General features: G+C 50.1%; 4 protein-coding genes across 6 annotated transcripts in view; 3 read left to right on the top strand and 1 right to left on the bottom strand.

The window, feature by feature from the left end:
• The window catches only part of GMPS (guanine monophosphate synthase), a gene marked incomplete at its 5' end in the record, with an annotated part of 15,002 nt that extends 6,084 nt beyond the window's left edge, over positions 1-8,918 (top strand). Inside the window, 6 exons of the mRNA XM_082003748.1 lie at positions 26-141; positions 1,138-1,263; positions 2,386-2,501; positions 4,994-5,124; positions 6,720-6,892; positions 8,447-8,918. Coding sequence (XP_081859874.1) covers positions 26-141; positions 1,138-1,263; positions 2,386-2,501; positions 4,994-5,124; positions 6,720-6,892; positions 8,447-8,548 — 764 coding nt within the window. The 3' untranslated portion in view covers positions 8,549-8,918. The remainder of the gene's footprint in view (positions 1-25; positions 142-1,137; positions 1,264-2,385; positions 2,502-4,993; positions 5,125-6,719; positions 6,893-8,446) is intronic.
• Positions 8,919-22,608: 13,690 nt separating this feature from the next.
• Positions 22,609-97,563, top strand: KCNAB1 (potassium voltage-gated channel subfamily A regulatory beta subunit 1; the record flags this gene model as incomplete). Of its 3 annotated transcripts, none has more annotated exons than XM_082003533.1 (14): positions 22,609-22,880; positions 69,129-69,172; positions 76,293-76,330; positions 77,839-77,918; positions 78,683-78,727; positions 79,936-79,980; positions 81,281-81,324; positions 84,846-84,932; positions 89,641-89,726; positions 90,852-90,972; positions 91,495-91,589; positions 93,022-93,142; positions 94,310-94,398; positions 97,474-97,563. In XM_082003533.1, 14 exons carry the CDS (start codon positions 22,609-22,611, stop codon positions 97,561-97,563), a joined length of 1,257 nt encoding a protein of 418 aa, XP_081859659.1. The 3 variants fall into 3 exon arrangements, with proteins under 3 accessions (XP_081859659.1, XP_081859660.1, XP_081859661.1); XM_082003534.1 differs by lacking the exon at positions 22,609-22,880 and adding an exon at positions 43,909-44,208; XM_082003535.1 differs by lacking the exons at positions 22,609-22,880; positions 84,846-84,932 and adding an exon at positions 43,909-44,208.
• Positions 97,564-101,895: 4,332 nt separating this feature from the next.
• SSR3 (signal sequence receptor subunit 3) lies at positions 101,896-105,145 on the bottom strand (the record flags this gene model as incomplete). The annotated part of the gene is made up of 5 exons (XM_082003568.1): positions 101,896-101,962; positions 102,669-102,800; positions 103,745-103,843; positions 104,253-104,379; positions 105,007-105,145. The coding sequence occupies 5 exons, from the start codon at positions 105,143-105,145 to the stop codon at positions 101,896-101,898; spliced, it is 564 nt and encodes a 187-aa protein (XP_081859694.1).
• Positions 105,146-123,692: 18,547 nt separating this feature from the next.
• The window catches only part of TIPARP (TCDD inducible poly(ADP-ribose) polymerase), a 22,621-nt gene continuing 5,179 nt past the window's right edge, over positions 123,693-141,134 (top strand). The window contains exons 1-3 of the mRNA XM_082003796.1: positions 123,693-124,669; positions 138,305-138,473; positions 140,008-140,189. Of these exons, the coding sequence (XP_081859922.1) occupies positions 123,732-124,669; positions 138,305-138,473; positions 140,008-140,189 (1,289 nt within the window). The 5' untranslated portion in view covers positions 123,693-123,731. The remainder of the gene's footprint in view (positions 124,670-138,304; positions 138,474-140,007; positions 140,190-141,134) is intronic.

Raw genomic sequence — 141,134 nt, 5'->3', positions numbered from 1 at the left:
ATGTTTTTTCAACTTCGCACTGCAGGTCCTGGTCTAGCAATCAGAGTGATATGTGCCGAAGAACCTTATGTGTGCAAAGACTTCCCTGAAACAAACAACATTTTGAAAATAGTTGCAGATTTTTCTGCGAGTGTTAAGAAGGTAACAAAATCGCAAAATTCTAATATGCATAAAAGTAGTATGATCGTTCTGTAGTGGCTTGCCGTAAGGTTTAAGCTGCTAAAAGTTTAAAACTACTTGTTTGTGCTCTTCAAGGAATAATGCATGCCAGTACAACTCGCTCGAAGCCGCTCAGTATAGTACAGTAGAATTTTTAGTGCCATGACTGATGCAGGTGTTGAACAATTTCTGGAAAATGAAAGTTTATAACCTTTCAAATAGTAAATGAATTTTGGTTTAGTTAAACTTTGTGCTGATGAGATTTCTGGAGAAAATTCAAATCACGTAGTATCAGGAAAAGATTTTCCATCCCTGAAATAGTTGTAACTTTCTAGATTTCCGTGCACTAACAATCACTGAATGCCTAAATGGAAGTGCAGGAGCGAGGAACTAGTGCTTGCCAGATGTCAGAAGTAAAAACCTGAAGTTTTTAATCGGTGATGTTTAAGTTCTCAGTCTCTGAACGGTTATGACCTCTCTGATTACCGTAAGCTCACTTGAGTTAAACTGCAGCGGGAGGTGAGAAGTCATAAGCAGAGAGCTGCTTTAAGGTGTAAGTTCAAAACAACTTCCGAAAATGTTGATAAATACAGAAGGGCGAGTATTTACATCTGTTTTTCCTTTAAAACATATTGAATTCTAGTGTGGCGTAACAGAATATTGCTTTGTTCTGTATCTGAAATAAACAAAAATGAAAAGTACAGCTTTGTGAAAGAGAGAATATGTGTAGGAAAAGAGCTTTACCTATGGCCTTAGAGAACTTCAGCTTAAAACACATATGGTCTAATCAAACAGAATTGCTTTGGCTAAAATTTAGTTGTTAAATGAAAGATATTTTTTAAATAGTTCCAAGGGTAAATGTAGACTAAACTTGAGCAAACAGCTACTTAACTAAAATTCTTCTATTTGCACTGTGTAACTTCTGTTTGAGTGCCTGGGGGCTTTAATAAAATTTTATTTTTCTGCGTCACTGCACAGCCACATACTTTGCTGCAAAGGGTCAAAGCGTGTACGAGTGAAGAAGACCAGGAGAAGCTGATGCAGATTACAAGCCTACATTCACTGAATGCCTTCTTGTTACCAATCAAAACTGTGGGAGTGCAGGTAAATGGATTCATTCAAGGGATGTTCTGAAAGCTGCTGCCTAGCAGTGTGGCAGGCTGCGGTGAAGCATAATAATTGCCGCTTTAAGATACGGAAATAAAGAGCTTGACTCAAGAACATAAACTTCAAACGACGGTGATACCTATGTTGTTGTCATTTCTCAGTGCTGGTGTAGTGCAAAGGTGTCAAGGTTCCTGAATAGACACTTGAGTAAATGCCAGGTATTGTATTTGAGGATGTCATTAAGGTTGAATAACGCTGGTCCCTTATAGGCAATTTCTTCAGGACATTCATAATCTTGTAGACCTCTGCTGTAATCCTGTGAGGAGGAGTCCTAGACTAAGTTGGTCAAAACCCCCTGCTTCCTACATTTGACCATGGTTGTTGCCCTTTCCTGTACTTTTTCGAATTCTGCTACACCCTTATCCTTGAGAGGAGAGAGACCGGAGTAGTGCAGGCCATTCGGGATATGGGAACACTTGAATCTGTGCGGTGGCATAGTGTGTTCTTTCCTTTCACTACTTTGCTAATGCCACGCACGTGTTTGTGGGCTGTCCTTCGGTGACAGAAGTACAAACCAAATACAAATGCTGAGCTGGCATTCTCATGGAATTGTGTGCAGTAACTTGGGAGATTTCTTTACTGAGAAGTCATAGCTGTAAAGCACCTTTCTTTGCACTATCAGTATTGAATTACATCTCCTGTTTTATTATCGGCTGCTTAATGTTGTGCATCACTTCTGTAACTCTTTGCAGTCAGCTTTTATTAGTGTTTTAAACAGCAGTGTCGTTAGCTAATTTCTACGCTTTGCCATAGCTCTTCCTCAGATGGTGTCATGAAAATACCAGTATGCAGTCAGTCTGTGCTCTGGTCACCTTGTATGAATCTTCCCATTCTGAATCTTTCCTTTTATACACTCTCAGTAGCTCATGAGAGGTCTGCCGTCTTACTCTGTTTTCTCATGCACTTGGTACCTCTCAGCATACTGATTTTACCAGCTTAGTGTCTGCTAAATGTTGGCACAAAATATGGTACTGTAAACTACAGGGTGAATGGGAAAGTACTGTGAGCTATTTCATCATCAAAGTTCACATTAAAACGTATTTATTTTTCTTTAAATAGGGTGATTGTCGTTCATATAGCTATGTTTGTGGGATCTCTAGTAAAGATGCTCCACACTGGGAATCTCTTATGTTTCTTGCCAGGCTCATACCACGCATGTGCCACAACATAAACAGGTAAGGATTTTGAATTGTCATTGTTTCTAATAATCTACTTAATATATGAAAGTTTAGCATGCACGAGCATTCTCCTGTCTAATCTATAGTATAATTTTTTTATGTTGGCCATGGGTATCATGCAGAGATCACAAATACACAATAAATCAAAACGTAGGTGTATTTCTGGAATTACTAGCTTGGAAAAGAAATTGGTAGCCTATCTCTTCATCTTTTTAAACACTTGATTAGACAATATCCAATGTAACTTACACAAAATCTCTTTGGAAAGATTCCAAGCCTGTTGGTGAGTTGTGATGTCATGCAGTGTTCTCTTGCTTTGTGTCAAAAAGGGAGTTTATGTGGGACTGTCAGTTCTACTGGCACATAAGAAAGCTCCAAAGCTGGGCGGTGTCATCGTAATTGAGCTCTCTTGTGAATATGCATTTTCTAGCTACTTGATTCTGTAACTTTTCTAGCAGCTGAGTTGCTTAGATATTAAATCAGTTCTGGAGAATGCATATCCTCCTTGCCTGGCTGTAGACTTTCTGATGAAACTGCTTATAATTGCTGATAGCAAAACTTACTTTTGTCACATGAATGACCCCTACTGAAAGAGGTATTACTCATACAAGCTCGAGGCATGGACCTGGGTCAACCTCATGAGGTTCAACAAGGCCAAGTGCAGGGTCCTGCACCCGGATTGGGGTGACCCCCGTTGTGAGCACAGGCTGGGGGACAAAGGGACCGAGAGCAGCCCTGCTGAGAAGGACTCGGGGGTACTGGTGGGTGAAAAGCTGGACATGAGCCGGCAACGTGCGCTCACAGCCCAGAAGCCAACGGTGTCCTGGGCTGCCCCCAAAGCCGCGTGGCCAGCAGGGCGAGGGAGGGGATTCTGCCCCTCTGCCCCGCTCTGGGGAGACCCCCCCGCAGTGCTGCGTCCAGCTCCAGAGCCCTCGGCACAGGAGAGACACGGACCTGCTGGAGCGGGGCCAGAGGAGGCCCCAGCGATGCTCCAGGGCTGGAACAGCTCTGCTGGGAGGACGGGCTGGGAGAGCTGGGGGGTTCAGCCTGGAGCAGAGAAGGCTCCGGGGAGACCTTCCTGCAGCTGCCGGGGCTGAGAGGGGCTGAGGAGAAAGGTGGGGACAGACTTTGTAGCAGGGCCTGTAGTGACAGGACAAGGGGTAATGGTTTTAAACTAAAAGAGGGCAGATTCAGACTGGATCTAAGGAAGAAATTTTTCCCAATGAGGCTGGTGAACCCCTGTCCCAGGTTGCCCAGAGAGGTGGTGGATGCCCCATCCCTGGGAACACCCCAGGTCAGGCTGGACGGGGCTCTGAGCACCCTGCTCTGGTTGGGGACGTCCCTGCTCACGGCCGGGGTTGCACTAGGTGGCCTTGGCAGGTCCCTGCCAGCCCAAACCCTCCTGTGATTAAAGGCAAGATCTTGAATTGCAAGATACTGCTTTAAACTAAATGCAGAGGTAACAAAAGAAGGCATAAAATCAGGATTGCATGTGCAATTTCAAAGTACGTGCTGGGTTTACAGCATTGCTGTCTTCTTTAAGCTCTTTTGGATGTAATACTACCCTCCTGAATATACCACATCTCTGGGACTTCTGCTGTACCAGGGTACGTTTTCAGAATCTTTCATTCCTGTTTATAGGGACACTGAAGCTGGCAGTTTGAGGAGTGCACCGAAATAGTTGGTCTGCTGCCCAGCTATGCTTGCAGACTTTCTATTACACACAGAAATACAGAATGTAAAGCTTGCATATTTTTCTGCTTTGGATTTTAGACAAATATTCTTGGTTTGTATCTACAAACTGAAATAACTTGTGTGAATACGACTTAGTAAATCCTTGCATGAGGCCCGTCAGTATTATACTTTGCTTTTTGTTCTGCAACGTACAAAACACGACAAATGAAATTAAAAAGGTAAAGCTGATGTGACCAGCTTGAATTCAGAAGATATTTTATTACAGATATTGTTACATAGATTTATAAATAGCAGTGTTAGTGCCCTGTGATGAAGACACAGCTATTCATTAACAATAAGGTTTACTATTTAATGTTATCTTTTGGTAGTTTCCTATTAGGAGAGAAGATAAAAATTGTAAGCACGTAAGTAGCTCTAGAATAATCTTAACTTTTACTGACATCAAAGTAAATTTGAAAAAACACGCTTTGTGATACCACTGAGTTTGTATTTCTGGTTGTTTTTTCCAAAGGATTATTCTCTTGACTAAATATTATTGGGGCTATATGCTAGTCTCTAGCAAACCAAAATAATTAATACAATTTACTTCCAAAGCTAGTATGCATGTCATGTTTATAGAATATATGCATGAAGTTATTTTAAGCTCTAGTTAGTAGCTAAGGAGAAAATCAAGCATCATGCTTTTTTTCCTAGTTTTATTTTCTCACTGCAGTACTAAAGATGCAGTCTTTAGGCAATCTGTTTTATTCCACGTACACAAGATGTGTTTTTCTACCATCCTGTTTGTTTTCCAGGGTTGTGTACGTGTTTGGTCCACCGGTCAAAGAACCTCCTACAGATGTCACCCCCACTTTCCTGACAACAGGAGTCCTCAGCACTTTACGTCAAGCTGATTTTGAGGCTCACAATATTCTCAGGGAGTCTGGTAGGTGCTTTGCCTTATCCCATGGATTAGACTCTTGTTTCAAGATCCCTGCAAACCTAACGAGGTGTAGTTACAGAGTTACAGAGGTACTGTCAAAATCTACAAGCTTCTTGAATATCCCAAAGAAGGGATAAATTAACAGGATGACTGGCAAGAGCTTTTTCTGAAAGTTGCAGGAGCTGATCACTAAAGCAAAGGAGTTGCTAGCCTTTCTGCTAGCAGAGTTAATTTTCGGGGCTTTTTGAGGACAGTGGCTTGCCTCTGACCTGTCACCCAGAGGTGTGGTGCTTCACTGCAGTGCAGACTTCTGCAAAAAGTACTGTTAGCCGGCTGAAAGTCAGCCAAATTGCTTTGATCTCAGTCATCAGTATTTACCTGAAGTAAATAAACGGTGTGAAGAAATTTGACATAGTTTCTGAATCGTGGGTTTTTTTGTGGAAAGAAGGGAGCCCAAATACTGAGTTTCTAAGGTGATGATGCTCACTACCTGTGGTGGTTTCATACTTCTTAATTAAAGTAAAAGCTGTATTGGCAAAGCCAACCACTTCAGGCTAGCCAGATGGTAATACTGCAAACCCTTAACATCCAGGGAGCATTCAGTACCCTGTGATATGGTACACAGGCAGGGTCTGGGAATATAGTAGTTCTGATGAGGTTCTGTTTGGTGTTTGTTTTATTTTTTTAACTTAATTACATTTGAAGATGCGATACATGTGGGAAGCAGTTCATCACACTTGCTTATTTTTTGTATAAGTCAAGTTACAAAGGATATCTCTTTAAAAATACGTGTTCTGTTTGCAAGGCTGCTTACCATAATTTGTACAGAAATAGCCTCAAAAAGCTGAGGATAACACTGTCAATTGTGTTTGTAAAACTGTAGATGTGTCTCGCTAACTTTTGGTGACACTTGGCTTTGTGTGAACGAATCACTCCCAAAAATAAGACTTGAGTTTAGTGAAAAAGAATCCTTGTACCAACAGCTCAGGCCAGTGCTAGCAGAGGGTGAGAGCCTGCACCAGTGTTAGACGGGCTCTGCAGGCTGCCACACGCCTGAATCTCAAACTTTTAGAGCATTTAAACAGTGAAATTAGGGGGTCTGTGTATTGGCTTTCAGAAGGAGATATTAAAAAAAAAAAAAAAGAGATGATTGTCTGGAGTTACCTCTCAGCCACCACCAACAGGGATACTTAAGAACTTTCTCTTAAATATGTCAAAGACACAAATACTTGTGAATGGGTCTCTATTGGGCTTGATATGGGGATAGATGAAACTCTATGGTGGTTATGTTATGTGGGAAGAAAAGTAGATCTTAAATTGCATTCACAGCATATTACAGGGATAATGGAGATTATCTGGTCTTGTTCTGCATGCCTGCAAATGCTGAAGATCATTTCAAGTGGCAGCTTGAATAGTTTTAGTGTATGCACTACTGCGTGTGATCTTCTGGGGTGTGGTAGCAGTAGCGAAAGATCCCAGAGGTGCGAATGTAGCTCCTAGTATATAGTTTGAAGTACATGTAGGAAATTCTGTAGAACTTCTATCATGCTTGTGTCTTTAAACCAAACTAATGCACTTTGCACTGCTATTTTCTGAAGGTTATGCTGGAAAAATTAGCCAGATGCCAATAATACTGACACCGTTGCATTTTGATCGGGATCCCCTACAGAAACAACCTTCCTGTCAAAGATCTGTGGTTATTCGAACTTTTATTACAAGTGATTTTATGACTGGTATCGCAGCAACCCCTGGTAATGAGGTTCCAGAAGAGGTAATACGGGTTTAAGTTTCTTTTCAACATGAGCTAGTATAGTAGGTGACTCATTTTGACTTTCTTCCCTCTCTCTTGATTGCTTGCCTTGACTTCGATTTTAGCGCAGCTTTTTGTCTCTTTCATAGTAGTCATTAGGAAGAATATGGTGGTGTTTTGGGGAAAAAAGGTAACAAAATGAGAAGCTGGCAGGTGGATATGACAAAGGCTTTCCAGCAGACTTGAGCCAAAATACCACTGATGAAAAAAGAAAGAATACCGCAGCCATTCCTGGGACTTTGAAATTAATTTTTGGCATTAGTAATTGAAATTGTCCTGAGTGACAGAATTGCCCTTGATTGGTACTTCGGATTTTACTGGAACTTGCTATTTTAACATCTCAGTGTGCTGTTTCCTATTTAGGTCACTAAGAGGACTTAGGAGTCTATGTCAGTCATATTTTTCTGGGAAACTCTATCTGTGTCCGGTCCAAAGTGCTGTGTCTCTCTGGGAACGCAGTGTGGAAAGCATACAGGCATGGTTTCGTAATTGCATGTAGCGGAAGTCTTCTACTTTAATAAGGCAGCCTATCCATTTAAAAAGAAGTGATTCGAAGTTAAGTTGCTATGTAAATGATTCCATTATATAAAATGAGGATTCAATTGACCTTGAAGTTTTTTGTTTGTGTGGTGGTTTTTTTTAAACACAAAACAGACCACCACAAAACCCACAACCAAACAAAAAAACCCTGCACATTCTTCAAAAGGTAAAATGGTCACTTTAAGGCTAGGTGATCATGCGGTAACAAAATAATGGAGGTTGTGGAAGATACCTGCGTTTATGGGGAGAATAATCATATTTGATTAAAAATTTTCTGTGTTTTTTCATGGAGAGCAAAGCATTGTTTAATTTATGCTTGCACTATAAACAGCATGTCATGTAAGTGGCATTGTTGAGAACTGTGGGACTTTTAAGAAAGCGGAACTTCTAAGGATCAGCAAATTCTCATCTAGAATACCTTTGCTAACATGAATTGATTGTGAACTCTGGAGAATTACTCTCAATGGAACCTCTTTCCTTTGATGCCTCTTTCTGTGTGGTTTTTTTTTAACCTTTAGAGCTCCCTTTTGTTTCGAAAGGGGTTTAACTCAGGCTGTTGTTTTGTGTTTGGTGGTGGTTCAGCTGGAGATGATGGTCTGAGAAAGTGTGAAAATGTTTGATAGTAACACATAGCAGCATATGTTCCTGCTGAACTTGCAAGAGAGAGTTTTGAAGCTGAAGAGCTGCCGCCCTGAGGGAAGTGTATTGCGATGGACACCCTGGTTTGTTATCAGTGCCAAAAATCAGCAAGTTCCAAATGTAACTGAAGGTATCACGGAGCTAGAAGTTTTGTTTTAAGTTGCCTTTGTTTCTTAATTGGTAGTAATATGCTAATAGCTGTAGACTTTTTCTCTCTTGTGTATAACAGAACCAGTGTGAACAGTTTTCCTTTTTTAAGCTTTTCTTGGATCATTTTCATCAGGTCTGTTTGATGTGCTTGCTTCTGATACTTTTTTTTTTTTCCCTCCACAACAGGTTGTGTTAAAAATGGTGGCGGAGATTAAGAAGATTCCTGGCATTTCTCGAGTGATGTATGACTTGACATCAAAGCCACCAGGAACTACGGAGTGGGAGTAATTAACTTTTTTCTATTGAAGTACTGTGTGCAGTCTAAATCATATCAGAAACCATTCCCAGTGTTGACATGCAGTACTGTGAAAGAGTGACTGGAGCTGCTACATCGCATCAGATTCCTCTCCTGGAGCATAAACCTGCAGTTAAGAGCTACGCTGGGGATAATAACGAAGTGGGGCTGAGGATTTGTACGGGTAAATAATCATGGCAGCATTGCTGGTGCGCAGACAGATTCCTATTGCTTTTGCCTTCGTCTTACCGATTCTTCCTGTTTTCATGTGTTTTATTGTTAACTGTCATTTCAACGTCTCTTTGTTTTTGTACACTGTGTAAAAAGAGACAGTTTATTTACTTCTACCAACAGCATTGTTACAGCCTAAAAATGTAAAATGAATTCTTTGTGACCAACTGCTTTTGAACGGATTTATTATAAATAAATATTTTGCCAAATGGAGTAGTGGGTACTGTTGCGTTGTGGAATTACTGTGTATCTGTTGTGTGCTGCTTAGCCTGTTCTATATTGTTTGACGTGTTGGCCCATGGCAATAACGTTGAGCTCCGGAAGAGCAATGCTAAAATATTTTGAAATTACCTTTGTCTTTCTGTACTCGCTCCCTCTTGCATCGCTCGGTAGGTGTGCGTGTTGGTAACGGGCGTGTATACACCGGCTGATCTTTAGTATACACTTGCTGCATGTATGCGTATGTCAAATTCCAGACAGTGAAGTATCTTTGTGTGCTTCTGGGACTCTGATGGAAGCGTAAAAACGGGAGTGCGGTTTGGAAGGCTGTTGCACCAGAGCTACTGGATCTGCGAATCCTGTTTCTGTCCTCCGACGCTTGCGCAACAGTCCCTTCACAGCCTGCTGCTGCTGTGCTTTCCTTATGCTTGATGACAGTTTATTTCCTATGCGTTTGCTTTTACAGGAATTTTTTTTGTGTGTTGTACTTAGCTTGATCTTAAGATCATTATAGTCGTTAGTGTGGAGTCATGGTATCGGAGGTCCGTATAGATCCCTTCTGTCATTCGTATTCTGCTGTTTATGTAGTTAAGTAAGCAATAATTTGAGAGATGGTTACTTTGGACACCTGTGCTTTCCTGATGTATTGAGGCAAAGCTATTGCCATCCACCTGAGAATTTTGAGCATGTCCTGTGATTGCTGTCTGTGAAAGTAACGGTTAAATTCTGACCTGAGCAGGTTGCAGGGTGCCTGCTGGGTACCTCCACCGGTGGAACCGTAACCATGTGTCAAGGCTTATCCCTCTTACCCCTTTTTTAAATTGAAGCAGTTGCATTTTCTGAAAGTTGCACTTTCAGCTGCAAGATTATCATAGTATTATGGGGTAAAGGACTTGTTTTTAACTGTTCAATATCATGGAGTATTTCATGGCTGTAGCTACTTACATTGCCACTTGCATAGATCTGTGAACTGGAATAATGGTTGAAAGTGTTTGTTCTGTGTTCTTTTGATTGCACACATTTTCCTGTTGTTCTTATGTTTGCTGCCTACACATTATGGAAGTTAGTTTAATTTCTGATGATTGGAAATGGCTAACTTGTGTAGATTTATTCTCTTACCTGTGTCGTTGAGTGGTGGTTTTTCACTTGGGGGAGGAGATGGCATGTTACAGCCCTCTGCTCTTTGAAACCCTTTGGGGACACGCGCGCAGGAGAGCAGCAGACCATGTCTGGTATAATTTGGAGCCAGGAGCGTAGCCTCCCCCTCGCAGCCCTGCTTCTGGCAGGTTTTGTAGCTTGGGCACATTAATCTTAATCGATTTTAATGTCTTAGTTGCCCCCTTTATAAATGGGGGTAGTAATTCTCACCCACATCTATCATAACCTCTTTGAGCCCTTTGGATGAGCTTTTTGTGATGTAAATGAAGTATTACCAATACAAATGTCTTTTATTGCTGGGTTGTGATCTGTAAGAGCTGTTGGTCAGACCACTGTAAATCAGTGTTCGCTGCGGCAGAATCTGTTACAGCATGGGTTCTGCTGAAAACAAACTTTCTTTGTGGCTTATCTCAAAAGCAAGCTCCCTACTGAAATTAGGGCCTTGGAGTACATTTTAACTTTTGGTCAGAAAGAGCTGAGGATGGTTGTTTTCATTGGTACCTCAGACGTAAAGGATGCGATTGACAAGAAGTGAGTCTCTTGGGTGTGATGTAGACATCCTTCAGCCTCTTAATGCTACAGCAGTCGTTGCTTATTGTAAGTAGGCTTGCTGCTGCTGCTGCTGCCGCCGGTGTGTGTTGCCTTGACGGCAAATAGGCAAAACAGAAGAAATTACTAAAAAGTCATGCAAAGAATACACCCAAACCTTTCTCCGTTTTGACCGAGACACTTAGTTGGTCTCCGTGTAAATAAACCTGCAGAGTATAGTCCCACAGTTATGATGTAACTCGCAAGATAACTTGGGTGACGATGATGATGCTCGTTGGGTGGGGGGTTACAGTAACTGTTGTACCTCTGACCGTGAACTTGCAGCATACCCAGACAGAAACCTTCCGTTCACTGCGTGTTGCGCGCTTGGAAGTCCTTGGGGTTGCATCTTAACTACAGGCATGATGTGTACCTGTATACTGATGTGTATACTGATGTGTGACGTACACTTTTACCATCTTTTAATCACCTGGGTTGCTTTCATGTCTGTAATGAAATGGAGCTTGACAGCAATTCCTGTGCTCTTTAGGAACATACTTTGGGTTTGGATTTCTTTTTTTTTTGAGCCAGAAAGTTGAATATTTTAGGTGTAAAATATTGCACTATAATCAAAATGTCTTATCAAAATGAACTTTGTGATCTTTAGCCCTCCTCCCCCTATTTGACGCCTGTGCCATGCATTGTAGACGTGGTGGGTTGTTCTTAGGAAGGTTGGTGTTATCCCAGCGGTTCTCGAGTGTTTTTATGGAATCCATGTGTATCGGACAGCCTGAAGTGGAGAGAAACATAATGCTCTGTTCACATTTCTTAAAAAATTATATTTAGCACCTAGTTTACAAACTAATAACTGTAGCTGCCCTGTACAATTGTTCACCTCGAGTCTTCAGTAAAACATGTCAGCAGTTAGAGGAATTTGTATTGGGGGCGTTCCCCATCATTCTCAATTTTTAACATTTTTTCTGCTTGTGAAATGATAAAGTACTGTGAGCCTTAATTTTTATCCACAAATAAAAATATTATGTTTGAACACTGGTGTGACTTATTTTTTAGGGCTTACGTGTAGAAGCTACACTATAAATGGACCGTCCGTTTTGGGTTGAGAAAGCTGTTTTGTGGCAGTCATGCTTTCCGGCTGCAGACCCTCCTGGGGGAAGGCTTGTCCCTTGCCGTGTCGCAGCGCAGGACACCCCGCTGCAGAGTGACGGGGTGCTCGGTGGTACTCACCCCACGCGCGCTTTGTACTCATACGCTACGGCAAATGTAACTTCTTCCTAAAAATGTGCGTAGAGCCTTTTCTGGGGCTCTGTCCTAGCAGCCGGTTAATCAACCTCAGCTGGCGCTGCCCGCGCTGGCCCTCGGGGTGCTGGTGGTGGGTCTGCCCGTCCCGTCCCGGTGGGAAGCTCCTCCAGCACCTCCTGGCGTTGGGCTTGCGGTTGGGCTTTCTCTAAAAAAGAAAAAGGCAGCTGAGGTTATAGTTAAGAACAAAACCTTCACGTGCAGTCGTACGGAGCTGCCGCCATCCGCGGGAGAGCGGGCACCAGTCGCGTGTCTTGAAGACCCTTCCCGGGCGTGCGCAAGCTGCGCTCCACCATCAACGCACCAAACCTGGCGGCCGCGACTTCTGCAGAAAAGATTCGGCCTGGAGCGCCGCGGCGGCTCTGGCTCCGTGGGCAGCGCCCGGGCGCGGGCTGTGCCGCCGCGGGCGTGGGACTTGTCTGAGCCGCTGCTGACGCTCTGCTCCCTGCTCCCGGACGTCCATCAACCCTTGCCCCCAACAGCGAGCTGTTCTCCTCCAGGCGCCGGCGGTTTCTGCGTGGCGGCAGCGCTGCCCGCGGCCCTGCTCCGTCTCCTGTTGTGCCTCGGCAGTGGAGCTGCGGCGGCCGCCCCACGCTTGCGACCCACGTGCCTCGCAGGGACTGCGGGGCTTTGCTTTTTTGGAAGGACTGTCTTCCTGTAGGGAACAGACGTTCAAAACAAACATCTCATTTTCTTCGGTAGCGACGGCGACACCGGGGCAAAACCCTCTGCGCAGTTTCCAGCCTTTCAGGAGAGCGTTAAGGGATTTGGGAGACCAGCGGTGGGAAGCACCCGAGGGAAGGAGGGCGTGCAAGTCTTGACCGAGCATCCCCCGAAGCCCTCGGGCGCTGGGGATGCCGCAGGCGTGGTTGGAGCAAGGCGACGGCGGCCGTCGGGCTGGCTGGGGAGCCTGGGCTGCGGGTGGCAGGGAGCAGGGATGCTCCTCGCGCTCTCGCCCGGTTCCCGGCAGCGGGGCCAGCGGTGCCACCGGCGCATCCCGCCGGCTCTGCGTGCCGCCCCGCGTCCTCCCCGGGAGCGTGGAGGTGCTCAGCGCCCGCATTACAGGAACAAGCAAGTTACTGGGAGAAACCCCTCGCGGCACGAAAGCAGCCAGGGAAAGAACGGTCGCGGAAACGTAGCCAGAATGTTTTTCACAAAAATGTAATTTTTCAACAAAAGCTTTTTCCGAAACTTCACAAAACGAAGAGGGGTTTGGATTACTGGTTTTATTTTTGCTGTAGATTCGGAAGAAGGTTTTTTTACCTTTTCAGCACAGGCTGTTCCTGCAACCCTGCACGCTGCAGCATGGTACCCTCTGCCACGCTGGAGTTTCCCTTGGTTTCGTTTCCTCACTTAAAAATACAACATCACTAGAAAACGAATTTAAGTATCAGTTAAGTTTCTTTAAATAGCAGGGCACCTATTTCTGAGGCCGCTGTTCTTGCCCTGCGCTGGCTTTACTCAAAGGCATCCTCACTCCTCTCTCTCGCTTCACCTTACTCCACTAACGATCTTCCGAATAGAACAAAAGCCTCTATCTTGAATCGCTTCTCCCGTGTCTTACCGCGAACACAGCTCCCAAGCGAGGTTTGTGACTGAAGTTGGGGTTGGCTCAGTGGCCGCGCGGTGCCGGCGGCAGCTCGGCTGTGGGGCAGCGCCGGGATGCGCCGCGGCGGTTCCCCAGCGCCCGCTCGGGGCTGATCCTGTTTCTGGCCGCTTTCCTCGCTGCGTTGGAAGCAGATTGCGGAGAGACTCCCGTGCAATGCTGTAACAGCTGTTTGCAACTGGCTTTACCCAGATTCAGGCCATTAGCCCACTTGGCTAATGCAGAAACGTGAAGAAAGCCACACGTAAAGGAGTGAAGGGGGGTCGTGAAGCCGTGTCACAGTTGGGCCGTTTCCACGTCTCTACCTAAAGGTCAGGTCGAGGGTCCTTCGCGGCGACTCCTTCTAAAATTTAATTTCCCGTTGAATTTCTCGCGGCTCGCGACAGACGGGCAGGTGGGACGAGGTGCTGCTGCTGCCCCAGGGGCACCCGCTGCCGTGGGAGCGCGGTGCCGGCGGGAGCCGCGCCTCAGCCCGGGCGCGGGTGCTTTCTGTCTAATTGCCTGACCGTGAACTGCGGAAAACCGAACCGGTGCTGTAACTCAATTACTTCATTATAAAACGGAACAGTTTTAACGCTCGAATGAGCTGGCTGCTTTTGCGCGGCCCATTTCTTTATGGTTTGGCTCGCACTGGTCCTGAAGATGGCAAAGGCGGCCCGTAACGATGACGTCCTAAACTCATAAGGTCAGGCGGATGAAACCCCCCAGAGCGGGGAGCGTAACCGCACGCAGAAATGTTGATTTTTGTTCCCGTAAGCACGACGGAGGAACCAGGCACGAGTGGGAATTCTGCTAGGAAATGTTTCCAGGCTCATTAAACGCATTCAGTCAGCGAGGGGGTAAACCCCAGCTACACCCCCCTCCCCTCCCCGCGGCTCCCAGGGCCCGTCCCCCCGCTCTGCGACGTCACCCCATGGGTTCACAGAATCGCTACGGTTGGCAAAGACTCTAAGACCACCGAGTCAACCCACCACCACCACGGCCGCTAAACCGTGTCCCGACGTGCCAGGGTTGGAGGTTTTCGGCACGCGGGAGCGACGCGGCCAAGTCCCTCGCGCGCGGTCGGCTGGCCCTGCGGAGGCAGGGCCCGCTTTACGTGCTCCCCTCGCCGCCGCCGCCAGCTGCGACCGCGCGCGGCCCTGCAAGCGCCCTCGCTTCGGGCTTGTCGGCTGCGCGTTGCGCCCCGTTACTCCCACGGGCTCCTTCTTCATGGATGGAATTGATTTAAATGTGTGCTGAAGAGCCCTCTTAGAGCTGGGATATTTTTCTCGTTGCTCGTTCCCCAGAGCGGTTGGGATATAAAGGCCAATGTAAAGCTGCTTGCAGGGTTTCTTCCTTTTTTCATGTTTTTTAGGGGAAAAAAAAAACATGGAAAAACGTTCTGGGGTAAGCGTAAGCTTCACGGACAGCCCGAGTTTGAATCGTGCGTTAATTAAGAGAAATGTTAATTAAAGAAAAACAGTTTCTGCTCCGATAGCGGGTGACAAAGCTGAGGGGCCGTGCGTGGGGTGGGGTTGGGGACCGTCCCTCGTGTGTGTGTCCCGCTGGCTGCCCCGGGCCGAGCCCTGGCCCCTCTGCAGAAAAGGGGCCAACGTATTTGTGCGCACGCTTTCCTTAATGAAGAAGAAATAATTCAAAGCTGCCATGCATAATTTAGCGCGCTCTGACGCGGGCTGCCATCCGACCGCGGGCTCGCGGGGACGTGACCCGGCCGCGGACACCGGAGTCCCTGCGCTGTTATTTCTCCGGTGCCGCGGGGGAAAGGGAAGCTCCGCGCGTTTCTCTGCCGTGGCCTCGCGGTCCTGCCGCTCTGCCCGAGGCGGTGCTGGGCTCTTGCTCACGCGTTGGCTTTTATGCCTTGCGTTCGTTGTCCGGCTTTTATCCCCCGGGCGTACCCCGGTGCTAGCGCCGTTTGCCGCGGGGGTTCGTTCTGCTGTTGCTCGGGCGAGGCGACATGCGACAAGTCACTTTAAGCGGGTGCCCAGCGTATCTTTCCGTGGCTGATCTGCCTGGGGCCGGCCCAGCTGCCCGGGTTTCTTGGCGTGGAGGTGGGATGCTGCTCAGGACGTCGGGAATGCGGCAGGAATCAGCGGGGTTTTAGGGTTTTTAGAGGAAAAAAGAGGCTTTAGAGGCTTCCTTGCCGAGCGCGGCGCGGCGAGGGCGCGGGAGGGATGCCCGCCGGCTCAGGCAGTCTCGCTGCGGAGCTCGGCGCTGGACGGGACTGAAGCGAATGCGCGACAGGGAGCTCGGCGCCGAGTTTCGCCGGGGAGCGGGGGGAACGGCCCCGCGGCGCAAAGGGGGTGGCTGCCGCGGGGACCCGGGGCCGCGCGCCATCGGGTTTGAAGGTGGCTGGGTCAGGGGTTGGATTCAGGACGAGCTTTCGTGCTTTGCGGAGCCGGTGTTTATTTTTAGTCGGTTCTGGTGTGCTGATTGCCATGGCAACGCAACAGCATCCCGCGGGCTCTCCGAGGGCAGCACCGGACCAGGAGGAGCGGGCGTGGGGACAGGGCTCCCGGCCACCGCTTTTGGGAGGGAGGTGACAGCTCTGTGTCCCAGGTCTGGTCCGTCCCACGGGTCCAGCTTACAGTGAGGGCTGGGGCTCGCTGCCACCCCGGCGGGCGCTCCACCTCCGGAAACCAAACCAACCCTGCAAGCACACAAACCTGTCCGGGAAGACTTTTAAATGCATCCTTGGGGCATTAAAGCTGCTCAGCAGGGAATTAACGGCTCAAAACCTTGTCGACTAAAGCGGATCAGCCTTTTTGTCTGAAATTTATGCGGAAAAGTGAAGAACAACGTGGGTGGTTCTGCACCTTTTTGTACTGTTTGAAAGGCTGAACGATCAGGGATCATCAGGCTTCGAAGGCTGGTGCACGTATTCGAGAGCAGAGCCCGGCACGACCTCCCTCGCCTGCCTGCCCTGGCGGCCCCTCCAGAAGGGTCTGAACGTCTGAATTCCCCTTGACCTTGGAAAACCTTCCCCTTTCTACTCGTGCATTGCTTGATCACTAGTTGCCCTTGGCGGAGCCCAGAGCAAACCCAGGGAAGCTGCTTGTCACTGCTCTCGCTGAAGACTCATCAAGGAGAAAAAAAAAAGTTAATTAACATACCCAGGAATTTTTCTTTTTGCTTGGGTGTGATAGGACTGGTATTTGGCTCCAAGATTGTAGCTAGAAATTACATGAGAAGATAAAAGGCTGAAGAGAGCCTAGTTCCACTTCAGTTCTTTAATTTCAGCAGATGGGCTCACTCAGAGCTGAATGTGATCCTGTGCTCTCCGAGCTGCCCCGGCTCCCTTGCTGGAGGCAGCTGGGAGCTTTCCAAGGGGCTGCCTTTGGGATTTGTGGAGTACGCTGCAACACGCAACCGCTCCACCTCCATTTCATGAAGAAATACGGCGCGTTTTACCCTCCGCTCCTTTTAATTGCAGTGGTCTTTCAGTCAGGTGTAATAAATCCGGACGGAACAGCAATGCAGCAGCAAATTGCGAGCGGCTGTAATTGCCCACGGGCCGGCTGAGACGCCCTCGCCGGCACCATCCCCGGGTGGGAGCGGGCACGGCGACGGCCGGAGCGGGCAGTCCCGCTCTCCCTCCTGCCCTGGATCAAAACCAGGCCAGACAGCTGGTGGTGGCTGCGACGGCTGATGCGACACCTGATGCGACGCCTGATGCGACACCTGATGTGACGCCTGATGCGACGCCTGATGCGAGGTCTGCGTGTCTGCAGGGGCTGGAGCTGCCCTCCCACAGCATCGCTGGGGAACCCGTGGGCAGCCGCGCCCGACAGTCAGGCGGCTGGTTGCGCGCGCGGGGCGCGCTCAGCCCGCGCGGCAGCGTCCGCCCCCGGCTCTGCTGAGGGCACCGGGCTCTGTCCGGTGTGATAAACCCAAGGGGAGGCGGTTCGCCGCCCGTTCCCCCTGCGCTGGGGAGGATCCGCCAGCAGGTCTGGGAAACACGGGGAAGCCAGATGCTCCTTCCCCAGGAGAAACGCCTGCAGCGGCCCGCTCCCGGCATGGGAGGAGGGTGTCAAAACTCGGGGCTCTCCCGCGAGCCGGGAGACGAAACGCTTTCGTGCTGCCTGCCAGGAGGGGGCTGGATGCGTGGAAATACATTAACACCGATTTCTGGTGTGTGGGATGTTGAGGTTTCTCTTTAAAATGTGAAGCATGTAGACATACCTAACTCGTGGTTACCAGGAAGGCCTGTGATGCAGCCATCTTCCCCATTTCCCCCCAGAGGCTGTTCCTCTCACGCGCCCGGGCTCCTCGCCCCGCGGGGGCCGTGTCAGGGTGGCGTGGTGCCCGGCCAACGCTCCTCGCGGGCAAAAGGCTGGCGAGGAGAATCACAGAATCACAGAATCACTAAGGTTGGAAAGGACCTTCAAGATCATCAAGTCCAACCATCAATCCAGCTCCGCCATGTTCCCTAAACCATGTCCTGAAGTGCCATGTCCACACGTTTTTTGAACACCTCTAGGGATGGCGACTCCACCACCTCCCTGGGCAGCCTGTTCCAATGCCTGACCACCCTCTCAGTGAAGAAATTTTTCCTAATATCCAATCTAAACCTCCCCTGGCGCAACTTGAGGCCATTTCCTCTCATTCTATCGCTGGTTACTTGGGAGAAGAGACCAACCCCCACCTCACCACAACCCCCTTTCAGGTAGCTGTAGAGAGCGATGAGGGCTCCCCTCAGCCTCCTCTTCTCCAGACTGAACACCCCCAGTTCCCTCAGCCGCTCCCCATCAGACTTGTGCTCCAGACTGGAGCTGCTGCCTTATAAATGTATTTCACGTTACCGTTGGGCTCCGCTCCCCGGCAGCCAGGAGGGTCTTGGCCCCCCCCTGCTGCTTATTTAGGGTTTTTTGGGGGGGTTGACCTGCAGAGGAGGACAACTTGCAGAGCCGGCACGGCTGGGGAACCAGAGCGCCGAGGAGGGACCCAAGGAATAGTTTTGAAAACGAAATGAAACGCGATGCAGATAGATAGCGTTTTTTAAACATCGCTTTGAACCTGTTCTTCCTTTCCCAGGTCGCGCCTGCCTGCTGGGAGTCGCGGGCCGGCCGGAGGGAGGGCTGCTCCTCATCCCGCGAGGGCTGGCGGGACGCCGGCTCCCTTTCCGGCTTATCCCAAGAAAGTGAAATTCAGGCCGGCCGCACGGAATTTTTTTTGAGTCGAGGCTCTCCCTGGTTGTGCTGTTCGTAAGTCACTCCATTTAAATGCTGTCAGAGCAGGGTGAACCAGCTAAAACCAATTAAGCACCCTAATGACTCCTGCCCTGATGGGGTTTCGGTTACGGTAAGTAGAAGACAGCACCGAGCAGGAATGCCATCAGCTTAAAGGCTATCGTTTAGACTCTCGCTAATTGGATCGTGCATTCAAAAATTACTGTGCTCCTATGGGATGAAACCTATATGTTTACTTAGATATCACTTACAGATATTTTCCAGTTCCATCTGTACCTGTGGAAGGCTTGCGTTTTTCTGCTTAAAAACCTCTCTATAAGACCTCCCGGGTTATTCATTGCTGCTGGTTTGTCCTGCCTGAGATGAGCTCTTTCTGTGTACGCAAACAGATTTTAGATGTCTGTGTACATAGCTGAAAAAAATTGGGGAACGCTGCTTAAGACGCTAGTGTGGAATCTGAAAAGCTAGGGTGGATTTTAAGGTCATTTTAAAAGAGGATGAATTTTAAATGAGCTTTAGGAGAATTGCCAGAGAATCGCTGGGTCAGATTTTGCATCCTGTGTTCCTGTAGTTTGGAATGAGGCAAAAATATACTGCGAGGGAGATCAGGACAGGCTTCCCTTGTGTAACGCTGTCGACCAGCACACAGATTTAACTGAAATGTATATCCTGATACGAAACTGCTTCAGAGATTTTAAAAAAAACTTAAAAAAAGCAAGCTGTGCGAAGTGTACTGATTCATCACGGGAACCTAATGCTTTTCTGAGCAGAAAACATCTACTGGAGGTTTTTAGAAACGCGTCTCTTATTTACATCTGAAAAACAGGAGGTTTGACTAAAACGGTGTCTGAGCCAGAGGAAACGACATTAAACCCACGTTCTGATGCCGGTGGGGGCGAGGCTGGGTATTGCGGGAACGTTCCGCTTCGAAACTGGCGACACGAACGGTATTGTTGGGTGTTTTAGTGGCCGCCCTGTACCCCTGCCCCCCTCGTTACTGCTGCAACCTCCCTCCCCTCCGGCCGGCTCGGGACGGCGCGTTTAATACAGATAAGTGCAGGGCATTACGCTCGGCAGCCGAGAGATTACCCCCCCCGCGCGGGCTGGGCTCGGGGGGGCCGCGCCGCGGCCGGGTGGCCAGCCGGGCCGCGGGGCCGCCGGCCGGGACCCCCCGTGCCAGGGGCGGGCGCGGGGGGGCCCGACCGGCACGGGGGGGGCTGCTGCGGAGAGCGGCGCGGAGAGGGTTCCGGAGCGCGCGTCCGGCGCTGCGCGCAGCAGCTGGGGTAAAACCCAAACCTTACAGAGCGCTTGAAGAAGAGCGACAGAAACTTCCCGAGCCTGCAGTGAGAGTATGGACGATGAGTTACGATGTGTAATGAGCGGCAAGCACAGAGCTCATAAAGGCGCTTCGGTACGTTTCTGCGGCGTGTAAATGACCGCAATCAGAACAGCTTACCGCGCTAACCAAGGGTTGCCGAGAAAAAGCAGCCCCGCGCCCGCCTCCCTTTGGAGCGCCCCTCGCCAGGGCCCCGCACCCCGGCCCCGCGCCCCAGGCCCCCGGCCCCGCTGCGCCTGGGGGGAGGCGACTCCCCTCTCCCCGGCTCGCGGGTGACGCGCGCCCAGCGCCCACCCGGCACGCGGCGCGGGGGCTGGCTGGCGCCGGGCCGACGGGCTCCCCGTCGGGCTGTCGGTACCCGAGGGGGACAGGGGCATTGGGGCTGCGGGGGGCCGGGTGAGGGGCTCGTGGGGCAGAGGGCTCGCCCCCCCCCCCGAGATGCCCCCGAGCTGCCCGGGAGAGCCAGGCCGGACGGCCGCGCTGCGCCGGCACGGCACGGCACGGCACGGCACGGCACGGCACGGCACGGCGCGGCCGCCCTCGCTCGGCGTGCCGCCGAGGAAGCCGAGTATTGCAAGGCAAGCGCGGAAACGCGGCATCAATATTTAAAGCCGGCTGGCCAGCTTTGCTTTCAGGAAAGCAATCGTTCTGCATTTTTTACAAGGCGAGCCAGGGTCCCCTTACCCGCCGGGATGTAAAATCATCCCGGAGACACGATCCGATGGCGTTACCTGCCTAAACGGGGCATTGCGGGAACACGTCCCCTCACAATAGCCGGCTGCGCGGCCGACAATGCTCCATTTAGAGAGGAACAAATTGCTAGCGTCCGCTTTGAATTTAGTTCACTTTTGAGGTGACTGATACCTTTTAGGTCTTTGGGAACAGCGGGGTGCATCTGTGCTTAAGGAAATGATAAACACGGAAGGCTGAGTAAGCACAATTTGCCTTTTATACAACTGTTTAAGAACTGCATTTTGCTTTTGTTAGCCAACTTCCAAGTGAAAGAACTTGAAGCACCTTATAAGCTGTGAAAGTCACGTAGCTGTAATATAAGTACGTATATTCCTTCAGCTGCTCAGTGTTGATTTAAAGGCTTCTGGAGTGGCTGGAAACCTTTTCTTTTTTGGGAAGTGCTAGGAAGCTCAACGACAAATGAGGAAACATTTTAGAACAGGCACAGAACTACAATTTCTTAGTTTTGAGTCATTTTTTCTGGAGTTCTGCAAAATTTCCAGAGAACGTTTTAGTGCCATCGCTGCTGAGTAAGTTGGATAACACCAGTTTCTATGGAAGGTAAATTTTGTCGGTCTCCAGCCTTGGGGGTCTGCAAGGCTCGGGTGGGAAAACTCATCTAGAGCTGGTGGCAGACGTGCTGTGAGTGGGAGGTCGGGCTGGAGACCCCCAGAGGTCCCTTCTCCCTGGTTCCGTGAAGCTCTTCATCCAGCCCCCGACCCCTCCGCAAGTGCTCGCAAGCAGCCTTTCCCCGTGAGACATGCACCCGCCGCGCGGGGCACGGGTGGGCGACGGCTCCTCTTTTGGGTGCAATGGCTTGAAAATCGTGCTTGTCTTTCGAGGTTTTTTTTTCCTCTGTGCCTGCTTCTCTCTCCGAACGAGAACGCGCTCGTGCTCCTGACGTGGCTGCCGTGACCGGTGCTGTGATCTCCGTATCGGCTTTGACACGGCAAAGCAGAGGGGGAAATGAATTCAGTCGTGGCATCCGCTCCTTCCGTACGTTTTCCCAAAACAACCGTTTGCTCAGCGCACTAATGAATCAGGACAAGTCATAACTTTGTTCTCGTCTTAAGGGTGGTCGGATCCCCAAATCTCTACAAATCCCTTGGAGAATGGAAGCTTCTGCCGGCCGGGGCGGCCTGAGGAGCTGGAGCGCCATGCACAGGAGGAGGAGGGAGGAGGAGGAGGAGGAGGAAGAGGAGGGATGGAACGGCCGGATCAGCAATAACGCAGCCAGGTCGGTGAAGACAGCAATGCTCTGAGGCCGCGTCCGGCAGGAACCGCGCTGCAATTTGCTCGGGCGAGCCCACGTGGCTGCGGGTTTGCCGTCAAGGTGACGCACGTGACTTCACCTGCGCCGGCTGGAGCCCTCTGACGGTTGCAGCTTTAGGGAGCCGGACCTTTTTTTCCACTCCTGGCCACCTACACACCTTGTTTTCTACAAGTCCAGTTCAGGTGCGCCGCTTTGCGCGTGTTTATACGTTGTTTTTTAAGCACCGTCCTCTTCACTCATTGCAAAACAAAGCCCGCTGGCGAGCGGGAAGCTGCTCCAGATGTTTCCATGAGAAGGTTGCAGCTCTTCTTTCTGGTTAAGCTCCGCAGACACGTATCTAATTACAGCTTTGTGGCCGGCATGAGGTTATAGAGGGAGGAAAGTGCGTGCTGAAAATCAGTTTAAATGATTTGAGGGCAGCGACTTAGTGCTGGGGGTGCTGCCTTCGCACCGAGGCAGGACGCAAAATGCTGGCGGCGCGCACGGGGACCGTGGGGAATAAAAACGCCGAGGAAGCCCTGAAGCTGAGGAAGCAGTCGGTGCTTTCCCTGGGGAGCCGGGAGAGAGCCCTGAAGAGCTCCTCGGAAAGCGGGAAGGAGGGCCGAGCCCGGGCCAGCCAGCCGCAGCAGCGCGCCCGGCGGCTGGCTCTGCTGCGGGAGCTGGAGATGAACTGGTACCTGCGGGTCTGCGAGCTCTCCCACGAGTACACCATCGCCTACACCACCGGCATGCCCCACAGGTACGAACCCCGCTTGCTCTTCAGGCAGAAGCAATTTGCACTCCAGTAGTAGTAGTGATAATAATAATAGTAATAATAATAATAGTAATAATGATAATAGCTTTTTAGCTTTACCAGTCCAACTTTTCTGATTACTCGGGGTTTTTTTTTCCCGTGCTGTGATGGACGTGCATTACAGAGCTGAAAATTCTGCAAGCTTGTTTCTTCGTTTCCGTAACTTCCGTAACCAACTGCCTGGGGCTATTCAGCCTTATTTCTCGCGAGCTGTTTTGCCCAAGAGGCTGTAATTTCGTTTGAATTTAGCTGAAAAGGTGCCGCTGTTGCGCAGGGACTTTGCGGGCGACAGGAGAAAATGGCAGGAAAGCCTTTGCTGGGCGCTGCTGGCTGCGTGTCCCCGGGTCCCCATCCCCCCCTCCCCTCCCCGGGCCGGGGCGGCGGCGAACAAGCCGCTCGGGAGGGGAAACCTGCGGCTGCTGGATTTCTAATTCCATCAGTCTTGAATGTCACAGCCTCCAGAATCTGATCTTACTCCTTTAAAAAAAATATAAGGGGATCTTGGTATTAGTGGAAATTAGACGGGCGACTCTCTAATCTCCTGTGCCGAGTAAGACCCTTAAGGAAATCGGAACCTAAATACGGGTTGCCTGGCGCTGCGTCTGCGTCCCGCCATGCCCGCGCGGCAGCGTGGGGCGACGGGGTGGCCGTGCTCGCCCAGGGCGCTGCCGGGGGCTGGCAGAGCGAGGACGTGGGTGGCATTCACCCCAGGGGACCGGGGTGCCGCAGGGGGTGTCAGCCTTTTGCCCAGCAACACACAACTGCATCCGTAACGGCGCGGATTGCGGCTGAGAAGTCGGGTGAGATCTTCCCTAATCCTGGGCAGAAGGGGGATGCCTGAACTGCCTGGCGCAAACCCGGATCTTGCAGACACTCTGGGTTTAGAAATTAATAAAAATGTCATTGGAATAAAAACGTGAAACGGGGTAACCGAAAGACGACAAAACAAGCTAAAACTCTGAGAGATGGAGCAAGTAGTTATTGAGTGCGGAAATGTCTAACAAGCCCAGTGAAGGAAGGCGAGTGGGTCTGTAGACTAAAACCGAGCAATTTCTTGGGCACGGTGCTCATCGGCCACGCCAGCCCGCGGTCGGGCACCTGTGGTGTCAAAGGGTGCTATGAAAGCAAAGCACTGGGGAATAACTTCTGGGAAAACTAAGTTTCTAATGATGCTGGACTATACAAGCCCCTAAAACTCCAAACCGGTGCAGCTCTTGTGTCTAAAAAATTCAGAAGAGCTTGTGGAAATATTTCTTTGCTGTTGGTTCACCTTGCGTTATCGATGAGGAGAGAGCTGGATCTGACAGGAGGTAACACAAAAGGGGTTTTTATTTCGGGAGACGCGGAGCGTGAAAAAAGGGAGAAGTCAGGAGCCCCGGCGGGACGAACCGTGCTCAGACAAAGCGCGTTGCCGCAGACCTGCCCTCGCCCGCCGCGAGGCAGCTGCGGCAGAGACGGCGGCTACAGCCGCCGGTGCCGCGCCGCTGGGGGGGCGAGGGGCGGCTGCGGTCACGGGGCTCGATCCCCCCCGGAGCGCACTTGCGTGGCAAAGAGCGGAGCCCGAAAGCGTCGCCTGCGCCCCACTGCTGGGGGTTCCACTCGGCGCCGACCGAGGGAGCAGGGCCCCCGTCTTCGGGCAGCGGAGCGGCGGGGCACCGCGGGGCGGGGGGCCCAGGAGGCCGGGGACGCTGAGGGCCATGAGTGCCCCGAGGGAACAGTTGCAGAGAAAGAATGACCGGGTAATCCAGGCGTCCGTGCCAAACTCCCCCCTGTGACATTGAATTATAATCCTTTAAAATATGTTCTGGGTGTGGGATCAGTCTCTGCTGATCTGCTTTGAAAAAATTAAGGATTAGTTGAGTTCGTGATACATGCATCCCTTGATTGTTTAACTTATTTTTCCGACGTATTTGGTATTGAAATGACAGTCAGAAAATGGGTGGAGTTTTTAAAATAGAAGAGCCTCAGAAATCTGCCTCCCAGGTGTGTGTCAACCGTTGCCATGATTTGCTCGCTGAGGGCTGCTGTTGGCCAGAGGAGGTTACTGTGGTCCTCCTGGGCGTCACTTTGACCGGAGGACGCTGGGTGCCCTCGGGCGCTGGCTTTGGTGATGCCGTGAAACCTGTGCTGTTTCCCCCATCACCCCTCAGGGGTGAAGACCCTGGGGACCAGAGACTTTTGTTTGCTGTTTAGCAGTGCTGAAATAACTGTTTCTTGGTTTGGTACATTTATTTTTAGGCAAGGAGCTCAGACGTGCGCCCGCCACCCCGTGCCGAGAGGTAGCCGGGGCTGTGGAGCTGGAGGTCTTGTAGCGGCTGGTGGCATCTCAGGGGCTTCGCCGCCTCCTTTCCCGCAGCCCCTCTCCATCCACGCACGGGCTCCTGTGGGGGCACGCAGCCTCCCCAAAGCTGGTGCTTGTTCCCTGCCCTGGCTCCAATGCCCGTAGCTTGTTCCTTTCTCAAGTATTTCCCTTGTCTGTTTGGTTTTAGGTTATTTTTTTCGTCTTGGTGTTTGACTGCTCCGTAGCCTTTGTTTTCTTATTAATTGTCGAAGCCCCAGGAGGCTGCAGATGCTGGGGAAGTTTGCAGACCATGTAACCTGAGCTATGAGAGTTCACGACGGACTATGAGAAAACAAAATGTTTTAATGACTTGCATAAGAGGTGCTTGCAGCCCTCATCTGTCCAGACCAAGGCCTGAAATAAACCCTGTGAGAATATTTGTTTTACGTTTATCGGCCTTGGACTGAATCCCAAACAAATATTTCTCATTATCTAAATATAAGACCTGGGAAACAGGGTCGGTGCTCTATTCCCACTGGCAGTCCTCATCCCTTGGAGGGCTTGACGATTATAGGTTTCAGCAGATGAACAAGATTGCTGATCTTGGCCAGAATGCATCCTGGGCGTCAATTAAAATGAGCCAATTGCAATAATATACAGAACGGCTGGGAGAAAAATACTGCTCCGTAGTCCCGTGCTCTTCCTGGGCAAGGCAGCCCAGCTCACACCGTCTGGCACCGGCGGGGGGAGATGGCACCGGGCTCTCCTCTCGGCAGACCGTAGGAGAAGGCTCCCGAGGACCCCCCGCTCCAGCGCCCGCCGGGCACCGAGGGCCCCTCTTTGCAGCTCCCCGTGCGGACCATGCACTTGTACAAGCCCGCCTGCGCGGACGTCCCGCCGCACAAGCCGAGCCTGCAGAAGCCGAGCGACGCGCTGCTGAGGAGCAAGAAGCAGAGCGCGGCTCCCAGAGCCGGCCCTCCCGCCGCGGGCCGGCCGGCGAAGCCGAGCCGAGCCGCCGAGCTGAAGCAGCTGGAGAAGTTCTTGCACCGGCACGGGCTGTCGCTGCAAGAGACCGTCCGAGCCCAGACGGGGATGAAGTACAGGTACTTCTGCATGTCCCGTGCTGGGCAACCTGGTGGCTGGCCGTTCGGCGGCTAAAACGACGGGAAACCTGACTGGGCAACCTGCGCGCGCCTCCGGGCAGCCCTCCGCAATCGGAGGGCGTTGTCTGCTTGAGCAGCGTTTCCTGCCTAAGTTTTCTGCGTGCCGTGAGAATTAGCACGGCTTTGAGCAATGGGAGCCGTTCTCTTAAAACGCTGAATTTGATCTTTCTCTTCTAACTCGAGTTGTTTGTGTCCGTCTACTGCACCGCCTCGTTCGAATTTGGGTGAAAGTATTTACACTTTCCGATGTTTTAATGAAAACTCATTTATTTAGGTGCTTGAAAAGGGTAACGGCTGAGCAGCGGGCTGGGACGCGTGGAGAACAGAGGTGTTCTGGCTGTGGCTGGCGCTTCGACGTAATGTCTGCCCCTGCTCTGCCCTAAAACTGGAGCAAATGGGCTGAAAGCCCGAGAACAGAGTCTGGCTGGGTTCAGGCTGTGAAATACCTGTCTTGTGTGCTAGAAAGGGTGTTCGAGGGAGAGGACCTCATCCATGCAGGAGCTGGGACAGCCCGGGCAAAGAGGGTGTAGGCTGGGAGTCGATAGGCGAAGACAACATCGGTGTGCCCAGTCTATTGGTTGTCATTTTGGTTTTTTTTTCAAAAGAGATTCATTTTAAAAGGATGACATCCCGTATGGAAGGCATTCTCTGTGCTTCTAATAAAAGAAAATTTTCTTCAAAACATTTGCTTCCCCAAGAGATTGACTTTTGCCCATGGCTGGTCTGAGCTTAAAATTAAACTAAGACAACAGGTTTACTATTTTTATAGAAACACTATGGCTGTGTCACAGCTTTAGCTGCTGGCCGGGGAAATGTGTTGTTTGGAGACACTGTGCAGCGAGGACCGAGTGTATAAAAGAATTCTTTGGAGCCGGCATCAGAAGAAGCCGCAAAGGGCTTTGTACCTCCGCTCTGCCGGCGCCGGCTGGGAATCCTTGCAGCAGGTTGGGGTTACGCAGCCTTGAAAGCCGGTGTAAATAAGCAGGGAACTGAGCCCACAGTGTTTGAGTGGTGAGAAGGGAAAATGTCTGAAGGCAACGGAACGGCATCCCAGGGATGCCCTGGAAGCAATCCCTGGCGTCACCCTGGGTGAGCAGGAGCGGTGCTGCCGCCGGGCGAGATGCGCCCATTAACCGGGTGTTTCGCACCTGGAGGCTTGCCCCCTTCTAATGAGAAATTCTTTTGCTCCCCTTCTGGTGATCCTAATCCCATGTGGCAGTTGTGTTTGAAGCGGCTGGCGTTCCTACAGGGACGACGGTTCCCGTTGATCTCTTTTCCCTGCTAATTCTGCTCTCGCTGCGGTGTCGGTCCTCGCCAGACACAGTTTCGCACGTCCCGCGCCCTCGCCGACAGCACGAGTAGCGCCGCAGTCGCACCGCGTTCCCCTGAAGCAGTCACGCTCCGGCGCCTGAAGCTTCCCGGCGCCGAATCTGGCTGCTCCCGAGTCAAAAGCGCGTCGGTCGAGACTCGGCAGCAACGTCCGTCTCCGCTCGCTGTTGCGCAGAAAAGGTGCCCGGCCCGGAGGAGAAAACCCGCCGAGAGGCCGGGGGAGAACTTCCGTAGGGGTGGCTGCCCAGCCCCCGGGGGCACCGGAGGCTGAGATTATAGGTCGCAGAAACATGTGACGGATGAGATATTCTGGGACCGTCTGGTGCTCCTGGGGTAGTTGGTGCTGGCCCCGAGGCTTTGCGCCGCGCCGAGGGCCGCGGCTGCAGGCGCAGCTCCGGCACGGGCTCCGTGCCGGCCGCTTCCTGCGCGCCGGGCGCTCGGCTGGGGCGGCGGGGTGGTCTTCGCCCCTCGGAGCCCCCGGGCCTGGCGGAAGGAAGCTTGCGCTCGGTTTCTGTTGAAGCTGGTGGCTTCAAGCACGTGCTTAACTTTAAGCATGTGCACTTTTCACGGTCGACAGAGACCGCTGCGAAGTCCCGCGTGTCGCAGGCATCCCGCGCAGGAGGAGGGGGAGTTCTGCGGGGGCGAGGGCCGCGCAGCGGGCTGGGCCGCAGGGCGGGAGGGCTTCTCCGGCAGCCACCGCTCGCGCTTTCTGTAGATTTTTGCTCTTTAGCTTTACAGGTACAGAGGCTCTTCTAGTCTTACCGTGAGCTTGAGCATTTTCTTTTCCAGCATGGCTTGTTTTGCCTTCCAGACGTTTCTTCAGATATCCATAGGTCTGCTCCAAAGACAGCCCAATAAAAAACTTCGTTTTTACCAAGAGCTATTTAATTATGTGTGGAAAGTAATGAATTGTTAACGAGAAACGCTTACTAAATACGCATAGGCTGGTTTATTCATAGCATGATTAGTTCTTTTTGCTTTAGCGAACACCGCTTAGTTCAGCCCATTACTGGGTAACTGGAAGTGCAGCAGTGCGTGAGCGCGGTTTGTTTCTGACGACAACAGTATTTCTCTCAGACGAAACGCCATTTGCAAAGCCGATTTGGTGTCGTCTTGTCCCACGGGGTGTTCGCTGCACGGCTTCCTTCCACACACGCTTTGCTGGGGTTTGAGCTCTTAAAGACCGAGCTACGCGGGCTGGGTCTGTCCGCGCGGCTGGGAAGCTGCGGCCGTAAAACTTCTCCATGTTCTGCTCACGCATGGCTAAAATAGCGTCTCTGCTCTCGGGCGGCAACGGTGTCATGTTAGATGTATATGTTTGCAAAAGCACCTGGGCAACTTTGGCAAATCGTGCTGTTGGCAAACGTTTCGGGTGGAAAGTATTTATAGAGGCCATGGACTCCGAAGGCGCTGCCGGATTAACCCGCGCAGCGGCCTTCTGAGCTGGGGGCATAGTTTTCTCTTTGTATTTTACCTATTTTATATTTAGTTGAGGTTTTGCTCAGGCAAACGTGCTTCATTTGGCGCGAGCCCCCGCGGCTGCCCTTCAGGAGGTGCCGCGCGCGGAGGCAGCACCGGCGTGCTCCACCCAGTTTACGTCGCTTTTGTCGGTCGAGCTAATTAAAAACTTGAAATTGAGGATTGTCGTGCTGAAGCTCTTGTATGAAGGCTGGCCAGCAGGGAGCCCTTGGCGGGATGAGCCGCTTTTTCTTTTCTCATCGCAATGGGAAGCGTCGCCATCGCGGAGCGAGCGCTGGGCCGACGCGGCAAGGAGTGGGGCGCGGTGACCGCGGGGAGCAGAGGGCACCTGCAAACGGTCAGAGACAAACTGACGGTAAAACCCACCCTCACTCAGCTTTTTCTTTTTCCCCAGATCACTTGCAGCCTCCTTTGGTGCATGAGGAGGAGGAGGAGGAGGAGGAGGAGGTGCCTCGTGCTGGTGCACGGCAGGCAGAGGTGCTGGCAACTGAAATATTGCCATGACCACATAGCCTATATCTCTTAATTCTGAAAGATGAAGATGCTTCCTGTGGCTAAATGCAGCACGAGGAAATACCAGCGAGCTCTAGGGACAAAGTGATGGCAAAAGGGCTGAGATTTGGGCGTCTACTTTGGTGTGCGTCTCACAGGCTGCCCAGGGCGGAGGTGGAGTCGCCATCCCCGGAGGTGTTCAAAAAACCTGTGGACGTGGCGCTTCGGGACGTGGTTTAGTGGCCAGGGTGGGGTTGGGTTGACGGTTGGGCTTGATGGCCTTAAAGGTCTTTTCCAACCTTAGTGATTCTGTGGTTCTGTGATTCTATAGGTCTGTGCCAGGAAAAGTGGTAAGGGAGTGGAATACGCAGTCTGCAGTGCCAGAGTGAACGCTGGTTTCCAGCTACACTGTTATTTACTTTCTGAGTATTACTAGGGATCAAACGTGCTAAACTGACTAGAAAGGCTCTCCAGTTTGGTAACCTCACTGGGGCAATTATGGCACTTGGGTAACAGGTTCAAATCCTGAATAACAAGAGGCTTTCGGTGTGATTCACCAAATCAAATCCCGAAACAGCAACAGGCTTTTGGTGAGTACCAGGGTTTTGCGGCGACCCATGAAGGCACTGACCAGCCTGGGGCAAAAAGATAAAATACTCCTGCAGATGAACTATAGCTGAAACGTGCCTCCCCATCCCCGCGTGATGTCAACGTGTGGTAGACACAAAGGCGGACGCCGTCTTTGGGAGTGTAACATGCTTAACAGTATAACACTGTTTTTTTCATAAATTTCTGGGAGCTGACATTTCAAATCCTGCAGTCGGTGCTGGCCGTCCCATTTCAAACGGATACAGCAAGCTGGGCGTCGGAAAGCGGAGGGCTGCGAGTGATGGGATTGTCCCTGCACCGGGGATAAAACAGGCTTTTAGCTTAGGAGAAAGATGATTGACAGGGATTACAGCAGATGCGTTTAAAATCAGAAACGGCCTGTAGCAAGTAACCCGCTGCCTCCCGTAACGCGGGAACCGGGGCGAGCGCCAGCGTGATTTCTGGACGAGAGGTTTAAAACGCAGGAAACGCGGAACGTGGGTCTTGTAGCTGCGTCTTGTAATTTAATTGGGGGGCTCGCTGTCATGGGGTGTTTTGGATGCTGAAAGTAAGAGCAGTTTTAACTAAAAATGTTAAAACTAAAATGTTTTCAGGTGTCAGGCAAGGCCGTCAAAGGCTATTGAATACAAAGGGGTGGATTTAACCGCTGGTGCGGCAAATTTTTAAATGGTGGATGGCAGAAAGCCAGGACGGTGTATCGGGAGCGGCATTACCGCATTTGTGTTCAGCTCCTGATAACCCTTCCTCAGCACCCGCGCCGGGGCATCGCCTGCGCCCCGCGCCGGGGCATCGCCTGCGCCGTGCGCCTGGCCCGCGGGGCTGCTCTGCTCCGCGCCGGCGCGGCGGTGCCCGCGCTGCGCCGTAGGAGACGGGCCGATGCGCGGGGGGTGGGCGGGCAGATCGCGCCCCTCAGCCCTCGTCCCTTCTTCTGGGGTGCTGTTTATACCCCGCAGGGCTACTACAGAGGGGGGAATTTGGGAGCGATCGCTCGGCCGTAGCCGCCTTTCCAGGCTCCCTTGGTCAGGCTCGTTCCATGCGTTGAAGCTTTAAAATGCCTAATCTTTAGATGGCAAAACGTAGGAGAGCACTTGATGTGGTCCTATAATCCTGTGCTGTAATCCCATCCGAATCTGCTCCGTTCAGAGCACAGTTGCATTATATTTATTGCGAAACAGCTTACAGCGTTAATGTTTTCCCTATCTCCTGTGCGGATCGAGCTACAGAGCTGCCTCCAGCTATGTCCTTTTTTTAATAGCCAGCGTAATTTTTCATAATTTCATAATTATGAAATTATGAAAAATTTCATAATTTTTCATAAACCTTTTCATAAGGTTTTTTTTTCTTTTTGAGTCTGTTCAAACTATAGTGCCTGCTGGCTGGCGCAATGGTGATGGCAGATATTCCCACGTCTCTTCTTTTTCCAAATGATTTCGGTTTCCCCTTGTTCCCCGTTTTTTGCGTTATTTTTGCAAGGCTCTTGCCCATACCGTGCACTAACGGGGGAGGATGGGATGGAAAGAGGGGATGTGAACACCGGGTATCCGCCTGCGCGCACGGCATTTGTAGCGCGGCGTTTCCTCCGTGGAGTAATAAATCCCCTTTTCCTCCTTCGGAAGAAAGGTGCCGGCAGCCTCGCGAGCAGCGTGAGCCCCACCGCCCCGGCTGGGTTTCGGCAGGAGGAGCTCTTCAGCCGCACGTACGGCGCCGGCTCCCGACGCTGCTGCTCTCGGCCTCGCCGCCAGCGCCAGCGCTAAGCACACAGAATTGCGGGATCATTAAGGTTGGAAAAGACCTTTAGGATCGTCGAGTCCAACCATCAAATGTTTACATTACACCCACACGTACGTACACAGGTGCGTGCGCACACGCGGGCACGCACGCCTCGTTTTGCAGCACGAAGTCCTCAACAAAGCCGTGCGACAGCTCAGGTTCAGCCTGCTGGTACTTCCCGGGTTATTCACACCCTGCTATAGGATGCTCCCCGTGCCGGCGGCGCTCGGCTCCTGGGGAAGACAACGCAAATTTTGCCCTCCCAGCTCAGCGCCGCAGCAGCGCGTCCGGCTGGCCCTTGGCTGGGCGCCGAGCAGCGGCTCCCGCGGGTGCCCAGCAGGCATTTGCACGCCTGCTGCGGCTTTTCACGCACCTTCTGCTCCCGTCAAGCTCCGGCTTTCAAGCCTGTGCTGCCAGATGCCGAATACATCACCGGCCCCGCGGGTGCCGCCTGCCGTGGCGCCGGTGCCGCAGAGCATCTCCAGCGTCTCTCCGGGGGGCTGACGGGGGAGTTTGGGATATTTCTGGGTATATTTACATCCCGGTTCGAAGCCTGCAGTCCACGTGCGTGCCCTGGAATGAGACTCAGCCCACGCGCTCTTGGTTAAAACGGGTTTTTTCTGGGAGTCTTTGGGCTGACTTTGGGATCTGCTGAGGCTGGCACCTCGCCGCACGTTGCACCGACGCAAACTGCTGAACTGGGTGGCGGATTGAAGGGCCGTTGAATCTAGGAAAATCCCAGCGGAACCTCCTCTGGCAGCTGTCAGGTTGCTGGTTTGATTCAAAGCTCCGTCCTTTAGGAAATGATCATAAAACCAGGCTCTGGCAAGCACTTGAAGAGGTTAGCTTCACTGCGGGGCTGAGGGCAAGGTCTCCCTATCGCCAGCCGCGGTGTGTGCCCGGCTATGCCGACTCCGCGCTCGGTGTCGCAGGTGGCCACGGTTCACGTGGCATGAAAACGGATTTTGGTCTTCAGTACAAATCCCGTACCGATGCAGTCGCAGCCTTTTTGCGTTGCTTAATTGAAGTAAATAACCAAATGCAATGGCAGCGGTTCTGCCAACACCTTTCTCCCTCCTTGCAGTTACTCCTCCCGCCCCACGTCCTCCCTCTCACTGCAGGTCTCCCAGTATGAGGAGGAAATCACAGAACCACAGAATCGTTAAGGTTGGAAAAGACCTCTAAGATCACCAAGTCCAACCGTCAACCCAACCCCACCATGGCCACTAAACCATGTTCCGAAGCGCCATGTCCACACGTGTTTTGAACACCTCCGGGGATGGTGACTCCACCACCTCCCTGGGCAGCCTGTTCCGACGCTTGACCACCCTGGCAGCGCGGGTCTATGGCCCAGTCTGTGCTTGGAGAATTCCCTTGGTTTTCTCTCTCCGTTATGAATCCTAGTTTGTACACCAATGATTATTAATAGCGAGTTTTCATTGCATTCAGAATTTGCCGGGCTTGCAAGCTTGGGGTAATGCAAAGAGGAAACTTTCCTGGAAATGCGATACTTTGTCCCGTCTAGAAGATTCCAAAGGCAAGACATTTAGGATAAAAAGTGCCCTTCTGAGACCTCGGGTACTGGGAAGAATTCAACGGAATCACAGAGCGTGTGTCCGAGAGGAGGCGAAGCTGCAACGTGATTCCGACCACGCTTAATTTTAGCAGAGAGCTGTGGGGCGCAGGGACCCCTCATCATCAGATTGCAGTGTTCTCCTCCTCCTCAGAGTTACTCCAGCATCCGGAGATGGTTGCCAGCTCAGGGAAGCGGATGGAGATTTGGGCTCTGTTTGACGCCAGCCCCGGAGGAGGGGGTGCCGGCTCCCGGGATGCCGCTGCGGGGCTGCCCCACGGCGCGGCCCCAGCCTGCGGCCGCTTCCCGCGACCGGCTGCAGTAAATGCCACGGGAGCAGCAGATCTGGCACGGGGCAGCGCCGGGGCGTGTGCCCCGCAGCGGGGCTGGGGCTCCTGGGCTCCTGCTCTCGGCACTTCTAGATACACCTTCTAGTGCTGCCGGCCGTGAAATACAGGTGTAACCACGGCGCCGCGGGACGCTCCTTCAGCCGCCGGCTCTCCTCTCCTCCGGCAGCCCGTCACGCCGGTGCCAGCACCAGCGGCTTACGTGTGTACCCGCAGCACCCCGGCACGCTCGGCAAGCGCCGGAGCTCGGCGGGGCCATCCTTTGCGCCCGTCTTCGAATCAGAAGTCGTTTTTTGGTTTTTTTTTTACAGTTTAAGCAAGCCACAGTGATCGACTGAAACGTGTTTTTATTATTCCGTGTTTTTCTTCCCACTGCGGTGACCACCTTTCTACTTCCGCATCTCCCCGTGGGCGCGCGGGTGGGGTTGCGGGCGGCCGGGCCCCCCGACTTCGCTGGCTGCTGCTGCCCGGGGAGGCTGACTTGAAAGGCAGCTTCTTCCACGGCTAAACTGCCCGCTGCAGAGCTGCTGCTGCCCGAGAAGCTTTTGCTTTTTGTTTTAAAAGTGCGTTTTCATAGTCGCTTGGCTTCACGCCCGTGCCGGAAAGACTTCAGAAGACAGCCCCGTGTTTCCGTAATTCCAGTAGCGTGGTTGCTGTTTTTTCCTGGGGTGTTTGTGAAGTACGCGGGGGTCCTTAGAGTGTCCAAACAGGCACGATGAGGCTGTCGGGAGGAGCTGCTCCCGCCGGCAGCCCTCGGTTGCCCGTCCCAGCTGGGGTGATGAAATGCGTATTTTTCACTGCAGAAAAAGACACCCCATGGATTGCAAGGGCAATTATTCTTTTCCCCCGAGGACCTAATGAGCGGTTATGCATTTGGCAATAAGTAACGATCCTCTCGCAAATCCTTTTGTTAATTAAATGGGCGCCATTCCAGTATGAAAGTGGTTGTTCGATACCGTTTGGGATGCGCTCGGAGATCAGGGACTATTTGTCTGGCCCTGGGAAGTACAGCAGATCCTTGGCTTGGAAGTGCTTGGCCTGACGGCGCCTTGCGTTTAATTTACTAAAATGACATTATGCCGCTCTGAGGTACATCGTGCTCCTGCCTCAGGTGCAAAAATAAAAGTTAAAAAGCCTTTGCAGAGGGCTCTGGAAGTGAAAGGGGCAGTATTTTTCCCTCTAGTCCAAAGGGCGTAGAGGGAAAATTAGGGAGCTAAAGAGTTCCCGCAGCCCCTGGCTTTTTCCCAGCAGCGGAGCACTCTGCCCGGGCAAGCACAAGACGATCCCAAAGCCTGCCCCAGCAAGACCTCCCGGTGGGAGAGGTCACCCTCTTCGGGTCAGAGGCAGATTCCAGCAGCCCCGAAATGATGATTTTTTAACTTGCGATGCAGGCTGGTAACTAAGCCGCGGAGGAAGTGCTGACGCAGCGGTTTTTGCTGGATCACGTTCCCCGAAGAGGAGCCTGGCAGTGTGAAAAGGCAATGATAAAATTAATTGGACTGGAGATAATTTCTTAGTGATCTGCTGCGTCTCAGCAAATGGCATTGTTCTGGGTGATGTGGTAATTCTCCTCAGTGACTAATTCCCACAGATGCCTCTCATTATTTTGGGGGTACTGGTCAATGCAAAGAGTGTTCTTTCCGATGCAGGGAGTGAGATCTTGTGCCGGTTTTGCTGGACATAGCTGCTGGGATTCTTACCCTGTGCCACTCGGTTTAATAATTAGAAACGTTGCAGCCGAAAGGGAGAATCTCGGGAGAAGAATTAAAATTATTTTAAAAAAAATACTCTTTGGGAAGGTGATATTTTAATAGTGCTTGTTATTCAGCATTGGTTTGCATGAGACAATCACTGATGGAAACCCTCGGCTTTCAGTCAGTTTGCTCACAGCCTCGGTCGGCTCGGAGCGCGGGTCCCCACGCGGGTCCCCGGAGAAGGCGGCAGCCGGGGCCAAGGGCAGCTCAAGGGAAAGCCAAGGCTTCCCAGGCAGCTGGGAGGTTTGCCGGAAGGTATATCCATTGGAAGAGAATTTTACAAATGACACAGTCTCCTGTAGCTCGTCTTTATTCTGACCCTCTGCCAGCCCATCTCAAAGAACCAGAAGTTATCGCACGATAATTAGTCATCCGTCTGCTCTAGCGCGTCCCGGAAAAGGGCAGAATGGAGTTGTGTATTATTCGGCATCCAAGACCGAGACCGTAGCAACATATTTCTTCATATAAGTTAATTTAGAGTTTTAAGCCGTTACAGGTAATGCTTGGGTGATATTTGACGTGTATGGATAACAGAGTAATATGCGTAATTGCCTAAAATCTACTATTCTATAAGCACAGACAAGTTGGAAGAACATAGCTTAGGCTGAGCTTTATTTGGAATAAATTTATCAGTCAGGTTAACCTGGGAAAAATGTGCATTTTCTCTGTGTGTGTGGTCTAGAGTACAAGCAGAGCAAAACGCAAAAGCACTGTTTGCCACGAGCTGCCAACCTCAGCGCGTTTCTCTAACTCTTCACCTTCCTTTAACTATTTCCTATTTTTATGGTAGAAAAAACTGGTTGTCGTCGAAAAGGCTTGGTTGCTGTCGAACGCCCACGGCAGGGAGGCGGCTTGCGGCCGGCAGCCGCGGGCTGCGCTCGGGGCAGGCGTTACGGCCGACGTCGCTTCCGCGGTGCCGCCGGACCAGGCTCTGCCCCGCCGCGCCGCGCAGGGAGAGGACGCGCGGGGCCTGACCCTCGACCCCCCCCAAAACACAAGAGAAGTGAGAAAAGCGTTGGGCGACCTGCGGCCGTGTGCTGTCTGGCGTCCCCGCGCCTGGCACGGCACCCCCGGCCGGCCGCGGCTGTCGCCGGGCTCCCCGGGACCACGCTGCCGCCGGCTCCCTCGGTGCCCGCGGCTGTACCCCGGGGTGCTGCCGGCGCCCAGTGCGGGGCCGGCGAGTGGGTGCCTTGGACACCCGGGGGGCTGAAAATTAGATGGGAGTTTGTTCATTAATTCCTCATCGTAATGAGGAATTGCAAATAATATTGCCCCCAGTAAATCCTAGAGTGGATCGCTGTATCATGTGTGGATCGCGGAAAAAAAAAGGCGGGGGGCAGCTCTGAGAGCGGGTGGGTTTAGGAAGTTGTTTGGCAAAGGGAAATTTTCTCCTTCGGTGCCATTTGTTTGAAAAAACCCAACGTTTCTGCGGGGTGACGTGGCGCAGCCGCGGCGAGGCCGTAGCCGAGGGTCTCTGCTCGGGGGGCTCAACGCCCGCTCGGGCGGAGCAGAAGCCTTCGGCAGCGCTGCCCGCAGGGAAGGCGTCGCACGCGTCCGTTACCCCCAGCATCTGCCTCGATTCTGATCAGAATTAAGCCAAGCTAGCGCATTTCTCACGCCAGTTTCGATGCGGTTATCGTGTCACCGCGTCCTGAAGGATCCGTAACGCGGTCGCGGGGGCTCTCCCTGCGGAGGAGCGGGGCGGTCCCGCCCGGCGTGCCTCCCCGCCGCTGGGACGACGCTGCCTGCTTTACACCCCGGCCTTAACACGTTGCGCGCGTTACCGCAGCAGCCAGCCTGGCTGAAAACCCGCCAGAATGGCGTGTTTTGACTGGAAAACATTTAACGGGAATTTTGATCAGTCTTCCTCGAGTGCGATTACAAATGCAAATGAAGGTTTTCATGCGAAACAAGTGAAAATACGATGACTGTTTGCTAGATAGGCGCCGCGCTTTTATTCTGCAGCGCATTTCCTCGCCGAGCTTCCAGCGTCGTTATCGAACCGAAACGTCCCTCGCGGGTTTGGATACGCCCCGAAAGGACGACAATTCGCCGCGGGGTTCGCCGCTGCTGCTTCAGTCGGGACCGCTCCTCAGCGGAGCGGGTGAGCATCCCGCCCACGTTAATTGAAATTAGAGCCACAGCAGCCCTTTCGGGAGAGGCGTCCGAGGCCACCTCGCGCCTGGGCTCTCCTGGCCGCGCTCCTTCCCTCGCCGGTGCCCGCGTCAGCCCAGTTTGCCGCGACGCAACGGAACCACTGCAATCGTAAGTAATTAGCCCAGCAGGAAACCTGTGTTCAAACAGCTATTGAGACGGTGTGAAATGGCTGAGAGATCCACATGGGCTGTGTTTATAATCACAGCTTTTATGGCCCAGTGAAACTTTTAGCGGGACGTAACGCAGAATTTCCCTGAGTGCGTCCTGCTGCGCTGCGGCAGAATTATGGTGTGGAAGCCTGAACATCGAGGCTTTGTGACAGTATATTAAGAGAATTCTCGTGAAGGCCGGTCTGGGAGGCTGCTGCCTAAAACGTCGGTGCTGGATTTTGGAAAGGCAGCTGTGGGCAGACTGTGGTGGCTGTAGCAAGGTCTGGTCTGTTAGATAAGATAAAGAAGGGCATTTTTCGGGTGGAAAAGCTCCAAGGGCAGAACTCTGCATTCCCCAGGCCCCGCTTCCGGAGTGGGATCCTGCCGTCACGGTGCTGCTGGCTGCATTTTTAGTTTCCACGCAGCTTTCTGAAGTTTGGCTGATCCGATTACACGGCATGGGAAGTCCTGCTGAGCACCTGTCAAAATGTCCGACGTGGTTAAAACTTGATCATGAACGCTGAAATCATATTTTTAATGTGCCTCTAGCCTGGAAACGGTGACGTTTTCTGTCCTGCTGCACCTCAGCGGCGCCCAGGGAAAGCTGCCGGCGGAGAGGCAGCTGCAGGGCGATACAGCGGCTGGTGCTTAGGGGCTGTGCCGCATCTCACGCCGTGGAGTAAATGTCTTTTACCTGCCAGGAGCTGCCGTCCCAACGCTGCCCTCGGGCCCGCAGAAGCTTCAGCCGCCGGCTACGGGCACGCAGCGCCTTGCAGGCGGGCGCGGGGGGGCTCGGGGCTCCTGCAGATTCGCATCCCGGGCACCTTGCTCGGTGGCGCCCGCTGTTCCCGGCGGCACCCGCTGTTCCCGGCTCGCAGCAGGTGCCCGGCACCCGGCGGGGACGCCCGCCCACCCACGGGCCTTGGCAAAGTCCTCCACGAGCCCCGCGAGGGGCTTGCGGCTGCACAAGCATTACCTGGTGTGAGCGGCCGGTGGTCCCGGTGCAGCCCCCGAGTGCCGTGGAAAGCATCGTTAACCGCTCCCCCCACTATATGGTATCGATGCAGACACGATTTAAATATTTAAAAATATTTAAAATATTTAAAATAATATTTAAAAAAATAGCTAAACTGAAAATAATTGTATGTATTGCTAAAGAGGAAGGCTTCTAGCAAAGAAAGGTTGCCGAGGGGCTCATCTGGCATTGGTGCTGGCTGGTGCTATGTTCGCTGCTGCATTAAGTTGCCGTCTTCTCTCCACGTTGAAGAATTTCAGTTAAAGAGCTTAAACCAGCTGAGATGGCATCGTTATTGGTGACCCAGATTGCTGGTTAGCACGCGGGGATGTGGGTTTATGTAACTGGCTGCATGTGGTTGGTGTCCAGCTCTGCTCCGTACCGCAACCTGCGGCCAAACACCACGGTGCGTCTTCCACGGTGCATGAGCCTCTGGCTGAAGTAAGGTGAGAACGTACCCTGATTACGCTGTGATTCACTGAGAACATCCCGGGGTCGCTGCCCGGCTCCCGGCCCCCGCCGGTCCTTGCAGATGTGCCGATCCCGCCTCCTTACAAAGGAAAAATGGGTTATTTGGGTTAAAGAGGAGCCGGGAGCTGCCGAGCCCCCGGCAGCGTGAGGGGTGGGAGCAGAGGGTGAACGTGGGGCAGCCTTCCTGGGTGCCCACCCGCTCAGGCACGGAGCCGCGGCGCCTCGTCCCAGGGAGATAATGGGGATGGATGTGTTTTATCAGCTCTCCGGCTCTGTTTTATCAGCACTCAAAATTTAAAAGACAATTTTGGAAGAAATTAAGGTTAAGATTGAGAAATACTCAGATTATTTGTGTAATAGGTGATGTTTTATAGAGACCGATGAAAATTTCCAGTTTACTTTTTTAGGTAGGAACATGAACTTGGCAGCTGGTGATGAAAAAAAGCATTTTCTTTTATAAAAAGCACTGAAAGTTTTGACTTGGTAGAGCATGAATGGCACGGGGATGGAGGCAGAAGCTATCTGCTCTACCTTGTACCCCACGCTCACCAGCCGATGCAGCCTCGCTGCCCATGCAGTGCGTAGTGCTTAATTAGCACATCTGGCAATTAGCACATCTGGCTACCACAAGTAAGGCCTCCTGCTGAGGTCCGAGCGCTAGAAAGGCACGAAATTAAGAGCTGCCATCTTAAAAGATGGACAGAGCCTGCCGGAATTTACATGCAGCATGTTGGTATTACCAAAATACCAGGTTTAGCTGGCAATCGGCTTGAATGTAATGAAAGGAATAAGATACCAATTGATAGCTGTCCAGTGCACGCTCTGCTCTGGGAGAATGGCACGGCAGAGCAGTTAGGGTAAACGGCCCATGATGGCAGCCGTCGAGAAGCAAAGTCTCAAGCCAGGCTTGGCGCAATGTTTTAAAGCTGCTTCACTAGAAGGTGAAATTTAAGAAAAAAAAGAAAGAAGCAGGCAGTGCGTTCAGCTTGAGCCGCGCCAGGCGGCCAGGTCTGCGTCGGCTTGAAATGTCTCATCCAGCCCAGACCGAAGGACCTCATTATATCGTTATATTTGGGGCTGCAGAAACATCTTTTTCCCGCGGCCCGCGGGCGTGGAGAGCTCGGCCGGCACTGCAAGCCCTGCCCGCGGGGAGCACCGGCGAAAGGCTTCTCCGTCACCCGCTCGGCTGCACGGCCCCAGCTCCCCCCGGCGCCTCCGCAGCCCGGCTCTGAATAAAGTCTTTTTTTCCTTTTTGGAGGTGTCCGCTCTGCTTGCCGCAGTGGTGCGCGTCACCCCTCCCCTGCGAGGTCCTGGGCAAAGAAACGGGCTGTTCGGGGCATCGAAATATGTATTTGTGCAGGAGCCATGGAACATCTCCTGCCTGCTGCGCCCGCCCAGAGCACCCTGCTTGCTGCAGGGCTGCGTTTGGCTCTCGTCTTTATTTTGCACCCTGGGATGGATGCAGCCGCTGCGGGGATGCTGCGTCCGTAGCGGTTTGGTGGCACTGAAGCGGCACGGAGAGCCTGGCCACAGGCTCGTGGCTGAGCCTGAGCTGCCGCCGCGCCCCAGCACTGTCCTCCACCGGCGCTGCCGCGTACCTCTTGTTTTATAAGCTCGGGATTTTCATGACACAAAATTATGTTATTCTAATGTTTTAGTCTATAAGTGATTATCTTGTTCAGGGAAATGAAATAAATCCCATATTTAAATACATATTTCTTTGGCAGAGACTGTAACCCCTCCAAATCTAAGTGGCTTGAGTTAATATGCTCTGCGGGACATGCCAGCGCAAAACGTGACTGTCCCTTTCTGTCCCCTTCCTGGCCTTCCCCCGGCACCCGAGGGCACGGGCAGCCGTGGTGGCAGGGACGGTGACCCGGGCGCGTCCCCAGGACCAGGCCACACCGTTCGGCTGTTGCGCGGGCAGGGCCAGCTGCTGGCTGCTCCGGGAGCTCTCCAGACAGGTGTAGCACAAGATGTAAAAATACATCTTCCTGAAATAGCTGTGCCCAGCAGGAGGATGCTGTGCGCCCATCAGGGGCAGAAACAACCCCGTCCTGTCAGTCGTGCTTTGGGCTCTGAAATGCAAAGCTGGGCTACAAAAGCCGGGTGGGCGCTTAGCCCACGCTGGGCTGTCAAGGCAGAGCCCTGTGGGTGCCACCACCAGCGCTCTGGCCGCATCCCCCGGTGCCACGGAGACATGGAGGATGTCCTGGCGAGGCCCCACCGTGGGGCACCTTGGTGGCAGTGACCCCATGGCGTGTGCCCCCAAGTGACAGACTCTTTCCTGGGTATTTAACAGCGTTTATTTGTGGTCTGTAATACTAACTCACTGACTAGATGTCTGGAAACTCCCTCTAAGCTAAATCTTGTGTCTGAGACAGCCCTGCCCTCCCTCCCTCCAAGCCCCACGCCGCGGGGACCCGTCTGCCCCGAGCCCCCGCCTGAGGGCGAGTCCAAGGGGCCGCTCACAGCTGGGAGTTTGTGGGCCTGTTGTATGATTAATCGACTTTGGGAAACACCGTGAAGCAGCTTGCTTTACTCTGATGCGATGCTTTCCATCCTCAAAGAAACCTGCGGTGTAAGCGTTAATGAGCCATCAGATAAACGAACCGCAAGGGGATGGTGGGGAGCCGGTCACCCTGCCGCCCTGGGTGGTGGGTGGCCTCGGCTGGCCGCCGGCCGCCCGCCCCACGGCTCCCACTCCCCCTCCTCATGAGGACGGGCTGGGGGGAGAAAACTGGGGTGTGCCCCCGCTGCAGGGGAGGGAATCAAAGGTTTGTCACCCCGAGTTCAAAACAGGTCGCCACGACCCCACCAGCACCTCCAGCTTCTCCCTTCTTGCCGCTGCTCCCGCCCCACCGGCGCGTGCCTCGAGTGGGAGACCGCCGGCGGGTCAGCGGGGCTGGGGGGTCCCCAGCCTCGGGGCTGCTCGCACCCCAAGGGGACGGGGTCCCGGGCAGCCTGCAACCTGGGCAATGAGCAGAGGACACCGGAGGTGCCCCCCGCCCTCGTCCCAGCCCTCCCGGGAGCCTGAGGGCAGGTTTAGGAGTGGGGTGTGGGGAAGCCCTGCGGACCGTTTCCCACCGGCCCGTACAGGGCTGGGGAAGGGACAGCGGGTGACGGCAGCCCCGGCCCTTGCCCGCCCGCCCGCTCTGCGCTGCCACCCCCGCACACCCCACGGACACCCTCTCCCGGGGGTCTGCACCCGGGGCGTGCCTCAACGGCGGATCACCGCCCCCCGCCCTCCCCCAGGGTGGCAGCGAGGGGCAGGGGTCCGGGAGTTGACTCCAAGCCACCCCCACCCCTGCCTCGCCCTCCCACCGCCCCGGGGAGCCGCTCACCAGCGCAGGGGTCCCGGGCTGCCCCCGCCCCGGCGCCCGCGGCCAGCGCCCTGGCAGAGGGGGCGGTGGGCGCCGGCAGGCTGCCGGCTCGGCGCTGGGCCCCCTGCTCCGGCTGCAGCCAACTGCAGCAGGGGATGGGGACGGTTTGCTTCAAAGACTTGGCGCTGCGGCTTATTGGGCTGCCGACGCTGGGGGGAGAAGGGATTAACCCTGGCACTGCTGTGAGCGTGGGTCTGCGGGCGGCGGCTCCGGCTGCCAGAAACACGGGATTAACGTGTTAACTCACTGGCGTACTGTAGCAGAGCAATTTTTCTCCCCCTCCCCTTATTTTTATTTTTATTTTTCATAATTACTCCATTTAACGTCGAATTGTTGCCCTCTATAAGAGGTCCTCTCCTTGCTTAGCGATGCTGGCAGCTATTTTTACGGGCGGCATCTGCCTGAAGCGCCTGCCTTCCCTCTGAGCACAAAGGAGGCCCGTTCCCGTGCTTCCCGCAGGCTCCCGGCGGGGCGATCCCGGCAGCCGCTGCAGCCCCGGCGCTTGGGACGTGGCGGGCTGCTGTGCCTGGGGGAGGGATAACCGATGGATACCGCCGGTCCGTAGAGAGCGGCTGGCGAGCGATGGTTCACCAGCCGGCAAGGCTGCCTGTTCAGCAGTTCGTGGTCCAGCGGGTGCTGGAGCCAGCGCTTGCGGCATGCCTGCATTGATTTAAATCCGGCAAGCAGAAGCAAGCCTGCATCACGGCAGAGCGGCGGCTGCTGCGGACCGTGCATCATGAAGGAGCAGCTTTACGTTCCCGAAAGCACCTGACTGGATGGATGCTTTTGTCTAAGCGGCGGCGAATATTGCAAGGGGAGATCTGAGAGCGAGCTGAAACCTGCTCCTGCGATTGCTTTGTCAAGTTCGGGGCTTCTCTCCTCCCGGCATCGCAGGGACGCAGCCCGGCTCTCCCGGAGACCCCCTCAGCCTCGGCCTCTTCTGTGAGTTCAAGGTCGGCGGGTCTCCTCGGCAGCGCCTGGGACCGAGCCCCGCGCCGCTGGGCAGCCTGCAGCCCGCGTCAGGGCGGCCGGGGGCTCCGGCTGCGACCTGGACGGTGACCGAGGGTGTACCGAGGGCGCGATGCAAGTGTCCATCGCCTGCACAGAGCACAACTTGAAGAGTCGAAATGGTGAAGACAGACTCATCAGCAAGCAGAACACCACTACCCCGAACGTTGTGAATGCAGCCCGGGCAAAATTTCGGACAGTGGCTATTATTGCTCGCAGTCTGGGGACATTTACCCCGCAGCACCACATTTCGTTGAAAGAATCCACCGCAAAGCAAACGGGCATGAAATATAGGTATGGTCACGGTATAGTTCTTTGTTCTGTTGCAGCGTAATAGCTCTTTACTTTCCCTCTAAAGAATTGCCTGCCTGGATGCGTCTGATTTTGCAGAGGAGCTCTCTACTAAGGTTATTAATAGATTTTTAAACTTGTGCGTAACTGGATAGCATTTGGGTGTTAACGTTTTTGCAGGCATGTGTTTGTGATTTTATACAAAAAACACTTGCCTGGGTAGATAATATACAATGTTGGGAATATACGACAGTGAGGTTAAAATGGTTTCTATTAAGGGCTCAATATAACTTATATTGGTATTAATGAGCAGAAAAATCAATTAGCAAAGCACGCTTGAGGCTGGACAGGAAAAGTTCATTCGCAGTGCGTTGTATAGAGCGAAAAGAAGCGTCTGCCTTGGGTACCATTTCATCATGGTGATCGCTTACTGACTTTTTACCTGGTTCACTCAGTGAAGATGAGATGAAAGCCAATTTTAGGTGAATTGCAGGAAAAAAGGTCATGGGCATGCTGATAAAATGCCTCAAGCCTCTTACAGATTTTTATTCCTCCTAACCTAGGCAGGAAAAATAATGACTGTCTGTGACTTCAGCCTGAAGTCTTTGGCGTGGGCAGCTGATAAGCTTCTCTGACATGCCTTCAGCTGAACATGGGATGGATTTCTGTGACTTTGGCGGTTGGCTTTTGCCGGTTCAGGATGTCCCTCTAATGGATGACGTTACTGGGAACAGGAGAAGGGGATGCTCTGCGCACCTTGCCCGAGGCAGAGCTGCTGCCTCCCCGAGCAGCCCTGTGCAGAGCAGCCCGGCGGCCGGCACAAGGGGGTCTCCAGGGGGCAGGGCGTGAGGAGGGCGGCGAGGGGCACAGGGCTCTGGGTGACTTCAGCCGCGCTCGTTTCCAGCCCACCGGGTGATGACCTGCGCTCCTGCGCAGCCAGCCGTACCCACACCGGGCAAGCGGCGCGGGGCGAGGATGCAGCTTTGCCGTTACGTTGATTTTACGGTCCTTGGGACCAATGCAAAGCCAAGCTGGCTTTAGCAGCGCTACATGAAATTCAAGCGTACGTGCAGCTCAGCACAGGGCTCGGTTTAGGCGATCCTGTAGTCCTGAAAATTTCAGTATTAACTCTCCAGGAGCCGCACGGTGTGGAAGCAGAGCAAACGGGACGCTCAGATGCTCAGATGTAATTTGCTGGGAGTTGCTTGAACGGTTGACAAATAACCCGGAGGCTTTGCCCGGGTGGAAGCCCGGCCGTTCCGACTGCTTGCTCCTGTCGTTCAGCTGCGACCAACTTTCAGCGGGAGCGTTGCACACTCCCACCGTTGCTCCCCGCGCGGGGCTGGCAGCCGAAGCGCGCCCGTGGCAAGGCTGCGGCGAGGGCAGACGTGCTGATCGGTATCTCCAGGGTGCTGGGAGGTGGCATGGCAGGGCAGGTCCGGTGCTCCAGGGGGTCCCGGGTGCTGCGGGCTGGCCCCGGCTGTGGGGAGGGCAGTATTCAGGGGATGGCGGCAGGTCCTGCCCCACGAGAGGCAACTCTCAAAGTCAGGGTAACTCGTCCTTTAATGCCTGCAGCCTGCCGGTGCAGTAGGGGCCCGTGGAGCGGTGCCAGCCAGGAGGTCCCCAGGACCCCTCTCCCCTCCTGCAGCCCTGGCCAAGCCATTGCACCACCCTGCCTCAGTTTCCCCCATAAGCACATCTGTGGGAGACGTCTCTGATCATGTCATTCAGAGACACGAACTGTTACCGAGTCACGGCTGCTGCTCGTTAGGCTAACGGACACCGTGTGCTAATTGTCAGCAGTTATCTCTGCTGATTTCCCGCGGGCTCCCGGCGCTATCAGTGTACCAACACGCTGGCTAATTGCAATTCTTTGCTGCCCACATGACACAAACGCTCCTGCAGCCTCCGAAGTTGGGCCTGTGGAAATCCCTTCTGGCTTATTTCTAGATAAGGTTTTGGTACGAGGGCTGAATTCTCCCGCTGGTGCTCAGCACAGCCCGGCTTTGGCTGCCCGAGACCTGGGGAATTGCATCAGGAATAGCATCTCGTTGGTGACAAGGCTGATGTTTTATCTTTATGACTAATCCCTGTTTCTGCTCCCAAATCTCTCCATATCTAGAGCTGATTTCTCCCCCAAGAGAAGAAGTGAAGGGGAGTTTGGAGGAAGAGCTGACTAAACCTCCAGGCTCAGCTGCGATGCTGCTGAATTGAGATAACCTTTAGTTAGGGAAGATGCCTACCGACGGTGATGGAGCTGATATTTCATGTTCATCTCTGGGCCTGGTTCCTCAGTCTGAGGGAAACCCAGCGCCCGGAGGAGCCAAAGGCTTTTCCCAGTGGCTGCCACAATAACCCTGTAAAGTCCTCAGCCCCCTTACATTTGAAGCTGAAGTCCTTCCCAGTTTGTTTTCTGCTTAAATTATGTCCCCGATGCTAAGCTATACGGCGTGTGCTGCCTAAAATGACACGCCAGCCAAGCTGCCCCTTCTTTTACGCTAAAAATGCGGAGAGCTGCTCCCCCCTTAGAGCCTGAGCGATGATCCCAGCCCAGCAGGGCTGCCCCGCAGCTCCCGCACCGCGGCCAGGACGCTTCCCGACCCCGGCGCTGCTGACCGCGGCTGCCCGGCGCTCCCGGTGCCTGTGGGATTATGTCAAAGGGAGAGACGGCGACTACGCCATGACAGGGCTGGGGGCGGGAGAGGAGCCAGCTCGGGGGCTTTTCATCAAACGACACGCTTCTGGACCCGTTCCAGCTCAGACGCCAAACTGGAATATGATAAGGCAGAGTTTACAGGAATAAATATGTTCATCGGCGAACATCTGCAAATATGGAGGACTCAGGTGCTTTCCCGCGGTGTTTGCGTGAGCAAACCTCTGCTTCTACTTCGCTAAATCTCATTTCGCTGCCTCCCTGTCGGGTTGTGGCGTCAGCCAGATGGGACATCACCTCTGCTGTCACCGCCGGAGGCGAACGGGAGAGGGGCTGTTCCCTTCTATCCTTTTTTAATGGTCCGGTTCAGTCCCACTGGTGAGCCGGTCCAGATGCGTGGGGAGAATATTTGGGATCACGTCAAGTCTTTCCTTGAAAATGATGTGGTTGCAGTTCTTGGCTTGGCAAATTGCAATCTGCCGCACCGCTGCTGAAAACAAAGGATGTATTTTTGCATCCCTCCGATGCACAGCATGGGAGGAGAGCTGGCAGGCTGGGTCTTCCCCTGCTTTGGACCATCAGAAGGTCACAGCCTGGGTTCTCCTCCCTTCTAATTTGCCGTGTTTTATTTAAGTTTATTGTCAGCCCGATTCAAGCCGTCAGTAAAGTGGATCCAGCCCTGATCCTGGCACGCGGGGCTATTTGGGACGCGCCACGGCTACCACAGAGAGCAGCTTCTCAAACTGAGACTTGTACCCGCCTTCCCATGCTCGTACGGGCAGCCTTGCCGTCCCGCGTGCAGCAGCGCAAAGCCTGGCCCCAGGGCACCGCGGCTGCCCGCGAGCCCGGGCCGTGCCCAGGACGCGGCAGGGAGCGCGGCCGCGCGGGACTCGGGGCTCAGCTCCGGCCCCAGCTGCTGCGCTGGCGATTCGGGGCCGTCAGCAGTTCAAAAATAGCCCTTTCTGAGCGTTCTGCCCACGCATGGGCACGAGGGGCCTCATTTACAAAGCTCAACTATCTCTTTGTGTTCGTAAATAATTGATGGTGGCAGCTTTGACCATTAACTCCAGTGCGAGCCTAAACAAAAATTTTTTAACTGCCAAGGCAAGCTGGCGGAGTCCGTGGCCCGTGTTCACCCTGCAGCCGGCGCGGAGCCTGGGGCAAGGTGCGGCGAGGCCGGGCACCGTCCCCCGGAGAGGAAACCCATCGCTCCCGCCCGATGCGGGATGCCCAGCCCCGTCTCCCGAGCCGCTCGTGGCCGCCACGGCCACGCCACCGCAGCGCTGGGGCTCCTGCCCGTGCCGCGGAGGTCTCTGAGGGCGGGCGTAGCGATGGCTAGCGCAGCGGTAATTGCGGCCCGCGCGGGGCGGCCAGCCCCCGCGCCTCGTCCCCGCTCGGCGGGGTCTGCACGGGGACCTGCCCTCTGCTGCAGGCGCGCGGCGGAAACTGCGCTTCTTGCAGTCGCTGAGCGCCGGGCGTGCAAGCACGGCGCGTAGAGCCTGGGGCAGCTTTGGCAACCAAAGACCTTTCCCGGCCCCCGGGAGGTGCCGAGCCCTCCCCGGTGCCGGTGCTCAGCACCAGCGCGAACCCGAACGCGCACGAAGGCTCTGGAGGAGACCAAGTCGGCCGGCCACGCGGTGCCGCTGCCTGTCCGCTCCCTTGTCCCAGAGCAACGGGTACGTCTCCAAACCGTGGGTGCCTGTGCTTACAGCAAGCCCGGTGCGGGGTGGCCTGGTCAATCCTTTTCTTCCTTGGGATTTTTTCTGGCTCGCTGCCTGGGCGCTGCTGCTTGCCTGGCTGCGGGCTGCGGGACCTTCCAGCGTCCCTGGTAGCACCGAGGCAGCGCCCTGGCCGAATTCCAGCGGAGGTCATCACATCCTGCCGGCTAAAAATTCATCAGCAGTTTGAAGGCATTTTTCTCCTCTGTGTGCCTGAAATTGTGGGTTGCTGTCGAAGCGCATTAATAAAGAGCTGCAGCGGCGGGGGTGTTTCTCCGCTGCCTCTGGTGGGATGGTTCTCTTCCCCCTCCTGGAAAGGCAGCCGCGGGCTTGACTTAGGCAGGGTCGGAGCAGCGCTCCATCGGCTCTGCGCACCAATTGCAGGCATTAAGAGGCACCATAAAAATACTACAGCGCAAAGAATTCCTCATCCCACCTTTCTGCCTAAATAAATATCCACTGGCAAACGTAATTAAGGTGTGTAACAAGTATAAAACTCGCCATCCTGTGGTCAACGCAAACCTTTCGCGTGTTGTGGGCTGGCAGGTCCCAGCCCGGAGGGCAGCGATGCTCTGGAGCACCTTCCCTCCCAGGGCCACCCAGGAGAGGAGAAATGCACCGGCAAATGTCCCGCAGCCGTCCCCCTTCCCCGGGGAGGTCCCGGGCGCCCGCAGAGGAGCCTGGGGGGCACGGAGCCCTGCAGAGACCCAGAGCTGCGTCCGAGACCGTCGGGAAAACGACTTTCGCCTCCGTGACCGCCGGCGGTCCCTTCCGCTCCTTTGAACGCACCCCGGGTGACCTGTGGGCTAGAAGCAGAAACTGCAAGGCTTTTAGTAAAGTGCTGATTTCTTATGTAGGAGCGCGGTGTTATTAACGCTAGAACGGCGCTGTAAAGCACGCCTCGCGTGCAGCGCCCGCGCAGCGCGCCGGGCGGTACGGCCGGCGTGAGCGGGGGCTTACAGGAGCCAAAAGCAAACTTCCCACCCGCCAGGCTTGGAAAAACACACGGCCGCAAGATTAGTTGGGAAATAGAAGATAAACCTCTCGTGCGATTCGAGGGTGAAAGCAGGTATTTCTTGGCAGTATTTCAGGACTTGTGTCTTCTTCTTCCTTGCATCACACTACAAGCATTAACCATAGTAACTACCTCATACGTTTAGGAATCTGTGGTTTATTTAAGTCTCGCTGTGGTTTATTCAAGTCTTGCTGCAATTATGAGTAGTTTTAAGCACTCACATGCGAGTGGCACAATTATTCTGATATAAAATTACACGTTGTTTCAGTAGCTCTCCACATCAGGTTGATTTTTATGGCTCATCTTCTGATCTTCATTTTATTGCTGCAAATTAAGACCAATCCAGTGAACAGAATGGGTGTACACTGAGTTCACAACGCATCTTCCCCCAGGACAGTAGCTTATAATGGCTACAAAGAAGGGAGGAATAACTCGAAGAAGGAGAAAAAGGAACCAGTTGGGTAAACAAAATCTGTGCTGATTTGTGCTGCTCTCAAATCCCTCTGCAGGAGTTCGTAGCTTCTAAGTGAGGCTGGGGGCTCGGTGTGGTCTGGAGTTTTCTCATCTCATTACGTTGACGCAAAAGCCGCGTTTAACGTTGCAATGCTAAACCCAATAGGTTACCGTGCAAACTCCGAAAATGTGCTGCGTGGAGTTTGCCGGCGGTGTGCTCGCGCCTGTCACGTCTTCAGCAAACGAAGGCTTTGCAGATGTCTGGGCTGAGCGTAAGCACCGAAGACGTACCTCCAGGGTCTCAGATAGAGCAGCGTCGCCTTTTCTGGTTTTCTGAGGTAGACGCGCGCGCGGTGCCGGCGCGGCTGCTCCCCGGCTCTCCGCCCGTGGCCTGGCCGCCGGGGGAGCGCTGCCCAGCGCCGCCGCGTCGGAGGCTCTGCCCCGCTCTCCGCTCCCCGGCTGCGGCCAAGGCGTGTCTTCCGCTCGGGGTTGCCCCTTCTCCCCTCTCTCCGCTGGAGACCCGACCCGGCCAAGAACCTCCTACATCAACTTTAGTTAATTGAAAAATGGCGTTTTAGCGTTATTTGCAAGTATTCTAATAGTCTTCATAAAAATGTTCCTAACTTCCTAGCCGTCTTGAAAACGTCTGTCCACCAGCTTAATCACATACGTCCTCAAGCGGGCTCTAGCTCGGGGAGGAACGCGCGGCCGGCGGGAGCGGAGCTGGCTCGTGCGTTAGCGCAGGGCGGGGACTGTTACTCAGAGGGCGGGTGTCAGCATTTGACATCATCTCTGCCCAGCTATGACGCGAGAGTCCCCACTTCCCCGGCGAGCGTGGCACGCAGGCTGCTTGTCATGGCTCAGCACGGAGCAAGGTCTGGGGATGCCGGATAGCCTGTGCCGGTGTCTGCCTCCCGCTGGGAGCGGGAACGCTGTCCTGCGGGGCTGGTGGCACTGGGAGCACTGGGGGGCACAGCAGCGAGCCGGGGCTTGGTCTGCCGTCGATTCCTGCCCCCCCATTTTAAACCCAAGAGAGAGCGATGAGCTGAGGAGGACGAGATTGGGTTGAAGGACAAACGCTGTTCACAGAGCACGCTTTTCAGGTGGGCTTTGGTAAGCGGAAGCAAAATGACGGCACTTTGAGGAAGCTTCCAAACCGCGCAGCCGCGCTCCGGCGATGCGCTGCACGGCCTCCCGGCGCCGCCAGCGGCCGGGCCCTGCGGGGCGCAGGGCAGCGGGGCGCGGGCGTGGGAGCAGTCCGGGCGGCTGCCCCCGTCACCGGTGGGCACAGGGTGCACCCTCCCGGGCAGCGGCGGCCGGTGGCTGAGCCCTGGCCCGAGGCGGCGCGGGGCAGCTCCCTGGCTCGTGGCAGTGGCCGAAGCAGGTTCCTGACCGACTGATGCTAAACCCGGTCCTGCTCCGCTCTGCTCGTCCCTAACCGTTCCCCGCAGCGTGGTATTTTCCATTAAAAAACTGCACGACAACGATAATCTAATGCTTAAGTGGATGGAAGAAAAGATGTAACGCACAAACACTGCTAATTTAATTACTTGTGAAGCACACAGTTTAAGATATTTAAAATCTATTATTTTAGCACGGCTGCTTTGGCTAAATCCAATTTGAATTTTGAGCACGCTTATTTTTGTTTTAGGCTAACATTGTAAACCGCCTTCTGTAGAACATGTTTGTTAAGAAATTAATTCTCAGTAAGGGAAAGAAAATACTCTGCATGAGACTCGGTGCGAGCCCAGAGGTTTAAGCTGGGGTGACGTATTCCTCGCTGCGAGCCAGTGCTGCTTCGGGTGGGCCTTGCTAATGCGAAGGGGGATGTGGCTACCGTGTCCCCTACCCCACCCCTGTTCTTCGGGGCGGTCCGGGCGATGCTTCCCGTCACCGCGGGAGCGCGAGCAGTGTTTGCTGGGAGCCTCTGGAGGGGGCAAAGGCAAATGCCGGAGGACGGCAGCCCCCGTGAGAGCGTGGAGGGCCTCGGGCGGAGGAGGGACCGCAGCCTTTTGGGGCAGGCTGTGCCCCGCTGCCGCGTGCTGGGGTCGCGCCGGGTGGCCGGTGGGGCGCACAGCGCCGCTGCCCCGCCGCGATGCCCCCGCCGCGATGCCCCCGCCGCTCCCCGCAGCAGCATCGCCTGCGGGCGGTGCGGCATCTGCCCTTCCGCAGACGCCGGCTCGCTCCTCCTGGTATCCACAGGTATGAGCAACGTTTCTCCAACTATTTCTGTAGCACTACCAAACCTCCCGGCAGGCAGGGAGCCGTGCCCAGTGCCCGAGGCGCCTCGCCCGGGGTGGCCGGGCGCTCGGCCGGGGCTCTGCAGGCACCGCGCTGAAGAGTTTCGGGAGCTGTTTTCTGGCACAGCTCCGCTCGGAGAGCAAACAGAAATAAGCGATGGGACACAGGGCTTGACAAGCACCAGAAGCAGCAAGCTTATTGCCAAATAAGCTCCTGGAGGCCCTTTGTACGTGGCACCCCAGCGAGGACCCGGCGCCTTGCCTCTGGCAGCTCCCAGAGGGGAAAGCTGCTGCGTGCTTGATGCCCGGTTTTTGCCGACAGCAGGCACGAGCGGCGTGAGGCTCTACGGCAGGGCCTGCCGGCAGCTTAGGGCCAGCCGGCTGCGGCGCGTCGGGAGAACCCCAGAGCCCGCGAACGGGACGGATGGCCTCCTCGCACCGAAAGGGCGTGAGAGCTGGTAGCCGGGCTGAGGCTGCCGGGGTCGCCGGAGCGTACGCCCAGCTTGCACGCTGCTGGCGACGGGGTCGTGTAAGTCATCGTAAAAAACGTGCCCGGTATGTAAACAAGCTGCTCTAGAAATATTTTGGGTATGAGGTTAGAAAACTTTTATGGTATACCTGTATTTTCCTGCTGGCATTACATTTGCCGGAAAAACCAAGCACTGCCTGGTCGCAGCCGCAGCCGCAGCGGCTGTGAAACTGTGCTGCAACTGACTTCAGGAGTACTTAAAATCTGTCCAAAATGTCCTTTCCCTCTGAAACGGTAAAAGTCCCACACGGTAACTAAAACAAAAGCTCAGTTATTTTTCACAGTGGTCTCCCTGCCTCAGCCTGCTTATTTTTAGAATAATGCAAATAGATTTTACCTAAATATCTATGCAAGAATAAATTGCCCCTCCAAAGCAAAAGGCGCCCCGTCCCGGGCCGGCCCCGCTGTGGGTGCTGCCGGCTGCGGACGGGGCAGCCCGGCCGTTGTCCAGGGCTGCTCTGCTTCCTTCCCTGCGCCAGCCGTGTGATTTTGTCAGAATTAGCCTCTCCTGCCTGTGGAGAAAATACGTGTTTTCCAGTTCCAGCTTATTCAGTCACTTCAGCTTAGTGACTAATACTTTCCAAGGTGGGTCGGTGGATGGGGAAGGAAAAACCAGTGACGGGGTTTTAAATTTTTTATTTTGCCTCTTTCAGTCTGAAGTAGCACCAAAATGCGAGACAATGGCATCCATTATTTACAGCCCTATGGCATGTGTTGACCGGTGACACCACAGCCGGCACCCTACGCACAGGTAGGATTTGCTCACTGATTTCCTACGTGAATAAAGCAGAACCAACCTGGGGCACTGTAGCAGGGCTAGGCACTCGTTCCAGGTTTGCCAGGGCTTTGCCGGGTCAGGTCTGTAGCACCACGGGGTCGGGTACCGCTGAAGGGTGACGGGGAAGCTGCGGATTAACCCGAGCACAGGTGTGGTGGAGAGCTCCCTGATCCTCTCTTATTTCTGGGAATAACTTGATTCATTCAAATCCTTTAGGAACGGCAAGATTTTTATTTTTTTTTTTTTAACAAGGATAACGTAATTCACTCAGACATTTGAAATTCTGCACTTCAAAAGCATCACTGCAGAGTGACAAATATTTTTGCTTTTCCCCTCTTTCATCCTTGGGTCCCACGGCTGACGAAACGCGGTGGGGGCAGGAGAGCCGTGGGCTGCGCACCGTCCCGGGATGCGGTCGCTGGAATCGGGGCCCCCCCGGTGGAGTTACTCCCCTGGGAACGCCAGCGCCAGCGCTGCCGCCGCCCCGGCACCCCCACCCCGCGCTCCCCACCCCGGCGGCTCCGGGAATAGAGACGCGCAGCTGCCGCCGCCGCCGCAAAGTCTCCGCAACCATTTCTGCTCCGACTCCCCCCGTGTCCCCGCGGGCCGGCTGCAGCCCGGGCGGGCGAGCAGCTCCGCTCCGGAGGAGGGAGGGAGCGGGCAGGAGCGTCGCATGCGGGAGCCTCATTCATGGCACAGATCCCACGCGGGGAGGCTGAGCGCGCCGGCACGTCTGCCAGAGCCATGCGCGGCAGCCCCTGCGCTTGGCTGCAGCCCATCTATTTTGTCTTATCTACATTTTAATGCGTCATCTGCAACTTTTCTGAGGATGCAGCCAAAAAAAATGCTGGGGAATTTCAGCTGAAGCACCACCTACGCAGCCGGTGGCCCTACGAGTACGGGAGATGAGTTGGAAAGTGTGAAGAGAGCCAAGAAACTGGGGCCAGGTGCCATTTAGGCACCGGCTCGTCCCCCCATGCTGCCCACACCTGGGACACCGAACCCCTCCTGCCACCGGGCCGGGGTTTCCCGTGCCCAGGACCCACCTCCGGGCTTCGCCGCTGTTCTCAGCTGATCAATACTGCCCTGTTTTGCCTCTGCAACTATTCTACTAGTAACAGGGTTTTTTTTCCTAATTTGTGTCATTGACCTAACACTTAACATCACTGCTGCAGTGGTGGGGATAGTCACCAACTTCCCCCAAACCCTGTTTTACTGCGTCGGGGACCATGGGGCAGCCTCCACCCGCCACGTCGCTGCAGACACCCGGACAGGGAGGAGGGTGCTCAGAGGAGCGCCTGGGCCTGTGTCGTCCATCCGCTTCCACTCTGAAATAGCTTAGAAAAGCAGCACTCCTCCTGGTGCACCTTCACCACGCTACTGCGGACACACACGATTAAAATCGAGTTCTATTTTAGCTCTGTAACACCTTAGGTAGAAGACGTTACAAAGCGGTTTGCAAAGCAGCGAACATGAGCACAGTCAAACACTGCAAGCGTAAGGTTGAACGTTAAAGCAAATTTAAGAACGTATGTGCTCAACCAAGGAAACGGATCTGTGTTTTCCGCTCGCTCAAGTATCTCTTGGGCCATCTACGCTAGTCCAGCTTCTCCTACAGCTTTGCACGTTCATCTGTGCTTCTTATCGTTTGAAAATAGAGCTAAAAATTCCCTGAGATTAGATCACAGAATCACAGAATCATGAAGGTTGGAAAAGACCTTTAAGATCATCAAGTCCAACCGTCAACCCAACACCCCCAAGCCCACTAAACCATGTCCTGAAGTGCCACGTCCACACGTTTTTTGAACACTTCCAGAGATGGTGACTCCACCACCTCCCTGGGCAGCCTGTGCTGTAAAGAAATTTTTCCTAATATCCAATCTAAACTTCCCCGGCACAACTTGAGGCCATTTCCTCTCATTCTATCACTGGTTACTTGGGAGAAGAGACCAGCACCCACCTCGCCACAACCCCCTTTCAGGTCGTTGTTGGGGATGGCCGGGCACTGCGGGCACAGCCAGCCACCGCGGGTCTGTCCCGGTCGGGGGTGTCTCTGCCGGGTGGTGGGCGAAAGCGCCCGTGTCTGGCCGGCCCTGGCTGCGGCCGGAGGGCTGAGCTTGCCTCCAGGCACTGCAGAAGGTGGTTTTCCCAGAGGAAACCCCAACTCCGCTCCCCAGCCCCCGCCGGGATGCGCAGGTGCTGCCGGGAGCCTCCGCGCTGCTCCGACGTGCGTGCGTGGGGCGGCTCGGGTGGTCATTCAACTCCTGTTAGGGGAAACAATCCCCATTTAGAACCGGGGAATATTCCTGAGGGACAAAGAGGAAGGCAGTTTGCATTAGAGTAAGGAAAGATACTTGGTAGGTCTCTGGTTAAAAATCACCATTGTTGCTTTCCAAGGGCTGAGGTTTTAAACCCCAACCTGCAATAAACCATTTTCTCGGGAGAACGTGATGCTGGTTTGAAAGGTGGTTGAAGGCATCAACAGAAAGCGGCGAACGCGGCTGGTGGGGCATCGCGCTGATTTTTGTAGCGTTACCCAAAACGGAGCGGGGTGCTGCCCGTAACCAAAGCTTGCCGGGGACGGGCGGGTGTCCCGGCAGCGCGCAGACCTTCCTCGCTTTGTTATCTCTGCGCAAGTAAATGGGTTTAAAACACGTAAAACCGCGGAAAGCTGCGGTTCTGCATCACTGCAATTACTGCTAATACGGGCGGTAATTTAGTGGAAACTGCTGTGCGTTTTGTGAAGTGTTTTGTTCACAAAGTGGGAGAGAGAAGCCATCATTTTTCTCTCTTCCCACCCACACGGCTTAGAGACGACGTCCTGCCACCGGAGCTTGCTGAGGGGCAGCTACGGCTTTTCTAAAATCCGCAGGTATTTTGAGCTGATGAGGCAAAACGAAACCCAGCCTTAAAAGCAGGAAACGACCCAAGTTAATTAAAGAAGAGAATTAACACCTCAGTTGCCCCACCCTCAGTTCACGGCCAGACGGAGCCGCGCTGGGGGCTGTTGCAGCCCGACGAATCGTGACAAATAGCACTTACGGGGCTCCGAGATGTTAGGAGGAGCTGAGCACCCGTCGGTGAAGCAGCTTGCACCTTCCCCCGGGGAGGCAGGATGCTCCGGAGCCCGAGGAGATGGAGCTTGTGAGGAAGCCAGGAGATGGTGTGCCCCCGGCGCGCTCAGCCTGCGCCGTACCGTACCCTCGCGGCTCTCTGGCGTGGCGCTGCCGGGCCAAGGGGCGTCCGCGAGCGCGCCCGGGGCCGCGCGGAGGAGCGGCGGCCCCGCAGGTGTGGCGGGTGCTGGAGGGGTGAGGGTCCTGCAGCGTCACAGCTCCGGCGGCGCCCGAGCGGCGCCTCCCCCCAGCCGCCGGCAGCTCTGCGCCGGGAAGGCCCCGTGGTGGAGAGGAGGGCCGGAGGGGCGGGGGGATGCCCCTCTGCCGCCTGTCCCTTCCCCTCCGGGCCCCGTGCCGCCGGCTGGTGCCGGGCACCCCGTGTCCCGGGGACCCCGCAGACGTTCTCCTGCTGTGGGGGACAGCCCCTTCCCCACGGGGCAGGGCTGGGGGCTCCGCCTGGCTGGGTACGAGCGGAGAAATTCGGGCAGCCGGAGCTGCCCCCCGTTGCCCATTTTAATGCAGGGGTGGGGTCGGGGTCTGCGATCGCCAGCGGCTCCCTTTGGGCAGGGGTGCAGGGCGGCTCGCTCTGGCATTTGAAGGGGGAGGGAAGGGGGGTGTGATGAGGGGAGTTCATCAACGCGGGAAGCAGCCGAAGCGGCGGTGAGGGTCTCGCACGCTATGGGGCGAGCAGAAGCGCCAAGGCCGAGCGCGCTCCGACGCCCGGGGTTACGCTTTGCTGCTCCCCGCTCCGCAGGTCACAGGCGAAGGACGCCGGCTGTGCCGCAGCGGGAGGGGGAAGTGGGAAGGGTCTCTACTGCCGTTGTTGCTTGAAACAGCTTCTTTTTTTCAGGGAAAAAATTGCGTATTTTATTCACTTTCTGTGCAGAAAAGAACGGTTCTGGAGCCCTAATGGGGATGTTTCTAAGCAACCTTGTTTTCCCACTGCCAGCATCAGGAACAGTGGCTTTTTTTTACATTTTTGTAGCAATAAGCCAAACTCTCTGCAGTTTATATGCAGGAAAACCTTGTCATGGCTTCCCCAGTTTTGCTTAATCGGATGGGGTGGGGGCTGTATCATCGCCTTGGGGCTCACCCCACGCCCCACGAGGGTGGCGTGCAGGCGTGCGAGGAGGGCTGTGCCGTGCTCGAGGTGCCCCAGCCCCTCCTTCCTGGTGGTGGTGTCCATGAGGACACCTGCGTGCGGGTCCCTGCACCTGAAGGTGCTGATGCCTCTCCCAGGGGCTGGCTTTGTGCCCTTCCCGATTCCGCCTGCTCCGTTCGAAGCCCCTCTCTCCCCTCCCGCCTCCTTCCCCCCACCCATTGCTCTCTGCATGCTTTTTATGCGCTGGAATACTTAGAAATGCCTGGGAAGCACCGGGTTTTGCCTCCCCCGCACGCCTCCCTCGCGCCGAGGCCGGCGGCGCGGCCGTGGGCACCGCGGCGTGGGCACCGAGAGCCGGCGGAGCCCCGCACGGGGGGCGAGCGATGCCCCCGCGGACCCGGGACCCCCACCCACCCTCTCTCCCTGGCAGCCCCTGGGGTTTTGTGAAATGGGGTCCTGGGGGTCACCTGCCACTGGGGCTGCTTTGGTAGGTCTGACCCGCACAGGATCCGTCCCCTCGGTTTTGTATTTCTGGTAGGGGTTGGCTTCTGTGGGCAAAAACACCGTCACAGAGCAACAAAACTGGAGTTGGAACAAGCAAAAAACAGCATTATCTGATTTCTGTCGAGCTCTTCTAAGCCTGATGATTCCTCTGTGGGTGTGGAGTCAAAAATGTTTTAGTCATTGTATGTGTTATTGCAGAGATTTTATTTAAAACTTGTCTTTTTCCTTAGAAAAACCTCTCACTTTTTCTCTCTCTCATTCCTGATAGATAGACAGACTGATGGACGGACGGACGGACTGGCAGATAGATGGATAGATAGATGGGTGGATAGACAGGCAGGTAAGGATGCCTATCCTGATCCCATCGTACAGATGGGAATACTGGAAGTAGATAAGCTTCAGGGAGGATTTGCTCCCTCTTCCCTTTGTCTTCCAAGCAGCCCAACTGTCACTCAGTGCTTTAAAATCTGAAACTCTTTGTTTTTAGCCTCCGCCAAAGACGAGGCTGTTCTGGAGAGATTCCCAGGCTGGGGGCAACTGTCAGCACCCAGCTGGAGTCCCAGCCGGGATCAGCTTTAGCTTTGCTAGAGCACGGTGCAGCAGGTAAGCCCAGCCTGCTGTCAGACGCCGGGCGAAGTTTACCCTGTTCGTGGAGGCAGATGGATTTGGACCGAACAGGAGCCACATCCCCTTCTGCCAAGCAAGGGGGACGCGGTGGGGCTGTGGAGGCGGAGGCCAGTGTGGGTTCAGACACCTGACGGTGTGGCAGCCCTGCCCGGCACCGGGAAGGGAAGATTTGGGCTCATTTGGGCGCGTGTTAATGGAAGTGACCAAAGCCAAACTCTCTGCCCTCCGAACAACGAAGGGCAGCAGCCAAGCAAGTCCCCCACCTGGATAACCAGGATGTATTTTCTTATAATTGCTCTGTCCCTTAACAATAGGAGGAGCCACTTGTAGGTTAATGAGTTGATTAAGCAGCAGAGGGGGCTCAGACCATAAATCCTTGCCAGGAGGGTGGTGGGTGCTGGCTCAGCCTTTGTGCAGGGGGGCTGTGGTGGGCCGCAGGCTGCTGCTCTTCCAGCCGTGTGTGATGGGCAGCAGCTGGTACCTGGGTGATGCTGTGCTGCGATGGGGCTGGAAGGCGAATGGTGAAGGTTGTTTTAAAGAAGGGAAGTACTCTTCCCCGCTGCTTGCTGAAGTGCAAGGTGAAGCGGGTTTGCTCTGCCCTGGTGCTGGGGTAGGCGCTCTCCCCTGCTGGGGTACCTGGGGAGCCGGGTCTGTGGGTTTTTGGGTGGCCCCCCTTGCTGGATGTGGCTCTGGAGGGATGGGGAAAGCACCTGCCAGCGGTGACCGAGGGGTGCTCAGCGCTGCCTGGGCGCGGGGACCGAGCTCGGCAGCGGCTCGCGGCTCCCTGCAGCCCGGTGTTACGGCTGCATCGTGCGCTGCCGTGTTTGCTGCCATTGACGGGCTCTCTTACAGATTCCTCTACACTAGATTTAATTAAAAATGAATAATTACAATCGCTTTCTGCCCTGTGCCACAGGAGACAAATACCGTTCCTGCCATATGGAATGGGCTGCTTTGTAGACATGTTTTCTCCCCCGCCTTCTCCCCCTTTTCTTTTAATTAAAGAGACTGTCAGCTCTGACAATCTCCCAGACCCGCCTGGGCACCAGTGTGCCACGGTGCCAGCAGCAAACCCGGCTGTGGTGCTGCTGGGGATGGGAGCCCTCCCAGTGGTGTGGAAGGACGTGGGTGTCTCTGTGCATGGTTTTGGGGGACCCCCACCCCAATGCCTGCGAGAGGTACCCGGTACCCAGGCACATGTGGGGCTTCAAATGCGGGAGCAGAGTCAGGCACTTAATTAAAGCCTTGTCCGGCCACCGCCTGGGTGCGGGGAGCCCGGCTCAGGGTGGGTTCGGTTACCGCTTGTCCCAGGGGAGACCGAGGTGCTCGGCTACGAAACAGGGACCTTCCGCTCTGCTGACACCCAGGTGCCTCAGCGGAGGGGTGTGAGGTCTGGGGGTGCCGCGAGGGGTGCAGGGCCATGCTGTTACGTGTTGCCTCATCAGTGGCTAGTCATAAAAACGTCACCGTGGTGGCTTGCTTACCAAATCCTCTCCCTGGATACCTTCTGCCAGAGCCAAGCCTCGTCCTCCCCAGGGCCCCCATGGCCAGGCTGCTTTTCAGCTTTCCCCAGGCTGGTCAGGTCTGGTCGCCCACAAGATATATATAAAAACTATATATTCATCTTGGTCTTGTTCATCTCTGACTGCGCTGTCAGCACTTACCTTTCCGAGGTAATAACTAAACTAAAAGTTACCATAAAAGCCATTAAGGAGGCCTTGGGTGAGCACAGAGGGCAAAACGATGCGCGAGGAATTCTTCAGGTCTTTCGCAATCCTCGCTGCTGTACCATGTTAAATGAAGCTTGGGCGGGGACTAGACTGGGCACCACTAGTTTAAGGCAAGGGCTGTGAGCTTCTCGCCTCTGTGCAATTTCACTTGAAAAGGTTTTTCTCACCTTGGGTGAGGCGAGCCCTTAATGGCCGTGGGATTATAATTGGCCATGGGATTATAATTGGCCACCCCCCACGTACCCTGTGAGTTAACTGGGACAGCAGCAGCACGGGGAAAGACTTTTTTCCAGCAAGAAGTAGTTTAGTGTTACTTTAAAAGCTGGCTTAATCAGAGGAGATCTGGAAGAGGCTTGCAAATATCTGTTCCAATGAAAAGGCTTTCCTAACGGTGTAATGGAGTGGAATTGAGGGAATAAAAAGCTTTGGTTAAATACTGCAGAAACTTCCTAATAGGAAGAAACTGTGGAGCATGTCTGAAGGGAGGAGCTGATGGCTCTGGTGAGCAGGGTAGCCACTGCAGACAGCCAGAAAGGGCAGAGGAATGGCACCGTACACCCCGGGCTGCTCCCAAATCTCTGCCGCTTGGATTTCACAAGAGGAGCCTAGTTTTTATGTGTTGGAAAAGAGGAAAAAACCCCTGCCATCAGGCTGTTGCGGCTTTGTGCCACTTTTCATGCTCAGCCTGAGCCACCGTGTGCCTGTCTCTGCAAGCCCAGGGAGAGCCCGTGAAACCCCAACCTGTGGCAAGTTCCAAGTTTATTTTTATAGAGATTTTCTGTACAATTAACCCTTACTTGTATTATGCTGTTATATGCAGATTTATGTCGATGAGGTGATGCCCATGCATGGCCTGGGGTGCTGCCGCCACGTGGGGTGGTTAGGAAGGCTGCAGGGTAGCTTTTAAAATAAGGCTTTTAAAAGCAAAACTGGCAACTAGGAGAAAACTTTCCAACCGACTTGTAAGTTTTCTTTCTTTGTCATTAGAAGAATGACTTCAGACTTGCAGGTAGCCAGCAGTGCTCTAGGATCTTATTGCCATCAAATAGCCTTCCTCAGAAGGAGTTAAATGGGTTTAGAACTGCTGCACAGTCAAATTACTCTGTTTTCCTCGCCAAATATTCATCTCAATTTTAAACCTTGGGTTCTTGTCTTTTTAACCAAAACTAATGTTTCAGATGCAATCTAATCTTCCTACATGGCCACACGACAAGGAAAAAATCCCCTGGGGATGGATTTCACCCTCCTTCACTCCTGGGACCAGAAAAACTGTCATTTTTTCCCTGCATTTTTACTGCCAGGCTTTATCCCAGATGCCTCTTGTTGCTCTCCTCACCCCTCTGTATTTCCGCAGAATGCATTACTCCCCTCTTTTCCCTTTGTGTCGCTTTTTGACTTCCTAATGCTAAACCAAAGAGCTCTTGAAGTCAAAAGTTGCCATCTTGGCCTTTCTTGCGCATGTTGAACCCTGGCTCCTCAGACGTGTAAGAAGCTCTTCTTACCCATCATTCAGATCTGATACGTCTCTCTAGCATTTTTCCTCGGTTTTGCCCATAGCTGTGCTCACAGCAAGGTGGCTAACAAGCAAAATGCTTTTTTTCCCCCCGCAGCTATGGGGAACTGAAGGCTTTTGCAGCCCTGAGCATCAGCCTGGGGCTGGATCCAGGCTGGTCTCCATGGCCCCACACCGAGGGGTGTCAGCCCACCAGCACCTGTCCTGTTGAACCACTTGTTTCTAGCAAAAGGATTAACTCGGGTTTACTCAGCATCACAGCCGGGTCCGGAATCAGAGTACTTTTCCGAGTATAGTTTCTCCTGTGCTTAAAAACTAAGCTGTGTGGTGGGTTTTGGTTGTGTTTTTTCTCTCCATTTATAAATGAGCGGCTGGTTCCCAGCCGGGGCTGGAGCCGCAGGTAAGGAGCGGTGCTTCTGCTGGAAACAAGGGAGATGGGAACGGGAGTTGGTAACTGAAGGGAATCCGAGAGCGCTTCGTGCCCTCAGAGCAGGAAACTGCTGCCCAGGCAGAGGCTCTGCTCTTCGCTGCAGGCTGGGAAGAGGTGGCTGAGCAGAGATTTTCCAGGTCTCTCTGCAGCTGAGAGAACCCCATGATCTGCAGCCCTGCCGCTGCCGGCCAGAGCAGCAGGCAGAACACCCACGCGCATCCGGGGACAGATCCCCACAACACCGGGGACTGCGGCTCTCAGCCTGAGGATGATGGAGTAGGCGCAGTGTATGTGCAACTCTCTCCACTGGCAAGAGAAAAAGAGAACTTGATTTCTGTGGTGAAGACCTGCCAAGAGGCTGAGGGGTTCGTCACCAGCCCTGTGGCTGTGCCTGTTCGGGTCCTGCTGCTCAGGTCACTCCTTTCCAGCGGGAAGGTGCCGTTCCCTGCGGCCGCGGGCTGGTGGCCCCGGCGGGCTCTGGGCTAAGGCCTCCTTGCCAGCCTTTTCCCCGCCGGGGCCGTTCACGCACACTGCGTGGTTGCTTGCGTGCCGTTTGCTGGCGTTTAGCAGCAGCTCCTGGAGGCTGCCGGTGCGTGGATGCTGCTGCCGGCGTCTTGGGGCGGCACTTCCCGCATCTCTGCCTCTTAAACATGGCCAAGAACCCGCGTTTCCTTGGGAAATGGATGTGCCCTCTGCTTGGAAAAGCCTAGTCAAGGGAAATGTCGTCCCTGCCCGCACGATGTTTTGGTACCTCGGTGTATTTTTAACAAGTTGCAAGCTGTGTTTTCAATGAATCAGGCATTCATCTCCCGCGCTCGTTAACGCAGCGCAATCTGGCGAAGCCACCGGTGCCGCGGGGATGGTTGTGTTAGCTCAACCTTCCGGCTGCGCAGGCAGGGAAAATGTCACCTTTGGTTTACGCCAGGGAAGATGAGCTATGTTAAGCCAGCGTGCAAGGCTGCGGTCTTGGTGGGCTTTGCATCCCCACGCCTTTCGCTGTCCCCTGCCCTGTTCGGTCCCAGGCACCGGGACAGGGCAATACCCGCTCCCTGGAGAAGGAGACTGGGAAGATTTAAAATTAAATTTAAAATGCATCTTTTAGAGCTAGAAAGAGCAGAAACAGTGTGGTGCATTCCCTTCACAAAATAAGTTAGTGCCCTATGGCCTTCAGTGTGTTGAGCGTGGCTATAAATGTCCTTTATTAAAGGTTTCAAACTAGACAAGCTGGATCAATGGGCCGAGGTCAGCTGTATGAGGTTTAATAAGGCCAAGTGCAGGGTCCTGCACCTTGAATCACAACAACCCCAGGCTAAAGGCTTGGGGAGGAGTGGCTGGAGAGCTGCCTGGCAGAAAAGGACCTGGGGGTGCAGGTCGCTAACTGGCTGAACATGAGCCAGCAGTGTGCCCAGGTGGCCAAGAAGGCCAACAGCGTCCTGGCCTGTATCAGCACTAGTGTGGCCAGCAGGAGCGGGGCAGGGATCGTGCCCCTGGACTCGGCACTGGTGAGGCTGCACCTCGAATCCTGTGTTGTGTTGGGTCCCTCACTTCAAGAAGGACATTGAGGTGCTGGAGTGTGTCCAGAGAAGGGAAACGGAGCTGGTGAGGGGTCTGGAGCACAAGTCTGATGGGGAGCGGCTGAGGGAACTGGGGGTGTTCAGTCTGGAGAAGAGGAGGCTGAGGGGAGCCCTCATCGCTCTCTACAGCTACCTGAAAGGGGGTTGTGGTGAGGTGGGTGTTGGTCTCTTCTCCCAAGTAACCAGCGACAGGACGAGAGGAAATGGCCTCAAGTTGCGCCAGTGCAGGGTTAGATTAGATATTGGGAAGAATTTCTTTACTGAGAGAGTGGTCAGGCATTGGCACAGGCTGCCCCTGGAGGTGGTGGAGTCACCATCACTGGAAGTGTTCAAAAAACGTGTGGACGTGGTGCTTTGGGACATGGTTTAGGGGGCTTGGTGGTGTTGGGTTGACGGTTGGACTTGATATCTTGAAGGTGCTTTCCAACCTTAATGATTCTGTGATTCTGTCATTCTGTTTCAGTGACCCAGGTGCTTTCGGTGAGGTTTGCACAGCTCCTGCCGCGGGCATGGTGAACGGGGCTGCCCGCAAAAACCCCAAAACCTTCATGGAGCGGGGCTGTCCCTGCTCCCAAGCACCTTTCCCCGTCCTGGCCCTTTGGGAGGCACCTGCAGCGGCCAGGCCTCCCTGCCTTTGGCTCTGCCATAGCCCTGCTCTGGGCAGCACGCCGGTGCGGGAGCGTCCTGCTTCAGGCTTTGGTTTTAAAGAATTCAGGGTCGAGGTGTTGAATACCTCTAGGTCTTGTTCATGGTGCAAGTTTGGGATAAAGACAACGAAGGTGGTTTCCGAGCGGCGGCTGGAAGCAGGGCGGAGGCGCCATGGCGGGCTGCAGGCCGAGGGGCTGCGCCGCCGCAGGTCGCCCAGGCCACCGGTAAAGCTCCGGGCGCTTCTCTGCGCCTGGCAGGGCCGGGCAGCGGCTTGAGGGGAGCGGTGCGATCGCCCCAGTTCTGCGAAGTGCAAGGGAAGCTGACTATCAGTGGGAGGAGAAGCACGATAGCTGTGCTAATGAAGAAAAAAACCTATGGATAAGCAAGCTGGTTTTTAATCGGCGGCGTCTAGGTTAGGCAAAGCAATCCGGAGAGACTTGAGGCTTCTGCATCGTCCTCTTTAATGGCCACTTCATCCCTCAGCAGCACTGACTTACAATTTGAAAAGAGATTTTTTCCCCTCCTGAAAGGGATTAAATAGCATCAGCACAAGCCTCCAGGAGCGGCGGCAGTGCCGGGTATGGGGGAGGCAACCAGGCTGCCTGCCCCGGGCCGGGCAGGTCGGGGCTCAGATGAAGTGACGCACGGGGCTCGGTCCAGCGGCAGTGAATAGCACCGCTGGCGCTGGCTGGCGAGCGAACGGGGCATCGGGCACCGCTGCTGGCAGCCGACCGCGGGGGAACCCCTTCTCCTCCCTGCCCGGCACTGGCGAGTGCCAAATGGAGACACAACCAGGGCCGTAACGCCGGCAACCGCTAACAGACGCGTGCGAACACCGTCTTCCCCATTGCGCCGGGGAGCCCCGGAGCCAAGCGCTGCGGTGGGACGTGGCTTCGCCCAGCCACCGCGTCCCGTGCGGCACAGCCCCGGGCCTGTGCGGGGCGGCGGGTGAGACGGGCCTTGGGTTGCGGGGGCCATGGGAGCCGGGGGCTTCAGCAGCCCCCAGGGAAAGCAGGCGAGTGTCAGCCCGGCCATAGCTGAGCGCCAATTCATACAATTACTTTATAGAAAAAGATTGTTTCCAGCCTTGAAAATACCGCTGAGAGCTTCCGCCGCCGGCCCAGGAAAACCCCAGCTGTGCACCACCGCCCAGGAGGGCGATGGCAGGCCCCCTCTTTCGCAGCTGGTGCCCTCCATCCCGCGCTGTCCGCCCGGAGCCCCCGCTCACGCTGTATGCCTGTGGAAAGGAGACGTAGCCGTCCGGCGGTGCTCTGCCCCGCTTCCCCCGGGCACAGGCGCTCCAGAGGCTTCGCCTGGGGCGGATGCTCAGCCCGTGCGCGGCCGGAGCGGCTGACGACGAGCGGGCACGTCGGGGTTTGCTCGTCCCGCTCGCTGCCCCGGCCACCGCTCCCAGCGCAGCCATCCTCGGTGGTTTGCGTGGGCTGCTGCCGGTTCAGCTGCTGGGGACTGAGCTGGCTACTTGCCTCAGGCTTGGGAATTAGTGCGACGGAAACACAAAGGGCTTTTACTGTCTGGTTACTTAGAAACCAACCATTGATTTTACTTGGTGATTTTGCAGCGTCTGGGTGTGTGTGTATATATGTGTGTGTAAGGTACCTACACATATACGTACAGCTGGAAGCTGCAGAATACGTGTAAATGTATACATATTTTTTTTTCTTGGGGTTTTTCCTGGGTGGGTAGAGGAGAATCAGGTCTGTCTTAAGAATTGTTGCTGTTCCAAATAACTGCTCTGCCGTAGGACCAGTAATCGAAAAGCTGCGTGCTTTCAGGCAGACGAGGTCTGCGCCGGCAGGCGAGCCATCCCAAGTGGGCTGGGATTTTAGCTGTTCCGTGGCCCTGTGTGTTGATGTGGCCGCTCTGCTTTCAGGGTGCCCACCCACTAATTGGAGCGTGCAGTTGAGTGAAACGCTCACGAAAACGATGGGAGTAGCTGGGGGCTGCGACCCGGCGATGCTCCCTAGGCTGGACCGTGGGCTCAGGCAACCTCCTGAGCTGCCGAGCAGCTTCTGAGATTCTTTTGCAAAGACTTGGCGTTTTCAGTGTCGGCCCTTTACTATAGGCATAAAATTTTCCAAGTACCCGGGTCACGTGTACGCTAAGTAAATGGCAAAGACAGCTTTGGAAATTCAAACGCAATATTCCTGCCCAGATTTGTTAGTGGACCAGACTCTGCAAAGAGCTGGTTGTCGCTTTCCGGTGCAAAGCCTGGAGGGGGGAGCCCTGATGTGGCTTTGTGGCACGGGGGGACGGGGAGGGAGGACAGGGACAGCCAGCTGGTACCCGGGCCGAGAGCTGGGACAGACCCCGCTGCCGGGGGCATGGTGTACCCTATAAATGCCTGCAAACAGCAGAGGGTTTCACTCAACACTGTATATGCATGTGTATGTATGCATGTATGCATTTGTATATGCATATAGGTATATAAAGGGTATGTATATGCGTATATGTATAAAGGGGTATATATAGAAGGGGTGTGTGTATACATATATATAGAGAGAGATCTATATACAGCTCCATGGCCAAGCTGTGCCCTCGCAGCCATGTGCCTGGCACAGAGACAGAGCCAGGCTTTGAAAGGCAAAGCACAGCTCAGTGAGACTTAAAAAAACCCTCTTCTACAAAATAAATATAAACTGTTTGGAAATGCCCAGTAGCACTTGGCTTCTCCAAAGAGCATTATGCCGCGGGTGGGCTGTCTCCAGAAGTAAGGTGGAAATCCCAATCCCCTGAGCCCGGGCGCTTCTTTCCTGCCAGAGGCGTTGCAGCTCTGTCGGGAGCACGCAGGCAGCTGCCGGGTATTTGCCTTTTAACTTTCTGAGCGTTATGCTTTGTGCTGGTGAGCAGGGGAGGACTGGCATCGTTTGAGCTATTGTGTGCACAGATGGGTTTTGTTACGCAGGGGTCCAGCTGTGCTTTCACTCAAAAAAAAACACAAAAAGAAAAAATAGAAAAAAAAAAAAAAAAATCAGGTCAGTGCCTGCTCCAACCGTGCTGTGAGCCCGGGGGCCTGCGGTGCTGGAAACGCAGCTCCAGCATTTCAAATAGCTACTCGAGGACAAATTCCTGTCGCTCCCAAAATTTTGAATTCCTCTCAGCAGTGCTGAATTTTGGGTACAGCAGTGGTGTTGGGGGACCTGGGGAGGGCACCCCTGCCCTGGGGGCTGCCGGCATGAGTCGGGCTGGATCTCCTGCTTTCCCTGGGGACACCTTCGGTCGCGGGAAATTGTGCCACGTGAGCAAATACCTGAAATAGCCACAAAATCAGGTGTGTAAAAAGAGAAAGAGCTGGAAGAGCAGGGCATGGCGCATGCTGATGTTGGGTGCTCACCGCCGGTGAGCAGGGCTTTTTGTTTTTTATTATTTGGCTTTAAATAATTCCTTAGCAATAGCAAAAAGAGCAATGATGGTTCACAGCACTCTGCAGTGGAAGGTAGGTAGATGGACCCCAAATTATACCTTGATCTGGTAACAAAATTGCACAGATCCAGCTGCAATGTAAAAGTTAAAGCAGGAGGGTATAATTAAAAGGGTATTTTGCACCGCAGTGATACGTTTAAGTTAGGGTAGGGGTTTAATGTACAGCACATTTCATGGCCTCAGCGCTAATTATCTTGTCTCCGGCCTGGCTCTGGGAGGTGGGGAAGGTAATAACTTCATCTCGCTGGTGGTGAAAAGCAGCCGGTGTGTGTTGGGGATCCAGCCGGTGTGTGTTGGGGATCCAGCCGCTGCCTCCCCTTGGGCTGGGAAATCGCGGGGTGTTTTTCTCACGGAGAATCCACAAGCTTGGGAGCCCCAGCGGTGACCGGAGCAGGGGTCTGCTGCGATGGATGTGAGTGTTCTGACAAGTGTGAGGGTGAATAAAAAGAAATGTGAAGCTGAGTAAGGCGAATACTTTAACCGGGGTTACTACAGTGAATACTAACCGGTGATGGAAGTGAAGGAAACGTGGGTGCCTTATTCATGGGCCCCCAAATGACATCAGATGTGAAATACATCTGGATGCCTCTGGGTTTATTCCCAGCCCCCTGAGCGCTCCGAACTTCTCCCACAGCCCAGTGAGGCAAAGGATGATGGCAGGGTGTCTACCCTTCTCCAAACCGGGCACCCGGCATCCCCGCTGAGGGAGAGCCTGCCCCTTTTGGAGGAAAATGAGTGATTTGGACAAAAGCAGGGACTCAACTTCTCCGGCTGCTGGTTTCCCATGGGATTATTCAAGTTGTCTGTCCTTTCTGGGCTTAACAATATTTTCTAATTATTTTCTTTTCCTTCCAGAAACCTTGGAAAATCCGGACTGAGAGTCTCGTGCCTTGGGCTGGGTAAGTAACCTCCGTGGCTGCTGCACTTTCTGCAGCCACACGCTGCCCTAGAGTAGTGGTAGCTGCTTTTGTATTTCAGTGAAAATAAGCATGCGCTCTCAGCCCCAGCCTGAGCTCAGTCTTGCAGGTGGCTCACGGCAGAAGCCCTTACGCATGTTAGTAACAGCCCTGCACATCAGCTGAGGCGTCCGCCCACGGCGTGAGGCGGTGCTTTCCACCCGTAACACCTGAGTGGAACTGTATGAGGGTTTATGGCATAAAATCCTTCCAACACGACCCGATCCCCATGAGTGACAGCCCACAGAGACCACATCTGAGATGTCTGTGAATGCCCCTAAGAGCTTTAAGTGTCAGAGCTCCAGTTTCGGGGGACGGCAATCAGCCTGGGCTGTGGGCAGATTTTTATTTTACTTTATCCAGTGTGTGTACCTTGTTATTTCTGTCCCATACTGATTTGAAATCTAAAGAATATCTTACCAATATTTTATCTTATCAATATTTTATTAAAAAGGCATCTATAAGCACTGTGGCACAGGTGCTGGCCCTGCAGGTCCTGTATGGATGCTGCGGTTCCTGCAGGCTTTGGTACGTTGCTGCTGGCCTTTGGCTGCTGGGTAAGAGTGTGTGCGGTGGAGGGGACAACTCCTGTTGGCTTTACTCATGCGAGTAATGTCTTTGATGGCAGTTGAACCACTTACATGAAGAATGCTTAAAAGTACACATATATATATATATATATATAGATATAGATATGTATATATATAGGTATGTATATACAGGGCAACGGAGCTGGTGAAGGGTCTGGAGCACAAGTCTGATGGGGAGCGGCTGAGGGAACCGGGGGTGTTCAGTCTGGAGAAGAGGAGGCTGAGGGGAGCCCTCATCGCTCTCTACAGCTACCTGAAAGGGGGTTGTGGTGAGGTGGGTGCTGGTCTCTTCTCCCAAGTAATGAGTGACAGAATGAGAGGAAACGGCCTCAAGTTGTGCCAGGGGAGGTTTAGATTGGATATTAGGAAAAATTCCTTTACTGAAAGAGTGGTCAGGCATTGGCACAGGCTGCCCAGGGCGGTGGTGGAGTCACCATCACTGGAGGCGTTCAAAAAACGTGTAGATGTGGCACTTCCGGACACGGTTTAGTGGGCTTGGTGGTGTTGGATTGATGGTTGGACTTGATGATCTGAGAGGTCTTTTCCAACATTGGTGATTCTGTGATTCTGTGTATTTAAAAAACCCAAACACTGTAGAAAAGAGGAGGCTTTTTTTCTTGCTGCAAGCACCTTCTCGTGGTGCAAGGTTAGTGCATCAGGAGCGTGAAGCACCTGGGCATGCACAGAGACCCCCCAGGGATGGATGCTCAGCTGTGCCGGGGCCCCCCCAGCCCCATGTTAGAGGGTGGTCCTTGTTCCCCTGGGGTCAGAGGTGCTGGCATGGGGAGGTGGAGGCACTGGCGCATCTTTAGGAAAGCGGTTGGGTGTGCTGGGCTCCCGTGCTGCTGCCTAGGGAGCGAGCGGGTGAAGGCAGGAATGGGCACGGACCCAGACTCTGCCTGCATTTGGCGCCTGCTGTGGCCCCTTCCAGCCCCCCACTCCATCCCCAGCTGGTGCCGGTTGTGCTCACGGGGCAGGTGCCCGAGGGCTTAGCTCATTTTTTCCAATATGCTTTGAGATTTGATTTTAAAATTAAGTGAAATGTGAAAGTCACCTTGGATCACAAGTCATATAAATAAGGCCTATTCCACCAAGAAGAGCTCTTCTGGTTAAAATAGTCCCAAGCTTTGAAAGCAGAGATTTTATTTTTTACCCTTGCAGTTCACCAAGAGCTAATGTTGTTGTGGTGGAGAAAAGCAACGGGAAGGAAGTAGCAGCAGGAAAAAAACGTTTCGCAGAGCTTTAATTTCAAGCATGTGGAACTGCAGCAGCATCTAAATATACTGAGCTTTTGTGAGCGCAGCTGCACGGGATAAGTGGGGGCTGAGGAGGGAGCAAGTGGCTGCCGTGCTGCTCTGGGCCAGGTTGGGGAGAGCTGCCGGGCATCCTTTCGGCGCCACGCATCTCGGCCTGTCCCCGAAGCAGCGAGCCCTACAGCCCTTGCGTGTGTGCAGGGATGGGGAGGAGAACTAGAAAGCCTGAAATCCAGGTGCCACCTTCTCCTGAATGTACAGGTGTTTCTCCTGCGGCGCAGCTCGTACTCCCTTTCCACCGCGGATCCATCAGGCGTCCGCTTCGCGCGCTGGCTTGTGTCGCTTCTCTAAATAGCTTCCCTTTCGCAGTTCCCTAAAAGATAAATGTTTCCCTAAACTCCCTATGGCATGAAAATCTAATTTAAGGTTTACTGAATTTCTGAAGGCTCAGCAATCTTCCTTAAAAGCCTTCTAAACTCTCAGCAAGGTGGGAATATGCTTCACCCTGTAGTATGAAAAAGTAAGTAGAGAAAGACGTGAAGTGGGACAGAAATCAAAGCCAGGCAGTGCTAAGGCAACGCGAACCCTTTAATTATGTCCTGCTTCTCCCAGCTCACACTCTCTAATTAATTCGTTTGCTGGGTGCTGCCTGCAGTGCGAAAAGCGTTGAGCGAGCGCCCGAGGGCAGAGGGGTGTGTTAGCAGCGTGTTTCGCAAGCGAAGACATTTGGGAAGGGTTGCTGCGCCGGTGGCTGAGAGCGCGAGCATCGCTCCCGGTCGCTGAACCTGCCGCCGGAGCCGGGACCATTCTGCTGGGCTGAGCCCCCTCCGGGAGCTGAGCCCTGCTCCGAGCTGCGCTTTTGCCTCCTGCTTTGGCTGAGCTAATGCCGAGCGAGGCTTTAAATGAGGAATCTTAATAGTCTCGGCCTGGGCAGATGCCTGGGCTGGCGCGAGGCCCTTTCCGTGATGCTGGCTCCGAAATGCGATTGCGATGCAGGGGGAAAAAATAAGGTCACATTTTTCTTGTCATTAAGTCTGAGCAAATTCTGCCTGTGGAGACCGCCTGTTGATTTTTAGAAAATATTGAGCCAGCCTCCAACAAGGTGATTAGCCCTGACTCCAAGGAAACGAGCAGCCGGATGAAACCAGCCGTCCCAAACCCCAAAAGCCCGTTCAGCGTGAAAACGCACAGAAGAAACTTTCCCAAACGAGCGGTTCCTGCAGCCACCGGCGGGATACCCCGCGCTCGCGATCAGGTACGAAAAGAGACGTTTTTGGGAGCAGAAAGGGGTCAGCATCTGCCATTGCCCCTTGGTGCTTCGCTCTGGGGAGAAGCTTTAGCAGCCCTGGCACGTAGGAGAAGCCCAGCCCCAAAGGTCGGCGGGTCCGGGACGGTGGCGACGGGGTCTGATTCGCACCCAGCTGCGAATGACTGAGCGGCACTGATCACTCGAGCGCCAGGCCAGACCCACGTGCCAGACCTCCACGTGGCATCGTCCTCTCCGGGAGCAAGCCCGGGCAGGAATGGCACTGGCAAGGAGGCGAAGCACTGGCTCTCAGCCAGGAACCTTTTTTTTCCTGCCGAGGTGACACATCTGCTGGCGATGACATTACTGAGTGGTGAGTTTTGCATCAGCAAATAACCCAGCGATAATCACACCTTGCTAGGCTCTGGGATGCGATGGAAATGGAGCCAAATCTAGTTTTTAATACAGAAATTCCTCCGTCGAAGGCGAGGATATCCAGCTGGGAAATCGCTTTCCAGTGCGAGGGAGCAGCGTGGTGGGCGAGGGGCAGGAGTGGGACGTCTGTTTGCCGGTGCCACGCTGAGTCGTGGGGGGACGCGTGTATAAACAGCTAATTGGCATAGACAAGAGAAAGGCGCTGACTTGGTAAGGGAAAAAGTAATGATTAAAAAAAACAATCTTTCTCGAGTATATTTTTCTTCCCGAATACTCCCCTTGGCTGAGGTGGTGAATCACCCGTCGTCGTTTGAAATGCCAAGTGCACCTTGTGCTTTCTGGAGCAGTTTTTATTTTTCAGTCGGAGTTGAGCAGCGGGCGCCGTGCTGTGCCGCCGCCCCGGCCGCTTTGGGTGCGGGTGCCCACCACCACCCACGCCGACTGCCCGGGGGTGGTGGTGGAACTGGGATTCGTGTGCTGCCTTCCCTGCCCCCGGCTCTGCCTGGGACCCGGACAGCAGCATCTCGCTTTCCCGACTGCACCCGGCGCCTTAGAGGTCACCTTGCCGGGCAAAACCTCGCCTCCCTGGCTGGTTTTTGCTATTATCAAGGGAAAAAAAAATACCCCAAAGATTCCCCACCCGTGGGGTCCTGATGGTACTTGCTGTTCAGGGGTCCCAGGCCCTCATGTCCTCTCTGCTGGGGTCTGGGAGCCCTATATCAGGGAAGGTTTATCTGTATTACATGTATTTACTACTAATTTAAAGAGATAAATTGCTCGCTATTCTTCCATGAGCCATTGCCAGCTCTCCAGCCGCTCTCCATGTGCCCAAACACTCGAGCATTTCGTTTCCCCCTTACACTTCGCTGCTCGGTGGGGCACGGTTTGTGCTGTAAGGTCACAGTTGCCTAAATTTGGGAGAAGATGTGCCATCCACAAAATGCAGAAATAATTCCTTTTCTTCTCACCTGTGCTGGGGACCTGCATGCATACTTAAGCAAAAAAAAAAAAAAATCACTTTGGGATAAACAGTCTCAAAAAATTTTTCAGTAGAAACGCATTTTAATGTGTTCCTATAAAAATAACACTTTGGAAGCTTTAACATGGAAATTTGGCTTCATTGGGTTTTTTTAATCTGCATTAAGGAAGCCTAATGATAAACTGAAACTTATTATCCTTATTGTGCAGGACCCAGAGCATTTTACTCCAAGAGAACGTACCTTTCCTGAGGTCTATAACCAGCAAGGCGTGGGAGGGGCGGCTGCCCACTGCAGGGGCAGCTCTGGGGTGGCGGGTGCTGCTGTCACCCCATTATCGCCCTTATAGAGAGCAGAAGTAAATGCAAAAATAGTTGCAAATATGTGTGTTCTTTGCTCGTTTTTTATTCCAGTAGCGTGAGTTGTTACGCATTTCTGATCTGTGAAAACTTGGCTTTTGCAGAGCTCAGGCTATTCTGCAGGAAATCGAGAGTTTCAGTTTAAATACGCAGTAAAGATGGATCTTTAAAAATAACTTCATTTGTACTCAAAGAAACCTGGTGTATAAAAAAATTCAGATTGACCTTTTCTGAGGGAAAGAGAGCAAGATTCTCCTAACGGAGCCGACTCTCCTTGTTCTGTTTTTAACCGGGGACTGATCAAAGCAGCTCAAGTGTTAGCAGGAGGCACGCTCTTTGCTTGCTGACTCCTGCTCAAGGTTCATCTTCCACGCTCGCTGTGAGCAACGAGCTAACCAATACATTTTTAATGAAGATGTGGGAGCGCTTACGTATCTATTGCACCAAGCCCTTTGCAAGTGCAAGCAGGCAGGCAGGGAGGGAGCTCTTAATTTTTTCCCCTGTCAGCAGCGTCAGAGCCCGAGCCCTCCCTGGCGTGGTGATCTCTCCTCCGTCTTGCCCAAATCGCACTGAGTTTTCCAGCTCAGGACCCGAACCCCTCTGCCCTCCTTATGTAGGGAAGATATAAGGCAGAATTTTAAATTCTGGGGGATTTTGTGACGGACATGTGGGCTTTGACTCATTGATTACGAGTGCCACGTAGACGTGGCACTTTGGGACGTGGTTTAGGGGGCATGGTGGTGTTGGGCTGATGGTTGGACTTGATGATCTTGGAGGTCTTTTCTAACCTTAATAGTTCTGTGATTTTAAGTTCGATCAGACCTGACTGTGGCCTTTCAATACTTGAGGGGGGTTTATAAGAAAGACTGAGAGAGACTTTTTATCAAGGCCTGTAGTGACAGGACAAGGGGCAACAGTTTTAAACTGAAAGAGGTTAGATTTAGGTTGGATATAAGGGAGAAATACTGTTACAATGAGCTTGGTGAGACACTGGAACAAGGTGCCCAGAGAAGTTTTGGATTCTGTCATTGGAAGCGTTCAAGGTCAGGACGGGGTTCGGAGATCTGAAAGATATCCCTGCTCACAGCAGCGAGAGTTGGACTAGATGATCTTTAAAGCTCCCTTCTGACCCAGACCGCTCCATGATTCCATGATTTTATACGTAGCCGGCGCATAGGGCTTGAAAAGCACGGGGAAAAGTTGTGCTGTAGATCAAAGTGACATCGTGACAAGCTGGCAAAAGGCACAGGTGATGTCGCAGCCTCCTCTTGCGTGTCTCGGCGTGGCTTTCCGTGGGCTGTTCCGTAAGGCTGGATAAGCAGGGCAGGAGCGATGTCTGCCAGGGCGACTACGTGCTGTCTGATCAGGGTCCCATATGGGACCTGGCGCTGCCCCAGCTCACTGCTGTGCGCGTAGGAAATATGTATTCCTAATATAAATATATACACACATATAAAATATATATAGGAAATAATATTCCTATAGTTTAGGAATATCCAGTTAAATCCACGCACTGTTTCCACCACAGGATATTTCTTGTTTGAACAGTGGTCTTAAAGAAATAACGCCCAAAGTTTTTCCTAGTACTAGACCAGAGTCTGCTGCCGAGTCTAAACTGCAGCTACTTTTTGAGCCAGCTAGTGAAAACGCTGCTCATCGGCTGCACTGGTGTCTGACATTGGCTTTATGGAAAAGGCCTGGGAAAGCTCACTTTGGATGGATTTTAGATACTTCATGTCAAAAGAAATACTTTTTTTTTTTTCCTTCTGATTTTGACTTGTATGATGCTAAATGCTGAAGCACAAATTCAGGAAGAGCTTCATTCCCCAAATGATATGTTTTGGCAGCATCATAAATTTTTTCCAATTTGTCAAATTGAAGCTTTGGAAAATGAACTCACTTTTGCAAAGAGCTTCAGATTTCAATAAAACTGCAGGTTATGGCAGCACAGGATCTTACTGGCGCTTCCATGAGCGGGTTCATGTGGCAGTTGCAGCTCTGCACGCCCAGCCCCGCTGTCCCCCGCAGCAGAAGGGGCTCCGGCTCTTGCCCGGCTGCAGGAGCTCTCCCTCAGGGACGCAGCAGCCTCTGAGCCAGTTAACCCCATTTTAAGCCCATTTAATCCCAAAGAGCCTGAATTTCGGTAGAGTAATTTTTTGTCAGCAAAAACCTCTGTAGTAACAGATTATTTTCTTCTTTCTAGGGACATGGGTCACTTTTGGAGGTCAAATCTCAGATGAGGTAAGTAATGCTTGGTGTAAGTATAATGCATGGAGTAAAAACCAATATGAGGTACTTCTAAATGAAACCATGGCTACCGAAATCAGAGGAGCCCATTTCTGTATGACGAAATGGCAGAGAGTTACTATGCAAAGCAACACAAACTTTGTGCTTCTGCTGCAAAAAACCTTAATGAATCTGACATTTCCAGTGATCAACTTCAATTAAAAAAAAAAAAAAAAATCTATCCCTTAAAGCGATCTTCTTTCCCGGGCTGTTGGGAGCGATATTGCCGTCCTTACCGCTGGCAATGGCACTGTTCCTAGAGCAGAACTTGGAAACTGGTTTTGCATCATGTGTGTAATCAGCACCAGTCATAAATACAGGCAGGGTCTCGGCTTACAAGGAGGTGCCTGATGATTTATTTTTTACATAATAAGTTGAAACAAATGAAAATGAGCTTGGCTTTCCTATGCACTCTTGCCCGTACCAGATGGCTCTTCATCTCAGTTAATAATCCTCCCGAGTGCTGGGCAGCACGTGGGTTTCCCTCCACCTCAGGTACGCTGCGGATGCTAGTCATCCTCCTGGTGACCTCCCTGCTGCCTTCCCTCTGGTACTGTGGCAGAAACCCCAAAATAACTTTTGCAGAAGGAAAATAGCCTGGGAGCCTGAATTCAAAGGCGCTTTGCCTTTTAAGTCACTTGATCTTTGGTGGTGGTATTTCTTCTGCTGATGGCAGATCACTGAGTCCGTTCCTGTTCCTTGGCGCCACAGCCTGAAGCGAGACGATGTGTTTCGGTTATGAATTTGCTCCCTGGCTCTCCTGCCCTCCTTGCTTAGAATAAGTCAATGCAAAGTGTTCACGCATGGAAAAAGAGGACTTAAACGCAGCCCCGTCCCTGAGGGTCCCTAAGGACGGTGGCCATGTGTGGGTGCCCTGGCCGGGTGCCCGCACCCCCCTCGGAGCTGGCAGCTCCCTCTGGGTGCAGAATCCCCCCAGGGAGCAGTGGGACCCCTGGGGCTCTGATGAGGATCACACAAAATGACCTTCAGGCATTTAAATACCCCATGAAATCTGCTGGAGAGCTGCAGGACAGCCTGTCAGGTAGCCAAAAAAAAAAAAAAAAAATTAAACTTTTACCGTGGAAATATCCTTTCTGTATTGAACGCCACAGATTTGCAGAGTATCTTCTATAAACCTATTAAATTCTTGGCCGCTTTCCTGTTAGAAAGCCCGGGACTTTCCTATGAGAAGAGATTAATTCCTCCCAGGATGAGTCAAAGGCAAGTTGATGTAAAGGCAAGTTGATGTAAATCTGTGTTTTGGTGCTTCTTGGGCAGCACACGAAGCCCCAGGTGCCCTGGCGAAGGGTCTTGCCCCCCGGGCAGGGGATGCTAACACCCCTCCCAGCCCTGCTGAATGTGCTGTGCTGCTTGTTCAGGAGCTTTTTCCCATGTGGGACAAGCCACTGGCTGCTTGGGGTGCAGTCCGCCGCCCCTCACCTCTCCATCTCTGCTTCCCCGAGGTGGCCGAGCAGCTGATGACCATCGCCTATGAGAGCGGCGTCAACCTGTTCGACACGGCCGAGGTGTACGCGGCCGGCAAGTGAGTGCCCAGCATCCCGCTCTGCTTCTCTGGGGTCTCTCTGCCTGGCTCTGCTCCTCCCTGTGCCACAGTCATTCGCGATGGACAGGGCTCTGGTGGTGCTTGGGAATCCCCCCTCTCCCTGAGGGAGCATGGCAAAACCGTTAGTTTTGGAGCATTCTTATTAAAAAACAAAAAAAATCAAACCCAAAACTCTTTGTATGCAGTTGAAGCCTGAAATGTATCACTTGTGCCACTTGCCCTTGGCACAGGGAGAAAAATGTCCTGAATAAATGAAAAGTCAGTACGCATCTTAACGGTGACAAATGGCCTGTGCCAGTGCCAGCCCCGGCGCGGGGAGCGCTCCGGCTGCAGCAGAGCTGGTGCATTTAGTGTTGCTGCAGGATTGGGGAAAAAAGTAGTTCTTCCATCATACGTTTGGCTTCGGCTGATGTCTACAGCTTTGTATTTAGTGTGGAAGGCGGACGGGGGTGTGGGGGTGAAGCGGCTCTGCCTTCCCAGAGCAGGTTCACACAGACGCAGGGCACCGGGGTACAGGTCCGTCCCCACGGGAGGGGGTGGACAAGATGCTTTGTACCGATGGAGGGGACCCGTCCCAGCCGGTGCTGGGTCACCGTCAGCCATGGAGGGCAGAGCCGCAGAGCCGAGAGCGGCGCTGCGGGCTGGCACCGGCCAGGGGAGGCGGGGTGACGGCAGCCCCACGGCGTACCCGGCACCGAGCATCCTCCCGTCTCCCCTCACGCGGGGCTCTCTCTCTTGCGCAGGGCTGAGGTCATCCTGGGAAACATCCTGAAGAAGAAGGGCTGGAGGTACCGTACTGCCGAACGGCGCTCCCGGCCACCCCCGACGAGCGGGACGCCTGGGCATACGCGAATGCTTCTGGTTTTTAAAAGCGATGCATGTTAGGCGGTGCTGGCCCAGGAGCGGGCGCTTGCGGGTGCGAGGGCCGCGCACAGAGCGCAGCCGGGGCTCCTGCGGCAGCCAGACCTTTCAAGCGCTGAATAAAAATGCTCTCCTGGTTTTTGGGAGCGCGCACCGGCCGCAGGGGGCTGCGGTCATCGGCCCGCGGAGCTGCCCCGACTGTTGCACGAGACCGTCGTCTCCGCGCACGGCGCCGTTAGCGTGGCTTCCGAGCATAGCCATCGTTTTTTCATGCGCGGCATATCGAGACAGATGATTTGTGTGTCGGCATCCTTATCTGTGTACATAAGGCTGTGCATTAGGAATGCAAAGCTGTGACGGGCCTTCATCTTGGGTAGCCTGCTAGGAGACGATACCTAATTTAAATGATGCACATTAGCATACGGTGTGTAGTTTTAAGAACATTTGCATAATCTTTAAAGACCCCCCCGTGTGTGTCATACTCAGCCTTCAACTGAAGAATGGGTCTTAACGGTGCTGCCTCCAAGCTCAGTGTCCCCTGTCTTAGGGGGATGATAATCCAGTGAGAAATATACTGGGTACTGTGGAAGAAAAAAATGAATCTAGCAAAAGCTGGAGAAATTTTGTGTTATACGTGTACAGTTATGCAGCAAGGTGTTTTGTGAATGATAAATCTTTAATTTAAGACCACATTGGAATTTATGGATGAATTCGGTGACTGTATCACTTTTGGCATTTTAATAACTCCAGGAACATGGTAATGAGAAGCACTGGGCTTGGGTAGCACTGGAGTAGTGCCGGAGCCCTTGGTAAAGGGCTCTGGAGACTGCTTACTCCATAATTAAAAACGTGTATCTTTATTTTTGGCCGCCTCACTTGAATTGGCTTCGGTTTCTGGACACGAGCCTACAGTCACTCCCTGCCTGCAGCAGACCTGAGCCTGGGAGGAGAAGTGGCCTCTAGACCTGTTGTAAAAAGGGTGATGGGGACGTACGACCGCTCGCTCTGAGCCGGGGCTGCCAAGCCAGGCGCGGCCGCCGCAGAGTGCTGCTGTGTGTCGGTGGGCAGTGGCCTGCTTGGTTACTTATATTATAATTTTTTTTTAACAATACTAATTTTTATGTTCTGTTTGCAGGAGATCCAGTCTGGTCATAACAACAAAACTGTACTGGGGCGGAAAGTAAGTCTCTCAGTTACGTGTAATGGCGTTTGCTGCAGTGTGCTTTTCCCTTTTACAGCCGTACAGCCAGGTGGGGACTGGTGGCATCTCGGAGGGGTGGGTTCTTGCTGCTGTTTTCTTTCTCCTCGCTTTGCCAAGTCTTTTAAGGAGTTGGAGCTTGGCAGAGGTGTCAGCGCCAGCGGAGGCCGGGGTGCCATGCCGGGCGCGCTCCCGCCCCGAGCACCGCTGCGGCTCCAGGAGGTGTAACCAGCCGTGCTTTTCAACCGCTCTGCCCTTCCTCACCGCTTTCCATTGCGGGTAGGGTTTTGGCCCCAGAAGAAATTATCGTTGTGGATTTTTCAAATCTTCCTGGAATGTCTGAGAAGAAAACCCAACCAAACCACAAACACGGCTGTGAACGAGTCTCTGCGAGACTTTCATCCGAGATGTTGTGCAAATGATTGTAATTATTTTTCCCCCCATTTCACCGGAGTTATTTAATGGTGTATTGAAGCTGAGGTGCAGCGCAGCCCTCTGCTTCTCTGCGAAAGCCGGGATATAACTAGGGTACTGCCACCTATTTTGGTAAGGCGGGTCTCCAGTGGCTGTCCCACTTCATCGTGCCGTTGCTTCGCAGCAGGCTCGGGATCTGCCCGGCGTGTTAGAAACACGGGCAAAAGTTAAACAGCTGGAAAGGAAAATTATGAAGCTATGTGTTGCCTCTGAATCTAGTTTATATGTGAACGACAGGCCACAGTCCTGTGGGTGTTGTTTCTTGTTGCCTTGCCTGGGCAAGGTGACCTGCCTCAGGAGGTCTGGTCCCAGCAGACGGGGTGTTTAGTGATTTTGGGGGTAACCTTGGCTGTACCTCTGTGCCTGTGTTGCGAACCAGCAGCGGTTTGGGAGGAGCACTTTGTTTGGCTTGTCTTCCAGATTCGCAGTGGCAGGGTGGGTTGGATGCTGCTTCGCTCTGAAATGGTGGATGGCATCGGTGAAGCCTCGGGGATACAAATTTGGCCGGGGCACAGCCCCATTCCCACGCTGCCCGGTCCCAGCAGCCCCCGCAGTCCTGCCAGCATCTTTACCCCTCCGCTTAGAAATGTTGGACGGTTCAGGGATGGGCAATATCCACAGCAAGGCTGTTACCACATTAATGTAACAGTGGTATTAGTCATCCCAGATGCTGCTCTCTCTGTTGTATGAGTTGTAGCTTCATTTTTGGGACATTTAAAGCACGTGCTGACCAGAATACAAAATTAGCACTTCCCGATTGATAGCACCTGAGACCTCTAACAGCCACGTACCTGTTTCTCCTTTGCAGAGCTGAAACGGAAAGAGGGCTTTCGAGAAAGCACATCATTGAAGGTACGTGTCGCACGGGGCGGGGGTCTGGCCGTGCCCCAGCACCCCGGCACGGGCACGGGGGGCTGCAGCCAGCCGGACCCCAGGGCAGACGCTCTCCCGCGAGCCGGGGCTGCTTGGCCCCGGTGCTCGCTGCTCCTCCGCACCAGCCCTGCATGGGGCCCAAAATGCACCAAAGCATTATTCTGGCTTTTCTCAAAAAGCGTGAGCAAACACGTTGCACACAAAGCGCCTTATCTACCTCGCCTCTACGCAGCGACGACCTTTTGGTTTTCGTTATAATGAGCAAGCGTCTTGTCCTTGACCGGCTGAGTGTGCGTGTTGCTTGCAGATTTGTCACTTACCTGTGGCAACCGGGGTTTGCCGCGCCAGGGTTTCATCGCTCGCGGCCTCGCGCGGGTTCCCAGCAGCTTTGCATCGCTGTCCTCAAGAATGGCCCGATCCCAACTGCTGTGGCAGTTGGCTGCGGTCCCTGTGGCAGGGAGGCTTGGCTGGTCTCGGCTGCCCTGCTGATACGTATGGGGGATTCATATAGACCCCTCGGCTCTTCCCGGCAGGGCTAGGGCGATCAGTGGCAGCGTGTGGTCGGCTGACGTGGCCGTGGCCACATGGGCTCCTTGGCGCAGCAGGGCGCGGTGGAGACGCGGGGCGTGATGTCAGCCTGCAGAAATAGGCTCTGGAGGGGTGCCAGGTCCCAGCCGCTGAGCAGCCGGCTGGGGACGGCTGTGGTTTGCTCTCGGTGCTGCTGCTTCTCAGGTGCTCAATTTTTGCGTACGTTCCCTCACCTTGTTTCCAGGCCTGCATCCCGCTGAGTGATGCCGTTGCCTTGTGCACAACCTTACTCATCCATCCCAGGTCTCTGCTGCATCTGACGCACGCTCACCATCTTCCTTCCGACTGCTCTTTCTGTTCTTGGCTATGTTATTGTTGCAGAGGGAGTGAGAGCACGTACGTTCTTCTATGCGGACAAGCATGTTTCACCTGGTCTGGCTCTATCCAGAGGGCTGCCGGGCGCTGGGTCAGACACCCGGGCGCAGTGACCGCGGGCATAATTATAACTTGCACAGGATTTTACACGCAGGATGCAAATAGAGCGGCGCCCGTGAAAAGACACATTTCTGCCCTATTAAGGATCACCAGTATCAGCCGTGACCTTGTCCCAGCAGGAGGTGCCAGCCTGGGCCAGCTCCCGACGGGGCTGGAGCAGACCCCAACCCCCCACCCGCCAGGAGGGACCCCGGGGCCAACAGCCCCCCCGTGCAGATCACAAGCAGGTCCCAGACCCGGAAAAGCAGCCAGCAGCACAGGGGCCTGGGTCTGTCCTTCACATAAATCCTGAGTAAAAATAGCCTGGGTCTGGAGAAAAGCTGCGTAAAGCCGTGGAAGGCTGCTACTGGGGGTGCCCGGCTCCTTGGGGGGCCGGGAAGCCCTCGGGGCAGAAGGGCAGCACCAGGCGCGGTCCCGGTGCTTCAGGTCTCTGCAGAAGGATTTGCACCGCCCGCCTCTCGTTGCTGCTTGACCCACTTCTGTCTGCCGCCGCCGAGGGACGTGCAAAATGCGTTCTCTGGGTTACGAGGAGACGATACGCCCTGTGCCGGGGTCCTCGGGGGAGCGCAGGGCCGCGGGTTGTGCCGCTCTGCTGCGGCCCCGGCGCTCCCCGGCGAGCGGCTGCTCATGCCGGGCGATGCCGGTGCCGGGCGGGGTGACCCAGGGCCCCAGGGGAGCAGCACCCTCCATAGCCCGGCACACGGCAGCGGCTGCGGTGATGGAAAGTGATTCTCTTTATTGCTCTCTGTACGCTGGGGTAATTAGCCTCCTCTTTGATTTATGAGATTAAACTCTAATTGTTTACAGTGGTGGCTGGTTAAGCTAATGTTTGCTGCCAAGATAAATTAGAAAAGAAAAAGTCAGGCTCATCTCTATTACTAGCGTGCCGCGGCGTCGGTAGCTTGATGGCGCGGGGGAAACCAGCCCGTGCACCGGTCACGCTGCGGGACGGGCGGCAGGCGTGCTTTGGTCTTCGCTTATCGGGCAGTGGCATCCGTCTGCAAAAAACCGGGTTCGCCCGCCAGAAACGGCATTTGGCCACTTGCGTGTTTTATCACCAGAATCTGCCATGGCCCATTTGTCACAACTTTCAACAAAGGGGATTTGTTCTGTATATGTTATAACGTAGGTTATATGACAATGTTATTACTATATATACGTTATCCACCCCTCATCCGGGCCATCCCTGCCACCCGCACCACAGCCTGGCTCGTGTGTCCCAAGCAGGTGAGGCGGGATGGTCGTGGTCAGCAGCAAACCGGGTGAGCAGAGCAGCCTCCTCCCGCGGGCGCAGGTTTGGGGTTGTTTCGCAGAGCTGGGCGGCTTTGCCTCGTAGTGACCAGCTCGTACAGCTGGGACGGTCCTGGAAAGTTTTCATTATTTAGTATTTGCGGAATTCAGCTACGTTAGGATATGACTTTTGTATTAAGGTAACGCGGAAGAAAGGTTTTTAGCAACGTTTTATTGAACTTTCGTTGGAATACCCCTCCGTGAGGTGGTGTCCCAGCCGCTGGCGGCCCAGAGGTGCTCGGGGAGGTTGCAGCCGTGTCGCAGGCGGTCTGAACCCATCCATTCGCCGTTTCTTGTGGAGCTACTTCATGAAATGACAGAACATTTTCAGACTGCTCTATTTTGGCTCATTCTTCATGAAGATTCATAAAAACATTTTGTTCCTGGGAAGATTCATAGAAAAGAGGTGTCAGAAATACTCTTTTTCTCTCTCTCACGCGCACACACACACACGTGTATATATATATATGTAGGCTTTTGATGCCATTTCCCATCAGAGCCTCATGGAGAAGCTGTCGAAGCCCGGGCAGTCCTGAACTGTAGCTGTGAACCGGTGCCTTGTCCTGCTCTGCAAAACTCCTCCTGCCCCACGCAGAGCGCTGGCGGGCACAGCTTCCTTACCTGCAGCGCGTAAAGCCCTCCGCGGTGCTTTTTCTGCTCGTCATAACGTGTCTAACCGCGTGCCACCGTCCTCCCGCCCGGGCTTGCATTTCTGGAAGGCCCCCCTGGGGCAGGGCTTCTATAGGTGGGACAGGACCGAGGCGACGTGCCCTGGGCTTGCACAGAAAGGCTCTGTGATGTGATTTAGGTTAAATTAACTCGAAGAGGAGCGGAGCGGAGCGCTGAAGCTGGTCCCTGGCGCCTGCCTGCTGATGGGCTGGCCACGGACACGCCTGGTGACCAGGGGCTGTTCCAATCCCAATCTCAGCCCAACTAAAAAATAAAAGAAGTTCTCGTGGAAGGGGGGAACTCTGCATGTGGCCAAACTGGTGTTTTCTTAATATGGCTGCTAGGCGTGGGACATTATGCCGTGTCTCATAGGGTTGTGTGTATATATAGTAGATAAGTATATAAAGGTAATGAGCTCTATTTTTCCTAGTACGGTTTTGTAGCTGTCAGCTCTGCGCTGCCGCATTCCTGCCTCGCTCTGACCGCGCAGGTTCTTGTCTCTGCTTTGCTGTTTCCAGGGCTAAAGGCTTCTCTCCAGAGGCTGCAGCTGGAGTACGTGGATGTCGTCTTCGCAAACCGACCAGACAATAATACCCCCATGGAAGGTTAGTGGAAGCTTGAATTAAAGGTTTTAACGTGACTGATCCTGACTTACAGGCTTAGACTGGTGATGGTGGTGGGAAATGAAAAACAATTTTCTATTAAATATCCATGTGGGGCAGCTTAAGTATGAAATACCTCATTCGTGATATCCTGGAGCCCTATATATTTACACTTCAATGAATTGAATTTCTATCTCTTGAAAGTTTCCTTTATGTCCTAGTGGTGGCTTTGACGTTGTTTGTGCCTTTATTTCCTTTTCCTGATTCCTTCGGGTAAAGGGAATTTGTGTTTGTATTTCAGGCACGTCTTTGTGCCAAACGAAACCTGTACATCCCTACCCCTGGTGCAGTCAGCTCTAGAGAGGGGAATGTGCCAGCGCTGCTGTCCCCATCCTTGTCCCCGTGCGCTGGGCTGCCCGGAGGCGCATGCTTCTCCCGGCACTAAAACTAGGGGTGCGATCCAATACATGGTCAGAAACAAGAAATAACTGGCAAACTTAGGGTTCATCACCCCCAGTGCTTGAGCAGCACAAGCCGAGAGGTGGCATCTCCGGTGGGCTCGGCCGAGGGGCTGTGCGAGGATGCGGCCCCCCCGGGGCAGAGCGGGGTCCCCCCGGGCACGGGGAGCAGTGATGCTCTGCCCATGGCTGGGCTCGGCCTCGGTGCTGCAGCCGCCCGCCCCTCGGCCCTGGTGGGGAATGGTCCCTGTCAGATTCAGACCGTTACATTCAGGGAACGAATTTAGGAACTTGCAAGATCTGTGACTACCTGTGCGCTTTAAATTGTGTTTCATAATTGCTGATAACCATGTGTGCGTGCTTGGTACAGTCATCCAGGAACCCTCATCGATGTGTTTTGGGGTTAGTGACCTATTTAATGGGCACCAGTTCCCGTTCCTTCTCTTCCCATCGGAGTTAACACAACCATTCACACTGTAGCAGAAGATTAGCTTCACAGCTAAATAAAAAATAGCAAGAAGAAAGACTTGCAGGCTGCGGAAGCTGTCATGGATGAGTACATGTAAATCAAACAAACCTGGGGCTTGACAGGCCCCTCCGGAGCTCCTGCTTGACTTCCAGCGGTCGTGACGCCTATTTTCTTAACCAACGCGGGGCTGTGCGACCCGGCGCGAGCCGTGGGTGGATGGCGGTGCCGCTGCCCTGGCCAACCAGTGCCAGCAGCTACGGGTTCAGGGAACTGGCCTGGGATTTTAGGACCCATGCAGATTTTGCAGTAGCTGATGAGGTCAAGAAACATGACATGTTGTATCTTGGAGGCAGAAATGACCTCTCTGCTCAGTCAGTCGTCATCTGACGAGACAGTGCTGAGTGTATTTCCCGTGCCCGCGCAGCACAGCTGATCTCGGGCGTTTACAGCTTTTAAGATGCTGCAGATACTGCTAGCAGCTCTGGAGCTCGGTGGTAAGGGACAAACTGTGGTGCTTGGTGAGATTTTGAGCAGGGTGAAAAACGGGACGTTTTTATTATGAATGGTGTGGTGTTGAGTCTTTCTATGTACTTCATGCTTTTTTTTATGGTTCACCTATTAAGCCACTTCTATCCCAGAGCATCTGTTGAACCATCTGTCGGTTCTGCACTATCTGCCGAGCTGCCTCCACAAGACGTACAATCTCCGCTCCGTCTCCTTATGGGCCTGTGCCTATGCTTTTCCCACCAGCAAACAGCCGCTTCTGATGGAGAGCAGTTTGTAGGTAACCTTAAAACGCTCCCTGCTCGTGCTGCTCAGGCCAACACGCGAGGGTCCTGCTCGAGCAAATAAAGCGGTTGTACGCTGTAAGGTACGGCCAGATAAATCAAAGGATGGACTTTGACCGTTCGTTTTGTTGTCTTCCCGTGCTGCGCGCAGGCAGGTGAGGTTTCTCTGTTGGCACTGGGGTTCTCCGTCTGCTGGGAGGTGTGTGTCTGCGGGCATCGGCAGCCTAAGGGTCGGCAGTCTATGCCACCCCAGCCAGAGCAGAATCGCTTCCCGCTCCCCGCCCGGCTCAGGCTGCCTTAGGAGGCATGGATAAAGGAGATCTAACAGAAGAGATGGGAGTTTAATACAGATTTCTTTACTGTAGGTGACTCTGGTCCCCATAGTAGCAGGCAAAGCTTGCTTAATCTAAAAGTCTGAAACATATTTACCTTTCTCAGAAGTCTCAGAGCAAATCAAAAAAGCTTTTCATCGTAAAAGAAATGCAATATTAGCTTCAAGGAACATCTGGAGAGGAGTACCCTGCACAAAGCGCTTTGCCTGTCCCTGCAGGCAGGTCCCTGGCCAGGACAGCCACGTCCCCCCTCCTTGCCCCCGACCCGGCTCGGCTCTGTGGGGTGGGCAGGCGAGGGGCTGCCAGCCATGGGGCGATCCGGCGCCCAGGCGGCTCTGCCGTCGCGCGGCCCCACTGCCTGGGCACCTGGGGAGATGATGGGAAGGATCTGTGCTTCCCTCCTGAATTTCTGACAGCCTCATGCCTCGTTCGTCAGGCTGGGGGTCTGATCCCCCAGCTCTGCTAGCAGATGCTTTTTTTTCATCCCGAGCAGCATTTCCAGCAGATGAGCAGCTCTGGCTGCAGGGAAGGAGGGTCCGTCCCCGGGGTCCCCTGGTGAGACACCACCCCCCCCGTTGTCACTGTGCCGGGGGACCGGGCGCCCGCTGCACGGCCAGCCCCACTCCGCAGCCCTTGCAAGCAGGGAGGGAAGGTGACGTGGTTTCTATCAGGGAAGTTTAAGCTACTTCAAAATTATTATTATGCTGCTGGAGGCTGTGTTCCAGGTTTTGAAACATTCGTTTATGTTTAAAAGAAATATCCCCTTCTTAAGTGATGTCATTTCTGCCATCCAGCTGGCAGACCGAGCGGTCCAGGCGTGTGCTCTTCACAAACCATCCCATCGCCATCCCCGTGGGAGCAGTCTCTGGTAAACAAGGAGAGAGAGAGAGAGAGAGATAATTTTTTTTTTTTTTTTGAGTTGCCTTCAGTTTTTCTTGAAAGGAATAGAGGTGGGAGAAATGAAAACAACCATGGACCGAAATGTGTAAGAGGCATATGATGGAACGCTTATCAAAATTCCTAAAAGGTAGGGTGGCGAAAATAGAAAACTAAACCCAGTGCGCAGCCGGCACTGCCGAGGAGGGAGGGATTGCCGTACAGCTGCCCGGCGCACAAGCACGCTGCGGGTAGCAGGGTAGCTGCTTCATAAAGGGCATTTTTGTTGGACTAGTGCATGCCCAAGAAGAAAATGCTTAGAAATTGAGAGAAGTATGGCTTTGGCCAAAATGAAGAAGGAAAAAAAGGAAAACAATATCTGGCATTTGAACTCGTCATCGGGGCAAAAAACCTCCTCAAGACAAGGTTTCCCGGGAGAAATCTCCCTTCCCAGTGGGAAGGCAGCAGCCCGGCGCAAAAGGCACGGTGTCTTGCACAGCCCTGCGAGGTTATAAATGGAGACTTCATCGTCTTCAGCTGCTTGTCGCTGCCTGCAGAAGAAATCTCACAATAACGTCAGATTGGCAGTGTAATCTCCCCTCTGCCAAGCTCTTTTTTTTTTTTTCCCCTCCCATAAATAGGATGAGAATCCTTATGGTAGAAAAAGCCTTTGATTTTGAGGCAGCCGTGCCCGGAGTCATTGCCCAGGTGACAGCAGGCAGGCCAAGGGATGCAGTAAACACCCAGGGCTCCTCCGCGCAGCCCTGCGCCCGACCGGCGCCGGCTCGCCGTAGTTTGATGGGTCAGTGGTTCGTCACAGAGATGGAGACCACCGGTTCCTCCAGTCTGTTACTGCAGCCGGGGCAGTTTCTCCTCATGATTGCTTGTTGGGATGGTGGCCCCAGAGCTTCCCGCCCCGGGGACCCCGCGCAGTCCCGGGGACCCTGCGCAGTCCCGGGGACCCTGCGCAGTCCCCGGCTCCTGTGCCGCGGCAGCGTGACGGGCGTGTACAGCTCCCAGGCAGAAATCAGACTTAAAAATGAGTTGCAAACAGTAAGCAGGGGCTCTTTTCTTTACAGCATTAGCAAGGCCTCCTACCAGGCTCTGTAACCTCCTGGGCAACCTTGAGGGATAGACAATTTTTTCTCCTTGTCTTGCAAACTAAAGTTTACGATGGGTTCCGCCCCCCCACAAGAAGGCAGGGCTGCTCAGCAGAGCTCTGATGGATGGAAACTAAAGATCCTGTCCTGGAGTGTGTAGTCTTGCAGGCTTCATCTTCCCAAAGAAAAACAAGGACCACGGGACGGCTGCGCTGAGGAGCTGCGCCGGGTTTTGCAGAGGTGCCGTGGGCAGCCGGGCCCTCGGCAGAGCAGGGTTCAGTCATCCAGTTCTGTAATTTTATCCCAGCATCCTAATATTCTTAGTAAAAAGAAGCAGGGCCTAATATATGCGTTTAGTAAACACATTTAAAAAGAAATTTAATTTTGTAGTTTATTTTTCGACTGTGCTGCCCTCTTGTGTTAAATCTTAAAAGAAATATTATCATAAGGTGGTGATAGGCAATAGCCAGTTGGTAAAAGTAGCTTTTAAGCAACTGCAGGATAAATGTCTTTACATTTGCACTGTCAATGTTTTTTCATCCATGCTCGAGCAAGAGAACACAGCAAACCCAGTGTTTAATGCAAAGTTGCTCAGGCTTGTCTGCATTTATAAGTGACTTTGGGAGGATTTGTTGCTGAAAAATTGGCTTCTGTGCAGTTCTCGTATTTCTTTTTCTCCTTCCTTTAGAAATTGTCCGAGCGATGACCCATGTGATAAATCAAGGCATGGCGATGTACTGGGGAACATCGCGCTGGAGCGCTATGGAGATCATGGTAAAGCCGATTTTTGGGAAAGCGTTGACACTTGGTAATTCTGCACCCAGGTTGCACAATCATCTGCCGAAAGCCACGCTGGGAGCTGAGCCACAAGCGCGTCTGGGCTGGGGATGTTTGTGTTTTACTCCATCCAGCACCTTTTTACCTAAAATAATTTTAAAACCAGTACCAGAATGAGCCCAACGTTAATTAGGAGAAGATGGGCTGATCTAGTGGTTTGGGTGTCTTGGCTTGTTTAATCGGGGGTTGTTTCATTTTGGTTTTATTTGGCTGAATTCAAGACTTCTGGTAAAGCGCCTGCTTGATGTCCGCGCTCGCAGCCGTTGGTGCCCCGTCGAAGACGCGGCTGCCGGCAGCAGCTCCGCGACCCGCGGGACCGTCGGAGCTGCTGCTGCGGTGGGAAGGGCCCCCGCGCTGGCGAGCAGCCCCACAGGCGGCACCGCTCTGCGCGCGTCGGGTCCGGAGCTGCAGACGGGCAACATCCCTGCTGGGCCGCAGGGACCTTGTAATTGGCTTTACCTAAAAAGCCCCAGACTGGGGGAACCAGCGTCCTGACGGCTCGTCCTTAACGCTTTGTCGGATTTGTTGCTGCCCAGAGAGGTGGTGGATGCCCCGTCCCTGGGAACACCCCAGGTCAGGCTGGACGGGGCTCTGAGCACCCTGCTCTGGTGGGGACGTCCCTGCTCACGGCCGGGGTTGCACTAGGTGGCCTTGGCAGGTCCCTGCCAGCCCAAACCCTCCTGCGATTCTAAGAGATGCCAGGAGCATCCTGCTGGTCCCCGCTTCTTGCGACGGGGTCAAAACGCGGTAAACAAGCTCGGCACCAGCCGTCCCAGCCGGGACGTCGTTTGGCTTTCTCTGCGCTGGTGCTGCAGCAGCTTTGGGCTGGCGGAGGCAGAAGGTGGGCACGGGCCCTGCGGCAGCGGGCGCAGGGGCGGGGGGAGGCGTGCGTTTCTGCCTCCGCACGGCGCCGTTCATGGGGACGTGCGTGGCCTGGCTACGGAATAGCGAAACTTGAGTTCGTCGGCTCCTGTGCAGTCCAGGAGTGTTGACTGGTAGGTTATGTCATGTCCCACAAGACGCTTTTCTTTAATGAAGTTTTTTATCTCCCGATTTCTCCAGGAAGCCTACTCCGTAGCCAGGCAGTTTAACATGATACCGCCCGTGTGCGAACAAGCTGAATACCACCTTTTTCAAAGAGAGAAAGTGGAGGTTCAGCTGCCAGAATTGTATCATAAAATAGGTAAGACTGAGACTGCTGTGCCTTTCAGCTATTTAATTTACAGAAAGAAATACAGAGCAGGCTGACCTGGGGCTCCAGATGTGAATGACATTCTCTGTGCTCCCCTCTCTGAGGGGACAGACAAGTATCTATCTAATGACCTAAAAGGCAAAACTGGCTTACCGTGCCTCTGATTGACATAGGTGCTAATTGCTGGGGCTGCTTCTCACGCTTCGAGACTCAAGGCAGCACGGGCGTAGCTGAGAAGCAGGCGTTCCGGTACTTTGCTGCAGCAGGAGCCAGGGCAGGGCTGGAGGCTCTCGCAGTAAGGTTTTGGATGTATAAGCTACTTCGTGTCTTCCAGGAAGGTGCTACTAATTCCCTTAAGGGATGTTCAGTTCACCAACTGAACATCACTGCCAGCGGCAATAGAAAGAAGCAGGAATTGTTTTGCCTTTTTTTTTTCTAACTGAAAGTTCTATTTTTGATACAACTCTGATTTCTCCTAGTCCCCTAAAATCTCCTTCTCTGGTTTCTCTGCAGGGGTTGGAGCAATGACGTGGTCTCCACTAGCCTGTGGGATCATCTCAGGGAAATACGGCAACGGGGTCCCTGAAAGCTCAAGGGCTGCACTAAAGGTATTTTTTTTGTTGCATGTTTGAGAAAAGTAGCTGTGCTGCCTTTGTGAGGGCAGGAGAATAACAAAGGAAAAACAGATCCCTCATGAGAAGGCTGGCCTGAGTGCTGCTGTATTGCAAGATCAGCTCGGTTTCTCTGGCAACCACGCTCCAACGTGCGGGAGAATCTGGGTTATAAAGACGCTTCGGGTTCCCCACGGCAGCGAGCGTCAAGGAGAAGGCACGAAGCCAGGCTTGCTGCCGTGCTTGATGCTCCCAGCTGATGTTAGCCCACACAGCTGCTGTGACTTCAAAACCTCGTGACCATGTCCAGACTTGGACATTGTTTTTCTGCCCACCCTTCCCTGGGCACCAGCCTACCAGGCAGCGAGTGCGCGGGGGGGAGCTCAGCCCTGCAGCACCCCTCCAGGGACCCCCCCCGGCAGGGCAGACCCCCAGCACCCCGTGAAACCTCTGCGGCCTCGGTGGTCCTGCCCTTTGCCGGGCAGGGCAGCAGCCCTCTCTAACAGGTTTAGCGTTGCGGTGTCACCACCGCGCTTGGTTTCTCCCACGATCACCCTGATTTTATTCTTATTGGGGGGTTATGGGGTCTCCTCCCATATTGTGCCTGTGGCAGGCATATTATTTACGGGTTTGAAAAATGGCAGAGCAGTAAAATGGCATGGATTTGGGAAAAAAAACCTAACCAAAGTGGTATTTGAAGCTCTGCATCGGCTGATGGGTAAAAGCCAAAGCCACCTGCCAAGTGCCAGCAGACTGACGTACGTCCCCGTGCTGGTTTTTGCTCAGCTTGGTGCTTTTTAAAGGGAAGATGCAGTCTACGCTGACTTGCTTACAAAGGGCAACATTTTATAAATGTGGTATTTCATTGCATTTGGGATTTTTTTCCAAAATAAAATATATTATTAACATTTGGTAAAAGCTAGCTAAGAAGGTAGCATTGCAGAGAGGGAGCCAAATTAAATCGATGAGAGTGAAACAGAATCAAGTTTCAAGCCTGGAGCTGGGAGAACTGAAATCTCATCTTTGTTTAATTAATTTTCTACTCTTGAACAGTAATAGTAAAGCTTGAATAACATCAGATGGTCTCCTTTTTTTGGGGGGGGGGTGGGATGTCAAAATCTTCTCAAGTTGACTAATATTTCACTTTTTTCCACTCTGTGATGGGATTCAGTGATCCAAAAATAAAACTGGGGAGGTTCCAGACAGAGTCCATCAGTTGCATAAATCCAGAGAGATACAGACATAGGTTTTCCGACAGGAGACATCCCGATCCTGTCGTCATTGCTTTGGGCAGCCAAGCATTGTGCTATTCAGCCACAGTTACCTCCTGGGTTGGATATGGCTTTTTAAGAGCTGTTCACAATTGCCTTAAACTTTCCATTGTGGAAGGTTGAAGCTAACGGTCGATTGCAATGTAATTCATCTCCAGTGCTACCAGTGGCTGAAAGAGAAAATCGTCAGCGAGGAAGGCAGAAAGCAGCAGGTGAAGCTGAAAGACCTGTCGCCCATCGCCGAGCGCCTCGGGTGCACGCTGCCTCAGCTGGCCGTCGGTAGGTGACGGGATGGGGACGGACGCCCCTGCGCCTTCTCCTCCGCTGTTGTCACACACGCATCGCCTGGCTCGCGTCCTGGTAGCGCGAAGGGCGGCGCTCTGCAACGCAGACAGAAAGTTTGCGCCTTACGGGTTGTCGAAAGACAAGTGCAAGTGAAACCCTGTACAACCGCGTAAGGCTGCAGCTACTCCGTCGGCGCGCCCATCGTTTGCCGGGGGATCGGCGATGGCTGGGTAAACGGTAACGCAGAAAAAGATGTGTCAGCTTTCAAATAGGACAAAGGATGGCGTTGTCTTTGCGGTATCTATAGACCTATTTTTTTATTTAAAATATTTAAATGGTCATTTACTATCAGGAGTTACGGAACAAAATGCCAGAAACACAGGAAGACTGAAGATGGGCAATGCACCACCTCGTTAGGAGGAGGCGAACACATTTCAAGGAACACAGTAACAGAACAAACCCAAACATGCTGTAGGATATTAAAACATCACGTATATGCCAGGTAACCCCTGGTCCGTTAGCCTCACAAAAAAAACCTTTTTTTTTTTTAAGCAGTAAAGTTAAAAATTACTTAAAATAAGATTGTTTCCAGCATCATCGTCAGGCTCTGACTGACAAGAGGGCTACTGTATCGTGGGCCATCCGTGCGGGTCCAACCCCGACCTGCCCGTTTCTCTGAACGGTCCCTCCCCGGGTGGAAGCCCTCAGTTGTTCGGTGCACGGGGCTGACGGACACAAGAGAATGCTACTTTTTAAAAAGGAGTTTTTTTTTGTTTGGTTTTTAAATAATTATCTTTGTGCTGCTGAGAGCCAAGGCTGAAAAATATCACACATGTCTGTTAGAAAAATGATCCCTGGTTCAAATAGCCAAGAGGTGAGTCCCCGTGAGTCACAACAGGGAAAAACCAAAGCCCCTAATGAAGACAACTGCTGGGCCAGGGACCAGCGTCAGACGGGATGGTGGAAGATCTGCTAGATGGTTTGTTATCTGACCCCTGCATCTTCTTCCCACTAATGCTGGAGGAGCGAAGTGCAGGTTTAGGCAAATAACATTGTCACTATTTTTCAAATAGAGATAGAAGCTCTGACAAATGTTAGGATCTGGAGTAACGCCTTGTCCTGAAGCCTATGTTCCTGACCACCTTGTGACTTTATTCCCAGCATGGTGTCTGAGAAACGAGGGGGTGAGCTCCGTTCTTCTAGGATCTTCCAACCCGGAGCAGCTGATAGAGAACCTCGGAGCCATACAGGCAAGTGCAGGGGTGGGGGGTTAGCTACCACCCAGCTCCCTTTGGGGGTAACACCAGCATACCTTGAGACCAGTGCTCTCTTCCTCTTAATAGAGGGGCTTGTTTTTGCATTTTGTTTTGGGCATCTTCCAGTTCTAGTTAAGCACGTGAATTAACCAAATCTATGGTGCATCACCGTAACTTACAACCCTTGTTCTTGTGGGGGACTTCAATCTACCGGACATCTGCTGGCAGTATAACACGGCAGAGAGGAAACAATCTGGGAGGTTCCTGGAGTGTGTGGAGGATAACTTCCTGATGCAGCTGGTGAGTGAGCCCACCAGGGGAGGTGCCTTGCTGGACCTGCTGTTTACAAACAGAGCAGGACTGGTGAGAGATGTGGTGGTCGGAGGCCGTCTTGGGCTTAACAACCACGACATGTTAGAATTCTCAGTTGTGAGTGAAGTAAGGAGAGGGGTCAGCAAAACTGCTACCATGGACTTCCGGAGGGCAGACTTTGGCCTGTTCAGGTCACTGGTTGAGAGAGTCCCTTGGGAGACAGTCCTGTCTGGCTGGACAGCCTTCAAGAAGGAAATCTGAAAGGCGCAGGAGCAGCAGGTGGTCCCCATGTGCCGTAAGAAGAGCTGGCGGGGAAGGCGCCCGGCCTGGCTGAACAGGGAGATTTTGCTGGGACTCAGGGAAAAGAGGAGAGTTTATCACCTCTGGAAGAAGGGGCAGGCAACTCACGAAATGTACAAGGATCTCGTTAGGTCAAGCAGGGACAAAATTAGAAAGGCAAAAGCCCAGCTAGAGCTCAGTCTGGCCACAGTTGTAAAGGATAATAAAAAATGCTTCTACAAATATATTAACAACAAAAAGAGAGGCAAGGAGAATCTCCATCCCCTACTGGATATGGCGGGGAACATTGTCTGCAAGGACAAGGACAAGGCTGAGGTACTTAATGCCTTCTTTGCCTCAGTCTTTAATAGCCAGTCCAGGCATCTGCAGGATATTCAGCCCCCTGAGCTGGAAGACGGGGATGGAGAGCAGAATAACCTGCCCATAATCCAGGAGGAAGCAGTTAAGGACCTGTTAAGCCACCTGGACACCCACAAGTCTATGGGACCTGATGGGATCTACCCGAGAGTACTGAGAGAGCTGGTGGAGGAGCTTGCCAAGACACCCTCCATCATTTATCAGCAGTCCTGGTTAACAGGGGAGGTCCCAGAAGACTGGAGGCTTGCCAATGTGACGCCCGTCTACAAGAAAGGACAGAAGGAGGATCCTGGGAACTACAGGCCTGTCAGCCTGACCTCTGTACCAGGGAAGATTATGGAACAGTTCGTCTTTGAGAGTGCTCACAGGGCATCTGCAGGACAACCAAGGGATCAGGCCCAGCCAGCATGGGTTCATGAAAGGCAGGTCCTGCTTGACCAACCTGATCTCCTTCTATGACCAGGTGACCCGCCTAGTGCATGAGGGAAAGGCTGTGGATGTTGTCTGCCTGGACTTCAGTAAAGCCTTTGACAGCGTCTCCCACAGCATCTCCTGGAGAAACTGGCAGATCGTGGCTTAGACAGGTTTACTCTTTGCTGGGTGAGGAACTGGCTGAATGGCCGAGCCCAGAGAGTTGTGGTGAACGGCGTTAAATCCGGCTGGCGGCCGGTCAAAAGCGGTGTTCCCCAGGGCTCGGTTCTGGGGCCGGACTTGTTCAATATCTTTATTGATGATCTGGATGAGGGGATCGAGTGCTCCCTCAGTAAGTTTGCAGATGACACCAAGTTGGGTGGGAGTGTTGATCTGCTGGAGGGTAGGAGGGCTCTGCAGAGGGATCTGGACAGGCTGGATCGATGGGCAGAGGCCAACTGTATGAGGTTTAATAAGGCCAAGTGCCGGGTCCTGCACTTTGGCCACAACAACCCCATGCAACGCTACAGGCTTGGGGAGGAGTGGCTGGAGAGCTGCCCGGCGGAAAAGGACCTGGGGGTGCTGGTTGACAGCCGGCTGGACATGAGCCGGCAGTGTGCCCAGGTGGCCAAGAAGGCCAACAGCGTCCTGGCCTGTATCAGCACTAGTGTGGCCAGCAGGAGTAGGGAAGTGATTGTGCCCCTGTACTCGGCACTGGTGAGGCCGCACCTGGAACCTGTGTTCAGTGTTGGGTCCCTCACTACAAGAAGGATGCCGAGGTGCTGGAGCGTGTCCAGAGAAGGGCAATGGAGCTGGTGAGGGGTCTGGAGCACAAGTCTGATGAGGAGCGGCTGAGGGAACTGGGTGTGTTCAGTCTGGAGAAGAGGAGGCTGAGGGGAGCCCTCATCGCTCTCTACAACTACCTGAAAGGGGGTTGTGGTGAGGTGGGTGTTGGTCTCTTCTCCCAAGTAACTAGTGATAGGACGAGAGGAAATGGCCTCAAGTTGCGCCAGGGGAGGTTTAGATCGGATATTAGGAAAAATTTCTTCACCGAGAGGGTGGTCAGGCATTGGCACAGGCTGCCCAGGGAGGTGGTGGAGTCACCATCACTGGAAGTGTTCAAAAAACGTGTGGATGTGGCGCGTCAGGACATGGTTTAGGGGACACGGTGGCGCTGGATTAATGGTTGGACTTGATGATCTTGAAGGTCCTTTCCAACCTTAGTGATTCTGTGATTCTGATCTGTGGTAGTTATGGCCCTATCCAGCGACTGGGGGGTGGCATCAGCAGGTTTAATGTATCTGAAAAAGCGAGTGACCTGCTTCCAGGACATGCTGCGATACATTCTGCGCTAAGTGTCCCGCAGGGCACATGTCATTGGCACCCACCTTAGTTATTCTCTGTTGCTTTTCGCGATGAGAGCTTCCTCTGATGTTCTTGCCGCCAGCTCACTTGCTCAGCTGCAGTGGAAATGTCGTGCATATAAAGTTTAAGAGCGCTTCTGTGATTCTCTCACTGGGTGAAGACACTACAGTAGTTTTTCCTTTAAGGGAGAAAGGAATTAGATGAATGTTTAAATATCTGCCTCACAAAAAATGAGAGGAAACGTTATTTGATAAAATCTAGATTGAAAACTGGAAAAGCCTTTAATGGAAGCTTGATTAAACTTCCATTTTCTTCTACCCCTAGGTCCTTCCAAAGATGACATCCCATATTGTAAATGAAATAGATAATATTCTGGGAAACAAGCCCTACAGCAAGAAGGACTACAGATCATAACGCAATGCATGACTTCCCTGGACTGCATGGTTTAAAAAGTGTTCTGTACAGAAGTACAGCCCCGAGTTACTATCCGGTCGTGAGAATCTTTCAGCAGCTTGCTGCTCGGTGTCTACTGTCACTGGATCCTTCGAGATGTGTGCTGTTGCTACTAATCTGCAGTGAAATTTAAAAGCACAGTTGACCTCTCTTCTAACCAAGAATAATCTTGTATTTTCTTACCTTCGACTGGATTCGTTAATTTTTACGTTACTCTTAGCACCTCATGCTTGTGCTGTGAAAACACTTGTAAAGCAAAAAATAATTTATAACCTTCAGGTACTTGGTAATTAAAGAAGGATGTACAGATCTATTTTTTCAATGAAGAAAAGCCAGCTACAACTTCAGGTTTTAATAAAACCACATTTGGGAAATCTCAACTACAAAGTTTCTTCAGGTTAAGAGATAGAAGGGGCAAGCTCAAATTTTCCGTTTTCTTTTTTATGCTGAATATATGCTTTAGATTTCGTTTGTAGTTGAATAAAGGCTGTAAGACAGAGAATTAGTTAGAAATTAGATAGCTCAACTCCTAACTATACAATTATTTCAGCTGTGGAGTGCTCCTGGGAAGTATTTCTGAGTATAAGCCAGAAGAGCACAGTTAGAAAACCCAAACACGCATGTCAGGTTAATAAAAACAACGGCTGTTCGCAAAATTCTAATTCTACATATACCTTAAACCAAGAAAGCCATGATAAAACACTGGTTTTTGCATCTATAGAAACCTGCCTCTACTTCTGCCTGCTTGTAGACATAGCTACTGCAAATTTCAATATTCATGAGCTTTTAAGGATATAGATACTTATATGTAATATATAGCTGCTGAAAAATACCAGAAAAAAAATCAGGTATGTTCTTTGGTGGAAGGTCACATTTGCTTTAACTTGTTCTGGAATCGGGCATAAGTAAATGCGTCGTATTTTTAAGACATGTTTTAAACAGGTAGTTTTTTGTGAGCATTTCATCCCTCTGCAGGAGTTGATAGTAAGCACTTCTATATTAATTTGCCCATCTTAAGAACCACGTCATATTTTACCAGGAGTTTGCTTTGTAAAACGCACCTATGATTTCAGTAAGTATTTCTCACTCGTATTGAATCGGTACTTCGGGCACATACTTCCTGGGGGGTAGAGCTACGTCCAGTATTTGTAGGACCCGTGTATTCCAGTCCCCTTAACTCCAGGGCATCCGTGAACGGGTACCAACACTTGAGGTGTCTTCTCCTGTATTTAATCCAATGAGCTACGGTATGTGTAAATGAACTTCGCTGCTGTATATCCAGAAATGCAGTCTGACTTTGACTTCTGCTTGGACGCAATAAAAGCATTTTGTGCATCTAACGGTATATTTGAGAGACCTGTTACTGACAGCGAGACTGATTTTGAAACAGCAGTGGCTCACGTTGAAAACGGATATGTATCGTTCCACAGGGACACACTAATCTTCAGCTGCACCCAGGTGGGGCGAGGGACGGCGACCTCGGGCCAGAGGAGTGGGTGCAGCCAGGGAGCGAAGGTCCGGTCTGGCCGCGCATCTCTGAGAAGGTACTGGGAGACGTTAGTCTCCCAAGGCAGACATCAGTCCTCTAACATTTTGGCCTGAAATAAACACATGAACATTGTCCGGACAGTTCACTGAAATCCCACTGCAGTGCCGTCACCGGCCTCTCCAAAATGACACCGCGCGGTCGGTCACAGCTGGCCAGGGCGGAGACGGCTCCCCGAGCGCTTCTCGCCTCCCGGCACTACTTTCACTGCTCTGGGCCACGTCCCCGAACTTTGCAGCATTAGCTGCAACTATTAACTATTTAAGTATTTTAAAATCTGCTTCATGGGCAGCACAAAGGTTTTGACCATGATACAGTTAACAGCTTGATTATTTTAACAGTAGCATTATTTTCCCAGTAGCAGACCAGTTCATTTTCTTACCTCTGGAGGTACAATTTAATGTTCTCTCTTCCCCTTCTCAGATACATGGGAATCCAACAACCTATTAAAAATATTTTATTCACACCCATTTTTTTATCAGAAAGGAGATGCCATTGACCCTTCCTTAGAGGAAAAGCTTGAAAGTCTGCTTGCCTAATGCTCTGAGGGCAATGGGATGCCAAGCAGTAGCCCAGCTTTAGGCTAACCTTCAGCATTATACTGAAGAAATGGTGCAGCTTGTAATGGGAAAACACAACCCCTTCCCCCCGCCAAAAGCAACCCTCAAAAGCAAACAAAAATCCAAACAACAACAAAAAAAACCCCAAACTTTTTTGTGAAGTCCACAGGAAAAGACTAGGCTTTCTGTAGAAAACAACCCATCCACCCAACCCACTTTTGTTTCAGGCTGTCAACGCTGCCAAAGTCTCTCCCCAGAAAAATCCCGACACACATTGTGCTCCTGGCCTCAGCGACTGTCAATACCAAAAGATGAAGAGCTGTGAACAAAAGACTCAGTGAACTGACAGTAATAGCAGAAGAAAGCACTGCTTCAAATCCCTTTTCTCGAGATGGCAGATTTCCCCGGAAAATCCACCTTCTAAAACACCTGACAGGGCAGTCTTCTCCAACGCTGACAAGTAAAATGAGTGTATTAGCGTTGCCTGTTCATGTGGCTGCATTTAAGGACTGTGAACTTTTGGTAGGAGCTGAGCAAATCACCAGTGACCAGCAAAATGGCAGCGTTCAAGTCCCATTGCTTACAGAGCAGCCAACCGGACCTCATGGTTGGTTCTGACCATTTATAGCAGTTTGTAAGAAATTTGTTTTACATGCGCTAAATACTTAGACTAACGTACATACAAATTATATCCTTTATATTAGGCCAAGGAAAGTAAAGTTAAGTTATGCAAGGCACACACGCGCAATGTAGGTCTCCTTTCATTAGCAAATAAGCAGGCAGAAGCGATTAAAAAAAATCCACGTATCTTCAGGGAAAACAATCAAGTTAATTTGAAGAGTGTTAAATGACTGACCAGAAAAGTAATTTCAATGGCAGCTCTAAGGTGCCCCAAACCAGCTGGAATTTGCATGATGTAAACACAAAAAATTGCTTTTACTTGACTGGGAAGCAAAGTAAAAGCAAATTACACAGTGGAGAGTTGAGATTGAAGACCCTCATCCAACCCCAAAGGATGGCAAGAAGTACTGTAGCAGTCAGCAGGCACTGGGCAATGGGGCAATAGTTTTCTGAGACTGTCCTGGTTGCATTTCTCAGAAACAGAGACATGACAAACTCAGCACACTCTACAGCAAGCCAGATAGACACACTCTCTTCTTGCACTTTAGAATCTTCATTTTACTAGAGTTTACATAAATATAAGTCTTACTGAAGTAAAGATTAGCAAAGTAATTGTTACATCAAATCTGATTATAAGCTTTCTCTTTCTTCCCTGTTCAGGATTCCAAGGCTGTAATGGCAGTACCTGTAAGTAAGTTCTACAATAGTAGTAGAGTGCTTTACTGATAGCATGAAAAAAAAAGGTAAAGATAAACCCATTTAAAAAGCCAGCTAAAGCATTTTTGTCAAGCTGTGCCAGGAAAACTGGCAGGTTTTCTTAATTTATTTACAACTTTAGAGATGAATGGAAAAAAACCCAGTACATTCAAACCACTTCAAAAGCATTTTTCTAGGAGGTTTAGGTTTTGTTCCGACTCCAAGTTACTTACAAATGAGGAATATTTGCGATGAAAACAGTACATGGGCTAACTTGTGGAAGACTCCTCTCTCCCGGAAACAGAAAGAACTGAGAAACCTACACGCACTGCTTGCCCATGAAAATACCCATTTTTAAAAAAACTAAGAATGGAAATACCAGGAATCAAATGACAAAAAAGCCTCCTTTTTATTAAAATTTTTCAAGTTACAATGATAAATGGTGGATTGTCACTTTTTATGATCAGTGAGTTTGGTTCTTATACCAGTCACCAAATTTATAGGGGAGTTCTGTTACAGGCTTTAAGTACAACCGTTTGTGCTGCTGTGTAGCAGTCTACTACGGCACAGCCTGTAGTACCACCACACCTACACGGTGCTTCAGAAACGTTTTGTTTGGTGACCGCTCACACGCCATCTCCTTTCACTGCTAAGTAAAAAACCTGATTAATTCAATTATTGAGTAACACCATGTAAAGATACCAAAAGTAAATATAATACACTTCACAAATTCATTTTGGATTCAAACCCTCCCCCCATACTCTCAAGCAGTCACACTATAAAAAAAAATGTATTCTTATTCCACCCTTAAACTGTTGTATGGCAGTGGACCCCTCTCTCGGAAATAAACCGGTGTGGGGGTTTTTTGGTCTACTTGGATCCTGTAGATAGCAGGGCAATCAGTCCAGATGAAGCACTTATAGAAAGAATATAGTTTCTGGAGGGAAAAGGTTAAGGACATGTACTTGTAAAGATACCACTGCTTTTGTACAGAACATTTAGCAGAAGTGTCATGAAAAACAAGGGATTGAAATGGTTTTCCTCTGTAGAAGTTTTCAAATTGCAATATCTTAACCTGAAATACAGTTTACAATCAAGGCATTAGCAGGACGCTGAAATGTACTTAACTTCAAAATTAAGACACCCATAGTGTTTAGCCTGTTCTCTTAGAAGTGTTTATGAATACAGTTAAGTACAGAAGAGTTTTAATTAACATACGCGTCCCTGACTGGCAGTACTTATTTATGTAAGTAACAAAAAATTTTACTTGTGAAGTTACTGAAACTAAACAATGCTGTAGTGTAAGAGCACCTGGCAACTAACACCAACGCAGTGTTTCTGTAAGAACACGAGCTGCCTCCTCATTCCCCAATTACAATTGAAATGGCAAAGCCGTAAGAATTTCTGTGTATTGTCCAAGTGATATCCTTAAAACATCTCCGTCAGACTTTAAACTTTTACATGATTGGGAGATTATTTTTTTTTGTATTCTCTATTTTTATGTTGAAGTGTTTCTAAGCTGAGGTACTACAATGTGCATATATCAACAGAGTAATCTCACAACCCACATGACAAATATAGCTACTAATGACAACAAGTAGGAATAGGACTCTCGTTGTTTCAAGCACAATAATAAAGGATACACAGTGGGGTTGAAGTTCTTCAGCACAAAAAATGAAGCAATGATGACCAAGACCAGAAAGAGAGTATTGTTGTAGAAGATGGAAAAAGTTGTTGCTTCATAATCTGCAACTTCATTTTTCTTCCACAGAATTCTAGGAAGAAGTAGAGACATTATTTCAGGCACATTTAAATCGAAGCATGTCCTGGCACACCCACCATTATGAAGCGATTGACACCCAGAGGTGCAGTAAACCACATACTGCTGCTCTTGTTATAGCCAGCTTCTAAAAGACAAAGCATGGCAAGAACTACCAGTCAACTCATTAGTTAAAGAGAAAACCCTGCATATGCTATACACTTGTACACTTAAGTGACTTGCGCTTGTTTTCCTACCAGGTACATCAAACCTAGCCCTTCATAAATAACAATTTTTGTGAGTCTGTATCTGATTGATGCTTCCAGTGCGCCTGACAATTAGAAGGGAGGATACGACTTTTTGCTCCCAAGAGCTGACAGCTCACGTCCTTGTGTCTTGTACATAACGGGCATCTACTCTAACGCTAAGTGCTTCCCCACACGCTCATCGGGCATAGCCTGGATACTAGTATGAGCTCTTCAGCTGGGAACCTGCATACTGAGACATGCCTGTTATAAACGTGAGGGGCAACAAGTACAACCAGTGATTAGCAGTGCAGCCCAGGAGCACACTATTCTGAAAAAACTTGCATGTCACTATGCAAAATACATGGCCCTACCCTGTCCTTAAGAAAAGGAGCCTTTCTTATTTCTGAAGACAGTTACTCTTACTCTTCAGAGAGTTATTAGAAGGCCTGTACAATAAGTTGTTTGGCTCAAGGACGGAGAGGTTGCCTTACAGGACCTTACTGACAAAGGTTTTAATCTTTGAGTCCTTTCATTGATAACTTGCCTTAAAAAGGCTTTATGGATGAACGAAGAGCTGACGCTATGGCTTCTACTTACCAGAATACAGAAAAAACCCCAGTGGCCAAGCAACAAGCCCTAATATCCTACCTGGAGCCTTAAAGATACTAGGCAGCATTACATGGGAGAGAAAGAAGAGGACAAAGAGGATTACCTTTCATCCTTCTCCTTACGAGACATCTTCCTGTTGTCCGCCTCAGACAGCTTGCGAGTAACTTCTTTGGAAACAGCATCTTCTCTTTTCTGTGCTACTCTGTAAGAAATGCCATTTAAATTGAAAAGTAAAAATAAAAAACCCTGGGGTTTTAGGAAGTTGTATTTACAGTGAAGAATACCACGTCGAGACACTGAACAGTTTTGCCAAGTTGAAGGGACAACAAGTAGTAATCAAATTGCTAAAAGTATTAATCAAATATAGTTTGTAGCAATACCCACTGAGAATGAAGGCAGTTTAGCTATTTCATTGTAATTTTAGCTGACAAGGCTAGTCTATTCCATAATTACAAGAGAAACGACAGACACAAATTTGGGGATGCTTCTGTGTAAAGTAAGTTTTTCTGAGTAACATTTTAGACATTCTTATTCAGAAAAAAATGCTGTAAATGCTGGTTTTGTTATATTATTTAATAATAAATTCTACTTCAAATAGCCACCAAACTCACTTGTGTTTGAGAACAAACTTGACATTCTTATACGCAAAAGCTACTAGATAGGTACTGATGAGAGTCATCACGCTGTACAGGACCGCAGACTGAACAAGATCCATATGCCATATCCTCCAGTAAAGCCCTTAAAGAGAAAAAAAAAAAAGACATTTTAAGTGGTTTCTTTCTCCAAGAAAAATACCTCCACTGGAGTCCCACACAGCTTACCAGCTCTGCAATTCAGCACTGGCTCTGCCAGACCAAAGCCAGCTCCTGCAAAATCACTTGAGGGGTCATCAAACCACGTTAAAAAATACTTTTAGATGGAGAAGGCTCCTTTGCTTTTGGCTGAAAGGGGCCTTAAGAGACCACGTCAAACTCGGCTGAGAAGCAGCCCAGCGTGGCCAGCCTGCCAGCTTCACGCAGCGCTGGTGGTGACACGTCAGTGTTCCATCAGCAGCTCGTCCATCTTTACAAACCACACAACAACCACCCTGCCCACTGCTCCAAGCGGGACCCGCTTCAAAGCTGGATCTAACACAGCGCAGAGACAGCCAAGATAACTCCGCCTGGGGGCCAGGCCCGGGGCAAGCGAGCCCCAGCAGCCCGGTGACCCCCACCCACACCCGGCAGCGCGCCAAGAGCCCGAGGCGGGTTGCGATGAGCCCCCGCTCGCCCCCAGGGCCTGCCGCTCCCACTCAGGGCCTGCAGTTCCCCCTCAGGACGTGCCGACCCCCCCAGTGACTCCCCCCAAGCTCTCCCCGCCGCTCACAGATGGGGATGGCGGAGACGATGAAGGCGTTGCCGAAGAAGAGCGCGGAGGACTTGGCGGAGAGGTTACGGCTGAAGTCCTGCAGGAGCAGATCCTCCTCCGACTGCTGCCGCCCGCCGGGACCGCCCTTGGGAGCCATGGCGGGCCGCGGTCCCTGGCACACTCAGCGCACGCCGACTGCTTCCGGGTCGGGCCGCCAACGGGGCGGGGGGCGGGCCCGTCCCAAAGCACTTCCGGGGGACGCTTGACGCGGCCGTGAGGGTGCCGCCTCTCAGGGGCGCGAGGCAGCTGAAGACCGTTACGATCGTTACACCCCCCCCCCTGCCCGCTGCGGGCCCTGGCCCTGCCGGCCCCTCGCCCGCCCCGATGCGGCCCCGCGGAACGCGCCCGCTCCCCGCGGCGGGGCGGCCCCGGCAGGTCCGCCCCGGCAGGTCCCGGCAGGCCGGACGGCCCCGCGGCCCAGCGCACGGGAGGCCGCCGGCCGGCGGGAGCGCGGGTCCCGGTGGTTGAGGCAAGTGAGTACTCCTTGGGGACGGCGGAGGACGCGTTCCCGCCGGCGCTGCCCGCGGCGGCTGAAGCTGGAACGATTTGGCTCGGGGAAGGAGCGGAGCGCCGCGGGGAGTCGGCCTGTTTCCCCTCAGATTTGTCTTATCCGGAAAAAAACCCGCCACGCTGCAGCTCCCACGGGACTGCTACAATTGCTGGTATATCTTGAATCTGTTCTCTTTTAAAAACACTCAAGTTTAGCTATACTTTTGAAAACCCTTCTTTATTGTTTTAACTTTTAGGAGCGTTCCCTGCTCTCTCCGCTGTCGCACGCCAGTTGGGAAGCCAGAGAAGGGGTCCGCGCTGCTCTTTTTAAGGGTCCATCTGTAGCGTGTGATAATAGCACATGGCCGCCCACAGAAATTCTGGGGATTAACAGCAGTGTCCTGCTTGAAAGCGTGGAGGGCTTGCTGATGCGATACAGCTTTAGGGATGTTGTTCTGATGGCCTGTGGCGACTGTAGCGCTCCTTGTCTCTTGGACAGGGCTTTTTCCTTAATAATTGTAACATTTTTTTGAGGAAACTTTATTTAACAAAGTATGTATCTTTTAAAAACATAATTAAAGTCATTCTTGCCATTTATTTCCCCCCAATTACTAATAGTCTTTGCTTGCAAGAAAAGATACGAGGTGCAGGCAATGAGGAAATGCCAGCTGGAAATGAAGTTAAACTTGTATAATCAAAAATGGTAATTCGTTATGATAGAGTTTTATAAAGCATTTAAGTGTAGTAGGACTCTGCCATTTGACCTTGTAATAAATTTTGAAGACCAAACTGAGTGGATTTTCGTGATTCAGAGTGTATTGAACATAACGTGCTAGGGGAATGATGCCGCTAATGTCGTATTATCTACAGGCAGCTATGGGAGTTACGCTTCTGCTAGCAAGACCTTCATTCTTGGCTTGGAAACACGTCTGCGGCAGGGATTCCCAAGCTGGGCTGGCCGACACATCAGCCGATGACATGAAGTGCAGGAGCTCCGAGTACCAGCAGAAATACCCGTGAGTACCGGTGGCAGCTGTGCCTGTGCATGGAAGGCGGGCCTGTGGCTTCTGTGCACCCAGCCTTCCCCCTCATCCACCCCCTGCTCCTCATCATCGCTGCCCACGGCCTGGAGTAATGCCACAGGTCAAGTAAGGGGTGGTGGGTGATCCATTGCTGGGAAATGTGTGGCCTGTGGGATTGGCAAGTGGTGTGTGTCTCCCTGTAGCCGCAGTTAACTAGCATGGATGGCTTCCCTCTGCCTAGGTACTAACTTCAGGTGTTGTCCTTCACAGGTGCTTTTAATGCTGTTGAGCCTTTGATGATGGCTTCCACACCTGACTGGATTATAATAATACTGAGCTGTATATTCTCCATTTCTAAATACTTCGGTGGCTGTCTTAAAATGGAAAAATTAAGATTTTTTTTTTAATAAGGAATTCTAACTTTTTAAATGAAAAATAATTTTCTCTGTGGGTATGATTGAAGTCATCAGTGATATATTTTAGTGAATTATTACTTCGAGGTCTTTAAGTACGTAAAGGTGCATGTGTGTATTTTGCTGGACTTGCACATGTGCCTGACTTTCACTGATTTATTTCTTTTTGATGTGTATCTGCTACATGAAACGTGGATACCTCTGAAAACCTTCTTTCAAATGTCTCTGTTCCTTAAGCCCTGTGTCTCTGGTTTATACTAACCTGTTCTGAAATGGCTTGGGCAGTTTCTGGCTTCCACTGGCAGGAAATGCTGTTGGCCCATTGCATGGCATTCTGAAATCTGTACTGAGGATGGCATTCCCAACACAGTGGAGATCAGTCTTGATTTCTTTGTAAAACATGTTAAAACTAAATGTGTAGTAGGTAATGTCACTATTTGATCAATGTTACCGATCATAATTTTCTTATTGAAGAACATTGTTAGGGTTGTGTAATGGAGTTGGAAATCATGCGAAAGATTGTTTTAAGATTCAGATGTGATCATTGACTCTGTTCTTGCACAGTTTCTTCCTTCCGCTCATCTGGGTAAATTTGTTTGGTGTTGTGGCGGAATGTAATTAAGTCTAACTCTTTGTTCCTGGTTTGGATTTACATGGGAGGGATGCTGTCATTTTGGAACAAAATCTGCCTGCTGACCATCTGTCCCTCCATTAGGAAAAAGTATGATGTTGTTTTAGGCAGTGAAATGATGAAAGATTTTCTTGGAAAAACAAATGAGCACTTTGCTTTTTTAAAAATCCTGGCACTGGCAAGCTGTAGCTTTAAGCAGAACACTGCATCTAAGGAAATTGTGACTGAAGCTTCCTATTCACTTTAAATATGTCATAGTTGCTCTGCCCAAAGTAAATTGGGCCACCAATTTCTGTCAAAACAATTTGAGTTTTTGTTTAAGTGCCTAAATCTGCATTGTGTGGACTGCATCTTGTCTGAATCCTCATTCAGAAGCCATTGGAAACATAAGGCATCCAAATCAGATGACCAATGGTTCCATGACCCAAAAGCAAAAGTTCTCCTCATAATAGAAATACTAATGCTGTTGTCTTTGTAACTGATGAAGTACGTTTCTTATCAATTTTCTTTCTAAAACACAGAAGCAGTGATGAATATTCTAGGAATACAAAGATTACCTTTACTGCTCTCACTTTTTCTCTAAATCTCTAAACTGGACTAAGCTGAAAATTTTAAATGAGGGCAGTGGTATTTCCCAGCAGGATTTGTTTTGTCTATTTTATTGTTGTCACATATCTGTGTGAAGTATAGACTCCAAAACGCATTTGTGTCAGACTGAAAAGTAGAATCTCCAAAGCAGATGATTAACAGTAAATAAGCCCGCTCTTTAGCAAAGCTTGATTTGTCATCTTCGTCTTATGAATCTTAATGTCCCAAGGTCTAAGAATGGTTTTCATTAATATGACTGTCTTACCAAAAAAACCCCAAACAGAAAAACCCTAAAGACTCCATGAGTTATTACTAGGGTTTTTTCAGTTGGTTAATTTGTGCCATCTCTTCCTTTAGGTGTTGAAATCCTGAAAGAATCCCTAATGTGCAGAAGGCGAAATTCCTGTAAGACAGCACAGACAGGGAGCAACCTCAGGTGGGTCAAGAACAGAACCAGAAAGCTGTTGTGGTGGCCCTTTCTGTCACCGTAACAGCGCCAGGCATAGGTGCCCTAGGACTGAAGAGCTGTGTCTTTGTAGCTCCAGTAGCAAACACCAATGCAGTGATATGGAGTTTTTCTGGCCTGCTAATTTCTTCTGCGTGTCTCCAACAGGTCGGTGCAGGAATACCCAGGATGTAACTGGTGTCTGGACTGCGTGTGGGGTGGGAGGAGTTGGGCATTTATGGGCTGGATGCCAGAGGTTATGTAGCTGTACTCATGTAGCCAACAGTCTTGAACATCTTGATTATTATTGGTCATTGGTTAGTAACTTTCTAAACGCTTCTTTATTTCTCTCTCTCTCTCCCCCTCTTGATTTATGCATTCTGTTGAATTAATATATTACAGAATCTTGTGTAGCAGTTCTTTCAAACTATATTTGTTGTCTTTCTTCTTGTTGCGTACAGCGACCTTTCTGTCAGAGGCTGATTACACTTGCCCAGCTATGCCTACCTATACCCTTGGGAACACACAGAGATTGTTTCTGCAAGGAAGACATCTCAAAGGTATTGAATTCTGTGTTGCTTTGAGCTACGGCTCTTTCTTGGCATAGCTCTGCTGAAAAGATTACAAGCACTTACAGCTTGATGGTTTATACAGTCTTTCTAATCTAATTGAAAGGCTCTTGATAACTGTTTTTCAGCTTGCAAAACCGGTAGAAAAAAATTCCCCTGAAATTTATACATTGTGTGTGAACAGGCCAAATAGGACCATTTTTGCTGTCATCTAATGTTAATATTAGGACATCCCAGTATTTCTTATGGCTGAGTGAATTGTTCTGTCGTTAGTTATTGTGGTAGCTGACATTTTAACATTGTTCTGTTTAACAGAAGAATTCTTAAAAACCCTCAGACACAAATGTGTCTTATTCAGGATAGTGATCACTATCACAATCCAACAGTAACAGTTGTATCAAAAAGAAATACTGGCTGGCAAGAATCCTCTCCAAGTCCTACAGAAAATAATATTTGTGATTAAAATACGTGTCACCCCAGTGGTGATTACAGCTGATCTGTGGTGTTGTACAATTCATGTGCGTAAAAGTAACGTAGAACATTGTGTGCTCTGTGGAATTACAGTGCACACCCTTAATACCTCTATAACAAAACAAATGTTCTCAACATGAACTTTGATACGCCCTCTCTGTTCTTTGCTTTTATAACATTAGTTTGTCAGAGTAAATCTTCAGAGATACATTTAAGAGATACCTGATATGTTAAAGTTGTTTATTCCAGCCGGTTATAGAATGTAAGACAGCAATGAGTCCAGCTATCTTTCAGAAAAGGAGAATCTCAGTTCTTTGATGTTGTCTCCGGATGCGTGCACATTTTTTTTCAATAGTACCATTCTGTTATACTTGGGGGTGTGTATGTTTTCCTCTTTTTAAGTCAGTCTAAAAAGGATATTGTACTTTTGGCCTTGTGTCAGTGTTTACCCTGGATTTGATGTTTCAACTGTGGAGTTGAAGCATCTGTGCGGTCTCTTGCATCTTTTTCGGTTCGTTATCTATAAGCTAGTACTATATGGATTTTAGTTTAAATCATACCACAGCCAGAGGAATGATCACACTCTTGTGAAAGTACATCCAAAGCTAAAGCATAAACTTGGCTGACGTTGCAGCCATTAATTTTGTTCCCTGCTTACCAACCATTCTGGTTTTGTTTGCTTCTGTAAAAAGGTTTTTGTTAAACTTAGAAGCAGCATTTATTATTTGCTTTCAGTAACCGCTTCACTGCCAAGTCCTCCAGGGGTGGTCACTTCCTTTTGCCCTTATTTAATTGTTCTAGCTGAACCATTTCACTTGGGTTCTACCTGAACCATTTTGCTTCACATATGTGGAAGACCTCTGTCTGCTCTGTTATTTTAACTTAAGTAATTCACTGAAATTGAGAACATTTCTTAGTAGTGTAGATACAGCCTGAGAAGTTTGTGGCCGAGACTTAATCTTGCAGCTGTCTACTGCAATTCTTTGGGGAAATTGTGTATTCTCCTCATTCTGGCTAGAAGAAATCCAGACAGATTTCTTTCCATGTTTCCTCTTACATCCTACCCCCTCCTCCCCAACACTTGTTAGTTGGGAAATAAATTCTATAGTTTTGAAAACTGATTGGTTTTCACATTCACATCTAAATCTAAATTCAAACTAACTTTCTCAATGGCATTTGTTCCAGAGTCACTAGACTAAACTAGGTCCAAGAATTAAATTAGAGCAGAGCAAAAGCTTCACGATAGTTAAGGTTGAAAACCCTCTCTTTGTTCAGAATGGAACTCTTCTAATATTCTGAAATCCCCGTGTTTACTTGGATGTATTGAAATTTATCATGCAGTAGGGGATTAGTGTTCTGAGTTTTGGATCAGCTGCTAGAGCATTGTTGAAATACAAAGGAAAAGCTGTTGAATAAACATGCATGACACTCATAAACCGAGTGGCTTCTGCTATTTTTGTGTGAACTAGGTGGATGAGAAGCTTTCCAATTCTTCTCTGTGTGCTGCGCTCTTTTTTTTTTTTTTTTCAGCATTCCGTGGTGCCTGAGGTTTACAATTGGAGACATAACCTGGCTGTATTATTTTTCAGCCAACTCAGCTCGTCGATGTGGTTTAGAATGTAGCCCCCAAAAGAGCACAGCTGGAGGGGCAGTCTGGGGCTTGGTAAGCAATGGCACTGTCTTGAACTAGTGTTGTTTCCAGACACGGTTTTGAGAGGATAGCTTTTTTACCTGGGTATGAATTTGGGAAGAATCTGTGACTCCGTAAGGGGAGGAGAATGTCTGAGTTACCCTTCTCTGTGTTAGGAAAAGGGAAGATAGTTGGAATAATCATCGAGGTGAACAAAGTAGAGTACATTATCCAGTGCTGTTGCTTCATGAGCTGTTCTCTTACCTCCTGAGGGTGTTGCATTGAAGTAATGCTCACCTTTAATTTCTAAGAGCTGGAACTTGCTGGATTTCTGTGACACTTGTATCTGAAGGGAGCTCAGTGTAGCATATGTGACCCATTTATGGTGTGTTGAAATGGTCTCATCTGCTCCAGTTTCCTCCTTCAGCATTTTTAAAGTTTTCGTTGATAGGTTCTTCTGCATGTAGACCAAATGAATGAAATAATGTCTGTAAATAGATTCTCAGGGGGCTGGTTTGCTCAGTGTTTATCCCAGATAGCGTATGGAACTGATCACACTTTTAAAAAGCAATATCAAATGCAGTATTTGGAAAATTAATAAACTCTACAGATGAGAATGAACCCAATATTCAATATTGGGGACATCTGTTTCTGAAACATCAAGGTCTGGTTCCCATGTTGCTTTGAGATCTGCAGGCGTATCCTACAATAAGATAATCCAAATAAAAGCTTCTGAAAGCAGGAAGTGCAAAATTTTGGTGTTTTATTTCATCCTTTTGCATATCTTTCACTTTTTATTCTGGTCAAGCACAAAATCCCCCGTTTTGGGTCCTGTGGAGGTTTGTGCAGACCGACGCTGCCCATGATTGCTTTCCAGCCAGACGTGATCTGAGGATGGCAGGCAAGCCATTTGTTGTGTGGAGGCCACTGAGGAACCGTAATTTTCACTTGCCCAGGAGGGCTCTTGATGGGTGTGCCACCTATAACGGAGGTTCTGTTATAGGTGCTGTTAACGCTGGCCTTTTACTATGTGATGGAGACATACAGGGTGAAGGTATGCCTGGAAGCTGTGTCGTTAATGCTTCAGCACAAGGACTGCACTAGGAGAGACTGAGGAAGGTGGATGAATGAGCCTTTAATGTAAGCAGACCTACCAAATTGTGTTTTGTGTGAGTGGAAGACAATTGGTAGGCAGTAGGAGAGCGAAATGAGGTGTGACTTGAGGCAATGTAAGGCCCAGGTTTGTTGTTGCCCGTTGGGCTCATCCACTTAGTTGCTGTCTGTGATTATATATTTAGGCAGAAAGGATTCCAGGCAATCAGAAACAATCATTTTAATGTGGGATAGTCAGCTTGTGTCTCTTTAACAGCAAGCAGATTATAAGCAGTTCACATGTAGGCCCCACACTAGGGATATATCGGGTGATCTGTAGTGGGATTATGCTGGTCCAGTTCAGCAGTCAGAATCCGTGTTAGTGGGAGGAAGTCAGCCAGATGGGATTTCTGAGTCTGAGATGTGTCATCCTGGCACGCACCCACTCGCTACTGCTCCATCCTTTAGCAGTGTAGGAGGATTCATGGTGGTTGGTGTCACTTTCCGCCTGTGAGTTATCTCTGGGGTTTCCTATTCCTGCAGCCTTGGGTTCAGTAAACGTCTTCTGGATCTTGGCCGTAGGAAAATTTTAGCCTATAATATGTAGTCAGAAGAGTTGGCCGTCCATGTGCTGATGGCTCCTAAAATGCTACTATCTGAAGTAAGAAGGATGAACTAGAAACTGAAGTATCGTGTGAAGAATGTTTGGATGAGTGAATAAAAAGGGGGAATTTCTGACTGCTTCATCTTTTGAATGGTTGTTGGTAATCATATGTAACACAGCCTTGCACATCGCAAACATTTGAACTCTTAATGGAATTCTGTACAGGTGTCTAGTTCTTCTCCGGGTTGGATCTATTGAGCTTCATGTAAAGCCTATGTTACGGGAAAGCAGTTCAAAACTTCTGTGGCAGAGCTGTATGGAACTGCTCTTAGCAGCAGTATAGCTACGTGCCTGTGGTGATCTTGAATGTGGTGCATATTTGAGCTCTGGACAGAATTGATTCAGGTTCTTTTATTTCATGCCATATTGGTATAGATTGGAGATTAATCCATCCACAGAAAACAGAATTAGCTTTGTGTTTTCTAGTCAATCATGGCTAGACTCTGGACCTGTATGTTAGAGGAAATTCTTCCGAGTTATGTTGTTTTCGTAATCTAAAAAATCTTAGGAAATGTAAAAGAAAAAAATCTTCATGAACAGAATTAATATAGCAAGGCAGTATCCTATACCCTTCTGGAATGCTGAATTCAGCAATACACAGATTGCTGAATTCTAGAAATAAAGCATTTATAGTGTACTCCCACACAGTAATTCTTCCATAAAGAAATAATCTTTCAAGTGCATATTCTCATTCTAAAACATAGAGCAGCGCATCTTTCCTACTCATAGTCGCTTAAGGCTATTTCAGACAAAGAACATCTGAATATAGCAATCATTTTGCTGTTTTCTGCGTGATATTATCTAAGGCTGTGGTTTTGTTTATGTGTTCTGCAGACAGTATCCATCCAGCTGCTCACAATATCCACACCAGGGAGGTTTTGGGAGTCAACACTGAGACAAACTGTATGCCGTGCAGTACTGAAGGAAGACACGCAGGATTTCTAAAGCAATGTGTGTCTCTCTTCTAGTTGGCTACTTACATATGTATTAGGCAAAATGAAGGACTCATCCCATTTTCTTCCAGATGATTTTGTATCATTAATCAGGGTTAGAGCTTTACTGTGTTGCTACAGTTGATCTGGAACTATGCCTAGCCCTTTGGGTGCACGTGCTATGTTTGTGAATAATTTCCATTATTACTGCGTTTTTCAGGAGGCACAGTTAATTTTGAGGATTTGAACATTAACAGTATTTCCTGAGCTTCAGATTTTTGTTCTTCATCTCCTGCATCTTAGAAGGAAAACGTTTTGTTGAATTTAGTGTTAATTTCTTCCATTCACTTATTTTTAATTTAAGATGTGAACGCTATTTTCCTCCTTGCTGTTTGAATTGTGGAGAGCTTGGGAGAAAGGACAGTCAAATTTATACCTCTCCCTTTTATGTTGTAAGACTTGACCTTTTCAAGGGATATCTACTGAGCTCTTCATTCACCTCTTCAACTTTTCAGGGGTGTTGCAGGTTTTTGTGCAATCAGTGTTTTACTGGGTAACTAAAGCTGTAATGAAGGTTTGTTGTAGTGAGCAGCTCTTGGCTGTTCTTTTTTTCAGATGTAAAAATATTACGGTATTGTCAACTTCCAAGGGTCCCTTTATAATTCGTTGGAATTTTTGGTTGAAGAATGGACATTATTTGCATGTAGATAGTAACACCTACGTGTTAGATAGAACTAGCTGTTAATTTTAGAACTGTTTAAATTTTAGTTGGCCAACACTGCATTATAAAAGAACATTCCCATTCTGTTTAGTTTAAATAGGAGTCAGCCTAGAGGAGTAAAAACAAAAGCACTGCCATCCACACGTTGCTATTCACCTTGTGGCATGATCCATGTGTTCCAGAATCGTCAACGTTTTAGAATTAACCTTCAAAAAAATCTCAAAAGTTATATGGTGTTATATGAATCTGTTTGTATAGCTCGTATTAGTTAAGGACGCGTGGTAAGTGTTGCCTTGGCCGTAAGTAAATCTGCATGGCTTATACTGATTTAAGAGACTTCCACAAGAGGGTGCACCAGTTCAACAAAACCCCATATAAACCAAATGAGTGTGTTCCCATTGTGGCGTATTTTCTATCATTTTATGTATTAACTCATGTATGTAAATCGGCTTCCAAATTGGATGGATGCTTTAATCAGTTTAACGTCCCAGAGCATCTCTCCGGTCTGTAACAGATACCTGAATGGATACGTGATACTTTGTGGGTGAGCAAGTCAGGAAGTTTAATTTTGAACAAGAGGCAGTTTCCAGACGTCGTGTTCACACTGATGAAAGGCTGTCTTCAGACTGGAGTCACAAAATGCTGTTTGGACTTTTGGGTCTTTTTAGTGTACTGAAATGTGTTACCTGTTCTTAATTTATGCCTCATGCCCTGCAAATGCTCACTACATGCATTTTAGGAATAAGGTTTTGGGTTTGGTTTTTTTCCTTAGTTTTGAAGAATCATTAATTTTTCTCTCAAACTGGTACAGCATTGGATAGTACAGCTGCAGAAGAAAACTCCTAGAAAGATGACTTCTTGAGAGACTGCTGACTTGAGTATGACTGATAGAATTTTTTTCTGTTTCTATTTTGTGATAAAATTATGTCTTGTTTCATAAGATAGATGGGAACTCTTAGTAATGCTTCAGCTTAAGTTGTACAATGTTACTGTACGGATATGCTAAAAGCATTGAAGTGTTCTGCTGCAAGTGTAGGCCAAAGTTCTAGGTCCTTTCCTCTAAGACTGCAGTCCTAGGATAGTAAGATATCTCTGCAGAAATTATTAACTCTTAACAAATTTTCTGGGAAAAGGACCCGCTTTTGAATCACATATTCCCTGTCCAAATGCATGAATTGTAATGAATTAATTGTAAATCACTTACAGAGATAAGATTATCTGACACTGAGCAAAATAACTAGAAGTGTGGTGATATTCACATGTATAATATGTAATTTCTTTTTTCTGAGAAATGCTGTTTTCACCAAACTTTCAGGTTTTATTAAATAAGAGAAACGGAATGGTGTGCTTTAAAAACCTTTAATTACTAGTACAAGATACTGAAAGAAGGTGAATTTGAGAACAAGGAAGTTACTATTTTTTGTTACTGCTAGCCACAAATGTAAAAGTTGGGTCTGGATTCAGAAGATTTCATTTTCTAATATGGACGAATTGGAACTATTCAAGTTTTGATACTTTTCTTTTGAGCAGTATAGAAGAGAAGATTACGAGGTTTTACTAAAAAAAAAAAAAAATCACCACCATACAGTGAATATGTCATTTAACTAGCAAGAAGATTTTTATTTTTAAAGACTGTAAACTAGCCAGTGCTTCTGTTTACACCAGTTCTGGATTATCATGTGTAAGCAGATGAGGGTTTTGGGTTTTTTTTTTACTTGCTTGTGAATAGTGCCAGAAGAATAATCTCTGTTTATATTTTTCTTAAAAACATTGTGGTTTTAGGTCATTGCTGTCCTCAAAAGAGCCAAATGCATCTACCAGACAGATATGCAATACTGCTTAGTTATGCAAGATTCTTGGCTATATCTGATAGCAGTAGGGCACCAGGAGGAATAGTAATTGCTGTAGTTACTTACTTACTGATCATCTTGCTCTGAATATAGTGGCATTTTCAGAAGCAATTCTTCATTCTGACAGCGTGTGGAAGTCAGCCATTTTTAAAAACAGAGATGCCCCCCAGCAAAGGAGGGTCCCAGCTTCTTTTCTAGGTTGTGGCATGAAGCGTTTGCCGCTCCCAGGAGGTCCTCCTTCTGACCTGAAGTTACATGTACCAGCCTGGCCAGAGTTCCTCAGTGTTGAGTGTTTCCAGTGGAGGGAGACTTTAATTAATTAAAAATTTTATCTCTGCATGTTTGGACCTTCATTTCTGCCCTCCTAATCTTCAGGAGAGACCAAAGCACGATGTAGCCCACTAGGTGTCACCCCAGAAAAGGCTACCGCAATACAGATGTTGCATAAACCTTTGCTGCCCTCCCCTCTCTTCCTTTTCATTAGTAAAAACTGGCTTGCATTATTTTACCTTCATAGAAATACAGCAAGCACTTTTTTCACTTCTTAAAAAAAAAAACCCACAAACAATTAAAATTACCACTCAGTATTAAAAGGGAGGATAGAAATATGCACAAAAGATTAAAAATTACCACTATTTTATTATGCAACTTGTAAGGGAGAAAAAAGAAATTTATATATAATAGGTTGACATATATTATGAAAAATGGACTATTGCAACATTCTAATAGGTATGGAAGAGTTGGTGCATCTTGATAACAGGGTGAACCGATCAGAGAGTCTCTTTTCCCATCTGTTAACTTTTAAAAACTCTTGGTGTCATTGACATTTCTTTTCCTGTGGTACTTACCTAATCTGACTTGCTGGCCCATGCCCATGTCAGAGCAAGGGTAGGGCTTGAAATGTTATTTGAAAGTGATTAGCATTTGTCATCAAGTGTTGGTATGGAAAAGAACCATCTCTTTAATTTTAAAGCATTACAGTAAAACTTTGCTACATAGATGAATTCCCAAGCTTCATATTGACTTCTGTAATAAATGTCCATCTTTTGTTCAGTACTGTAAAACATTGATTGCTTTTCCACTGTTAAGTCAAAGTCAGAAGTCTAGTGATTTTTACTAAAAGAAAGGTGGTATAACTTTGTGGTCTGTTTCCTACTGCAAATAATGATCATGATTCAGTAGCATAAGGATAATGACTTTGATTCCTTTTTCTTATTTTCAGCATTCCTGTCTGCTGCTACATAGGAAAGAGAGAGAGATACACGTTTGTATGCTCTCTTTGACTTTTAAGTGCTAAATGGTTGATCCAATGTGTCGAGTGCTGTTGTGTGAGTCAAGGGACCTGTGTCCTCTTCCAGTTGCCGCTGACTTGTTGCTTAACATAAAATATGTCTCACTTTGTAGTTTTGTGTAATTGTTATAGCAGACAATTAAGATTATGAAATTATTAATATATTTATGTAATATTGATAATATTAAGGAAAAAAGACTGGAACTGTAGATTTCAGTATTTTATACAGTAATAAAATGTACTTATTTGTTTAGTTGTATGTAGTGGAAAATCCAGTGCTAAAAAGCAATTCAAAAAAATAATGGAGAAATGATAGAGAAATTCTTGGAGGAAACTCTCATACTACTAAAGTCAGCTTCACTCTCTTCTTGATTTGCTGTGTAAAGTGAAGTACATTATTTTAGACGTGCCGAGTGTAAGCACATTGGGAACAGTAGCACAGAGATTCCTGAGAAGTGGCATTTTTTTTGTTGCCCTGAAATCAGTGAAGACCACCTAAGAACAGTTTTACATGTAATCTCAAAATAAGTTAACTTCTAGCCTGTATAACCTTCTGTAAGCATGAGTTTCAGTCACGCAACTTCTGTGTTGAGTAGCGAGATCTTGGAATGATAGCGGTGGTTTTATGATTATCATACTATCAATTAATTGACTTATCATACTATCAATGAAAAGTAGTCTTGCAGTACTGATGGTTTTGCATGATGACCTTGAATTACTTTTTCTGGGAATCTTGTTTTCTGGGAAGGCCACCTTAGATGCTATGGGAAGGTATGTAACACGTAACATCCTGCCTTTTCCAGTCAGTAGTTTCAATGTTCAGCTGCTCTGTAATTGAGAAAATGAAAATGTAAACATGTTAAGTTTTGGACAGTTGACTGAACTAGATAGTGCAGTTTAGAAAGATATCCTGAAGGCAGGGAAGTGTGTTTAGTTTCATTAACTACTTTTCCTGGTTACAAAGAACCAGGGGAAAAAGGTTTTAAAACACCTTGGTCTGTATACTGCATTGTTTTGCGCCCAAAAATGTCAACCCACAATATCCCCAAAACTGCATCTGCAGGGATTCTTAATCTTTAATGAGAAGGCTTCCCCACACCCACTGTTAGCCACTGACACCACTTTTTCCCTCTGATTTGATGGCAGAAGATCTTTTAATGTAGCTCAGTATTACCTGTACATGATGAGAACCGTAGCTTTTTCCTCATGTGTTAACTGCAAGTGGGCACATCTAGCATCACCAGGGCCCTCTGTTTTAACTTTCCTTCAGGAACATTTACTTTCCCTTGGAAAGTAAGTTGCCAGTAGTTTTTTATTGTTTCTTCCACAGTGTGTACCTTAAAGGGAGTGCTCCATTAGAGCAGCCTAAGGAAGGTCATGAAGAGGCAAGGTACTTAAAAATGAGATCATACTTTTATGGTGGTCATAGTTACTTTATATATTTGTGTGGGGTAGCCTTGGAAATGGGTGTATGATCTGCTGGTGTGCCGTGATGTATTTCCTTTAATTATACATTTGTTTTGAGAAAGATGGTTATTCCAGGCCTTCGTCCTTCCTCAGTGACATCCTTACAATCCCACTGCAGTGGGAGTTGTGCGTAATGTAGTGTGTACTTCAGCCATATGTGCCACTTATTTCTATCTCATGCGTGAAATAAGCTATTCCAAACAGATAACTTCTGTTCTGGTAATAGAAGGTAAATGCAAGTGTGTGTACAGTTCTTTCTCGCTAAATGAGGATATGACACATTGCCGGTCACCGTGCTTGGTAAAGCTCTTGTTTTGTCAAGTCCAGACAGGGTGTCAGGCTGTGCCTGTCTGATGTTTCAGACACTCAAGAGTTCAATTAACTTACAGATGATAATTTGTTTTCAGCTCCAATAGATACGGATGCCGCCTTTACTCAGCCTCTATTGTGTCACTCTGTAAGAAGTCTGCTCCAACTGCATGAAGCTCAATTTTTGTAATTTGTTTGTAGAAATGACATAGTCTCCCAGTATTACAAATGCAGCTGTGCAGCATTTTCAAAACATACTGAAGCTTATGCCATCTTAAAATGACAGTTTCTTTACACATGCCTGTATTTTCTGTGTACATCTTTTTCATAAAATCACAGAGCATACGGAATGAAATACCAGCTTTATTTAAAAAGAAAACAGTAACATGAATAATGTAATAGGTGTTCCATCAGCATAAATTTCAGCGTCTGAAGTTACTTACTTCTTTATACGTTTTTTTTTATCTGGCTGAGTTAATGATGCAGACGCACTTAATTGTTGCGGTGTCGACTCCGTTTGACTGGATGGAGGTGGCCTGTTGGCCCGTGCTGCAGCAGCACAGGCGCGTGATTCACTGGGGAAGCGTCCGGGGCTGCGCACCAGCCATGGGCTAACCCGCCGCGCTCTCGCACACGCGTGGCGTGCATGGCTTTTGGACAAAAGAACGTTAACTATGCTCTTAACGAATTCCGCCCATAAAATACACCGTGTAGCTTGTAACTCATTGTATTTGCTGTACTTCACACTTTCTTCGGAGCGTGTGTCAGGCGGTAAGGAGTACGGACCCAAATGCCGGCAGCCCCGTGTGAGAAGGGGGCTGAGCTCACGCCGTGTAGGTACAGAACATGAGTCACAGTGACTTTGTTCCAGGATGGGCTTCTGGTTTGCTTCTTAGTCATTAATTAGTGTTGAGTAACTTAACGCTGTGAAATTCAGTAACGCTCGGAAGGCGAGGGTGCCGTCTTTGGCCTCGGTGAGGCCTGTTCGTTCCGAGGTGCTGCGTGCTGTGGACGCGCTGCGTGTTGTCGGACGCGGCTCCCGCCTCGCCTCCACGCGTGCGCACGCCTGTGCCGCGGCCCCTTACGGGTGATGTTTTGCCCGAAGAAATCCTCCTCGCACCCCCGTGGCTGGGGACCGCGAGGGTCACAGAGGTGAAACTAAACGCTTAATGCGTGGAAAAATCGAAGGCGGACGCCCTTCTTACCCCTTTGCTGCCGGGAATGACCTCGTCGCCGCGCCTTCGGCTTTCTCTGGCGTCACTAGTTGGATGCGGGTTCCACACGGGGAATCGCTGTCACGCGTGTGGGAGCAGGGCATGCCTCGGTTTTGTCCCCGCGTTCCGGAGCCCCCCGGGGGCGGCGGGGAGTGCGCCGGTCCCCGGCGGGGCGGGGCGGCGGGCGGGGGCGGGCCGCCTTCCCGGCACCGGCGGCGGGAGCCGCCGCCTGGGAGCTCCGCCCCGGGCCGCGCCGCTGCCTGCTGAGCGCTCCCGGGAAGCGATACTTAAAACAGCCCGGAGAAGATGTGAGGAGCAGAAGGAGCTGCGGGGTGGGACGGGCGGTGGGTCAGCTACCGCGGGGCGGGCTGGGCGGCGGGGAGCCCGGCTGCCGCTGCCCGCAGCGCCGGGGCTCGGCGCCGGCTGCTCCCTCCCTCCCGCGCCGCCGGCTCTGGGGAACCCCGAGGGCAACTGGAGAAGCCGCCCGCGACGGGCGACCTGGGACGCAGGCGTTTCGGCACGTTTAAGGTGGAAATACTGGCGTGCGAGCGGCCGGCTGCGGCAGCCAGTTAATTTTATTTTTTTGTTTTTTTTCCCCCACCGGAAAGCTAATCTTGTTTTGGAGGTGCCCTTAAATTGGGTCAAAACGCAGGAATCCGACTCGAGGGGAGCCAAAGGCGGTAGGTTTCAGCGGGGGAGCGCTGCGGGGGGAGCTGGGGCAGAGTTGCCAGGCGGTGTGTCCGTCAGGGTTTGTTTGCAGTTCTTGTTGTTAGGTTTTGTGTTTGGGCTGTTGCTTTTAGTTTTTTTTTTTTATTCTTATTATTTATTTTGGGCCACTAGACTTGCCTTCTTCAGCGAAGGAAAAGGAGGTGTGGTTCGCGTGAGAGGGCTAGTACTTGGGGACTGAAATCTCCCCCTGGGAGATCTTCCTCTGTTGAAATATATCGTGCAAATAAATATAGCATTGCTCTTGGTGATTGTTGAAGTCGTTTCTAAATAATAGCGAGGGATTGGGGATGTTGAAATGCTGAAATAGAAATGCCAACAAATTCCGATACTCTTCGTTCCCTCCGCTTTCTATGTTCAGAGTTGTTGGGGGATTCGACTGTATGTAGTAAGGCAGTTCTTTAACAATAGCAGCAAAACTTAAATGATAATCAAATGAGTCATAACAATGTTGAAATAGCATTAAAGATATGGCTGAAAACGACCAGCAGCTATTTAGCTCCTTGGCACAGAAGGAGCCCTTGAGCCCTGGGAGATCTTCTCGCGTATTGCAGGGGTTGTTAAACCTGGGCATCCGATTCCTCTCGGAGTTGAGGATTCATAAACCTTTTAAGTTACTTGAAGGTTCAAGGTACCCTTGGTGGTTCAGAAAGAGAATTGCCTGGTATGTCTTTGGAAGAATAACAGAGATACCAATAATTTTGGAGTTTGTTTTAACCGGCAAACAAATATACCGGTTGCTTTAATCTAAAAATGGGAAACTGGAGAGGTACAATGTCCGTCCTTTTTCCTGGCAATCCTGACGTGCTGTTTCCCAGGGTAATGCAAAAACCTTACAAATGAATGTTCCAAAATAAGGAAGACTCGGTGGGAAATATTCCAGAGCAAATCATCAGTAGTAAGAAATTATTGCCAAATTTTATCTGTTTTCTGGGATTTCATTTTGTAATGAGGAGTTACTTTGCTTGGAATGTATTTATCCAGGAAATAGTACTTAATGTGCTCCACTGTAAGCTTTGAGGCTACGTGCGAGGAGATTGAAGAGGGTTTAATTAAATGTAATCAAATGTTACAAGATTCCTGATTAAAAGGTGTAGAACTTGCTTTCTGGTGACGTGCGAGACATACTATTTATTTGCACTTTAGAGAAAAATTATTTTTCATCTTACAAATAATTGATTATTTCCCCCCCCCCCCCCCCCCGTTCCTGAGTAACTAGCACCCTTTTGTTTTCGTCACCGGCCGGTGTTAATTCTTGTTGACTGGCCTAGCGAGAGGTGAACGAGCTTGGTGTGTCACAGCAGGGTGACAGAGTGCAGCCTGCGCGTCTGAGTCAGAGCGTGAGAGCGTGTGGGCATGTGAGAATGGCTGTGTGTGAAGTGGGAGTGTCTGGACATGTACGAGACTGTCAGCGTTGGATGCGTAGCAGGAGGAACAGGGTGTAAGCACTTGAATTCCTGTGTCTAAAAAACCAAGCATTAAATCCTGGCCGCTGTTGAAATCAGCGTGAAGTTCGTTGAAGCGAAGCCAGCAGTTTGCCGGCAGTGCTGCTGGGTGGCTGTGTGAGATTGTCTGAGGGAAGGTGTGTCTGAACGGAATGGGTATGTGTACATCTGCCCCTTTCCCTGGTGGAAGAAGAAATGGTGCGTGAACATTTAAAGTGCGGTGGGAACGTTCAGGGCTGCGTGTCTGCTAATGCTGCTTTCGGGTCTGGGTGTGAGCGAGGCGTAAAAATGAACGCTGTGGTGTTCACTTTTGTGGAATATAATGAACTGAAGTGCTGTTTAATAATAAACTTCATCACGAGGAGGAGGGCATCAGACCATCCCCCTCTCCGGCCCCCCCTCTGGGGACTGTGTGTGCGTGCCTGAGCGTCTCTGAGATCTCATGTGTGAGAAGACGATGAGTGTGCGTTTGGGATTAATTAGCCTGAGTTTAGCTGGTTTCATGCTTTACGTGCCTAGGGGCTACCCACAGTCACAGAGAGGGGAGGAGTTTGCTGTTGCTGGCTCAAAATCCTCTCCAGGGGTGATCTTGTTCGTGTCAACCATGAGCAATTAGAGAGATTAACTGTCTTGTTTTCCTTTCTGCCCTAGATTGATTCTTGTGAGGCTCTGGGACGTTTGAAAGTGATTTGGAGAGAGCAAAGTCTGTGTCTGATGGACACCGAACCGAAGCCAGCGTGTGTTGTGCAGCAGGCTCAGTGCCCAGGAATGAAGTGCCCTCCTTCAGAGGACTTTCCTCCTCAGATAAGACTGTCTGAAAAGATACCACCAGTGAAGCCTTGCTTCAAGAAGAAGCAGCAAGTGCAGAAGAGACTGGACACAGAAGCTCTCCGGGCTTTGCGGCCAATCTTCACCAGTTTGCTGGGAGCTGGGACCTTGGATAGGGTCTTTGTGCCCCGAGGCCAAGGTGGCAGTCATAGTGATTTATGTGAACCTGCTGTGAAAAAGACTCTGGACCTCGGTGCTTCTTGCCCCCAACCGGAAAGTAGTGTGACTGTGCTGATGCCAACAGCTCCAGATGTGCAGAGTCAGTTGCCAGTAGCTCATCCTTCTTCCGGGCAACCTGAGCAGGATGTCCAACCAGGAGAGCAAGCCTTCTCGCCAGAAACTACTCCTGGAACTGCTGCTGATAATAGTAACGAATCGTTCCAGGATCATCCTTTGCACCCAACTGCTAGTGATGGTGCAGCTTGTCCTTTGTTCCCAGACAAGATTCTGGAAAGCTACACATCTGGCTTATTCCAAGAGAACAGCTGTCCGATGCAATACAATTTGAACCCAAGCAATAAATTTAGTGCTGGGATATTCCAGGATAAAAGTGAAGAAGCTTCTCTTGACCTAGTGTTTGAGCTCTTGAACCAGCTGCAATATCACACCCATCAGGAAGACGGAATAGAAATCTGTGTGGATTTTCTCCAGGGCACTTGTGTTTATGGCAGTGATTGTCCCAAACATCACACAGTCTTGCCGTATCATTGGCAAGTGAGAAGGACAGCAACCCAGAGTTGGCAAAGCGTGACCAATGATGCCCAGGAGCATCTGGAAAGACTCTACTGCAACCCTGACAATGACAGGATCAAAGTGAAGTATCGGTAGGTAACTGAATTTACTCCCTGACTAGCAAGGGTGCTTAACCGAGCAGCGGTGCAGAAATATATAACAGAATGCACGTTCTTTTTTCCTGATGTTTTGTATACACGTGTTTTACAAACCCGGTGATGATGTTACCTAACAAGTTTTCCACAACAGAAAATTGTTGCGCACCTATTAAAACTACTGGTTATCATCTGGAAATTATTCTTTGAAGCTGAAGGACTTTGAATTGTGTGAAATAAGAAGACTTCAGTTCTGTAGAAATTGAGAGTTGACAGAGGCTGTTGTGTACCTTTGTATTTGTTCTTGACGTTTCTAATTACCCTCTTCTCTGTATCAGAGAAAGTGGCAGCATGAATGAGCCTTTACCACGGTTGAAACGGGAATGATACAGCAGTTGCCTTCTGTCACTCTGAATCCAGGCTGACTGTATGCACTCCAAGCACAGTTTTCATAACTACGTCATAAGGAACTAAAATCAGACAGGTGCTCTGTTAAGTCTCCTGACTGGAAATTTCATTTGGTAATAATATATGGTGATGTTTCAGCTAATTCACTATGAACAGCCTGAACAATACCTTCAGAAATGCTGAGCATCTGTTTAAGCTGTCATCTAAAAATGTTAAACCATTTATTAGAAATTATAATTTCCTTTATACATAGTAGTGTTTATCTACTCATTTTCTGAAATTAGAATTCAGCTTTTCAGTTTTGCTTGTTATGTTGTCAATTTAGGCTTGATCCTGCACCCTTAGATCTGAACCAGAATTTCTTCAACTTTTATAACACAGCTTCCATTTTGAGTAGTAGTGGGGAGTGCTGATGATTACAAGTTCATCAGATCTATATAGTCCATGCTCTTAGGAATGCAGGGTGTAGACTCTGTTTCTTTTTTTTTTTTTTTCTGGAGGAAGCATACAATGCAACTTTCTCACACCTTATCTGCCCTGCCGTAATCTGTAAGCCCGGTGCAACTCGTTCTAGTCATAGTCAGTTCAAAGCAACACTTCTGTAGTTGCGTAGTAAAAACTTCAAATTGCCTTTCCCATCTGAGTCCTTGTGGATTTGTTCTCGCTGCCTCTTCTTCCTTCCACTTCCTGAAGAAGTATATCCCTTCTTCCTTAATGATTTCATTTTCATTTACTATGCTGAGATTTCTCATTAAAATAAAAAAAAAAATCTTGTAACGGCATGGCAGATAAAATTTGCCGTATTTTACAACAGAGAAACTTCCATTTTTCCAAGTTTTAAAAATGATTTCTGAAAACAAAACAGCAAATGTAGAAAAAAGACAAGCCCATGCAAGTAATTAAAATTTAATCTGTGCAAATGAGCAAGTTTTCTTTTTAAAGCCTGTATCACAGAATCCATTGCTACAGACATGCTGTACATGTTCTAAATAATGGCGTTAAGAATGATTAATTTTAAAAGAAACAGTGCTTCATAATTGCTTAGTCATCCCCAGCCTGTAAAATCGGCTGAATAGCATTGTCCGTCTTTACACTTACTTTGCAGGTTTCCAGTCTGGTGGGTATTTTGGTCTCTTGGTACACAGAGTTTCTGTCTGTCTGAACTGGTCAGGGAGAAACTTACTGGCTGTGTTGCCAGACGCATGATGTTCTGTTACCACGAATGAAGTCAGAGAAGCAGTGTCATCTCGGAAAACCCAGGTGCCCAAGAACCAGGTGCTCCGCTGCTGGTTCTCCAGGCAGCGTGAAACTCTGCTGTCAAAGTGGAGGCAGAGTCTTTGAATACAAACTAGACTTCCATTTCATTGAGTTGAACTGGCTACCCAGTGCGTGTCTGCCTAACTGTTCTTCAGGTAAAAGTAGTCTACTGAGACTAAAGTTATTTTAAAAAAGCAGTATTTTCTAACTAAATTCTGTTTCTAGCTGATAAATCTGTAGCCTGTACTTTTCTTCCTTCTCTTAAAAAACATTCTTTGCTTCAGTCGGTGCTACAAAATCATGCCCCAATGCAGGATTGGATGGCTGTTGTTAATTTATGATATCCACTTACAGTGACAAATTGGCAAGTTCTGTAACCCTTGTATGTATTTCATCCCTTGGAAGAGCTTCATGTTTGTGGATAAGTATCAGTGAGAACCTAGGAGTGAAACTTTTTTAAGACTAGAGCTTCTGATTTCAAACATTGAAACTAATATGCATTCAAACTTAGACTTCACGTGGTTTTGGATTAGATTTTGAAGTGGGGGGTAAATGTTTTACTGTGTATCATCGCTAGTTTCTTCTTATGCAACATCAGCTGGTATCAGAAGAACCTGCTAAACCCTTAGATGTGGACTGCTTGGACTCGGCGTGACTCTTCCTGGAGTTCACGGGTGGTCACTGCAGCCTGGCTTCCCTTTCGCTCCCAGGCGATGTTGTGTCTCCTGGCAACGAGATGCAGATCGCAGTGTGGTGAACCTTGCTGAGAGGCTCGCAAACATGCTAGAACAGCTCATCGTTCACATGGTTACCGCATTATTTGGCTAAAGCTATTAATCTCTTGTGGTCAGACTAGCTTTACAGGCCTATCTATACAGATTGCATACAACAAGAAAATGCCTGCTCAGCAGTTTGCATGTCCAAGAAAGGCCATGCAGAAGCCCGCCTGACAACCAGTGGGTGGTAGTTGTTTATCCTCCTTTGTTTTAAACACAGTTTATATGGCACAGTAAGTAATCACTGCAGTCTGCATGCATAATATTGCCATTGTGTGCTGCTCCAAGACTGTTGGGCCTATCAAGAAAGTGTTGGGCTATTGGCTCAATTAGAGAATAAGGTCTAAATTAAAATGTGATGTTTTTCAAGTTGCTATTTATATAAATCTTTCTTCATCTCAATGTTATTCAGTTACTTCTTTGTGATACGACTACCTCAGATATTCCTTGCAGTTTGTCCTCAAACTGAATATAAAACTTTATCATAAATCGTTCATGTATTTGCTTTCTATCACAAGAAATTGTTTATATATTTGCTTTTCTATCAGAAGTCTGTCAAGAATTTAGAGCCAAATACCAAGCTCTCTAAACAAATGGGGAAATAAGCAGGTTAAAATACTGAGAAGCACTCAGTTTTCTTCATACATGTGAGGGAGGCCCTGGAGAAGTTCCAGCTTGCAGCTAAGTATTTCAGAGCGCAACGCCAAGTGCTGCTTTCCAACGTGAGAGTACCCAAGCCGGGGTATTTTAAGATGCTCTTCAGTAAGGGGAAATACTTGGCTGCTGAACTGAGCACGTTTTCCCCACATGCACACCTGTCCAATTATGCACATGCTGCTTTTCAAAATAAGCAACATCATTACGGATTACACGAGGATTTGTTTAAAACCACTCTGCAGTTCCTGACCCCTCAGTTCCTGCTCTCTGGCTGAAAATTCCACCCCTTCTCTTGGCAAAGAGACGTCCCTGTGTGCCATGGGAACTGCCACGTCAGTCCAGCTACGTGTGCCCTGGCATATCCCAACTCCTGTGAAACAACACCTTCGCACAGTTGCTTTGATTTCTCCCCCTCCCCAACCCCCCCGTAATTTCTGTAAGTTTTATGAAATGGCTCCTTCTAGCTAGAAGAGAAAGGCCAAAATGAAACGGCTCCAGTCAGGGAGGAGCAGGTGGACCTCCAGTGGCACATGTTCTGCCCGGGAGCAGTTGGCTACTCGGTGTACGTGCATGGCTCTGGGATGAAGTCAGAGTAAATACTGTGTGCTCCCCAGTGGGTTGTCAGTGGGCACATGGAGACACCTGGGAAAGAATGGTAAGGACAAAAATAAATGTAAAGGAAACTAGTTTTCCTTTGTTCTTGCGTTCGTGGGATAACTTGTTTCTCTGACGCTGTTAGAATATGCTTATGTGATTTGAAAATCATCTAGAGCATAGTGGAAACGTTTCAGTTGTTCAGGGACTTGCAGAAGTCATCTGACCAACTGAATAGTTAAATTTAGGAAGTTATCTTTCTGATCTGCACAGCTGCCACAGCGTATGAGATAACTCATGTGTTATTGATCACACCGGAGATGAGAAAACAGCTGAAATTCACTGTGCCTGGTGATTTTGTGTGTGGTGTTTCTTGAATGTACACTGCTGAATGGTTTTGAACTTCTTTTAATTCCTTGCTAGAAGGAATGCAAGACAGAGACTCGAAATAAAAAGCATGTGAAGTGATTTTGGAAGTGTTTGCCTTCTGCTTTATAATGGTAGGCTTCAATGAATTCCTATTTGCTCCACTTTATGGTATCATTTACATATGAAACAAAACTAATTGGCTTGTAGCTACGCAAATCTGGGGAAGTTAGCAGTGTTACGCTGAGCCGCTGGAGGAATCGGCAGTCGCTCGTATAGCCCTTTTCTCGTTTCACGTCAATAAACAGATTACGGTTTTGGAAACAGCTGTCACCTGGCTGCAGGTTGAGGTCAGTCTGTTCCCTGTGTACTTAGGGTAATAAAACAGTCCTTTCTGAAACAAAGATTTATGATTGGTGAAAGGGATTGCTCAGAAGAGTTGCTTAGAAGTAGTCCAGGAGGCCCGGTGGTGTAGCGTTGTCTGCCTGCCCGTTTCTGTAAGGATGAGGAACAGAAAGAGTCTGTTACAGTTATTTGCTTAGCAAGAGCAGCGATCGTGAAGTTCCTTCATAGTTGGTACATGCGTTTGTTGAAATGGGCAGGGGTTGGAGCCGAGTGATAATTGCAAAATTTGGTACTCATAGTCAATGTGTAAAGGAGTCCTTTTTTTTTTTTTTCTGTAAGCTGCATGTGGAGGGTGTGACATTAAACACTGGATGGAACATTCAGAAACTGAAACACCCAGAACTGGTGGTCGCTAGTAAGTGTTAGACTTGTATACGACCATCTTATGTAAAGCATTGATGAAATTGTTCATTATTTATCATAAATCTCGGACGTCTTTTAAGCCCTGAGATTGGATAGAATTCTAAAAAAAAAAGAAGCAGGCCTGTGTGCAGAACGTTTTTGAAAAAATGGGGCTTTGAAGGTGGGGCTGCATCTAAGTGCTTTAGAAAATGTTCTTATTGCAGCCTTGTGAAAGCAAATGCCTCCCTCAAGATTTGAAAACCTCTTCCTATATCGGCTCTGTTGCTGCTCAGAGCTGTGCTCGTGCTGTCTCTAAAACATCTGCTGATATAAAAATTAAAGTTAACAAACAAAACTCTCTGCAAAACATCTCCTCCAGTCTGGGCAGGAGACCTTTGAAACCAGCAATCTACCTCAGACAAGGACATCCATGTTTATCCTCTACTGCAAACAGAAGATGTAACTTGGATTTGAATTATGAAATATGGTACATGCAGTAATCCTTGGAAGATCTGAATGTGTTTGACATCCTCATTACTACAGATTTTTAGAACTTAGCAGTATTTCACACCAAAGGACCACTTTAACCCAGTACCTCATGTTCAAAAGTGGCCAACAGTGGGTTTCTTGGGAAGAGCTGAGCAGAACATACTTCTCAGTACAGTCTCTTATCTTCCAGCAGTCATGCCTCAATGATTTCCGGATCCAGAGATGGTATCTGTGTGTGAGAGCGAGCTTGATAGAGATTCCACCCCCCCCGCCCTGTAAAGGGCCAGGGCCAGGTTTTCATCTGAGCTGTGCGTACAGCTGGACCAGCATCCCAGTAGTTGGTTCAGATTTACAAACATGCAAGTCAGGCTAGACCCTCTCACTGTGAAAATTACGGAAGATTGCTTTTTCAAGCAGTCCCAGTCACCACTTGTAAAGGCAGGAGAACCTGCCTTTCCAACTTTTCAAAAAATAAATATAGGAAAAGCAGTAAAGCTACTATTAGATTGATAGATGTATTTCTTTTTTTCTCTGATGATGGAGCCTTTTAAGTGTAGAGGTAAATCTTTCCGTAGCACCTTTCTCTTTTCTGAGCCTTTCTCACTGTACACCTCCTGCGTGGCTTACAGTCACAGCAGAGAGAACACGATGAGGGAACAAATTAAGTAAAATATGAAACTAATTTCCTGCCGTGTCACCTGCTGCCCCTCTTTTCAGTTTAAAAATGATGAGATACTGATAAGATCAAGACTGCGGGATCGTGTTTACTGGCTTGTTTTTGTTCTTGCCCTGGTGCAAAGTATTGCTTCTGTGAGGAAAGGTTCCTGTTTTCCCTTCACGTTCCTTAGAGCAACAAGCTAGGATTTGGTGGCATTTTTATTGCGGTGTTGTGAAGAGCTGTCTGATGAATGTCCCTTCAGGAGCGGTACCCGGGCCCGTGCTGTTACTGCCTACGGAATCAGCGCTGGTTTTGACGGGAGCAAGTTTTGGCTGTTGTTGTCTAAGAGCTGGTGTTCCTATTCCAGTACCTTTGCTTAAAAAGAAAGATTTTATTAAGAGGATATACTTTAAGTGAAGTTCAGTTTCATACAGGGGGGTTTAAACACTTGGTCTTTCACCCAAAACTTACACAGACTGCAACTTCAAACAACTGTTTGCTACAAATAAGATGAAGTATTTCCAATTTTGGGTCACCATAAAGTGTAAAAGCCTGACTTCTGTCTCCTACGGTAGCCGAGTTCGATTTGACTAATCTTTCAACCTTAAGTACAAAAGATTTTCGTACCTGTTTGGATCTTTTAAGCTCACTTGTTCCCCTGAGGGGCTTTCAGGTGGTTGCTATTGCAGAGAGGAACTGGTTTAGTCATAGAGAGAAAATCAACAGTTTCATCACCTAAGTGGTATTTAACTCTTAGTCTTGCTTTGTATCACAGCTGTTCTGATGGGAACCGAGTTTCATTTCCTGTACAGACCTTTGTTGATCGCTAGGTTTCTTTTTTTTTTTTTTTCCTGAACTCTGTTTGCGGTAAGACTCATGACATATAACTAAACTTAGGAGAAGAGTTCGAAACCACATGCGTTTTCATAGCATTTACAAAAAATAATTCTCCTAGTCATCTATTTCTACATAACACCTAGCGAACATTTGTCTTACTGAATGGAAAGAGCACAGAAGAGTCACACGTTAGACTGCAGTTCTTCGGAAGAATGCAAGGAAGAGTGAGCCCAAATATCCTTATTTTAGTGAGCTACATTAATCTTGCAAAAGACTTCAATGTTGTAACTTGCTAGTAGAGGTACCTACTCAGTTCAACGTCCTGATGAGATTATGCCTTTGTGTTTTTTTTAATATAGTTAGGGTACAGAGAAAAAGTAACTTACTTGGGGAACCAGGTTCTGCTATTGGGAGCACTTGTGCAATTTTGTTTTGAATCGTGCTGCTGTACAGCACCGAGTTTGAGGTCGCGTGCTGTATTCTTAAAAGAGTTGCTTATTTTTTCAGTGCAAATAATTCCATTGAACTGCTTTATTTTATAAATAGAGACAGTCATTTGGTTAGTCGGTGAAGAGAAGTTCTCAAGAAATCTCTCTTCCCACCTTTGTCGCAGATTCTGTGTGGGACTTTGGAGCCTGTTTTAGTCTCTCTCTACATCGGTCTTTCCCCAGGGAAAACGGGGATAGCAATTTTCTACTTCAGAAGCAAGATGAGGCGAAGTTTGCAGAGAGGTTTATTTCTGTAGAAAAAGACAGCATTGCTTTTATTACTGGTTTCGAGCCGTACTGAAGGCTGTTCCTGCTGCATGATACAAAGAGGCAGTGGGAGTAACACTTTGCCCCACCAAGGTATTTGAATAGATTTCCTGCTTTCCCAAAGGTCTGTCAGCCTGTAGCCTTCATCACCTCCTTGCTGCTCTTCTCCAGACTGATATTTCCAGATAGAGACTTCAAAGTCCATGAGTAGATTATTTTTTTAATCATGATAGCTACAAAACTCTCCTTTTCCGTAACACAAACTGTCCAAGAAAAGTACAAAGAGCGATGGATCCCACTCCCAGAGCTCGTCTTCTGGAGACGGAGCAGAGGAGGCGTTGGAATGGGTTCGTTTCACCCCTGTGCACAAGAAAGGATTTTAATAGCTGGTTTTGTGTGTGTGTGTTCTGCCTCTGTCATCATCGTCGTACCCAAGGGTTTCATCGCCATTGTATGTGAGCATCTCCTGGGGGTGCAGTTAGCCGTGCAATCACGTGTCCCTCGTGTTACGTGTTCTCTCATGCTCCCTTCAGGGCACAAAACAGGCCATGTGTGCCTTGCCGGCTCGTTGCTGGTTTTTCCCTCTCCCAATCTATATGTTATCCTTAATCTGTACGTTATGGAGGATACCCTTTACTTTATAGTGCACGCTGTACCTCAGAAATAGTAAATCATTACACTGTACGGAAGATAAAGCGATGTTACGCTAAAGAACATAGCAGACGCAACCTTGAGCGTCTCGCATTCTTACTGTTCTTGAACCCTAAATTTGGAGTCTTTCGCCTATATTTAGGCCTCGGGCAGTTGAGAGGTACAGTTGTCGCATTTGCTTCCGTCACTGGTGTCTTAAAGCTGAAGCCAGGAAGGTAATCACGCAGTCACTTGCTGTAATTGTGACTCATTTTTTTTGACGGCTTTGCATTATGTAAGCTGGTAATAGGCTTTTTAATACACAGAGGAAGTGCTTTAACTGAAGAGCTGTTATTAAACAACTTTGCTAAATATATTTTAGGAGCTTAAAAGCCAGTAAATGTTGCAATTTGGAAAAGTTAATACTTCTGAATGGAGAAATGCACTGTTAAAGAATGTAAATGAGCATTGGAGTAGTATATATTTCATGTAAATCAAGTTTTTTTGCAAAAGAGTATCTTTCCTTATGCCCAGTGTTATAATTAGGAAAAAAAATCTGGTAGGCTTTTGGGCACACAGTGTGTTTTTTCAGATGTAGTCACTTAAATAAATGCATCTGTCTAAAAATTTAAGCTGTATACAATAATGCAGTGTTACTCCAAATAATTTATTGTTAGGTAGTGTGGAGTTTGAAAGTTTTAAGTATTTAGGGGAAAAGTAAAACACCGTTGTGTAGATTTCGGGGTGTTTATATATTTTGGTCACTTAATTTTCATTGCAATTAATGAGAAGTATCATTCTAAATACTTTATTAACTTGAAAAATAAGAATACCATTTTTAAAGCATCCCTAATTTAACAGAAGTTTGAGTTTCAGGAAAATTCAGCTGTGTCACATCCTGAAACTGCTGAACCTTTCCCCATTCGCAGCTAAGGGAAACGGATAGAGGATACCATACCAAGAAATATCTCGACCACGTTTTTTCTTCAAGAAATAATTAGAGTGTGCTTTTTTGGGTTCTGAGCTGCAGCTCTTACTCTGAGAGAAACTGTGAAGTAAACCCAGGTAGAAACAGCCAAGAGCTGGTGTCCCCATCTTTAATTGCAGAGCAAGGGGTTTGTGTGAAACAAGCTGAAAGCCAGTGCCCGGTGCCGGCGAGCTTTGAGAGCTCCAGAAGGTGGGTCGTCAGGAACGCCGTGACCTTTACAGACAGACGAACTGAGCAGTTCTATTTAGGAATGAGAAAACAAGAACACTTAGTGTGTTGTATCATACGTAGACTTTCCAGAAGAATGTTTGACCGGGTGGTAATCGGCTGTTTCGGTGCTTGATGCCTGGGTTCTTGTTACAGCGATTGTAAGTCAACGAGCAATGACCATCCTGTCCTTCTCGGTTTGCTTACAGGGGAGAGGAATCTGATAAAGAAGGCGGCAGGGGCAGTGAGCTACAAAAATGTAAAAAATTCCAAATAGCAGACAATCATTACGTTTTTCAGTACCGAGAAATCATTTGGCACGTTGTATACAGGTTTCGCAGAAAAATGTTTAGCTTTCAGAGAAGCTATTTTCACTGCAAGCTGTCCTTAGCTGCCAGCCTTAAAAATCTTAAAACAGAGTCCTATGAGATACGTAGATGCATACTTAGCTGTGCACAGATTTTGTTTCTTGTAGGAAAAAACTTAGTGCAATTTGTTCTAGTGGCATTGTACGTGAAGTTTTCGTGCTGTCGTAGCACTACTAGAAGCAAGCCATGCAAAACCCTGCAGCTCCCCACCTGCTTTGCCGTTAAACCACGTCTGCACACAAATACCCTTTTTTGCATATGCCCTGTCAGCCCGGAGTTTTAGGAGTTCATCCTGAAGATCTGCTTGCTCTGCAATAAAAGCATGAGGAAAAGTAGTCTCATACTGCGTTCATCTCAGAAAGTGTTTTTCCTTCCAGAGGGTCACTCCCGTTGCATTGCTTCGATGCTCCTCGCTTTGCTACGGAGCTGTGTGTGTCTGTTGGAGACTGTATTTCATCAGAGTTAAGCCCGTGTTAGAAATACGCAAGTCATGTATCAGAAGCCAGCCACGTTTCCAGTGCCTGTGGAATTTGTTTTCCAGTCTTCAAAATTTTACAGACCTTTAACTTTTTAGGATATTAACCAGTATGTGATTACTTTTAGAAGGGTTCAGCATGCTAGTGGATAATCTTTCTCATGTTTAGCGAGTATGTAGATTTTCAGATTCTCTTTACTTTGCGCTGCGTTAGCATAGAACTGCTGCAGATATTTCACTGTAACACATGCAACATACAAAGTTATAATAAAATGAAATAATTCTCTGGGTTATACCACCTTTAAAAGAAAATAATTTACTCCTAAAGAAAAAGTTTTCCGTTTCTTTGCACTTCCTTGGACGTCACAGATCTTTGGAGTAGGGAGAACTGTGTTATGGCATTTGACTTGAAAAGAGATCGAAGTGAGAACGAATGCTCAAATTGTGAGGTTCTGTGTCGAGCAATATCTTTTTGGGTATTTGTTTCATACAATATGCAGCACAGTATCTGGAAGTCTTGATTGAGCACTTGGATTTGTAGGTGCAGCATAACCCCAAAACAGTGAGTCCAACTCCTCACTCCAAAAGGATAATACAAACAATATAAATCTTTAAACGTGCCATTCTCAAAAATGGCAGCTTTATTAGGCACTGAAATTCAGAACTGTAAGACTATGTTTTGATAAGAAAAAGCAAATGTCCCCAAAGCATCATTAAAAATATATTTATGAAGAAATCAACTCAAAAAATCATGCTTATGGTGCTGCCTGCAAATACTACAAATAATAACACAGCTTGGTGTTTCAGAGAGATGATTTCCTCATGATTTCACACATTGTTTTCAAATAAAGTAGATTGTAGCTTGTTGTTATGGAACAAAATGACTACGTACCAGGAAGGTGGGGTGATCTGATACCAGGGTTTTTTTCACTCCAGAAAGTGTGTGTATTTTTTTAAGCCCTGTGATTACTTTAGTCCCTTTGTACCGGTCATTTATTTTGGTTAGTGCTAGTTCTCCTTCTGACTAGATCTGTCGTGCAGTGCTGGCGTTGACGTTTATCTTGTCGTGCTGTTGTTACAGGCGTTTTCTCGAGTCGCGTGGGCGCCCGCGCACCACGCACCGATGCAGCGGGCTGTGGAATGTCAGCTTTAATTAGTATCTCCAGCTTCTCGCGGTGGGCCACGGCTTGGGTGGGAAGACACGGGTTATTAGAACGCACCTCCTACGCAGAATAGCTGGTTTCCTCCTGTACTCGTGTTCTAACCGTAGTGATTTTGCATGCGGTTGACGCAAGTAGGGGACACGCTGTTAAACCTTCTATGGATTTGGTGCGATATGCCGTCTTGACAAAACTTGCATCTTAATTGGAGCGGTTCTGTGACAGTTTTTAGAGAACCGTGTGCAGGGAACGGGCAAGTGCTCCTTTTCGGTAGGTTCTCGGCGCGAAGGGGGAGAACGCGGGCTGGAGCCGTTCCTCCCGCAGGCGGGTCCCCGAAAGCAGTCGTGCTGGCCGGGGCCTGGCCTTGGGGTGCAGGGGGAGTTGCAAAAAGAATGATTTGTGTGTCCAAAGAACTTCAAAAGTAGCTCATGGAGTTGTGTTTTTAAGACATTTGATTTGACGTTCGGGACTATTCCATATCTTTTCTTAAAGTCTATACAAAAGCTGATGCGAGACAAAGAGAGCAATCGAAATGCACCCAAACAGCAGTGGATCAGGTCCCCTGACGGTGAGCCTGTCGGAGCAGACGCCATGTCCTTTTGTCTACGCCAGGAAAGCGCTTAGTGCTTCAAACCGCGCTTAGCGCTTCAAACCGCGCTTAGCCCTTCACGGACCCAAATGCAATCAAGTGATGCTGATAAACGCTAAGAACAGCTACACACCTGTACCTCCTGCTGAGGAATGAAGCCGCATTCCAGCTGATCATCAATTTTTAAAGTGGGAACTCTTCAGTAGTTCTCTGTGAAAGTAGTACAATAAAACTCTTCAGCAACTGTACCAGTAAGAGTGAAATAGCTAGCAAAATTGCAGCCATTCTCAAGCAAATCTGTGTTCAGAAGATCACGGAGGTGTTTAGAATAGCTGTCACTCAATGTGGCAAATTTCATACACAGTACTTTGATCTCTATGGTATTAATGTGCCAAAGTTTTAAAAATAAACTGTAGATTTCAAGTATCGGCTTGATCCATGTTTACTGTTAAGAATTCAAAGGCAATATTATATGTAGTCTCAAAAGCTGCATTTCCAGTTGCCAGAGATTAGTAAGTGTTAATGAGTAACAGTAAGCTGACAACCTGTAAAGAGATTATCAAAGTGGAAAACTAATTATATAAACAGCATTATTTTGGAAATATGTTAATCCCAGTTCTAAAAAAATTACTTTTGTAGGGAATGAATATTACTGTCATTTCTTCCAATTTCTATGAATTTAAGTTCTTGATTGCTAATAAACCAGTGATTGTCTGATGATCAGCAGAGCTTTAGAACTCCATGCTTTACTTGAGAATTTTCATTAATTTGATGTCTCCCTCTTAACGCTGACTAATGAAACAGCGTTAGAAACTGTTGCTGAGGCATTCCACAGCACTGTTAAACATGACTTTGTGAAGCGTAGAAGAAATGCACTTTTATTTTCTCCTTTAGATAGCGCGTATACTCTGGTGGTTAGGCTGTAGCCCTCTGTTGTTGTTAGGTCCTTTTGAAAGCGCCAGTCCCTTTGTGTAAAGTTGCATGCTAGTGTTGATTTTCGTAGCAGCAATATAGCTCCTCCAGAAAAGGCAGTATTCCTCAGTGTAGGCTCCAAAATTGTGAAAGGTTTCCTTTTCGTATCATGCTAGTTCTCTTCTGCTGCATGTGATGAAAGATACTCGAAGTCTCTGGTGGGTTGGCAGCAGATGCTCCTCATCTGGAGCCATTTACATTTTCTTTTCTTCCCTGAAGCACTAACTTTGACGAGAATAACCTTTTGAATAGTATGTGGCTGCTTCGTCAAAATACAGTTGTGCGATGTGTTTACTTAGCATGCTCAAAATGTCAGGGATACGTGTATTGATTTTTGTACCATTTATGCATACTGAATAAATACCACGGGCTTAGGAGGACTGCTGCGTTTGGGTTTTTGTCCTTCTGTGCTGAAGACCATGTTTTTTCCGCCATTGCCCCCGAGACTTTTGAAGAGTTACTTTGCCCTTGCAGCTCTTCAGCGTCCTACTCTACACACTTGTCTCTGTGTTGTGCCCACTTAAAGCTCGTGGGACATCCCCATGGTCATGGGGGTTGTGTGACATGAGCACAGCCGGACCAAGGGTATCTCTGAAGAGGGCTATGCCAACTGCGGTTCTGACTGGTTTGTTATCTCTGAATGATCTTTTTAATGAAGTACAAAAGGTGAGAATTGTTTGTTTTTCTTGTTCTTTCCAGGGGACATGAGTTTTGGGTGGATTTGAATGTTATGAAATTATATGAAACTGTTGAGTTCGACCAAATGCGGCGGCTGTCCACACCTTCCTGCCCCAGCTCCAGCTCCAACTACTACACTGTCTGGAAATACTTCTGCAGGGACCACTTTGGCTGGAGAGAGTACTCTGAGGTATTTAACATGTTCCAGAATCCTACTTTTGGGTTGTAACCCAAAACTCTATGTACAGTAAATACTATACGCTATATATACATTTTCAGTCTGTGTTCCCTTCCAACATTCAGGAAAGTTACTTAGAGTTGTTGTTGAGGAAGATAATCGAGAAGGTCAGTGTTGAACTGAAAAAGCAATAGAGAACTCTGCTTTGCTGGACTGGACCTTGAATTACGCCTGAAAACATTGGAAATACAGAAGCTGACCAGGTTGTCAAATTTGAGAGCAGACTGGCCCATGTCAGTACCAAGAAAGTCCTTTCTAATCCCTACAAATCTGGTTTTAAGATAAGGGGACAGCTTTCTGCAGCTTTTTTAACACCACAGCCAGTTCGCTCTGCAGTTTTTAATTGATTTGTCTGTCCCCAAAGACACTGCAACGCAGGTCGTGAGCCTCCAGAGTCCCTGGACGCGGCCCTTTGCCGTCTCGTAGGCTGCACTGTACACCGCTGCAGCTGGACGGTGCCACAGCTGCCAGCGCCCACGTCTGAGGGATCTTTTCCTAAATCTCTAGTTTAAATCTATTCACCAATGGTCTGTGCACACTCGTGCCAGTGTCACCATTGCCCTTTGGTCTTTAACAGCCACAGTTTTCCGTATCAGGGTTTAAATAGGCCTTCTCTCTTTCAACTCTTTAACCCCAGTGATGGTCACAGAAGTCACATCCACTGTCAAACAGTATTGAGCTAGACAAAACCACACCAAAACCAGAATACTGTTTCTATTCACGTCATTCAAGTAAGCTCTCTGGTAAGCTTTTTAAATACCTGTGGTAGTTAAGAGCTCATCTTTGGCTGGCCAGGGCTGTACGTAATATTTTGAATAAAATCTTATCAGTGTCTTACAGTTTCGGCAGTACCTTAAATACCTCCCCCGTTGTAAACTAGATCATGTTTTGTCTTTTTCATGCGTCATGCTGACTTTCTAAGTGTGGTAGGAAGCTTAAGGCGGAGTGCTGTATACAGTCTGGGGCTTTGCAAATGAAAAAAAAAGGACTGGAGAGAGTCTGGAAGTAAGAACCACAAATAAGAAGTAGTTTAGGATGTTTGACCTGCGAGGAGAAGTTAAAATAACTGGCTTTCTCTAGCGTAGAAAAGAAAAAAAAATATGAAAATATATTAATATATAAAAGACTGTTCTACAGCACACTTCTGCTTTTCACCTTCAGTGGGCAAAGACAAAAAATAAGTGATTTGTGGCAAGGGAGTTTTAGGATAGATACTGGGAATAACATGGAATGTGGAAAAATACGATAGCACCAGCACCAATTATGTAGGAAAGTTGTAAAACCTGCCTTGTTGGCAGATCTTACGAACAGGTAACGGAACATTTTTCAGCGGTTGAAATGCACTTGTGCCTCAGAGCAGGGGAAAGAGAGGAGAGGGGGAGGGAGTAGAGAGAGGGATTCTTTGAGGTCCCTGGCAAAAATACTCATTTTTGAATATGTAATTTATCATGTGTATGTTTTTGTTTCCTTCATTTTCTTGAAACAGCCAGTTGTAAGACTGATAGAAGAAGCCAGCTGCCGGGGTCTGAAAGAGGTTCGGTTTGTCACCTGGCATAATCAGTATATCTTAAACATCAAAGATGGATTCCAGCAAAATGCGTGTTTCAGAAGAGAAATCAAGAGGAGACCCCTCCTTCGCTCGTGCGTCGTGCTGATGCCGTTTTTACAGTATGTATCCCAGCAAAATGGAAACTTTGCATTTGTTTTCCATGGTGGTCTGTCCGTGAGAATTGTATTCCTTAAGATGTGACAAGGAAATAGGCATTGCTGGGTAGAAAAATCAGAAGTGATAATGAAAAGTCTCGGTCATGTTGGCAGCTCTCGGTTGCTGCCTTTCAAGATAAATATTATCTGAGGAAGTCCTTACTGCTAGGCTCTGTTTGTTATCTAAGGGTAATGATGTACCTTGTGGATCTCGGAACATCAGAAGCACAGATGTACTTCAAGTTTGCCAAAGTATCGTCCAGCTTTCAGCATCTCACCGGCTGTAGTGATCGCCGGGCTGTCAGTTCTAGGTCCCATAAAATGAGCATTCAAAAACATTTTATAATTTTCCAGCGCAATTAAAGCATGCCTTGTTTTTATTGTCATCTCAACTGGGGGTGAACACGCTCGCCCATCAAAGGCAGAGTGAGGAAAGTGTTGCACTGTAGTCATTTTTGATTACAACTCATAAAAACGCCATTTTTGTGATCTCACCAGCACAGCTGGAAACATTATTGTCAGAGTTCAGTAGTTAGGAACATATTGTCCTGTTAGCGGAGGGGTGGAAGTCGTTAGTCTGACTGGCAGCTTGGCATGCTGGGCCAGTCAAAGGAGCTTTAACTGCTGCAGTAGGGCTAGAACGCTCGTTAGCCTGCAGAGTCATTACCACATCTAATTGCAAGGTGAACGTGAATTTGGTCAGAGCCTCAAAACACGTGGTTGTTAGAAACGTTTTTAGATACGTTTTACAGGAAGGAAACTCAAAATTATTAAAGAGATACTGGGAGGACGCGGGTAAAAAGGCCAAGCGTGGACTTTCTGGTTATAGCAATTCTGATTATCATCTTAATGAAAAATAAGGATTTTGGGTATTGTCCTGATGTTTTGCTGCCAGTGACTATTTTACTA

The sequence above is a fragment of the Phaethon aethereus genome, assembly GCF_964289735.1.
Source record: "Phaethon aethereus genome assembly, chromosome: 9".
Classification (NCBI taxonomy): Eukaryota; Metazoa; Chordata; class Aves; order Phaethontiformes; family Phaethontidae; genus Phaethon; species Phaethon aethereus.
This window is presented reverse-complemented; position numbering and strand designations above follow the sequence as displayed.